General features: G+C 36.0%; 1 pseudogene; it reads left to right on the forward strand.

Annotated features, from left to right (window-relative positions):
- The first annotated feature begins 16,010 nt into the window (after nt 1-16,010).
- LOC126078337 (N-chimaerin-like) lies at nt 16,011-79,602 on the forward strand (annotated as a pseudogene).
- Nucleotides 79,603-144,179: the final 64,577 nt, after the last annotated feature.

Genomic DNA, 144,179 nt, shown 5'->3' on the forward strand with positions numbered 1-144,179 from the left:
GCTAATCCTCTTCAGCATAATCCAACTTTGCCTTGTTAACCACAGGCAGAGATTAGAATTTACAACATATAAACTATATCAATCACAAAATGGAGGACAACCACACAATACTGGGAAATATGGCCTAACCAAGCTGACACATATTTTGGGGGGACACAATTCAATCCACAACAATAGTCAATGAGAATCATGTGCTACATTGTTTTATTGTTCCTAATTTTTCACCCTTTCCTGTGTGTGACACATGCTATGAGTCAGAATCGACCTGAAGGCAATGGGTTTGTTCTGTTTTGTTTTTTTGGTTTCCTGTGTCCAAAAACTTTGCTATTTAATTATTCAGTTCCTCCTGGAAAGGCAGAATATATTTTCCCATCTTACTGATACTAGACCTGGCCATTTTACTTACTCTAGCCAATGGGATATGGGCAAAATGCCAGTTTCAAGGCTATGTCTTAGGAGAAATCATATATTTCTGCTTATCCCTCCTGCACTTTTGTCACAGGTAATGCATTGGTCTAAAGAAAAATAACCACATGAAAAATTGTGTTTCTTGCAAATGATTGGATTCAAATGTAATGTCTGAGAAACTTTAAATGAATTACCAAAGCAGTTAGTTATAGTTTTCCATTTATTAATCTAAAATCTTAAGGCACTGGGAATATTTTATAAAACAGTATTATAATTAATTCCCCTTTTGTGAAATACAGTCTTTGGATCAGAATAATGTCTAAGATCCCATGTAACTTTAATTACAGGTATTTATTGGAGAGAAAAGGAGACCTGGTGGGGCACTGGCTAAGAACTTAATTGCTAACTGAAAGGCTGGCAGTTTGAACCCATGAGAGGCTCTAAGGAAGAAAAGACCTGGCAATCTGCTTCTGTAAATATTACGGCCTAGGATGAGTTGGAATCAACTCAAGGGCACTAGGCTGGGTGGAGGAAACCCTGTGGGGGAGTTCTACTCTGTCACAATGGATCACTATGAATCAGAACTGACTTGACAACACTTAATAATATCAACAATATTGGAGAGAAAAAATATATCTCCTCAGAGAAACTAGAAAGAATTGACCCACTTAAAATGTATGCTGTTAGTGTGTTTTCCATCACAAAGAGAAGAAGATGAAATAAGAATGGAAGGTATCTAAAAAATGAAGGTGTGAACAGTTTTCCTATATCTCAACAATTCACACCAGTTTATCTCAAAAATCACATGTAAAACTCAACCTTTTGTCTTCAAAAAGATTAAATAATTTCACTTAAATGATTGACTTAAGTCACATATAGCATGATCTACAATTTTGAAACAGTTTTTGGTTCCTTCACTCCACTATTAAGTTGCTGGAAGGGACCAAATGTATTGTTTTGATCTGTCCGTATTCTGCAGCAACCTATTAATTTATTGATGGAAGAGTAAGTTTAAGAAGAGTTCACTTCCAAGGTTGATCTCTTCAAAAGTTTCAATCTATTACAAGAGAACACAGTGTGATGATTTCAAGTTAAAACAGAACCAACGGGGTGTGGTTGAAACAAACCACCTCCAAAGAAGATTTCCAGCTAAAACATGTCAAGTAGGATAAAACACTTCAATAAATTCAATGCCTTGTTGGGTACTATCATTTTTACTGTATAGCGATAAAAAAAATAAATTACAAAGTGTGTCAACCCCCTGCTACCTGTTCTGTTCAAGCAGAAAGACTTTCTAGCTTCTAAATGTGACAACTGCCTCCTGTTGAAGCTAACTCTCCTGGTTGGTTATTCTCAATTCTTATGTTTCCACAGCTTCTTAGTCTCTGAAAGCTAGAGGCAGAAGCCTAGGGCAAAAGGGGAAAAGAATGTGGACTGGGGTTTGTAGGGGTGAGAAAGCCTAGGGAATGTGGCCAACTATGTGAATATAAGTAAGATTTTGCCTGTTCTGAAAACCTTTCAACAAAAGTAATAGAATATAGAGAATTTTAGAATTTCTTAAACTCTTTGTTACCTCAGTCTATCAAAGAAATAAAAAGACTATTGCACTTTGATACTTTATGTCTTCAGTGGCCTAACTTTATGTCAAAATTAAAATTGTGGAAAAATATATAAAGTTCCATATAACTGGAACACCTGGGTGGAAAAATGTTTATAAATGGCATTACTGCCTTAATGGTAACAACATAAGCAGAACTACTATAATCATGTTCAGTGGTAATACGGAACCATACGTGGTGAAATAAAATACAGGACAAATATACAAATACATCTGCTGCTACAGATTTTCAGCCTTGTAACACTCCTAGATGTCTGTTTGGGGTCTGACTCTGACTATATCCTACTGTTTTATGTATTTTTATGTAATTTGGTGAGATTAACAGAGCCAACTTGCAGATCTCTGCTAAATGTTAATTCTCCTTCAACTTTTAGAGTGTTGTAGCTATATGTACTGGTTTTCTGAATGAGCAACTCTCAAAAACAAACCGTTTTGGCATCATCTTAGGTGCTTAGTTAAATTTTCATAATATTCCGGGGGGGGGGGGACGTACAAATTAGCTTGGCATAGAAATGGATATAACATATTCCATATCCACAAACCACCACAGCTTGACCAAAAAAATCTTACGAAACAGGCCTGAGTTTAATGGCTCCCAATATCCTTCATAATCTTCTTTCTCTCTCTCTCTTCCTCTCTCTTCCATGCGCACACACACACACACACACACACTGAAACACACGCACACACAAAGTTCAACCCCCTACACACAGATTCTTCCATGTATAAAATGTAATAAAATAAACCAACTGTAATGCAGTTGTTTGAGGAATGTTGATGGACTGTCACTCCTGGGGTGAAATGATAGCAATATCCTAGGAGCCAGGTGGGCAAATGGGTGGGGGGCTCATTTTCTTGATCACACCTACCCTGGAGTAGAGCTTCCATCACTCTTGGCTGGAGTAGAGGAGGGAGGAATGTGAGAGCTTTATGGCTCAACTGCCACAGACTATCACTGTTCTTAATAAGAACTAATATATTCTTGAATAAATGTTCCTCCATTTGCTATATGCTTTTAAAACAATGTCCATAGACTTTAAATGTTGGTTTTCTGGTTTTTTTGTTTGTTTTATAATTTTAATCAGTTACATGCTTGTTTAGCTGGGGAGAGGGCACACTAAACTCCTCATACTACCGTTCCAGAAATCCACTACTTTTTGGTAAGTTATTATTTTCCTTTTTATAGCCATAATTCTGTTTACGTATTAGACACAGGACTAGTGAGCAAAACTGAAGACAGTAAGTAGCATGATGGTGGGAGCAATGCAAAACCAGCCAAGCCTGTACTCTTGGGGCTGTGAGTTTCCCCAGGCAAGCTCTCTGGAACATCCAAGGAATTTGGACTTTTTCCAAGGCTTTCTTCTGACTAGAAAGAAAAATGTTGTAGGTCAGCACCCTTTAATCAGACCTCTCTAAACGAAGGACTCACTCAGACTCTCCAGTTCCCACTGATCTGCCAGGCACAGCAAGATTCCTACTCCATGAAGATCTTTAGCTGTGTTTGGATGGATGGGAATTTGGAGATGGAAGGCAGCGTGAACACATTCCAGCTATCTTAACAAAACCTCTTTGAAGAGCCTGTTCCTTTTGGGCAAGTGACCGTTACCTTGATTCACGGGATTAAATGTAAAAATAATATACAGATGAAAGTTCAAAGGTAGTAGAAAGTGAAGAGAATGCTTAGAAAACATCTGGCTCTAGGTTTCTAGCATGAAGTTAGGATGGGATTTTTAAACAAGAATCTTCCTACTTGCTTATAGCAATTTGCAATCTATTGCAGGTGGTGAATTTCATACTCATTTACCCAGTGGGCCTTCATTTTGAAAACACAATTAGAGAAATATGAATATAACTCAGTTCCGTGCTTAAAATAAGCCAGATATGCAATAATAGACCTAACCATGAGTTTATAAGCAAGATCAATCAATTTCCTAGACAATATGAAATCATTATATTCATACAGGATTCATTTTCTGAAGTTATGATCAGTCAGATATTTTACTTCTTATGATCAGTAATGCTACCATTTTTCTCAATCTGTAAACACATTAATTTTGGTTATTCAAATAATTCTAGATGTATCTTATGCTCTCAGAATAATTCTTACCCACACAATAGAATCGCTACTGAGAGAAATATATATTCAGACTTTTCCCCCAACTGTTAATCATAATCAAAATAAGTTTTTGATCTTTTTTAAATTCCCTGATCAGATCATTCTTTTGCATAATACATTTCTTGTCTGTTTTATCTTAAGTTTAACATCACTTTTGATGCTTAATAACAAATAAGGCTAACCATTCTCCCCAGCTCTATTAGAATCTTCACGGTATTTTACAAAAAATTTATGTGCTACTGACTGCAAAATCAATCAAAGCGTTCAGCAAAAATTAATGTCTAAGCAAGCAATATGAAAAAAAATTGGAAAACAAATCAAATTGGAACAAAATGAAGCTATTTCAGTATATTAATTTAAACAATTGATTTAATATTTGAAAAAATATAATAAAAATAATAAAAGATCCCTTCAAATAAGAGACCTTGGGGTTCAGAATTATATTGCTATTATACATAGAAAATGTCAAAGTCAATCAATTATTTGAGTTTAATTTTTGTCTGTAAGAACAAAAATGTAAATGTTTATGTCTCTTAGGTGATTGTTATGAATCGTGTTTATGGCTTAACTATGATTTCAAGTTGCAACTGTTTGAGAAAACATTTAAAATGCTAAGAATAATAAAATAAATATTTGAAAACTACTTAGTAAAAAATTAAAATATGCACATATGGAAATGTTCTTTAAAATTCTTCACACTTAAAATGTAATACAAAAATTCAAAGTGGATTGATTATGTAGTAAAAGCTCCAGATTTTAATCACATGAACTTGCATACCATATTTTAGTCTCAAGTAATTAAACCTGAATTAAACTCCTGAATTTTATTTAATTTGCAGCATAATCCTGTTCTATGATGATAACTGTATCTCCTTATTCTATTCCAGACACAACCTGCAGCTTGAGAGAACATTTACATCTAAACCTACAGCTTCTAATCTTAAGCAACAATATTCCTCCAAGAATATGCATTCCTAACAAGTTCCCAGGAGATTCTTACGTATAACTTCCTCAGAACTTGTTAGAAATGCAAATTCTCTGAACTGGTTTGAAGCCAGGGTTTCTTTGGCTGAGTGCGTTCTTGGACCATAGGAGTTAGCTCAAATGGTTCTCAGAGCAGGCCAGAGAGCTGGGGAGCTAATGTCCTCAGGAACAGCTCTCAGATAATGAAGAAAGAAGTTGAAGATGGATATTTATCTTGCTTCTTTGCTTCTCAGTGGGGCTATGTTGAGGTGTACTCTGCACAGACTTTAAGTGAATTCTCATAAAGACTGAATCCAGCTGCACACAGCAGTATCCTGCTCATAAATGCAAACCTCATTGATTTTTCTCCCTATCCATTCCCTCATCCAACTACCTGGGATCATCTCCATAACACGCTACTTGCACCTGTTCTTATTTCTCATCCTAACACTCTCATCTGTGGTGCTTTGTGATGAGGTGCAGGTGAAAGGAGAAGCACTGGTTTGTACTATCTCTACTACTTAAAATGTGTGGGAGGGGGGCAACAGTAATTAAAATGATTGTGGAAGTAGCTCTTTTCAACTGCTATAAAAAAAGAAACAAAGTTCAGCCTCAGCTACAACTGTGAAAGCCAGAAGACCTCCATGGCAGCATTTAAAGTGATCGTACGTATCTCCTGAAGTTGGAGCACAAAATGTTCTGAAAACATCACTCAACTTTTAATTGTAAGGGGTAATGAAATTACAAAGAGAGTCACAACCCAACAAGTTGCTTATGCTAAAGTCAGGGTATTGCTAGTGAAACAGCGAAGGGCTGAGATCCTGAGGACCAGGACTGGAGCATTTAATGGGTGCACTTGAGTAGTTTAAGCCACCTGAATTACTCTTAAACCTTTAGACTGGTAACAGGAACACCTTCTCACGCCAAGGGAAAGCAGTCTCACCCTCCACCCCCACTGGCTGAAAAGAAAAGAAAAGATTTCACTTGAGATGGATGCCCCAAAAGATGATGCTTGTTCACGTCAAAAGTTCCTTGCCTACTTTCATGGTTTCTAAATCAATATCTAGTGTCAGATTTCAGTATGGCCCAAGTGGGAACCCCATTACAGAAAGAACGGATTATTAACTGAAAGAGGTATTGAATACAGCTAATATGTACCAGCAGTAATCATGGGAATGTGTGTAGAAATGAATTTTTAGCGTGGTGAACTAAGAAAGGTAGAATACAAAACTGGTAAGGGGAGAGTTTATTGATGAGGGAGCACTCCCTGTGGCTCAGAATTTAATATCCTTGCAGGACACCTGAAGTTGGTCCTAATATGTTGTTGCAATGTCTCTTTTAAGTTTAGAGATGATGATAGACAGTAGTGAATAAGGTAGAGATAATAAAATTGCCTTAGCAGCATATTAAGAAAGGGACCAGGAAACTCATGAAGTGGGCATGCTAGAATGGGTTTATTATGTACAGCAGAGAATCTCCCAGAGGGCCCAGAAGACACTTTCTTCACTAAACTGACATTATATGCATTAGTAAGGAGCGTCAGCATTCTTGAGAAGCTTGGTAGGGCTTTCTTCCATAGACCAGGCTTGATACTAAAACATGCTTCTGTGAAATCTGCCCCTTTTTGTCAAAGAGGGATAATATATTTCTGAAAGAGCAGAGGCCAGATAGTGGTACTTAACTATCAAATACACTGTTGATGTATAGAACGGCAAGGCCAGAATGGACACCATGGTTTTATTACCTACAAGTAACTTTGGCCATGGTTAATACAGTATTGTTTTCCAGGGAAAAAATGTATGGACAGCCAATGAGGGCATTTCCTGGCTTATAAAAACAAAATGATCACAAAAGTGAGCGAGCTGAGCAATGAAGTCAACAGCTATAATACTGTCATTGGTTCTATCCTTGTTTTCATATCTAAGTCCATCAATTAAAATGGAATCCAGGTATCCTTGAGGGAGAATCCTGTAATGCCAATGGAAGGCTTGTCCCTTCCCCCCCCCCAAAAAAAGAAAACAAGAAAATGTTAGGAATAAAAAAAATGAGACATAATTTTTAGATATAATAGTGCTTGGGGTATAATAAAAGAATATTCTGAACCATTTTATAACAATAAAAAACAAGGAGGAACTTAAAATGTTAAATGAACCAAGACAGTATCTGTGTCATGACTAAGATGTACTAAGATAAACATACAAAGAAGGGTAGAGGTGAAATCAGGCAGAAATTTCTGTGATATGGCAAAGAGGTTTATTTATATTTTGAGTACAATTGTAAGGTAATCAGAAAGGAAATAAATGACTTGAATTTCATATAAAAATATCCCCCACACTACTGAGAATATTTCATGCTTTTGCAAAAGGAAAGATCTTCCAAAAGAAAAAATAAAACAAGAAACCCTGAATGAAAGTAATACAATGTCTTACTATTTTTTTAATTTCCATATTCCATAGATTATAGAAAGTTTCAAAAACTGACAGACTGGGAGAAGCTATTTACAAATCATAGCACAGCCAATGAATACCATTGGTCATATAAAAAGTATTCTAAAAAAACACAAAATCAATAAATATGCCCATAGAAAACTAGGTAAAATTAGCTATTACTGTGTTGCATTACAGCAATCCTAACGGCTAAGGGAAACGCAAAAACAAGCATGTACTTCTCCCTCATAGGTATGAGGTCACCTTTGTACAAGATCTCTGCCTCAGACCGGACATCTATAGGTTGGCTTCAGGCTCTGGGTCGGATCCACATGTGTCAAGCTTACCGGGGGGCTTGCTCTTGTCGTCACAACGACAATAATACATTAGGATAAGCTGGACCACAGAAATACTTTTCAAGCCTCTGCTCTTACCATGTTCACTAATATCCAATTGGATAAAGCAAATCACATGGCCAAGTAGTCTTCGCTCACTCTAAGGCCATAGTAAAAGTGTGGACCTAAAATACTATTAAAACAGAGTGAAGAATTGGGATCAGTAACTCAATCTACCACAGAATACAAAACAATTAATAAAAAGTACGAAGTAGATCTTTATAGAAAGATTAAAGGTATATAAAGTGATAAAAACAAGGTTCAGAAATATATAAATATCATTTTATGCAACATATGTATATATTTCCTTTCAGAACTTTATATAAATACATAAATATTTATATGCAAAAATATACATAGTTCAGTAGGATGCTCCTTGAACATAAGGAAGGGATTGGCGTTGTTTTGAATGGGATGTTTGTTATATGCTTCTGCATTTGATATAATATAATTTCTTAAAATTTATTCTGAGGTAGAACCTACCTCCTATATTTGCATTTAAGTTAGTCACAGTGTCAGTCAAGTCAGAATTGTGAAATGCTGCATCCTCAGGCCCTCTCTATCCAAACTCACGTTTATTAATTTGTAGCTCCCAAGAAACAGTCTGTTGTGGCCATACCATTTCTAAGCCTTAGGATAAGCTAGTTCAGTCATCTGACTCATCGAGCTCTTTTATAAATCCCCTATTTTTCTTCCTTTATAACATGTCTCATTTAGTATCTACTCTCCATACGTACTTTTAATCCGTAAGTCTGGATTTGAAAGAAAAATAAAATCCTTAGCTGGCCAGTCCATCTGCTTGCGTGCTGGAAAATGCCCCATTAACAGTTGTTTAATAATTTCATTCCAAGACTGGAAGAAAATGATGTAATAAACAAATTTCTGTTGCTTCTGTGTTATAGCCTTTTGAAATCAAATCTAAGGCTTGATATTCAAGTTTTGTTAAAATTTAGAAACTGTATCTCTCTTGTTCAAATTTGTTGAATATAAATATATATCTCCCTCTGCTCCTACTCCTTAGCGTGTCTTGGTTTAGCCAGGTATCTTGTTTTGTTTTCTTATTGATGAACATACCACACACCTTGCTTCAGGCTGGCGGCTTTTCAGCAAATTCCCTCTTTTTCCATTTCATCTAATCTTAACCATGTTTTAGGACCCAAAATAAGTTTTATTTCCTCCAAGAGATTCTCCTGAATTACTCAAGACTACATTACTTTCCCTTCTCTGAACCCCAGTGTCATTGTATTTTCTGGTGTTCAATATGTGATTTGTCCTGTCACTTACTGTCAAATGCAATGCTAATCTGCTAGTCTTTTTTTTTTTTAATAAATTTAAATTCACTGCAGTTGGGAACCAAATGTAAACATCTTCTGTATTTCCCATGACCTGTGACCATTGTTATTATTTTTGTTAGATGCTATCAAGTTGATTTTGACTCATAGAGATACCACAGGCTGTGATTTTCATGGGAGCAGATTACCAGGTCTTCCTTCTGTAGAGTCATGGGCTGAGCTCCACGTTAGAACAGTGCTAAATACTTAGTATGCACTTGATAAGTTGTAATTGATCAGCAGTGTTCTTGTTAATTACTTAAAAAAAAAAACTCTTACTCTACTCTAAACATGGGTTTAAAATTTGTGGATTGCCCTTTCTTCGTCTTGTTAGGAAACATCTCCTTTTTACACAAGTGCAATGGACCGAACACCTATGAATTGTTTTCTTATTAGTTACAATGCTGTTGCCATTCATTCAATGTATATTAAGCTCCTAGGACATTTAGATAATTTATGCAAATTCCAGTTAGATCATTCTACTTTGAGAAATCTTCAACAAGGTAACTTAGAAATAAATATTCCTAGACTTGCTGTATTTATTTGACCTATATGCTAAATTATTCAGTTGCATTCTTCCTTGGCAAAAGCTATTCACATTTTTGAAGATTCTGTTCTTTTATGAATTTTAAACATATTAGATAACCCAGGGTTACTTTCAGGAATGCCTGCATCTAAGGATTCATTTATTTTCTCTTCACTTTTCTTGCAGAGCATTATTGCTGGAAACAACCCACTTAAATTCCTAAGCCTTTTCTACCTGACTGTGCTTGTTTCTTTCCATCCACTTTGCACTGTTGTTATTGTTGAAGCTATACTTTGTAAGGTTTTTTTTTTTTTTTTTTTTGGTCTTGCTTACTTCTGTTCTTCTTGAAGCAAATTCACATTTTCTTCCCAGATATTCATCTGTCATTTTAGTCATATTCTTTCCCAGTGAACTAATCTATTTTGTGTTTAGCTTACAAGAACATTATAGCTAAATTGCAATTCTGTTTATAGAAAAACAAGATATTTGCAAACACCTTATACTTTTTTTCACAGAAATATAATCTTAGCATTGCTTCCAGAGGTAACTGTAAATGTGATCTTTTTTTACCTATGATTTCACTCCATCTCACATGTCATAAAATAATGAACAGCTTACTAAACCTGTCTTCCTCTCCTAGTGATAACATTAGCAAGATGTCTAAAATGTATAAAACCATAAAGACTTCAGACTTAGCAACAATGATATTAAAAAAACACCAAGGAAAGATTAATTGTGTACCTAAAAATGTATACCTGGCAAGAAATTAAGAAATATTTTTTCTAATAGAATACTCTGCCAAAAAGAGAACAATATTTAACCTAAATCCTGGGCTCCTTTAGAAACGAAAAGACAGTTTCACTCATAATGATTATCGTGCCATGATAATTGCTGTAGTTTAAACAGGTGACAAGCAATCTTACAGATTCAAGCTGTGTTTCATGGTGTACAGGCCCACCCATTCTACCTTACATAACAATCCTGGAAAAGGTCCTCAACATTGTAAATCTGGAAAGCCAATTTTCTTTGTTTATCCAGGAGTATCTAAACCATGGAGCAAAGTCATGCTAAAAAGTCTTACAAGTAACTGGTCTCATCAGCCTTTTCTCCCTTCATTCCATCCCTTACTCTTCATTCTCCAGTCACATTAACTTTCTAATCATTCTACAAATGTATGAGCATATGTGATTCTGTGACTTTTGAGGCTTAATATATATTTGCTGTCCCCAATTTACCCTCAAATCTCTTTGACTGTTCATTTCTACCCTGAATTTTTCCATTAGAAGATTACTTTTATTATAAGGTCTTAAAGAAATAATTATTTGGAAAATAAAACTCAGATTATACTCAGTACTATATAAAATTATTCCAATAAAGAAGCTCTGAATTGTTATCATAAGTGCTACTAGAAGAGGAAATGTATATGTGATTGTTACTTCATCTAAATATTTTAGGTTGTATCATCTCTTTGGGATACCAAAAAAGATCACATAGAATAAATTAATGGTTAATTTTCTGGCATTTGATATAATTTTTTAAAAATTTTCTTTGGAAGAGTAAAAAATAAATAAATATTGAGTCTATTTTTACATATGTGCCTATAGTTCAGACAAAATATGTTTTACTAATTTTTTTTAATTTATGCATGACATAGCTATGCATAACACTTTAATGTTATTTTAAACTTTAAAAATCCAGAGCAACTTCTTTTCTATATAATTATATAAGTTTCCTTTGATGAAAGTGTATTCATTTTGCTATTTGGATTTTTTTCTAATTCTATTTTAGAACTTGCTGGATAAATCCTCTTATTCATTTGTTTCAATGGAGCTTAAATAAAGGTCATTTTAACTGGCTCACCTTTCTTATCCCCTTGTGTTCTTCCTATAATCCTGACTTCCATTGGAAAAAGAGGATAACTTCCTTTTCAATGTATCTTTTCAGTATGAGAAAAAAATATTAGCATTTCATTAAATAAACCTGATCCTACTGGACTTTAAACAAACACTCTTCTTGGGGCGGGTGTGTGTGTGTGTGTGCGCGCGTGTGGGTGTTCATGTGAAATTCATTAAGTTCTTTTGTAAACTGTAAACAGCCTTACTGAGCTTCTGAACTTGCTGGTTATCAATTATTTTGCAATTTCTGATTTTGATATGCAGTCATTTGTTGAATACTCTAAGACATAAATGTTATAGCAGTATAATGTAAAAAGTTTCCAGAGGCAATGTTTTTAATATAAATTGACATCGTCAAGTCATGTTTTCATCCCCTACTGAGTTCCCTCACTTCTTTGCAAGGATAATTCTTAGCTAAATTATTTTCTTAAAATAAAAAAGTTGAGTTTGTAATAATAAATATATATAGGACATAATAGATAATGAGATCCATTTTTTTTCATTTTCATACAAAAAACAATATAATGCATTTTTTCTCAGTGATTCCTTAAATCTAAATATTATTAATGAAACCCTTAACTGGTGTCATTACAAGAATCAATATATGTTCTTACTCACTGTCATTATTTATAAATAAAAGAAAGGGGATGCTGTATAAAATGCCAATATTTGCTTACTGCATTATTGGTAAGCTATAAGTAAGAAGTGGCCTGATAATATTTCCACTGTTCTTGTCAATTTAACATTTGGTTTTGTTTTTGCCCCACAAATGTGCATCCTTCTCCATATTTGATAGGTAACATCCTTTTACAGAAAATGACATATGGATGGAAGAAAAATATCATTCTATATGTTTTCAAATGTGCCTAAGTTCAATCTTTAAAATAGTTTTTTTTCCTTACCACAGAAGCTTTTCAAATGATACTTTTATTGCTCTTGCTATTTCTATTCCAATGTGAAATTTCACAAATTTATGAAATACTGTAAATTCTGGAGGTGTGACTCTCCATCTATATCTTCTGCTTCAAAGTGACTATGAATATCACTCTAAAAAATATCTTGCACCAAATGGCTACTGAAGTTTCATAGATTTTAGGTGGGTAACAGTTTATTGTCTAGAATATATGTATATACACATACGCACACACAGAAAAATTACATGTATTATATATATAAAGATTATATGTATTTTATATGTATAACATTATATATATAAAACTATATATATATAAAGAGAGAGAGCAATGTATATAAATATAACTACATATGTGTGTGAAGGAGCCCTGGTGACACATTGGTTAAGTGCTCAGCTGCTAACTGAAAGGTTATCACTTTGAACCAGTGGGCCTATGGGAGAAAAGACCTGGTGATCTGCTCCCATAAAAATTACAGCCTATGAAAATGTATGACACAGTTCTGCTCTGTTTTACAGAGTCACTATGAGTTGGAATCAACTTGATGGCACACAGTAATAACACATACGTGTGTGTGTGTGTGTATGTATGTTTATATATATATATGGAAACCCTGGTGGCATAGTGGTTAAGAGCTGCTAACCAAAAGGGCGGCAGTTCGAATCTACCAGGTGCTTCTTGGAAACCCTAGGGACCATTTCTACTCAGTCCTATGGGGTTGCCATGAGTAGGAATCGACCTGACGGCAACAGATTTCTTACGTATATATATATATATATATATATACATAAATATATAAACATTATTGAAAGAGAATTCATCATTTTTCAGAACCTTATCTCTGGTTGTGCCTTTTTTCTTACTAAAAATGATCTACAAGTTCAGAACTGAGATTTAATTTCTTCTTTGCTACTCCAGAGACTGTGAGGTGTTTTTTCTACATGAATAGAACAACATGCGACATATGGTAAGTGCCAGATAACTGTCTGATAAATGAGGGGGTGCATAAACACTTTGCAAGAATTTACATGTTTAGCGGTTGCATCATCCCCACCACTATCTGTAGGTAACATGACAGAAACCACAAGGGGCCATGGACCCATTATTTTTCTGTATTCTTATAAAAAAAAAAAACTTTTTTTTTTTTTTGTATTCTTATAGATTAGTATAAAGGCCTTTTAAGCAAAATCCACTACAATATGTGTACAGAATGAAGTCGGACAAGTTTGTGGATCTGAGTTTAGTTACTGTGAGTGCTAAGGGAGAAAAGACCTGGCAATGTTCCTGCAAAGATTATAGCCTAGGAAACCCTATGGGGCAGTTCTACTCTGTGATATAGGGTCACTACAAGTTAGAATCAACTCAATGGCACACAACAACAACAACAGATTTTATAACAAAGAAACCTTATTCCTGCCCCTGCCTCTTCACAAACACACAAACATATATTCACCACATCAGGTAGCTTAGATTTTAATTTTCTTTCCGGTATTTCAGTGAATCATAAAAGACGTACCTACCTGAAAGCCTTTATAAGTGGGTGTATAGTTCAAAGACAGGTAAACGGTGACTAATAATATACTTCTTATGTAATAAAGAAAATATTTATCAAAAATATCAGAGTAAGACCACAATTGAACTTAATTTTATACTGACATCAATTAGTCTTGTATAAAATTGAATAAACATCAATAATGACTTTAAGGTTTCCCTGAAATAAGAAAACAGACAACAAAGAAAATTACTGGTTCTCTTCCAATAGGTTTCCTACCAAAGAAAGAACACCAGGTGTTTGTCTTTTTAGCTGGCCCTATTTTCCGTTTTTTTAATATAGATTCATAATATTTCTAATTTTTTTAGGAAATATCTGTCAGCTATGTTACTAGAAAATAGGAATTATATATTTTATATTATACCTTTTGAGTATGCTTAAACTTCAAGCACACACAATGTAGTTGAAGTTGGAAAGGCATTGGCAGGTTGGTAAATCCTAACCTACATATTACACATGAGGAAACTGAGGTCAAGGAATGTTCAGCTATGAATACAGCTACATAGGTCTTTTAAAATTCATGGGTAGATTAGGTAATGTGTTTAGCTTGAGAATGAATCCTCTTATCTCACTTTGAGTTTTTATTCATGGGATATCATAAATTATTCTTGGTTTAGGAGCAGTGCCCAAAAGATTAAGAAACCAGAAGCAACTCAAACTATCAGTCAGCTTTTGAAGGTGCACTATGATTCAAATAAATTTCGTGATATTCTTCCTTGTTTCTAGTTTCTTCACCTGACATTTCTGCTTTTTTTCCTTTTCACTGCACATTTCTCTCTGTCGTATATTTCTTTAATTCAGAGCTTTTGCTTTGAAAAAGCACAACCTGGAACAAAAGTTGATACTCCCTAAAAGATTGGATGTGAAAAATAATCATGGGTGACTGCTTGGTTTACCTTGAAAATATACCGAGAGTAGAGTTCTACTTTCTGTTCATTATTAGTTGCAAGGTGACTCTGAAATAAATACACGTTTGTAACTTTCTCATATGGTCTGGTGGTGTTGCAAAGAGGTTTTTTGACCTTCTGATGCATAATAGCAAGTTGCAGGCACATAGGAGTTATAAAAAATGTTGGTTAAATGATTATTAAATGGCTGGATGGTAGCATTGATTTAAAGAAGACCTTGAAGTGTTTTTATACGCACACCTGGTTTTTCCTTCTCCATCAGCTTTTTAATTCAAATTAATCACTTAAGCCACAACCTGCCCAAATTAGTAGAACATCTAGCGTTTCTTTCTTGAGATTTAAAATTAACGAATAATGCTGGAGTTCTAATCAGAATAAAATCCAGGTCTTTTTCCACACATTAGGCAAAGAACTACTTGGAGAACCTTAATAATCCAAAGGGAGACACAAATTTTTGTGCATATTTCACTACCACAAGGGGTCACATTGAAAGTTAGTGCTACTCATTTTGGTATGTATATATCTATTCTCCAAACAGCCTTTGCAAAGCCATACCTCTTAAACCCAAAACCAAACCCAGTGCCATCAAGTTGATTCCGACTCATAGCAACCCTATAGGACACAGTAGAACTGCCCCATAGAGTTTCCAAGGAGCGCCTGGCGGATTCGAACTGCCGACCGTTTGGTTAGCAGCCATGGCATTTAACCACTAGGCCACCAGGGTTTCCCATAGCCCCTTAGAGAGCAATTAGTGAGAAAACTGATCCCATCCCCTGGTTTGGCAAAGAATCCTATTTAATTAACATGCAAAGTGCAAGCCCTCCAGTTTATATTTTCATTCACGACAGTTGCTACAAATTTGGTCTCCCGTTCTGGATGTTTGACCAGGCCAAGGGAAGAATCCAGCTTCAGCCATAGCCTGGGACAAACCTAACATTCCTGTTCTGATAATCAGGACATGGTTGAAGCAGGGGATACCCCTCCAGACTCCCCTTTCCTCCGTGATGATTTCTTTACTGGGGACATTGGCACATTTACAGCTAGCAGGTGTAAGTTAGGATCATCTCTGTCTATCAGAGAGGCCATAATAACACTGAGTCTGAAAAGGTAATGAAGCAGGTTCTAGTACCTTCCATTGCAAGGATGTTCCTTTGCATCAAAAAAAAAAAAAAAATTACAAAAAATCACAAATAGGCCTATCATAAAATATTTCTAGGGCAACAGGATCTACTGCTGTTACTATTGTATAATAAACAGGGTAACTCAAAATTATACTTCCCGGAACAAAGGAGATTTAACCTCATTATAACCGTGTCTGTCTGACAGAAAAATTTTAGAAAACCTTAAGTAGTAGCCTCTCAAACTCTTGCCTAACTCTAAGCCTGGCTTCACAAATGTTACTTAATGCTTCTATCTATTAAAAAATGACATGATACTTCCTCCTCTTGTCTTCTCTATTTCTCTTACCTGCAACTTAGACTGAGTCCTCATCATTGCCTATCAGAATTTTTGGGGGGCTAATATGTGCAGTATATTTCATGGTTTACCAATCATTTTATCTCATCTTAATATCTTACCTATTCATAATCTTCATCACTAAATTGAGAAAAGAGAAACAATGAAACCAAAAAAGATATCTGTTGTTATTGTTGCTGGGTGCCCTCCAGTCAGTTCCAACTCATAATGACCCTATGCACAACAGAATGAAACACTGCCCAGTCCTGTGCCAGCCTCACAGTTGTTGTTATGCTTGATCCCATTATTTCAGCCACTGTATCAATCCATCTTGTTGAAGGTCTTCCTTTCTTTCCCTAACTCTCTACATTACCATGCATTATGTCCTTTTCCAGGGACTGGGTCCTCCTGATAATATGTCCAAAATAGATGAGACGAAGTCTTACCATCCTTTCTTCTAAGGAGCATTCTGGCTGTACTTTTTACAAAACAGATTTGTTCATTCTTCTGGAAGTCCATGACATATTCAATATTCTTCCCCAGCACCATAATTCAAAGGCATCAATTCTTCTTTGGTCTTCCATATTCATTGTACAGCTTTTGCTTGCATATGAGGTGACTGAAAATACTCATAGCCTTAGTGCTCAAAGTTATACTTTTGCTTTTGAATACTTTAAAGAGGTATTTTGCAGCAGATTTGCCCAATGCAATACGTCATTTGATTTCTTGATGGCTGTTCCACAGCGTTGATTGTAGATCCAAGTGAAATGAAATTCTTAGCAATTTCAACATTTTCTCTGTTTATCATGATATTGCTTATTGTTCCAATTGTAAGGATTTTTGTTTTCTTTGTGTTGAGGTATAACCCCTACTGAAGGCTGTAGTCTTTAATTTATCAGTAAGTGCTTCAAGTCCTCTTCGCTTTCAGTGAACAGGGTTGTGCCATCTGCCTAATTCAGGGTGTTAATGAGCCTTCCTCTAATCCTGATGCTGTATTCTTCTTCACATAGGCCAGGTTCTCAGATTATTTGCTTATCATAAAGATTGAACAAATATGGTGAAAGTATACAATCCTGATGCACACCTTTCTTGATTTTAAACCACATAGTATCCCCTTATTCTGTTCAAATGACCTCCTCTTGGTCTATGTACAGGTTCTTCATGAGCACAATTAAGTGTTCTGGAATTCTAGTTCTTCACAATTCTATCCATAACTTGTTATGATCCACAAAGTTGAATGCCTTTGTATAGTCAATAAGCTCAGGTAAACATCTTTCTGGTGTTTTCTGCTTTCAGCCAGGATACATCTGACATCAGCAAGGATATCCCTCATTCTACATCCTCTTCTGAAACCGACTTGATTTTTTGGCAATTCCCTGTCAATGTAGTGCTGCAGCTGCTTTTGAATGATCTTCAGAAAAATTTTATTTTCATGTGATATAAATGATATTGTTTGATAATTTCCACATTCCGTTGAATCACCTTTCTTAGGAATGTATGCAAATATGTATCTCTTCCAGTCAGTTTGCCATGTATCTGTCTTCCAAATTCCTTGGCATAGACTAGTGAGCACCTCCAGTACTGCATCCATTTGTTGAAACATCTATATGTTATTTTGTCAATTTGTGGAAGCTTGCTTTTTGCCAATACCTTCAGTGCAGTTTAAACTTCTTCCTTCAATACCATCAGTTCTTGATCATATGCTACCTGATGAAACAGTTGAATATTGACCAGTTTTTTTTTGTACAGTGACTCCATGTATTCCTTCCATCTTCTTTTGATGCCTTCTGCATCCTTCAAAATTTTGCCCACACAAAACCAAACCAAACTCATTGCCGTTGAGTCTATTCTGACTCTATAACTGTCCTATAAGGTTTCCAAGGAGAAAGTGGTAGATTTGAACTGCTGGCCTTTTGGTTAAGGCCATGTTCTTAACCACCGAGCCAGCAGAACTCCAAAAACAATGTCTTCTCTTCCCCATACTTGGATTGAACATGTGAACCTGGAATCCTTTTTATTACAACTAGTGGCTTGAATTTTTTCTTCAGCTTTCAGCTTGAAAAATGCTATGTGCATTCTTCCCTTTTGGTTTTCTAACTCCAGTTCTTTGCACATTTTGTTATAATACTTTGTCTCATGGAGCTGACCTTTGAAATTTTCTATTCAGCTCCTTTACTTCATCACTTCTTCCATTCTTTGTATCTGATATACATACAAGAGTAATTTTCAGAGTCTCTTCTGACATCTATTTTGGTCTTTTCTTTCTTTCTTGTCTTTGTGATGACCTTTTGATTTCTTCATGTATGATGTCCTTGATGTCATTCCACAACTCATCTGGTTGTCAGTCATTAATGTTCAATGCATCAAATCTATTCTTGAGATGGTCTCTAAATTCAGATGGTATATACTCAAGGTCGTATTTTGGCTTCTGTGGACTTGTTTTAATTTTCTTCAGCTTCAGCTTGAACTTGCATATGAGCTAGTTATGGTCTGTTCTGCAGTCAGCCCCTGGCCTTGTTCTAACTGATGATAATGAACTTCTCCTTCATCTTTTACCACAGATGGAGTCAATTTGATTTCTGGTGAAGTCCACGTGTATAGTTGATATTAGATTGTTGAAAAAAGGTATATGCAATGAATAAGTTGTTGGTCTTATAAAGTTCTATCGTGTGATCTCCCACATGGTTTCCATCATTAAGGTCATATTTTCCAACTCCTGATACTTCTTTATTTCTAAATTTCACATTTCAATATCCAATACTTATCAATGCATGTCGATTGCATATTCGATCGATTTCTGTCTGTGGAAGTTAGTAAAAATCTTCATTTTCTTCATCTTTGGTCTTAGTGGTTGGTGTGTAAATTTGAATAATAGTCTTGTCAACTGGTCATCCTTGTAGATGTATAGATATTATCCTATCACTGACAATGTTGCACTTCAGGATAGATCTTGAAATGTTCTTTTTGACAATGAATACAATGTCATTGCTCTTCAATTTGTCATTCCTATTATAGCAGACCATATGATTGTCTGATACAAAAGGGCCAATACTAGTCCATTTCAGCTCAATAATGCCCTGGTGGCATAGTGGTTAAGAGCTCTGATGCTAACCAAAATGTTGGCAGTTTGAAACCACCAACCACTCCTTGGAAACCCTATGGGGCTATTCTATTCTGTCCTATAGGGTCACTATGAGTCAGAATCAACTCGAAGGCAACAGGTATAATGCATAACGTATTAATCTTTATGTGTTCCATTTGATTTTTGATGACTTTCAATTTTCTTAGATTCATACTTCATACATTCCAAGTTGTGACTATTAATGGATGTTTGCAACTGTTTCTTTTCATTTTGAGTTGTGCCACATCAGCAAATGAAGGTCCCAAAAGATTTACTTCATCCACATCATTAAAGTCAACTCTCCTTAGAGCAGGCAGCTCTTCTCCAGTTGTATTTTGAGTGTACCTTACAACCTGAGGGGCTCATCTTCCAGCACTACATCAGACAATGTTCCACCGCTATGCATAAGGTTTTCACATGACAGTTTTTTCAGAAGCAGTCTGCCAAGCCCTTCTTCCTAGGCTGTCTTAGTCTGGAAGCTCTGCTAAAACCTGTCCACCAAGGGTGATCCTGCTGGTATTTGAAATTACGGTGGCATAGTTTCCAGCACCAAAACCACATGCAAGTCACTACTGTAAAACAAACTAACAGAAGATCAGTGGAAAAAGATACTACTCAAGGTGGGGTCAAGACGGTGGAGTAGTCAGGTGCTTCCTGTGGTCCCTCTTACAACAAAGATCCAAAAAAAAAAAGTGAATCAATTATGTATGACAATCTAGGAGCCCTGAATATAAAAGACAAAGTCGAGGAATCAGACTGAGCAGCAAGAGGAGGGAGAGATGGTTCAGAACCAGTGAGGAGTTGCCACACCTCAGCCGGTAGGGACTGACACCCTGCAGGCTGAATCAGCTGTGCACAGTGATGCAAGCAGTAGCATTCAGAACACATTTTCCACATTGGGAGGGACTGGGCAGTGGACAGTCTACTCAACCTCTAGAACCAGCGAAAAGTGGCATTCAATCAGCAAAAGATAAGTATATGCATCTAACTTACTGCATGGATCAAAAATCACCTCTTTTAGAAAAACCTCTCTGCCACTGACTGACCCCACCCTTCTCTGCCCCAGGTCCCAAGCCAGCTTCATATTGCTGCTTCCCCTGGGCTGGAAGTAGGATCCATCATGGGTCCTAAGCCATTCTCCTAGCCTTGGAGAGGGGACAAATTAACAAACAGGAGAAAAGAGTCTGCCAGCTCTCCTAAGCCATGAACTCGGGGCAGGCACAGCTCCTGTGCCTACTAAACACAGGCACAAGGGGTCCACGAACTTTGAATGCCTTTCACTCCTGAGTAGGCATGTGTGGGCCCATTTCAACAGCTTAGGCCCTCAATAGCACAGTACAACAGGTCTATGTGTGAAGTTTAATTTCGATTGCATCAGCTATATGGTGAAGGGGCATGTTTTTGACATTTGACACCACTCTGCCTGTTAAACAGGGTCCTCACCTACCCACATCAGGGGGCTTAGGACTAGTGGCTCCACCCACACCACCTAGCCACCCTCAACAGGGGTCCAAGAGTAAGTGGTCCTTCCCAGTACTTACAGCCAACAGCATTGAGTGCCCATAGTCTGGCTGCAAAACCCACCCACCTGCGCACTCTAAGAAATAGGGACACGTTTTCCTCCCAGACATTCAAGGGCTGTTGTCATCCCTCTGCCTTAATCCATGCGTAGGCCCCTACTAGAGCCAGATACCTGTACTTACACCAAACAGCCCTGCCTATCTAGGACTGTAGGTGAGAGCCTACAACACACACTTGGTGACCGACAACCTGGGCACCTGACCTGAATACATAAATGAAAAGTAAATCGACTCCTGGGCTCACACACATAATATTAGCCCTAACTATCTAGGGACAGGACGTTAAAGCTTCAAAGGTGCCAATAATCAAACTAGCTCACACGAGCAGTCTATTTGGGCATAGCAAAACAGGAAGTTAGGATACAATAAAAAAAACATAAAATAAAATAAATAAACATAATAACTTACTGATGGCTCAGAGACAATGTTGTTGTTAGCTGCCGTCGAATCTGTTCTGACTCATAGTGACCCTATGCACAGCAGAATGAAACAATGCCCAGTCCTGTGCCATCCTCACAATCGTTGTTATGCTTGAGCTCATTGTTGCAGCCACTGTGTCAATCCACCTCATTGAGGGTCTTCCTCTTTTCCGCTGACCCTGTACTCTGCCAAGCATGACGTCCTTCTCCAGGGACTGATCCCTCCTGACAACATGTCTAAAGTATGTAAAACATAGTCTCGTCATCTTTGCTTCTAAGAAGCATTCTGGTTGTACTTCTTCTAAGACAGATTTGTTAGTTCTTTTGGTAGTCCATGGTATTTTCAATTTTCTTCGCCAACACCAAAATTCAAAGCTGTCAGTTCTTCTTCGGTCTTCTTTATTCACTGTCCAGCTTTCACATGCATATGATGCAATTGAAAATACCATGGCTTGGGTCAGGCACACCTTAGTCTTCAAGGTGACATCTTTGCTCTTCAACACCTTGAAGAGGTCCTTTGCAGCAGATTTACCCAATGCAATGCATCTTTTGATTTCTTGACTACTGTTTCCATGGCTGTTGATTGTGGATCCAAGTAAAATGAATCCTTGACAACTTCAATCTTTTCTCCATTTATCATGATGTTGCTCATTGGTCCAGTTGTGAGGATTTTTGTTTTCTTTATGTTGAGGTGTAATCCATACTGAAGGCTGTGGTCTTTGATCTTCATTAGTAAGTGCTTCAAGCCCTCTTCACTTTCAGTAAGCAAGGTTGTGTCATCTGCATAACGCAGGTTGTTAATGATTCTTCCATCAATCCTGATGCCCAGTTCTTCTTCATATAGTCCAGCTTCTCATATTATTTTCTCAGCGTACAGATTGAATAGGTATGGTGAAAGAACACAGCCCTGACACACTCCTTTCCTGACTTTAAACCAATCAGCATCCCCTTGTTCTCTCTGAACAACCACCTCTTGATTTATGTAAAGGTTCCTCATGACCGCAATTAAGTGTTCTGGAATTCCCATTCTTTGCAACCTTATCCGTAATCTGTTATGATCCATACAGTCGCATGCCTTTGCGTAGTCAATAAAACACAGGTAACCATCCTCTAGTATTCTCTGCTTTCAGTCAGGATCCATCTGACATCAGCAATGATATCCCTGGTTCCACATTCTCTTCTGAAACCAGTCTGAATTTCTGGCAGTTTTCCTTGTCAATATACTGTTGCAGCAGTTTTTGAATGATCTTCAGCAAAATTTTGCTTGTGTGTGATATTTTCACTTAAAGCATAATAAAAATAAAAGATATCTATCTCTGCACAAGATTTATGTATCTATCTACCTGCACCTGCAACCATATTTTCTAATTCCCTTTCTTATAAGAAATCTAAAGCTAATGAAAGCCTGACTAAAAATTGAGACAGGTAAGTAAATTATATATTAAGTATAATCCACAATGGATGGTGACACAGATTATACTCATGATGAAGGAGAAGTCTGATTCTAATAAAAACACAAATAACAATTGAAAGATTTTAATGTAGTGGGAAGAAAGAGAGACAGAGACATTTTGGCAAACCTAGAAATATAAGACTTCAAAGTGTCTAAGTATGGTAAAATCTTAAAATCCCTAATATTAGAGATATAAAGTCCACAAAGCCTGGTTTAGCCAATGACAAAAGTTTTTATAAAAGGAATATTTCAACTCTAGGATATAAAAGAATAAAAAATTACAAGTAATGGATGGTCCCAGTGAGAATATTTAAAAAAAAAAAAATTTTTAATGATGTAGTAAGGTTTCTTTTCATTTACTGTTTTTTAAAATCTGCTTTGAAATCATAAGCTAAATTTTTCTTTAAACAATAAAATATCATCTCGATATTTTATTTTGAAGAAGTTTTGTTTTCATATGAGTGATACATTGCTCCTTCTCTCTAAAAAGCCATTATTTCTTGGCTACTTGCCCTATTAAGATAAGTGTCAATCACGTGGCACGTACTGAGTGTGAGTATGGAATTGGGGTCAGACAGCATGAGTCCAAATTCCAGAGCCACATTTATTGGGATATGAACTTGAAGCTTCACATTCTTTAACTCACCTGTTTTGTTTTCTCATTTTTTTTAATTGCAATGACAATAATAGTTATCTAACTAGTTGCTGGAGCCCCGGCAGCACAGCAGCTAAGAGCTACGGCTGCTAAACAAAAAGTTGGTAGTTCGAATCCAACAGCTGCTGTTTGGAAACTCTATGAGGCAGTTCTACCCTGTCCTCCTATGAGGTCACTATGAGTTGGAATCAACTCAACAGCAAAGAGTAACTAGTTGCTATAATTATCAAATGACTTAACGTCTGTAACGTGTTTAGCATAACATCAAATGCCCATATATGACTTTCTCTTTGGTATTATTTTTATCAGTTTGCTACTTAGCATTCAGGCACAAGGATTGAGAGGGATTGATATGTACAAGAAGCTGTTTTAAACCAGCTCTTCTGGTTTCAGTATCAAAAATCATCACACTCCTCACATGGATTTTCAAGATCTCAGAATCACAGCTTTTGAAGATCTCAGAAGCAATCAGTTGTGAGTATGAAACTGCATCATATTGCCTTTTCCCTACCTAAAATCCCATGCTGGAACAGTAGGAGCCATTCGTACCTCATGGGCCATCTTCTTAATCTCCACACAAACCCCCTGGTGTATGCATTAATACTTCATTTTACACACAGGAAAATTCCCATAGATGACGCGCTCCCATGAACTGGGGCAAAAGGCAAAACAAAAGTATAAAGCTAGGTTTTTCTTTTTTTGTTTCTGTTGTTTACACACAGTGAACAGCAAGCCCTAAAGTGAAATTCAGATTTCTTGGTGGCATCATTCCCACAGCAGTGCTTCTCAAACCTTTAAGATAAGCAAAGCCCTTGAAGCCTTTGCCAGGGTGCTGGGAAAACGTGCTGGACCACTTCTCAGCTGGCAGAGCTGAGCTGGTTTAGCTCAGCATTCAGTTCACACGGGCAGCTCTACTGTTGAATTGGGGTTAGGATCCCAGGCTTTTCATTTGGTCCTATGCTAGGAGTGTTTAGACATTGGATAAAGCAGCCTGACAGAAGTGGCCTACACAGCTGGTAAAAAAGGTGACTTGAAGAATATTACACAAGGAGCTGTATATGATTCCTTCACCCATCGACCAAGAATGAAAACTTGAAATTTAAATACTTGTCACCTCTGAGTGAGTTGTCCAAATTTGGACAACATCCTGCAGGTTCATAAATCCTATGGCAATATTTTAGATTTGAGAACAACTGGAGTATTTGTACAAGTGAATGCACAAGTATTTTAAGAGCATGTTTGGGTCAAGTTGTGTTATCATGGAGAGGCTGAGAATAATGCATGGGAAGTACTCATACAAACTGCCATCCCTCAGCAATAGAGTGCTTTGTACAATTCTGAGGTCAGTGTGGCTCATGTGATAGGTCACATACCATATATCCATACAAAACCACAGGTTAGATTATTCGAGTCTTACACAGCAACATTTATACCTATTCTAGGATGTCTAATAAGACCATTACTATTCAAAGGTTACTGTTCGGAACTGTGTTCCCATTGCTTAGACTTTTGGGAGCTAGGAATCTTTCACCTCCCTTAGAGAATGCTGGTTATCTCTCTACATCTTGAATGTAGTTACTTTTTCGTCTTTAAATAAGTAAACCTTGTTTGATTTATTCCACTGTTGTTAATGTTTGCTCTTTCTATCCATCTGATCATGCTATTGACATTTGTCAAGAAAGTATTTGTTCAGATCTGTTATCTTTAAGGTCCACAAAGAAATATTTCATGTCAACCTGCAAGAGAGAAATACTGCATACTTTTATCTACATATTTTTAAATATACACACACACATTTATAGACACAAACCTCTTTTTTATAGAGCATCTTGAGGAACTTGAGTTTTGGTAATGTAATATTGGCTTAAGCTAACCATGCTCAAACTTGTTGCTTTGCAGCTCCAGTCTCATTAGTCCCGCTTTCCTATATGGATTTTCTTTCACACCATGTTGAGGAAATAATACTGAGGTCATCTTAGAAAAATAGAGCCTGTTTAACTTTTTTTAAATATCCAGATTCAATAGAATAGGGTATATGTACCTTGACTTTAAAATTTACAACTTGAAAAAACTACTCGAAGAGTCTTGTTAATTTCCATTGGATATTTCAAATATGTCTTGTGATCTTTAACTAATGATTCTTGGTAAATAAGTGACTTTTCGATCATGAGTAGCGAGTACCATTAGTTAACAAAACTGAGGGCCACACTAATGATGTTATAATGAATGAGAATGTGTTACTCGTAAAGCAGAAACGTGAGAAGCAGTTAACACGCAAAACCCTTTACAGTTGCATTCCTTGATACAGCAACTATGTGTATAATGATTTTTCTCCTTTTTCAGATTGAGAATCAAGTAAACTCTGAGGTTTTGAAATCATTTGCATGGCTATGTCTTAGTTTCCTGTAATTGATTTGCTAACATAATAAGCATTTTTACTCTTTAAAAAAAATGATGACATGCCTATAAAAATTATGGGTAAAAATAAAAAAGCAATGAAAGCATGATAAAACCATTATCAATAAAAGAAGAAAAATACTTTCAGCTTCACACTTGGGTGTTCTGGAATTTGAATTCATTTTGAATTAGAGCCGATTTAGTGCTATACCAAATGGATCATTTTCAATACAATTGTAATGAATATTACCATGTACTGTAAAGCAAGGGAGTAGAGCTGAGCTTGCCAAAATTTCATTCTTGGAAGCACTGCCAATACAAAAATAGCATCCTCCCCTGTGTACAATATTTAAGAGCCTTTAAAATTCTTTAGAGAATTATTGGAAGTTACTTTGTAAAGGAAGGAATCAGTAGTGAGGTTGAAACTGCATCACATTGCTTGTTCCCCACCTAGAAATTCTTTCTACTCCCAGTAGCTGTTTTTGACTTTGCTTGGTCATTCAGTGTTGTACAGCAACTATTTTGTGACCATCTGTCACTTATCTGTGGCCCCAGTTTCCTGTACTCTGATCACTATTGATTTTCCAAATGAAACTACCATAAACTAAATGTAGCAATTATCACATTTAGGTTAGAAAGAACCTTTGCTACTGTAGATTATTTGAGTTATTTGACTCAAAAACACCCAACAAAATAAAAGCATTTCCCAGAGGCGTGGATTTTTAAACTGCTATAATTACATTTAAATCTATGTTATTACCATTAGCCCATATTTTCTATTTTTAAATGACAAATTAGCCACACAAATTCCCACATTTATGTCCTAAGCAAATGCTTTACACAGCTGGTTCTCTTAAATGTACCCATTCTATAACTTTTTCACTTGTGCCATTTCTACTCAAAAGTGAAATATCCTTCATGAAAAGAAATCATTTTGAAGAGGCATCTGAATTAAAATCCTTCCCCTCATTTGCCTTCCTATGTTTCACTATGATTCTGCATATCGGTCACTAATATTAATGTTGAGATATATGGGAAAGAACATTTAAAAATCTACTATGGAGTGAAATAGCTCAAAGTAAAATGTTATGAGCGAAAGTCAAGTAGAATTTGTATCAACACAAATATACAGCATACATTATGTTGGTATTTCAATTTAATTTCATTGTAGGTGGGGCAGGAATTAAATTAGTATTTTTACTTCCTTAAAGGAAACCAATCAATTGATGATCAATCGATGTTTAATAATTATCTTACAATGCTTTGAGTGGTCAATTTGTACAGACTACCAGTCCCTCAGTTTCCCAGGCTGTGTGTAACCAAGGATCCCGTCATGTTTGTTTGTTTTAAACCCTCTTATAATTCTTTGGCGTCTCTAGGTGGTGCAAATGACTAGGCTTGTAGCTACTAATTGAAGGGTTGGCAGTTCAAATCTACCCAGAGGCACCTCCGAAGAAAGTCCTGGTAATCTACTGCCAAAAGATCACAGCCACCTAAAACCCGACGGAGCACAGTTTTACTCTGACACACATGGGGTCTCCATGAATCAGCTCGATGCGGGCAACTTTTTTTTTTTTTTTTGTAGTTTCTTCTCAGTTAAAATGAGCTCTATATGTTGTAAATTTCAATAGCTACTATGATGTTGACCCTGTCTTTTGGAATTACTAGAAAAAAAAAAAAAAAGGAGATGATACGAGAAGAGAGGTAGTAGGAAAGAGAGAGGTGAAAAATACCAGTTGAAGCTCCTACCTTAACTCTTCCTAATGCTAGTTAAGTTATACAGATGTTGATAACGGCTGTATGAGTCCGCATTTAGTGTTTCTGAATAAAACGTAGCTCCAAATATCCAATAGGAGTATCTTTTACTCTACATTAAAATCTAAGAGTGAGTATGATTTTGTTGACATCACATAATAGAAAGAATGCATATTTGAAACTATAATTACAACACTGTATTTTACCCACTTTTAAATACTCAGTAATTTGAAGAGAGATGTTAACGGTTTCATCGAATTGGCTTTGGTTGATGGCAAATGAAAAAAAAGGCGAAAAAATCAAGTTACATTCACTGGAAGACTCTGCTATCCTAAAATATAGTAAGTTGGGGTTTGAAATAGACATACTTATGACACATTAAGAAAGGCTGCTGAAAATTAAGGATCCCTAAAGTGAATCTCACAATACTCTCTCTATCAACACTTTTTTTTTTTTTTTTAATAGACTTCATAAGAGCAGTTTTAGGTTTACAGACATCTTTTCTTCATTGGATCGCCTTTATTTGTTTGTCAAACATCAGTTGACTCTATTTGTGTGGGTCTATTTCTGGGCTCTCCATTTTGTTTTACTGATTTATTTTTCTACTCTTTCATCAATACCACACTGTCTTAAAGTTGAGTAGTGTCACTCATTCACCTTTGTTCTCCTCCAATATTGTGTTGATTGTTCTGGGCCTTTTGCCTTCCCTTATAAACTTTAGAATCAGTTTGGCAATATTCACAAAATAACTTTTTGGGGTTTTGATTAGGATTATTTTGAATCTATAGATCAAGTTGGGAAGAACTGTCATCTTAACAATGTTAAGTTTTCCTATCCATGAACATGTAATATCACTCCACTTATTTAAATCCTTGATATTTTTTCATTGGAATTTTGTCATTTTCCTCATATAGATACTATACATTTTATTAGATTTATACCTAAGTATTTCTTTCTTTCTTTTGAATCAATACTCATTTTAATCTTCATCACAATAGGGTTTTTGTAGAAATGTCTACTTTGCATGCCTTTTTTGAACATTAAGGCTAAAATAAAGGGATATTCACCGTAATCTGTAGTCTATTTGGTACCATGTAAAAAACATGAATTTTGAACTTCAGCAAGACTGAATTTTCATCTCTGCTACATAAATTGAAAAAAAAAAATTCATTAGCTATTTAACCTAGCTAGGTCCCAACTTAAGTGTTTGAAATAAATATCATAGAATTACCATGAATATCAACTGAGTTAACATATATAAATTACATATAATAGAGCCTATCACAGGGCAGACCTGTCAAACACGAATACTTTTTTCTTCTCTCCTCCATCTTCAATGCTTTTAACAAGATGACTATTATGTAGCAATATTTTTCCTGATATGTGTTTAAATTTAATTAGATACTCTTTATTGTATTTTCTATCAATGGATTAGATAAACAATAAAAATATCAATGTTGTCTATAAGGTAATTAAAAAATGGCCAGTAATTAAAAAATGATAGTTTCCTAATATGTCATCTTTACAATCTCTTGAGAAAAGGTATGAATATAGTGTCATATGAATTTGTAAACGAGAAAAATTAATGAAAATGTATAGAATGAAGTCTCTTTTATTCAGTAATTGCTAACTGAAACCTGAATTCTCATATTTGGAATGACTTCTCTGCTTTTCTCTGTATCTGGAATAGCTACACTGGTGGTCACACTATTTCTCATTTTTTCAAAATATTCCTGTTTTTATAAAGAATATCTCAATAATAAAATTATATAGAATAATTTAACTTTCCTTTTAGCTATTGCATTTTTTTTTTTGAGTGGAAGTAAAAGAAAGAAAAATATTCCGGTTTACCCAGGTACATGACATGTCTATGGGAAAGAATAAACCCATTACCTTTAACCCAGGGACATTAAAAAAAAAAAAAAAGAAAGAAAGAAACACAAAAAATGCAGCTTTAGGAAAAATCCTCCACATCCATCAGTCTCAAGTTGAATTGTCGAACTTGTTACAGATATGAAAAGCACTGCCAATATGCCAGCCACCTTAATACCATCCAAACTTCCTGCAGTCGCTGCATTTTCTTCTGTAAGAGATGTCAAGATTTCATCGAAAAGTCTTTTTATTTGGAAATTCTCCATACAGTTGTCTGGCTATTTTCACTCTCTGGTTTGCAACTTCTCCTATACCGGTTGTCATTTCTGTAACCTTTCCAACAGCAACTGTGCAGTCTTGGGACCAGAATGCAGAATATATCACTCAACAATCCTCCCACAAACCATCTGCTCCCAGAGACATCAACAACTGTTGGCATTGGAAGACTCTATACAAAATGAGAAATAAATTGTTCAAAATAATAAAGTAAAACTTTCTCAGGGATCTTAAGTGCAAGGAAAATAGGCAAATAATTATCTGATATACAAAGACTAGTATTATTTGAATCTAAAGAATTTATGTGTAGAAAATAAAATAAAACAAATTAAAAAAGGACCAAATCCTCCTCACTCTTCCATCCAGATATAGTCATACAAAGTTGCATATAAAATATTCAAATTAAGGTCTTAACTCTCTATAAAATAATGTAATATGCAAGATAACATCCCTATAAAATGTGAAAACATTCACAATATTGACTCTTTTAAACATGACTCTAAATATATATTTTGTTCTTTGCTCCTCAACTCCCCACTCCCAACCCTGAAGTTAACTTTATTCTTTGTCACAACTTCCTGAAAGTAATTTTAATTAAAAGTAAATGAGCAAATAAACAACAACCAAAGAAAAGCAAAAACTCTCCCCCAAATTACAGCAGTAATGGCAAAATAGATTTTTTTTGCTTATTGTTTTAGTCTTCTTTGGCATTAAAAGGAAAAGATTAGCTTCCAGGCAAGTCCTAGAACTAGCAGCACAACTATGCACCAGGTCAAGTTCCAGAAAAAGTCTCTGTCCTTTTGTTATGAAACAACCTACTTCAACCATTGCACAAAAGCATAAATGGAACTTAATATCTTCTTGCCGCTTGATTTGGAAATCCTACTACCTTTGAGTAATGAATGATCACCAAAAATCCAGGGTTAATCCAACTCACTTTCATGAGTAACTGAATCATTTTGAAGAGATTTCATAAGAAATAAATACAAGGAAAGGACTAATTTTCACATCTCTTTATTATCAATTTAATTCCCTCATTAGATAAACTTTTATGAACTTTTTGAGTTGACAACATGATTTCTCATACATTTCAGATAAACCCCAAAATAAACTTATGGAATAATACTGTTGTCAGGTGCCATCTAGTTGGTTCCGACTCATAGCAACCCTACATACAACAGAACAAAACATTGCCCGGCCCTGCACCATCTTCACAGTCCCTGTTATGCTTGAGCCCATTGTTGCGGGAACTGTGTCAGTCCATCTCATTGAGGGTCTCCCTCTTTTTCACTGACTCTCTACTTTACCGAGTATGATGTCCTTCTCCAGGGACTGGTCCCTCCTGATAACATGTCCAAAGTGTGTAAGACAAAGGCCTCGCCTCTAAGGAGCGTTCTAGCTGTACTTCTTCCAAGACAGATTTGTTTGTTCTTTTTGGCAGTCCACGGCATATTCAGTTCTTCTCCAACACCATAATTCAAAGGCATCAATTTTTCTTCAGTCTACAGAAAATTTTTCTTCAGTCTACAGTCTATTAGGTGATTTAGAAGTATCAGGCGAATCATTCAAAATCTTGGGCCTTAAAGGAAGCAAAGGCAGAATTCAGAAGACATGCTTTACATTTCCAAAAACAGTTCAACTTCCACTCAGAAATTGTTGTGTGGCTTGATTTTTAAAAATAAAATGTGCCTTTATTTATTAATTTTATAAGATTACTTACCATTGTATCATCAGGGTACAAAAGTGACAAATGATTTAAATATTATATATATATATACATATATTTTAATATTGATATACAAAATGCCAAGATCTTCAAACTATAAGATCTTAAAATTCAGGAACTGTATTTAGTCCATAAAGATTACAGCTTAGGAAACCCTATGGGGCAATTCTACTCTGTCACTTGGGGTTGCTGTAAGTCAAAAATTGTGTTGACGGCACCTAACAACAACAACATACAGGATAAAATAGCAAAATTATATTATGAAGTTTAATCCTTATTTAAAAACTGTTTCTAAAGATCCAAGTTGCCACACAATAATTTAATTCTGGAAAATAATTTTTAAAAATAATTAGCCATTATTTATAGCCAAAAATACCTTTCATATCCATTTTTTTTTTTTTTAATGAATTCTTTTGTGTGTTTCATCTGGGTTTTCAGCCTGTTAAATTTCATGTCATTAATGCCTAATAGTTAATGTTTTGGTCTATTTAAGGCCTAAAGCTTAAAGGATTTGAATTTGATGATTAGCACGCCTGTAACAGTGCTTTGCCTTTCTTCGGATCTCAGGTCTGTGAACCAGAGTCAAAGCATGTTTTATCCTGTATGTATTATTCATCAGTTTCATATGCAGACAGAGTTTACACAGACTTGAAAGAACTTAATTTTTTTCTTTTTCTGAGGAAACATTCGTGCCCGATTGGACAAATTACCACAGCCAGTTAACTCTCAATTATGTGGGAAAACAATTTGTGTCATTCAAAACAGTGTGATTGTCGGTACGAATTATCTTTTTGTAAATGACGATTATGTCAAACTTTAGAGCTTCTGTCAGAGGGCTGAGTAATTATAAACCTCCCACACATCAGTAAACTTCTCTAAAATGATGTCAAACACTGGCCAGTCCATTTTGATATTTTAGACCATTGGTTCTTAACTACTGGGCAATTTTGTCCCCAGGTGATACACAGCAATGTTGGAAGACATTTTTGATTGTCACACTGCGGAGGCATGCTACTGGCATCTAGTGGATGGAGGCCAAGAATGCTGGTAAACACCCTACAATGCACAACAAAACTATCCAGCTCAAAATGCCAGTAGTGCTGGGGATGAGAAACCCTGGCTGAGACAGTATCGTACATACAAATCTCTGTAACAACTGTAACAAAAAGCACATACACACAAACACACACACATAATGTTATATCTGGCTAGTCATGATCACAGAACCCTGGTGGCACAGTGGTTATGAGTTTTGCTGCTAACCAAAAGGTCAGCAGTTTGAATCCACTAGCCAGCCGCTCCCTGGAAACCCTATGGGGCAGTTCTACTCTGTCCTATAGGGTTGCTACAAGTTGGAATTGACGCCAGTAAAGAGTTTAATCATAATCTCAATCAAATTGTATTATATGTTAAAAAGCTGACTTAATTAGCTCAGGTTAATACCTCTCTACCTTTAAAATCTGATTGTTTTTAATTTAATCTGTCCTATTTATTTCAATAATACATGTGGTTCTAAATTTTAGGTTAGGTTTCTTCCTCTGTATTTTTCAGTGCATAGCCAGTTAGAGCGGAGAGGAGAGCAGATCCAAAAAGGCCTAGCTTTTGATTCAGATCATCTGAGTTTTAGGGAACTGCTCTACCACTGCTCTCTGCTTAAGCTGGTTTACATAGAAAGAGTGAGAGATACAGGTGAGTGGATGGATGGATGGATGGATGGATGGATGGATGGATGGATGGATGGATGGATGGATGGATGGATGGATGGATGGATGGATGGATGGATGGATGGATGGATGGATGGATGGATGGATGGATGGATGGATGGATGGATGGATGGATGGATGGATGGATGGATGGATGGATGGATGGATGGATGGATGGATGGACAGACAGATGGATGAAGTTCATAAGAGGTAGACTCTGCAACCAGACTCTTTAGGTACAAATACTGACTTCACTTCTCACTATCTGTGTGTTTTAATGACAAGTAACTAAATGTCTCTTGAGCAACTGTTTTTTCTAAATCTAAAATTAAGATTAATTTTCTAAATAGAAAATGAAGATATAATACAGTATTGCCTAATTCATTAGTATTGTCTTTAGGATTAAACACGCAAAGCCTTTAGAATGGTGCTTTACACAAATAAGTGTTCAAAAATGTTAACCTTACATATACATACTAATCCAGACATTTTCCCTCCAACAATAAAAACCAAAAAACCCATTGGCGTCAAATTGATTGCAACTCATAACGACTCTATAGGACAGAATAGAACTGCCCCATACAGTTTCCAAGGAGTGTCTGGTAGATTTCAACTGCTGACCTTTTGATTAGCAGCCATAGCTCTTTACCTCTATGCCACCAAGGTTTCCCTCCAACAATGATGCTTTAAAAATACTGACAGGATTTTTTTTTTTTTTTTTACTTATAACTATTTCATATTTTCTGAAATGGTGGGAAGTCTGAAAATTACATGATAGTTTAAATAGCTTCAAATGATAAACAATCCTGCTGTTTATAAAATTAATCCAATTCTCAGTGCACTTTGGATCATAACTGGAAATAAATAGTAAAAATAAAATGAGTATATCCTGAGAAAATAGCTAGATTTACCAATTCTGCTTTTTCATTTATGTTTATTAAGGCCATTTGAAATGTAGGGTGAAAATAAAATATCTGCCTCATCAGAAAATAGCTGGATTGACCAATGCTGCTTTTTCATTTCTATCTATTAGTGTTTTCGTGTTACTGATCCGAATTGCCCAGGCTACAGTAATTTATTTTTCCAGGCTTATAAAGCGCTTTGGGTGGTTTTGATTGAAGTTACTCTTTTTTTCATCACCGTCATTGATCAAAGCTCTCCTACACTTTTCTTCTTCTCCACTGTGACTTAAAAATGTATCCTTGTCTTCAACTTCCTGCTTTAATCTTCTTATCTTAAAATGTCTTATCTCACCCTGTTTGTGCTTGCTTGCTCCAAAGGACTCTCACCTGAGGATTGACGCCTGTTATTCACTCCTAAATGATTAAATTCAGAAGGTACAAGACAGCTCGTTTTCAGAGAGGAAAACATCAAGAATTCTGCATTATGAAATATTAGATACTCAATTTTTAGCTCTTTAAAGAATATTAACATTTTAACTCAGCATCTTAAATTTATATAATAATATATCTATGTAAAAGTATGCCTGTTTAAAACATGTAATTGAATAAATCATGGTGCAAATAGTTCACTAAATCTTTCTGTTTGCCTTATTATCAAGTTTGATTTTTAATACGAAGGATACTAGGATTATGCAGCGAAGATTCAGAATTTTTCCCTTTTAAACTTAAATAACGTATCCTCCAATCATGCTGGCAAAATTAGTTCAAGTATAAAAATGTCAGTTATCTGGAGAATTGCCTTCTAATATTCTCAGCCCCTAAAATGGGAATAACACAAAAACCAAACCCACTGCCATCAAGTTGATCCCGACTCATAGCGACCTTATGGAAGAGAGTAGAGTTGCCCCATAGGGTTTCCAAGGCTATAAATCTTTACATGCAGACTGCCACATCTTTCTCCCATGGAGCAGCTTGTAGGTTCAAACTGCCAACCTTCCAGTTAGCAGCCAAATACTTAACCGTTGCACTACGAGGTCTCAACTTCAAATAGAATGGTTGTGGGTAGAAGAGTCTGTGGTAGCCCAAAGAGAGAGTTTCAGCAGTGAGAAATGGAAAATCTATCCTACATGAATTAACAATCTCACAATTATTTTTTTTGAGGTTGTATTAACCAGTTTTCAAAATAATACCTGAAATGAAATAGAATAGTATTTCTTAAATGCTTGGATTTGCAGGGAAATAACCATACATAAGGAAGATAATAAAGAAAATGAACAAGGGAATATGAGGCAAATTACTTTTTTGAAATATATCAATACCAAAACCATAAGTTTTTCAGAAAACTTTCTTATACAGAACTTTCTATATTCTATGCCAGGTATCTGAAGAGGTTTTACAATCCTTTCTTGAAATTCCATTTGCTGTGCTTTGTGAAATAAGAAACTGGGCTTGATAATGTCTAAATTAGACAAGTTTGTATATTAATATATGATATAAATTGAGGTCTGCAAAAGGTGGAAAATATTTTGCTTCATTAGTGTGAACTCTTATAATTATTTTTAATAACCTTTTCATGGCTGTTGGGCTATACAATTGCCCACCCACTTTTCTGCCTCTCAGTTTCATTGGGGGGAAACTGCTTTCCCACTTACAGCCCATGCTGCTGCAAAGCAGGGGGTGTTACGACTGTCTGAAGCCAAAAAAACAGATGTGTGCTGCAATATACTGTTTCTACAGGGTGTTATATGAGGTGTGTGCATTTTTGGTAGGAGAAAGACAAATTTTGAAAAAAATTCTTGGGACATGGTATGTCCCTTTGGGCTTTAAGGGATGTTTGGGGTAGAATTAGTGGAACAATATATGTCCCTCGGGACTCGGAGGGAGCAAAAAAAAAAAAGTCCATACTACCTACGAGAAATTCAACAACACTCAATGATTCAGCATGCTTCCATTAACGAAAATGCATGGTACCAAAAAAAATTCAAAGCAAATAATAATTGGGTCTTAAAAGGGTTTTAATCACAATAGAGTAGATATGTATTGTTAACCTTTTTTTTTTTTTCTGACTGCTACAACTTTGATATCTGTCTTATACTCTCAAGCAATAGCTAACATAAGATCCTGAATTAATTTAAATGCTTTAAATATATGTCTGAAACAGACCAGCTTGGTACCTTTGCATTTGAAAAAAACTGGAGTCTGCAAATGGAACATCTTTTTTTCTTCATCACCCTTTTGCTATCACTTCCGTGTAATTAGCTAAAGTGAACATGGGATGGGAAACAGAGATCAAGATTCTGCTTCCTTCTCCAGCGTTAACACCTGAATTGGACTTAGGTGAGTAAAGAGCCTGTGGGAGCATTTGTTCCTCCCCTCTCCGATGCATACATTATTTGGAAAATAACACTATTCTTTCTCAAACCTAATATTTTGAGCATCTTTAAATGCTCTTTAAAAACTCCTTTGGGTTTTTGAGATAGTAAATAAACCAGAGCGGTATGAAATAAACAGAACTCAACCTGACCTAGCCTATGCTTGATTCATGAGTTTTTCAGTGGAGCATTTAATACATTTTGGTAATGTTTTAATTTGCATATTTTGTATGTAGACCAACCACCTCAAATTCGTGACAGGTTCAACTTGGTCAAAAATTCTGAGAAGATGCAGCAGAGGCTCGTAAAATATTTCTGGGAGTGCTTGAAAGATCAGTCAAAGCTTCAGATAGCTTTTGGGAAAATACCAGTTAGTTATGACTCTCATTATTTTTTAGTTGCTTATCAGGTCAAACAAAATTTATAAATGAGAAAACTTTTGTACTGGAGGGCAAATTAAAAATTGAGTCTGTGATATATAAACCAGGTATGATTTTTTTTCCTGTATTTTCCTCAGCAGTATCAGCAATAAATGGCCAGTGACACATGCAGATAATGATTTCTGCTGTGTTATTGAATCGATAATGCAAAAGTTTTGCAATGTGTGGTTTCCAGATCCAATCACATGAATGTAAGGCATTGTAAGGTTTAAAACATTTAATCGATGATCATTTGACCTATTTTATGCTAAGGTCGTGAAAGGTTATGAGCTTTATGAGGCCAATATAGACCAAAATAAGAACAGTAACAAGTATCTCTGTGCTAGCCATGCTGGGAAATATCATTGCCCTCAAAAATAGCCTTTGGTTAGCAGCCGTAGCACTTAACCACTATATACCAGGGTTTCCATTAAGCCCATAACATATATAAATGTATGTGTAAGAAACCTAGACTTTAAACAGTTTCTGGCTGCAGGAACTTAGTTTTGCTATTTCTTAGCAATTTTAATTGACAAGATCCACATAAGTCGACAAATTAGTCACCTTAAATAAATATTAATGACCTGAATTTTGCAGTTGGAAGTGATCAGCTATAAGACAGATGGCCTGGAAGATAGGAGGAAGACTTGTATATAGAAGATGTTTACTGACATAATTTTCATATAAGGAGAAGGTTTGTATTTATGTAAAAATAAAGTTTCTTGAAGTTGATAGAATATATTCATGGAAATGAAAAACACCTGGACATAATTTCCTTCTTAAGTTCAGTTCATTATAATCTGAATCAAGTAGAGTGTAGCAAAATATCTCCTTCCTGCGTGCCATAAGGAAACCCTGGTGGCATAGTGGTTAAGAGCTACATCTGCTAACCAAGAGGTCATCAGTTCAAATCCACCAGGCACTCCTTAGCAACTCAATGGGGCAGTTCTACTCTGTCCTATAGGATCGCTATGAGTCAGAATCAACTCCATGGCATTGGGTTTTGGCAACGAGCATGCCATAAATAAGAAAGATAAGCAAAATAGGATTGAGGTTTTGACACCTAAAATTATGACTACTACTAGGGTTTCAAAAAAAGTTTATTTGCTTGTTTATACTTTATCCAGATTCTATTGTTAGTTTGTTTGTGAGAGGGATGCTATGCAAAAAAGACTACTCTACCATTGTCAGAGGGTGAGCCCCCTCCATGAGGTATTTGCAGTTCTCTGTAATAGGTTACGAACTGAACAGAGAACAGATGTGCCATTTTTAGGGCCACCAACAATTTAAAAAGGAGCCTGATGGCTCAGCGGTTAAGTGCTCGGCATGGGCTGTAAGTGGGAAAGCAGCTTCCCAATGAAACTGAGAGGCAGAAAAGTGTCTCCATTTTTTTCTCCAACTTCTTTTTCTTCAACTTATTTCTTATGGTTTTCATCTATGCTTCTAAACTGTTCAAAAAAAAACTGTGTTGCCATGAGTCAATTCCAACTCATAGTGACCCTGCAGGACAGAGTAGAACTGCCTCATAGGGCTTCTAAGGCTGCAAATCTTTACGGAAACAGACTTCCTCATCTTTTTCCCATGGAGCAGCTGGTGAATTTGAGCCACTGACCTTTTGGTTAGCAGTCGAGCACTTAACCGCTGGGCCATCAGGCTCCTTTTTAAATTGTTGGTGGCCCTAAAAATGGCACATCTGTTCTCTGTTCAGTTCGTAACCTATTACAGAGAACTGCAAATACCTCATGGAGGGGGCTCACCCTCTGACAATGGTAGAGTAGTCTTTTTTGCATAGCATCCCTCTCACAAACAAACTAACAATAGAATCTGGATAAAGTATAAACAAGCAAATAAACTTTTTTTGAAACCCTAGTAGTAGTCATAATTTTAGGTGTCAAAACCTCAATCCTATTTTGCTTATCTTTCTTATTTATGGCATGCTCGTTGCCAAAACCCAATGCCATGGAGTTGATTCTGACTCATAGCGATCCTATAGGACAGAGTAGAACTGCCCCATTGAGTTGCTAAGGAGTGCCTGGTGGATTTGAACTGATGACCTCTTGGTTAGCAGATGTAGCTCTTAACCACTATGCCACCAGGGTTTCCTTATGGCACGCAGGAAGGAGATATTTTGCTACACTCTACTTGATTCAGATTATAATGAACTGAACTTAAGAAGGAAATTATGTCCAGGTGTTTTTCATTTCCATGAATATATTCTATCAACTTCAAGAAACTTTATTTTTACATAAATACAAACCTTCTCCTTATATGAAAATTATGTCAGTAAACATCTTCTATATACAAGTCTTCCTCCTATCTTCCAGGCCATCTGTCTTATAGCTGATCACTTCCAACTGCAAAATTCAGGTCATTAATATTTATTTAAGGTGACTAATTTGTCGACTTATGTGGATCTTGTCAATTAAAATTGCTAAGAAATAGCAAAACTAAGTTCCTGCAGCCAGAAACTGTTTAAAGTCTAGGTTTCTTACACATACATTTATATATGTTATGGGCTTAATGGAAACCCTGGTGTATAGTGGTTAAGTGCTACGGCTGCTAACCAAAGGGTTGGCAGTTTGAATCCGCCTGGCGCTCCTTGGTAACTCTATGGGGGCAGTTCTATTCTGTCCTGTAGGGTCGCTATGAGCTGGAATCGACTCGAAGGCACTGGGTTTGGGTTTTTTTTTTTTTATGGGCTTAATGCATTTTATTATACTGACCAACTTAATAGTAAATATAAGACTTGTAATGGAAATTTTGCTTACAGTTGTTATAATAAGAATTCAATTTCATGCATATAATAGTTATCTTCTGTTTTTTCAGTCAGTGTTTTATCTTCTGGGGTTCTTAAATTCTTGCTAGTATACTACTAAAAGTATTATTAGAATGAAGAAATAAAATACTAAAGCTTCTATTTATACTTATTTTTTTACCAATAATGAATAAATGAATTAAGCTTTACAAATATTTAATATATGGATTAACATTGAAGCCCTTAGTCAAAGTTCACATGCCAGATGAAATAGAGTCAAAATAAGCTGAAAAGGTTGTAACTGATGAATGATTCATACGGACACAGATAGTAACCACATTTGGTGTTGATCAAAGTTTGGAAGAAGCTAGGCATTTAAAAGCAGTTTTAACTTTTAAAAAATTGAGTTTGTTTTCATTTTATTTCTTTATTTTGCCTCACTTAATCCACTTCTTCAGAGTTTAGAGTCCTAATTTCTGTATACCAACATAAAAATCTGCATTACCATTTCTGTTTCTGGAAATAGGGTGAAAACCAGAGAAATCTGCAGAGCATATGATTAGTGCTGAAGCACAATTAATTGGATGGCTAGTGGATTGGGACTTAGTCATTTCAGGAATTAAATCCTTGTGGAGCGCAGCTGCCAAAAAAGTCATATATTTCACAGATTAGACAATGTTTAATTAATAGATTAAAGTAAGCCAAGCAAATCATAAGCAGACTTATATTTTGACTGATCAAATATAATGTATGGCAGGAAACTTATTGTGCTTATTTAACATGGAGTCACTCAATTTCAGGCTAAAAAACATTTAGTGTTCTTTGCCATAAATCATTCCATTTAGGTCACCATCAATTTGAGTTTACATACACTATTTATTTAGCTCATAATATAATGCTTTTTAGAATACATAACAGAGGCCATTGTTATGTGCAAAAATATTCTGTTATTTTCCTTGGAACATTTATTCAAAACTTCTTTATAAACAAAAAATACAGAAATTATATTTATAAATATTTGACAAAGAGCATGTACAATATTATGTTCCTCTCCTGTCCTAGCTAATAACTGATGCATTTTTTACCAGTAGTTTTATAGTTCCTTATATTTGCATTCTATTTATTAGGATGCATTGAGAAGATGTCAGGATAAGAATTGCACTTTAGAAAGAAACATGTATACATGTATGCTGTGTTGGCATCAACTCTTTATACTAGTCAGATCGTCCACAGTGAGTCTGTTCTATCACTGGCACTGCAGGATGGTGAATAAGCAAAATCTCCAAAAAGCCTTAGAAAGGGAGGGTTAGTGTTTAAAGCCATAGTGTCTACACCATAATGAATATTTCACCATCCTTCTTCCTCATCACCCTCCCCCCTCATCTTTAGCCAGCACTTCTACAGGTTTATGTTTCTTTCTAAAAATGTTACTAAATATGCATCATGATGGATGAGTTCCCAGGTACCTTGCACTTACCAGGACATGGTTGGTATAATAGCCTGCCTGATTTTTTTTTTTTTTTAATGAAGCATGGAAGCACCAAGGTATCCCTCCATGAATCCCCTGAGTTTCAGACATGCCCTTCCCTGTCTTGCCTAGCTTCTTATAATGATTATGGTCTACAATCACCATCCCACAACAGTAACTATTTATTTATTTATTTATTGTCTGGTTGTCTATTGGTATGAAGAACCCAAAATGACCAGGTAAAAATTGTACCTTTAAGCTCATTGGAATTATACTGATGCCCTGATGGAAGTGCACCCTCACTACAGACCAGGACTTCTAATCCTATCCAGCCCAAAATTCTGGGAACAAGAATCACATATTCCCCAAGTAGGTCCTTGGCTAGACCATGAGAAGTCCAACTCCTACTTCCATTCCTTGTTTCCTGGACTCATGTAATCTACCGCTTAAGGAAATGTTGTTGCTAGGTGTCATCTAGTTGGTTTTGACTCACATCTACCCTATGTACAACAGAAGGAAACTCTGCCCAGTTCTGTGCCATTCTCACAATCGTTGTTATGCTTGAGCCCATTTTTGCAGACACTGTCTCAATTCATCTCATCGAGGGTCTTCCTCTATTTTGCTGACCCTCTACTTTACCAAGAATGATGCCCTTCTCCAGGGACTGGTCCCTGTCCTGAAAATATGTACAAAGTATGTGAGATGAAGTCTTGCCATCCTTGCTTCTAAGGAGCATTCTGGCTATACTCCTTCCAAGACAGATTTGTTCATTCTTTTGACAGTCCACAGTATATTCAATATTCTTCGCCAATACCATAATTCAAAGGCATCAATTCTTCTTCAGTCTTCTTTATTTATTGTCTAGCTTTTGCATGCATATGAGGCGATTGAAAACACCCTGGATTGGGTCAGGCAAACCTTAGTCTTCAAGGTGACATCTTTGCTTTTTAACACTTTAAAAGGGTCCTTTTCAGTAGATTTGCTCAATGCAAGGTGTTGTTTGTTTTCATGACTGCTGCTTCCACGGGCATTAACTGTGAATCCAAGTAAAATGAAATCCTTGACAACTTCAATCTTTTCTGTGTTTATCATGGTGTTGCTTATTGGTCCAATTTGTCATAGTGTGGTCACTTGGATATTGCTGTAATGCTGGAAGCTATGCCACTGGTATTTGAAATACCAGCAATGTCACTCATGGTGGACGGGTTTCAGAGCTTCCAGACTAAGACAGACTAGCAAGTAGGACCTGGCAGTCTACTTCTGAAAAAATTATCCAGTGAAAAATGTATGACTAGCAGCAAAATATTTTCTGATATAGTGCCCCTCAGGTCGAAGGCACTCAAAATACAAGAGGGGAAGAGCTGCCTAATCAAAGTAGAGTCGACCTGAATGACATGGATGAAGTCAAGCTCAAGGAAATAGCCCTGTATATTAGCCATTGGTTCAAAGTACATTAACATGTCTGGAGTAACAGCGTCCCAACATTGCTGATAGTATTTTTAAACTAGCACCTGCGCTATGATTCTAAGAAAATACTTCAGTGTTCCTTCAGGACAAAATCTACTAAATGATGCCATATATTGTAGAATCCATGGGTCCCATGATCATGTGCTCATTGTCAAACTTCCTTTGCTTTATTTAAATGCGTTCCCTGACCCAAGAAAATGCTATACAGGAACATATGTCAGTCAATCAGTAACTCAGATAACCCTTGAATAAAGATGCTTAAAAAGACACTGTGAACAGAGATAATAAATCTATATCCAGAATACAAATCTCAGGGATAATAAGTCACTCCTCTCTCCACGGTAACAGGGACTTATGCAAACTCCTTTCTTCTAAATGGATGTCTGGTCTCTGTGATGGTTAATTTTACACGTCGATATGGCTAGGCTATGGTTCTCAGCGGTTTGGCCAGATACTGGACACTTTGCTCTTCCATAATGTAACATAATGTAATGTAATGCAATATAATGTAATAGAATATTGTTATTACGGTTAGGTGCTGTTATGGATTGAATTGTGTCCCCCCAAAATATGTGTATCAATGTGGCTAGGCCATGATTCCCAGTATTGAATGACTGTCCATTTTATCAGCCAATGTGATTTTCCTATGTGTTGTAAATCCTATCTCTATGATGTTAATGAGATGAAATTTGTGGCAGTTATGCTAATGAGTTGACTCAATCTACAGGATCTCTTTTGAGATATAAAAGAGGGAAGCGAGCAGAGAGACATGGGGACCTGATACTACCAAGAAAGTAGCACCAGGTGCAGAGTGTGTCCCTTGAATCCAAGGTTTCTGTGCCGAGAAGCTCCTAATCCAATGGAAGATTGATGAGAAGGACTTTCCTCCATAGCAAACAAAGAAAGTCTTCCCCTGGAGTTCATGCCCTGAATTTGGACTCTAGCTTACTACACTGTAAGAAAATAAATTTCTCTTTGTTAAAGCCATCCATTTGTGGTATTTTTGTTATAGTAGCACTAGATAACTAAGACAGGTGCTATCCAGTTGGTTCTGGCTTATAGTGACCCTATGTAAACAGAACAAAACACTTCCTGGTCCTGCACCATCTTCACAATCCTTGCTATACTTGAGGCCATTGTTACGGTCACTATGTCAATTAGTTTCATTGAGGGTCTCCCTCTATTTCACTGACCCTCTACTTTAGCAAGCATGATGTCCTTCTCCAGGGACTGATCTCTCCTAATAACCTGTCCAAAGTACATGAGACAAAATATCACCATCCTCCCTTCTATTGAGCATTCTGGCTGTACTTCTTCACGGACATATTTGTTCATTTTTCTGACAGGTAATGGAGTATTCAATATTATTCATGAACGCCACAAGTCAAAGTCATCAATTCTTCTTTGGTCTTCTTTATTCATTGTCCAGCTTTCCCATGCATATGAGGCAATTGAAAATACCACAACCAGGGTCAGACATACCTTAGTCCTCAAAGCAATATCTTTGCTTTTAGCACTTGAAAGAGGCATTTTGTAGCAGATTTGTCCAAAGCAATACATCCTTTAACTTCTTGACTATTGCTACCATGAGCTTTGATTGTGAATCCAAGTAAAATTAAATCCTTGACAACTTCAATCTTTTCTCTGCTTATCATGATGTTACTTATTAGTCCAGTTGTGAAGATTTTTGTTATCTTTAAGTTGAGATGTAATCCATAATGAAGGCTGTGGTCTTTGATTTTCATCAGTAAGTGCTTCAAGTCCTCTTTCAGCAAGCAGGGTTGTGTCATCTGCGTATCACAGGTTATTAATAAGTCTTCCTCAGTCCTGATGCAGTTTTCTTCATATAGTCCAGCTTCTCAGGTTATTTTTTCAGCATATGTTGTTATTAGGTGCCATAGAGTCAGTTCCGATTCATAGCGACCCTATGCACAACAGAAGGAAACACTGCCCAGTCCTGCAGCATCCCCACAATCGTTGCTATGCTTAAGCTTATTGTTGCAGCCACTGTGTTAATCCACCTCATTGAGGGTCTTCCTCTTTTCCACTGACCCTGTACTTTTCCAAGCATGATGTCCCTCTCCAGGGACATGATGTCCCTCTCCAGGAAGAAGGACCCGGCAGTCTACTTCTGAAAAGCATTAGCCAGTGAAAACCTTTCAGCATATAGATTGAATAAATATGGTGAAAGGATATGGCCCTGACTCACACCTTTCTTGAGTATAAACCACGCAGTAACCCCTTGTTCTGTTCTGACAACTGCCTCTTGGTCTAAATACAGGTTTCTCACAAGCATAATTAGGTGTTCCAGAATTCCCATTCTTCCCAAAGTTCTCCATAATTTGTTATGATCCACACAGTCGAATGTTTTAGCATAGTCAGTAAAACACAGGTAAACATCTTTCTTATATCCTCTGCTTTCAGCCATGAACCATATGACATCAGCAAAGATATTCCTCTTTCCATGTCCTCTTCTTGATCCAGCTTGAATATCTGCAAGTTCACTGTAGATGTACTGCTGCAAATTCTTTTGAATTATCTTTAGCAAAATTTTACTTGCATGTTATAGTAATGATATTGTTTGACAATTTCCTCATTCTGTTGGATCACCTTTCTTTGGAATAGGTACAAATATGGATCCCTTCCAGTCAGTTGCCCAGGTAGCTGTCTTCTAAATTTCTTGGTGTAGATGAGTGAGCACCTCCAGCGCTGCATAAGTTTGTTGAAACAGATCAATTGGTATTCCGTAAATTCCTGGAGTCCTGTTTTCACCAATGCATTCAGTGCAGCTTGGAGTTCTTCCTTCAGTACCACTCCTTCTTCATCATATGCTACTCCCTGAAATGTTTGCATGTCAGCCAATTCTTTTTAGTACAGTGACTGCGTATTCCTTTCATCTTCTTTTGACGCTCCCTGCGTCATTTAATATTTTCACAGTAGAGTCATTCACTATCGCAACTTGAGGCTTCAATTTTTATTTCAGTTCTTTCAGCTTGGGAAACGTGGAACATATCTTTCCTTTTGGTTTTCTAACTCCAGTTCTTTTCACATGTCATTATGATACTTTACTTTCTCTTCTCTATCCACCCTTTGAAATCTTCTGTTCCATTCTTTTACTTCATCATTTCTTCCTTTAGGTTTAGCTACTCTGTGTTGAAAATAACTTTCTGACCACAAAAAGACAAACAACCCAATTATAAAATGGGCAAAGGATATGAACAGGCACTTCACTAAAGAAGACATTCAGGTGACTTACAGATACATGAGGAAATGCTCTTGATCATTAGCCATTAGAGAAATGCAAATCAAAACTATAATGGGATTCCATCTCACTCCAACAAGGTTGGCATTAATCCAAAAAACACAAAATAATCAATGCTGGAGAGGTTATGAAGAGACTAGAACACTTATACACTGCTGGTGGGAATGTAAAATGGTATAACGACTTTGGAAATCAATTTGGCACTTCCTTAAAAAGCTAGAAATAGAACTACCATATGATCCAGAATCCCACTCCTTGGAATATATCCTAGAGAAATAAGAGCCTTTATGAGAACAGATATATATGCACACCCATGTTCATGGCAGCACTGTTTACAACAGCAAAAAGTTGGAGGGAACCAAGGTGCCCATCAATGGATGAATGGATAAATAAACCGTGGTATATTCCACAATGGAATACTACACATCAATAAAGAACAATGTTGAATCCATGAAACATTTCATAACATGGAGAAATCTGGAAGACATTATGCTGAGTGAAATCGGTCAATTGCAAAAGGACAACTATTGTATAAGACCACTATTATAAGAACTGGAGAAACAGTTTAAGCAGAGAAGAAAATACTCTTTGACGGTTAAGAGAGGGGGGAGGGAAAGGAGAATTCACTAATTAGATAGTAGATAATTTCATTTTAGGTGAAGAGAAAGACAATACACAATACAGGAGAGGTCAACACCAATGGACTAAACCAAAAACAAAGAAGTTTCCTTAATAAACTGAACACTTCAAAGGCCACTGTAGCAGGGGCGGGGGCTTGCAGACCATGGTGTCAGAGGAAATCTAAGTCAATTAGCATAATAAAATCTATTAAGAAAACATTCTGCATCCCACTTTGGAGAGTGGCGTCTGTGGTCTTAAATGCTAGCAAGCGGCCATCTAAGATGCGTCAATTGGTCTCAACCCACCTGGAACAAGGAATAATGAAGAACACCAAAGACACAAAATAATTATGAGCCTAAGAGACAAAAAGGACCACATAAACCAGAGACTGCATCAGCCTGAGACCAGAAGAGCTAGATGGTACCTGGCCACAACTGATGACTGCCCTGACAGGAAACTACAAAGAAACCCTGAGGGAGCAGGAGAGCAGTGGGATGCAGACCCCAAATTCTCATAAAAAGACCAGACTTATGGTCAGACTGGGACTGGAGGGACCCCGGAGGCCATGGACCCCAGATCTTCTGTTACCGTAGGGCAGAAACCACTCCCAAAGCCAACTCTTCAGACAGGGATTAGACTGGAATAGGGGATGGAAAATGAGACTGGTGAAGAACAAGCTTCTTGGATCAAGTTGACAACATAAGACTATGTTGGCATCTCCTGTCTGGAGGGAAGATGAGAGGGCAGGGGTGGCCAGAAGCTACCCGAATGGACACAAGGAGAGAGAGTAGGGGGAAGTACTGTGCTATCTCATCAGAAGGAGAGCAATTAGGAGTGTATAGCAAGGTGTATGTAAATTTTTGTATGAGAGACTCACCTGATTTGTAAATTTTCACTGAAAGGACAATAAAAATTAATTAAAAAGAAACAAAAATCAAAAACAAAATAACTTTCTGGGTCTCTTCTGACAACCATTTTGGTCTTTTCTTTCTTTCCTGCGTTCCTAATGATCTTTTGCTTTCTTCATGTATGATGTCCTTGGTGTCATTCCACAACTACAACTAGTCTTTGGTCATTAGTATTCAATGTGTCAAATCTATTCTTGAGATGATCTCTAAATTTGGGTGGAATATACTCAAGTTCATCCTTTGGCTCTAGTGGATTTGTTCTAATTTTCTTCAACTTCAACTTGAACTTGCTTAAGAGCAACTGACCGTCAGTTCCACAGTCAGCCTCTGGCCTTGTTCTAGCTGATGATATTGAGCTTTTGCATCATCCCTTTCAACAGATGTAGTCAATTTAGTTCCTGTGTATTCCATCTAGTGAGGTCCATGTGTATAGTCGCCCCTTGTGTTTTTGAAAAAAGGTATTTGCAATGAAGAAGTCATTGGTCTTGCAAAAGTCTATCATGCCATCTCTGGTGTCTTTTCTAACACCAAAGTCATATTTTCCAACTTTTTTGTTTCCAGCTTTCACATTCTAATATTCAATAATTATCTGTGCATCTTGATTGCATGTTTGATATGCAATCAAGAAGTTGGTAAAAATCATCAGTTGCATCACCCTTGACCTTGCGGGTGGTTGGTAAGTAAATCTGAATAATAGTCATATTAACTGGTCTTCCTCATGGGCGTATGAATATTATCCTATCACTGACATCAGGATTGATCTTGAAATGTTCTTTTCTGTGATGAACACGTCATTACTCTTCAATTTGCCATTCCCAGCTTAGTAGACCATATGATTGTCTGATTCAAAATATCAGTCCATTTCATCTCACTAATGCCTAGCATATCAGTGTTTATGCATTCCGTTTCATTTTTGATGATTTCCAATTTTCCTAGATTCCTACTTCGCACATTCCACATTCTAATTATTAATGGATGTTCGTAGCTGTTTCTTCTCATTATGAGTTATGCCAACTCAGCAAATGAAGACCAAAAGCTTTATTCCATTCAAATCATTAAGGTCAACTCTACTTTGAGGAGGTAGCTCTTCCCAAGTTGTATTCTGAGTGCCTTCCAAACCAAGGGGCTCATCTTCCCACACTATATCAGACAATGTTCCTCTGCTATTCATAAGGTTTCCACTGGTCAACTTCTTTCAGAGACAGACTGCCAGGTCCTTCTTCCTAGTCTGTCTTACCCTAGAAGCTCCACTGAAACCTGTCTACCAAGAGTGACCCTGACGGCATTTGAACTACTGATGGAAAAACTTCCAATATGACAGCAACACACAAGCCACCACAGTGCAACAAACTGACAGACACATACTTGACTGTGTGGATCATAATAAATTATGGATAACATTACAAAGAATGGAATTCTACACCACTACTCATAGGGACTCTATAGAACTGTAGGACTCAGAGTAGAACTGCCCCATAGGTTTTCCAAGCACAGCCTGGTGAATTCATTCAAACTGCTGACCTCAAGGTTAGCAGCTGAGCTCTTAACCACTGCACCACCAGGACCCCACTCAGTATGGATTACACCGTGAGAAAAAGAAAACAAAAAATCCTCACAACTAGACCAGTAAACAACATCATGATAAACAGAGAAAATATTGACATTTTCAAGGATTTCATTGTACTTGGATCTACAATCAACACCCATTGAAGGAGCAGTCAAAAAAATCAGACTAGGTATCGCATTGGGCAAAACTGCAAAAAACCTCTTCAAAGTGGTAAAAGCAAAGATGTCACTTTGAGGACTAAGGTTCATCTGACCCAAACCATGGTATTTTCAATTGTATGCATGTGAAAGTTGGACAGTGAATAAGGAAGACCAAAGAATTGATGTCTTTGAATTATAGTGTTGATGAAGAATACTGAATATACCATGGACTGCTAGAAGAATCAACAAATCTGTCTCAGAAGAAGTACAGCCAGAATGCACCTTAGAAAGGATGATGGCAAGACTTTGTCTCACATATTTTAGACATGTTCTCAGAAGGGACCAGTTCCTGGAGAAGGACATCATGCTTGGTAAAGTAGAAGGTCATTGAAAAAGAGAAAGACTTTCAGTGAGGTGAATTGACACAGTGGCTGCAACAATGCACTCAAACAGAGCAATGATTGTGAGGATGGAGCAGGACAGGGCAGTGTTTTCTTCTGTTTTAGGCAGGGATGCTGTGAGTTGGAACCAACTCTTTGGCACCTAACAATAATAACAACAAAAGATGTTAAATGCATAAGTAAATAAATGACACAAACCAGCAAGTGAAGTTGAAAAATATGAAAATAAAAAGCTAAAATGTAAAAATTAGAACCAAAGAGAAAGTTTGGAGACAATCTAATGATGCAAAGCTGGAAAGTGGGAAGCTAAAGGTTTTAATGCGGTAAAGGAAAAGCTTGAGAAACAGAAAATATTTGAAAACAGATAAATCTCATAACAAGTTGATACTCTGAAATAAGCACTCTGAAATAAGCATATTTATCATTAAATCAGGAAAAGAGATAAAAGGAGACATGATAAATGGAGCCTTAGTGGCACCGTGGTTAAAGCACTTGGCTGCTAATTGAAAGGTTGGTGGTTGGAACCCACGAGCCACTCCATGGGAGAAAGACGTAGCACTCTGCTTCCATAAAGATTACAGCCTTAGAAAACCTATGGGGCAGTTCTACTCTGTTCTATAGGGTCACCATGAGTCAAAATCAAATTGATGGCAGTAATTTTTTTTTTTTTTTTTGTGAGTAGATGGCAAAAAAAAAAAAATCTATGTAGAAACAAACCACATTTTCTAGTGACATTCATGTATGTAATACAATTACTCAAGACTGTGGCCCTGGCATATGAAACCCTTCATGGCTAGAAATCTCTGAACAGAGGGTTATTTTTACTTTTTTTTTCTTCCTTTTTTTTTTTTTTTTCCTTCTCTTCCTTTGTTTTATATCTGTTTCTCAAATACCTGGAAATGAGCTAAACTTTCCAAAAAGTCCTTTGTCCCTACACCTCAGATAAAATTGAAGGGTGGCAAGAGTGGTGGGTGACTGTGTCCAAAGAATTTATGCATTTCCCCATATTGTTCAAATAAAAAGCAGACTGAAAAAATAAAGAAAAAGAACTTTGATATATGCATGTATACTTAAAAGTTTAGGTCTGGCATTTCTTGAAAATAAGATTACATAAAGGAATTAGGTGGCTATATATAACGTTCAATCACAAATGCCATATGCCAACTTGGAGATAAGAATTAATTATAGAAACATTAAAAGAAGACAGACTTTTAGGTGAATGATATAATTATTCCAAAGGGAAATATATTAATACATATTCCATTCAATTGAAAATAGTTAAATAGAGACATGCTTTTCATTTTAAATAATCTGATTCACTGTTTTCAGAAACTTTTTTGGTCTTTACATTTACCCTGTACCACCTTCCACATGTTTTAATAAACTTGTAGAAAGGCAAAAAGTTTACATAAAACAAGTTTCTCCTTCTCAGAGCTTCTTCATCAATACAGTTACTTTTCCTCAGCAAACACTTTCAAGTCAGAATACCCCCAGAGGCAAAGCCCTAAAAAAGGCAAATGGGAATCAGGGTATCTCTTATGCATCTAAATACTTTAATAATTTATTAACTTAGAATGTTTTATCCTTTCCCTCCTAAAATAATACAGCATTTGTTTGGAGGAAAGGGAGAACCAAATCTTTTATATAACATAAAAATAATATTTGAAATAATTTCCAAGTAGCAGTTCAGTTTTACAGTGAATATTTGAAATGTTTAAATTATTCATTTGCGCAAATTTCAAAGATATATTAATATTATCATTTGACAAATTAAATTCTTCATGTCATTTTCAAGTATTCTTTTTATTAAAATATTATTTTCAGAAGAGAGTAGCAGGGGTCTGGGAATCATGGTTTTGGGGGTCATTTAGGTCAATTGGCATAACAAAGTTTATTAAGAAAATGTTCTGCATCCCACTTTGGTGAGTGGCATCTGGGGTCTTAAAAACTAGCAAGCGGCCATCTGAGATCCATCAATTGCTTCCAACCCTCCTGGACAAAAGGAGAATGAAGAACACCAAAAACAGAAGGAAAACACAAGCCCAAGAGACAAAAGGGCCACATAAACCAGAGACTCCATCAGCCTGAGACCAAAAGAACTAGGTGGTGCCTGGCTACCACCAATGACTTCCCTGACAGGGAACACAACAAAGAGTCCCTGAAGGAGCTGGAGAAAAGTGGGGTGCAGTACTCAAGTTCATGTAAAAAGACCAGACTTAATGGTCTGACTCAGACTAGAGGAACTGTGGAAGACATGGTCCCCAGGCTCTCTGCTAACCCAGAACTAAAACTATTCCCAAAGCCAACTTTTCAGACAAAGATTAGATTGGACTATAAAACATAAAATAATACTGGTGAAGAGAGTGCTTCTTAGTTCAAGTAGATATGTAAGACTAAATGGGCAGCTCCTTGTCTAGAGGCGAGATGAGAAGGCAGAAAGGGATAGGGGCTGGTTGAATGGGCACGGGAAATCCGGGGTGGAAAGGGAGAGTGTGTTGTCACATTATAGGGATTAAAACTGAGGTCACATAATAATATGTGTATAAATTTTTGTATGAGAAACTAACTTGAGCTGTAAACTTTCATCTAAAGCACAGTAAAAAATAAAATAAAAATATTATTTTCAGTATTTGGAGTAGCACTTATGACTGAGGATAGCTTGTTTGAGAAATAAACAACATTAGGATCTTGAAAGTGAAAATACTTAGGATGTTTCTACATACAAGAAATTTCTTAGTTGTAGTTAGGCTAATTTGGCCATAAACAAAAGAAACACATGTAAAAATTCATTTTCAAAGTGAATGTACTTTGATATTAAACTCACTTAAAAGAACTATACATTTTTATAAACATCTTACACTTACTTCGCTATATACGTAGCGAATTTTTCCTTTCTAACTCAGACGTATTACAATCTTATGACAAAGAATTTGTTAAGTAACAAAGTTGTGTAACTTTAGAGTTATAAGGAATACTCTTGTGTTCATATAAATAAGTTGCCTTTTTTAATAGAAGAAAATAGAAGTTAAGTAGTTAGTCAAAGTCTACAAAACTAGTCAATAGCAGAACAAGAATCAAATATCTAGATGGGTTATCTCTCCCTGTGAAGGGTGAAAATTTCTAGTTCACGAATATATATTCTCCACTAAAATTTTTGAGTAGCCACAAAGAAATTCTATTTATGACTTACATTTAGGAAAATATGGTGGTATTTCTTCATGATCTGATAAAACAATACATTTAAAAGGAAAGAGAATTACTTTGCATCTCTTGTTGGCAGTGTCCTAGGTACTTCCAGTGGGAAGCAGTAAGAATTTCATTGATTACATTTTAATACAATGATTTAATTTATTAAGCACACAGGCACACACACACACAAGAACATATAACGTGTATAAACTACATTAGGATGTTAAGATCTGATTTGTATAAAAATCAACTATTATGGATTCATGGAAAAAACAGAAAATAAAAAGGATGAGTACTAAAATTGTTGAATATTGATTATAGAATAATGTATACTTTTAAGTTTCTTTCCCTTTTTCTTAAACTCAACTGTTTTCTAATTTTTCTACAGTAAATGTATAATTTGTCTAATAAAGCTTTTTATTTAAAAGTAAAAATTACAAAAATACAAAACCATATTTCTAAGTATGTGTAACTACTAATTTGTGAAAGCAAATTGAAATTATATGTCTTTTCAAAAGTAAAGCATGGCTGTTGTTGTGTGTTTTCAAGTCAATTCTTACTCATAGTGACCCTATAGGACAGGTAGAACTGCTCCGTTGGGTTTCCTAGGCTGCTACCTTTAAGGGAATAGATTGCCAGGTCTTTTCTCCTGCTGAATGACTAGAGGGATGGAACTATCAACCTTTTGTTTAGCTGTAAAGTGCTTATTAACTTTGCACAAGCAGGGCTCCTTAAAGCATGGAAACATATTATAATTAAAACAATATAAGAAAAATAGTAAAGAATTATCTTAAAATATCTAGTTTTCAACTCATTAGTGTTCAGTTTGCCAAACCCTAAACAATATCAAAGCACAGTAGTTCATTCTGAAATGTTTTGTTTCTTAGTCTTTTCATAATTCTTTGCTAGCTACTAGATGTTTAAAAATTGGAGTAGATTTAAAAAAAAAAAAATCCTGCCATTTGGTAAGTGGAAAAAATTCATCACTTGATTGTAATTTCCATTTATTTAGGACCTTTCCAACTCCAGCTGCTTTTAAAATCAGTTTAAAAAATTCCTTGAATAGGAAAGTAGCTAGACTTGTGGAAATAAACAATGTTACATTTTTCTCTCTCAAAGTCTAGAGAAACCCTTCTTGCTACTGTTTTTTAGTTTTATTCTAAAAGAATCATTGTCCATTAATAAAGTGGCCTAAATCCGATTTAAAACCAAACTAAAACTAAAAACCTAACCCATTGCCATCGAGTTGATTATGGCATTTAGGAGGGAAAAAAAAATGTTAGTGGAAAAAACAATATCACCAAGAGTTGTCAGGAAAAAATGAAGGAGAGGGCCTCATACGAAGGTTAAAGTTTATAACAAAATAGTATCTACACAAAGGGCACAAGGGGAGGGCAAGATATTACATGATTAATCATATAAAAAAAATCATATAGATAATATAAATCACCTCTTTTCTCCCTCAAATGTCTGCTCAGGTGAGCTTCTCATTTGTCATGATGCTCAAAGTAAAAAATAAAACAAGATGATAAAGTTTAGTCATAATTACTGGTTTTACTTGATTCCAGTGGTTATGCAGAATGAATTAACATTGCATTATGGAACAAACACAGAGTCAATCTGACTTTGGACAAGTTAATTAGCCTCTCTGAGCCACAGTTATGGGAACTGTAAAATGAGAGTGGAAAAAAAAAAAAAATCCGCTCTGAAGGCTTGTTATTGGAATACATGTTTTAGCCTTCCTCAATAGACGCTGCTCTCCATTTTGTCAGTCCTATTTAAAATTTTAGTCTCATAGTAGTTTTTACACCTTTAATAAATACGGTCCTTAATGTATGGTCTTCCTCTCTTTTCTCCCTAGATTCCTTGATGTGGGATAGGAGTTCGTACATTTTATTTCTTGGCTCTAGTTATCTGTATTACTCTTGACAGATCCATATCGGTTATTCAAACAGCCTTGCCAAATATACTGGAAAACAGGAATTTATTGAAAATTCCTTGACAATTATTGTTGCTGTTGTTGTTAGGTGCTGTTAAGTCCGTTCTGACTCATAGCAACCCTATGTCCAATAGAAGGAAACACGTCTGGTCCTGTGCCATCCTCACAATCATTGTTATGATGGAGCCCATTGTTGTAGCCACTGTGTCAAGCCATCTCGTTGCAGGTTGGCAATTATTAATTCAGTCAAATCCAATCCTCCTAACACTTTGATTCACATTTGAGCAATTCTGTCCTGCTTGGAGCAAAGGATTGCTCAGAGGAAGCGTGTGCTTAGGCTTCTGCATGAAATATATTCAGAGACCAAAACTGATGGTTGCCTTCTGAAAGCTACTGAAAGGTGACATTTACAATTGGGATTTTCTTTTCATTTTAATTTATAGCTTTTCTGCTTTGGGGTATTTGATCCTGAAGGAGAGACACGTGAATGGTCCCAAGCTCCTGCCTTGAGAATAAAGTGGAGGTGAGGAGGGGCGCTCAACAGTTCTGTAATCAACCTAGTTTAGAGAGAAGGGAGAGACAGTGTGATAAAAAAAAAGGCAGTGCCCTGAATGTCCGCATCTTAGCTCTTTGTAAGTGTGTTATTCATTAGCTGCACAGCAAGGATCAAACGTAAGACATTTAGAGATGCTTTTTAAAGAAAGGGGGCAATAAGGCCGTAAAACAAGGCAAATTAATGTGGGGAAAATATTATGCTAAATACTTTCTCAGGGTAGAAAAGCAAATTGAAATAAATGGATACAATAAAAAATATATATATAAGAAAATGTGATTTTATATAATTCCAAAATAAGGGTGTAAGCAGGCATGGTGTTTCCACTCTCATTATCATAAACCTACTATGGTCATAAAGTGAAACACAATAAGCCTTATTATTATTGTCCTTTTAGCAATGAATTTTACAATATTATGGGGTTTTTGGGAGGGCAATCTTCCTAATTATATGGATGGGATGAATATTTATGCTTCTCTGCTATTATCCAGGTAGAAGGAAATACTAGAGCATTCCCTGCTTAGTTTCAAAGTTAGCTGTGAGCTTACTGCCTTTCTACCTCAAACCTATACAGAATATACTGATGTAGAAAAATAAGTACCTTCTCCTAAGGAACACAGAGATTTCTTAGGTAAGAAGGGAATTTAGATTAATGAGGCAATAAGAACTGGTTTAGAGTATAGAAAACAGTTCCCTGTGGGCATTATATGCCTCATTGTGTAGTTTATATATGGCTTTATTTTGAGGAAAAATATAATTTACCATAGAATCATTTTCTACACTACCTGTTATTGTCATCTATAGATCGCTGGTAGGCTGTCATTGTGTGTTTTTTTTACTCAAATAAATGAACTTAATATGAATATGATTCTTTCTTCCTCTGGTTTAGTCTTAAATCAAGAGAAACAAATACATACATAGTCAAGGAAAAAAAAATTACTAGATATATGAGCTTTTAAAATTCTAGTCCATCCTAAGCTTAAAATGTTACTCTAAATAAAAGTCAGAATTCTAGATAAGATTATGAACATTTAAGAAACAAAAGTTTTCCTAGAAAATAGCTGTATAACCATGCTTTCCCATTCTAAGATTTTTTTTTGAAATTATTTTCTTCTTAAACTTAAATAAGTAATCCCTGGGTGTCACATATTCTTCTATTCATTGTCTACGTGGAAACTTCTATCCATCCTTTAAAACCCTCCTCAAACATTTATGCATTGTTTCTTCCATGAGACTTTAATTACCCTTCCAGAAAGCTGATCACCCTCTTCTCTGTTCATTTCTATGCCTTGCACAACACGGTATTACTACACTAATATATATTTTTCTAATTATTTTTTTCTTGACAATTTCCTACTCTACAGTGAGTTACAGCACAGCAGTGCATTTTTTATATTTATGACCTCAGAAGCAAGTAAAGAATTTGCTAGATAGCATGTACCCAATAACTGTTATTTTCACTGTTGAAAATAATAATGAATCAGATTGTTTATAAAGTAGTAATGAGATTCATTTTAATGTATAGTAGTAAACTGTCTTTAAAGAATTTGAAATATATAAACCAAAATATTCTAAGAAATAAATATCAGTATCATGAGAAATAACCTTATATGATCTCCAGAGGACTAGTTTGATATAAAATATTTATTTGCATATGTAAGCTCTCATTTCCTTTAAGCTTTTAATATGTACTCTTCTCCTTTTCAAAAAAATATTGATGAATCCTTGAGATAGAGTTTATAGCTAATGGAGTTGTTGTTAGCTGTCGTTGCGATGATGCCAACTCATGGTGACCCCATGTGTACTGAGTAAAACAGTTCCATAGGGTTTTCAAGGCTGCGACCTTTCAGAAGCAGATCACCATGCCTGACTTCTGAGGTGCCCCTGGGTTGGTTCAAACTGCCAACCTTTCAGCCAGCAGTCCAACACTTAACCATCTGTGACACTCAGGGACTCACATCTAATGATGGAACCCAGATACGAGGCCACATCTGACTTTTCCAATATGGCAGGGTTCATATTCTTTGGGGCTATGTCTAGTCAACAGATACATTTTGATTGGTTCACGGAGAGTTTAAAAGTGTTTTGAATTAGTTGCTAGGACTTGAACATGGAAACATTTTTCATGCAAATCTGGATGTCTTACATCTCTTGAGTTATAACAAGATTTGGCTAGAGTAAATCCAATTTCCTGCATTCCAACAATTATCTGGAACTGTCACATTTAAATGGGTACGTGTTCATTGGTTTCTCATAGCCCCTGCCTGCTTCATTTTCCCTCATTCCTAATCCTGTCTTGCCCTTGTTTTGTCTTTGAATTGCAACAACTTAAAGATTGCTTTGAGTCTTTTGATAACATAAGGCACTCTTATAAACATGAACAATTACTTACATTAAAAAAAAAAAAAAACCTGTTGATTCTGACTCAAAGCGAACCTATAGGATAGAATAGAACTGCCCCATAGGGTTTCCAAGGAACAGCTGGTGAGTTCAAACTGCCGACATTTTGGTTGGTAGTCAAGTTCTTAACCACCACACCACCAGGCTCCAATTATATATGAAGGTTAAATTTTATAATTCAAGGTTAGTATGTCTTATACAACATCAGACTTTAAGGTTAAACTGTTAGTTCTGAAGAGATGACAGCTGACAAAATCAGAAAGAACATCATTTCCATAGGTGGTAGAATGACTATCATCTTGGACTTTGAAATATATAAATGGTTTCAAAGAAAAATTTCACTGCAGTATGAGAGAAGGCAGTGAAATAGATCTTTTTAGATAAATTTCTCAGAAAGTCTCCAAAAAAAACTTGCAATGGCCCTAAATCTTCAAAAATGGCTGTTTGAAAATATCTCTAACAATTGCTCCTGAAAAGTTCATACAGTCCCATGCCTACTGGAGGTAGTCCCTTGCTTTCTGATTTGTCATAATAAAAATAAATTAATATAGGTTTAGAACTTTATACTGAACATTCTGTTGCTCTAACATATGAAAGATGACTCTGTAAGACAGATTATCTAATCGCCCAAAAAAGAAATTAAAAAAAAAAAAAAATCACTGGTTTTAGATTGGAATTTCAGAAGAGTAGTGGGCCTACATGGACTCAAAAGTCTAAATAATTTCATCTAGTATGATTAACTTAAACCAAAAGCTTATTAAAGACAATGTTGTCATATTTAAAAGATGAGCATTTGCAAAACATTTACAACACTAAATATTGGTGAAGATGTGGAGGAACAGGAAATTTCTTCATTGCTGGTGGGAATGCAAAATTGTATATCCACTTTGGAAGACATCTGGCAGTTTCTTACAAAGCTAAACATAGGCTTATCATATGATCCAGCAATCACGTGTCTAAGTATTTATACAAATGAGATGAAAACAAACGTCTACACAAAAACCTGCACAAATGTTTATACCAGCTTTATTCATAAATGCCAAAACTTGGAAGCAATTATGATGTCTTTCAATAGGTGAATGGATAAACAAACTGTGGTGCAGTCATACAATGAAGTATTATTCAGTGATAAAAAGAAATGAGATCTCAAGCCAAAAAAACACATGAAGGAAGCTTAAATGATATTGCTAAGTCAAAGAAGCCAGTCTGAAAAAAATTACAAGGTAATATACTGTATAATTTCAATTACATGACATTTTGGAAAAGACGAAACTACACAGACAGTTACAATGTCAGTGATTTCCAAGAGTTCAGAGGGGTAGGATGAATAAATGGAATACAGGGCATTTTTAGATCAGGAAATAATTCTTTATTATACTGTAATGTTGGACACATGATAGGGTGCATTTGTCAAAACACATAGGACTGTACAACGCAAATTGTGACTCTCATTGTAAACTATGGACTTCAGATAATAATAATGTATCAAAATATTGGTTCATCAGTAGTAACAAATGTACCACACTAATGCAATGAAAGACCTATAGATCACAACAATCCTATTATGGGGATGCAGCAGGACCTGGCAAAATTTTGTTTCATTATATATGGGGTCACCATGGGCCGGGAGTCAATTCCACATCAGCTGACAACACCAGCAATAATAGGAGAGAGAGTATGCAGGTAGGAGAGGAGTATGCAGTAACTCTCTGTACTTTCTACACAATTTTTCCCTAACCCTAAAACCACTTTGAAAAAATACAGTCTGCTTAAGAATAGAATAAAACAATTTCTGTTCTTTGGAAGACATTGTTAAGAGAATAAAAAGTCTGGAACCAACTGGGGAAAAAACATTTGCAATACGTGTATCCCAAAAAGAAATTGGATCCAGAATATATTTAAGAACACCTATAACTCAATAATAAGAAGATAAAAAATCTAATTTAAAAAATGAAGACTATATTTGAACCCATCACACGTCTGTCAGTTTGTCGTACTACAGGGACTTGTGTGTTGCTGTGATACTGAGAGCTATGTCACCGGCATTCAAATACCAGCAGGGTCACCCATGGTAGAAAAGTCTCAGCAGAGCTTCCAGATTAAGACAGACTAGAAAGAAGGACCTGGACGTCTACTTCTGAAAAAAAGTTGGCAGTGAAAGCCTTATGAATAGTAGCAGAACCTTGTCTGATATAGGGCTGGAAGATGAGCCCTTTATGTTGGAAGGCACTCAAAATATGGCTGAGTAAGAGCTCCCTCCTCAAAGCAGAGTTGACCTAAATGACATAGATGCAGTCAAGCTTTCTGGACCTATGTTTGCTGATATGGCACAACTCAAAATGAGAAGAAACAGCTGCAAATATCTATTAATAATAGGAATGTAGAATGTGAGAAGTATGAATCTAGGAAAATTGGATATCCTCAAAAATGAAATGGAGGATATAAACATTGATATTCTAGGCATTAGTGAGCTGAAATGGACTGATATTGACCATTTTGAATCAAACAACATATGGACTACTATGTTGGGAATGACAAATTGAAGAGGAATGGTGTTGCATTCGTCGTCAAAAAGAACATTTCAAGATCTGTCCTGAAGTACAATGCTGTCAGTGATAGGATAATATCCATACACTTATGAGAAAGACCAATTAATACAAATATTATTCAAATTTACACGCCAAACACTAAGGCCCAGAATGGAGAAATCAAAGATTTTTTCCAACTCCTGCAGCCTGAAATTGATCAAGCATGCAATCAAGGTGCACTGACAATTACTGGTGACTGGAATGTGAAAGTTAGAAACAAAGAAGAAGGATTAGTAGTTGGAAAACATGGGGTCTTGGTGACAGAAATGATGTCAAAGATCGCATGATAGAATTTTGCAAGACCAATGACTTCTTCATGGCAGATACCTCTTTTCTACATAAATTGTGACTATACATGTGGACCTACCCAACGGAATACACAGGAAAAAAAAAAATAGACCACATCTGTGGAAAGAGACAATGAAAAAGCTCAATATCATCAGTCAGAACAAGGCCAGGGGTTGATTGTGGAACAGACCATCAATTCTCTTATGCAAGTTCAATTTGAAGCTGAAGAAAATTAGAACAAGTCCAGGAGAGACAAAGCATGGCCTTGAGTATATCCCACCTGAATTTAGAGACCATCTGAAGAATAGATTTGACACATTGAACACTAATGACCAAAGGCCAGAGAAGTTGTGGAATGATATCAAGGACATTATACTTGAAGAAAGCAAGAGGTCATTAAAAAGGCAGGAAAGAAAGAAAAAAACAAAAACGGATATCATAAGAGACTCTGAAACTTGCTTTTGAAAGTCAAGTAGCTAAAGCAAACATAAGAAATCATGAAGTAAAAGAGCTGAACAGAAGATTTCAAAGGGTGGCTTGAGAAGACAAAGTATGAAAACGACATGTACAAAGACATGAAGTTAGAAAGCCAAAATGGAAGAACATGCTCGCCATTTCTCAAGCTGAAAGAACTGAAGAAAAAAATTGAAGCCTCAAGAAGCAATAGTGAAGGATACTATGAGCAAAATATTGAAAGACTCAGGAAGCATCAAAAGAAAATGGAAAGAATAACAGTCACTGTACCAAAAAGAACCTGGTGATGTTCAATCAGTTCAGGAAGTAGCATATGATCAAGAACCAATGGTACTGAAGGAAAAAGTCCAAGCTGCACTGAAAGCATTGACGAAAAGCAAGGTTCCAGGAATTGAAACAACCAGATGCTGTCTCAACAACCAGATGCAGTGCTGGAAGTGCTCGCTTGTCTATGCCAAGAAATTTGGAAGACAGCTTACCTGGCCAACCAACTGAAAGAGATCCATATTTATGCCTATTCCAAAGAAAGGTGATCCAACCAAAAACATAAATAATCAAATAATATTATTAATATCACACACAAGAAAAATTTTTTGAAGATCATTCAAAAGCAGTTGCAGTAGCACATCAACAGGAAACTGCCAGAAACACAAGCCGGATTCAGAAGAGGACCTGGAACAAGGGATATCACTGCTGATGTCAGATGAATCCTGGCTGAAAGCACAGAAGACCAGAAAGTTGTTCACCTGGGTTTTATTGACTATGCAAAGGCATTCAACTATGAGGATCATAACAAACTATGGATACCATTGTGAAGAATGGGAATTCCAGAACACTTAATTGTGCTCATGAGGAACCTGTACATAGATTAAGACGTAGTTGTTGGAACAGAACAAGGGAATACTGCGTGATTTAAACTTAGGAAAGGTGTGCATGAGAGTTGAACCCTTTCACTATACCTATTCAAAATGTATGCTGAGCAAATAATCCAAGAAACTGGACTATATGAAGCAGAACAGGATGTCAGGATTGGAGGAAGATTCAACAACCTGCATTATGCTGATGACACAACCTTGCATGCCGAAAGTGAAGAGGACTTGAAGCACATACTGATGAAGATCAAAGACCACAGCCTTCAGTATGGATTACACCGCAACATGAGAAAACAAAAATCTTCACATCTGGACCAATAAGCAACATCATGATAAATGGATAAAAGATTGAAGTTGTCAAGCATTTCATTTTACTTGAATCCGCAATGAATGCCCATGGAAGCAGCAGTCAAAAAATCAAAGGACACATCATTTTGGGCAAATCTGCTGCAAATGACCTCATTAAAGTGTTAAAAAGCAAAGATACCACTTTAAGAACCAAGGTACGCCTGACCCAAGCTATGGTGTTTTCAATTGCCTTATATGCATATGAAAGCTGGGCAATGGTTAAGGAAGACCAAAGAAGAATTGACACCTTTGAACTGTGGTGTTGCTGAAGAATATTGAATATACCATGAACTGCCAAAAGAACAAACAAGTCTGTCTTGGAAGAAGTACAGCCAGAATGCTTCTTAGACGCAAGGATGGACATGTTGTCAGGAGGGGTCAGTCCGTGGAGAAGGATATCATGCTTGCTAAAGTAGAGAGTCAATGAAAAAGAGGAAGACACAGTGTCTAGAATAATGGGCTCAAGCATAACAAGGATCATGTGGATGGCACAGGACTGGACAGTGTTTTATTCTTTTGTACACAGGGTCGCTATGAGTAGGAACTGGCTCAAGGGCACCTAATAACAAACAACAACAGCCACATATTTGAACAGACACTTCAAATACATATGGCAAATAAGAACATAAAAAATATATAAAAAGATGTTCAATATCATTAATCATTAGAGAAATGCAAATTAAAAACATCAGCTATCTATCGGGATGGCTAAAATTAAAAGACTGCCCATACTAAGTGTAGGCAAGAATATGGAGGAACCAGAACTTTCACATGGTGCTGATAAAAGTACAGCTTCTTTGGGAAAGAGGCAGTTTCTTATAAAAACACACACCTACTGCATGATCCAGCTATTCCGTTCCTAGACATTTACCGGAGAAAAATGGAAGTACATATCTGTAGAAAGACATGTATGTGATTTCCTAAAGCAGTCCTATTTGTTATAGGCAAAAAAAATGGAAGTAAATCAAATGTCCACCAATAGGTAAATGAATAAACAAAATATGATATATCCATGCAATAGAATATTACTCAGAAATAAAGAGGAAAATATTACTGACTCACAAACCAACGTGGATGAATATCACAATCATTAAGGGGAATAAAAGAAGTCAGACCCCTCTCCAAGAAAGAATTCATATTGTATGATTCCATTTATACAAAATTGTGAAAAATGCAAACTTCTCTATAATGACTTTAAGCTCATTTGTGGTTCCTTGGGACGTGTATGGGAGGGAAGGATGGAATATAAGTGTGCACAAGGAAAATTTGGGGTAATAGAAATATTCATTATGTGATTGTGGCTATTATGAATAATTATGCCAATATGCATCAAATTGTATGCTTTAAATGTGTGTACAATTTAAAATAGGCCAATTATACCTCAATAATGCTGTACAAAAAAAGAGTTGAGCATTAGAAGTAAATTATGATTCTATTATTTCCATGTAAAAATCAGATTTTCTTATTTGATTCTTTTATCATATTTAAATGTAACAAAACCTGTTCAAAATTAACATGAACTTATTTCAGGGTATCTAGGGTTCTCTCTGAGAGGAGGTAAAAACATTTTTTTATGCAGAGAGGGAGTATAGGGAGGTGATTAGTTTTAGTGTGGAGAATAAATAACTCGGTTTGAATTATGGATCTGCCATTTACAAATGGTGTGACCTTGGGTTGGTTATTTAACCTTTCTACACTTCGGCTTCTTTATCTGTAAAGTGAGCATAATAGTACTGTCAAACTCCTTGAACATAAAGATTAGATGAGCTAATGCATGCAAAATACTGTGATTAATATAGGCACATGAAGTACTAAATAATTTTTAGCTGGCATTATTTTTTCAAAAGAGTTTAATAAGCTTAGATGATTCCAAATAGAATGATAGTTACCATAGATGATGCCCATAAAATCTCTCTGCATTTTCATTGCATTTTGAATTTTTAATAAGTTCACTTCTGGGTAATGTGTAAATAATCTACAAAATGCAGCAGAGTAGGTATTTAATCAAAACGTAAGTAAAATTGCTAATGATTTATTTGTTCTAATTGTCTATTTCTCAGATAATATATTTACTTTATAATAAATAGCTTTATTCAAATATATCCAAAATTATAGTGAATACTTTAAAGTCTTAATTCCTGGAATTAAAACCTGAGTAAAATCTCTTACTCATCTCATCCAGATACAGAACACTGACGGGGTCAGAAGTCAGGTAATAGACTTAGGGAGGAGAAAGGTGGATAAAATTACATTTTTCAGATTATTCCCTTGTGATATAGAGGTAAATTGTAAAAGGATGCTATGGACACACTATGTAATACACATGCTACCTAATATAATAAATGCCAATGTATTAATAATAAGATAGGTCTTTATAAGAATCTGGATAAGAACATTTAATAAACTTTTTTGATTATTTGATTTACTATCTCATGTAAATAGATGTTACAGTTTATACATATTAGTATGATTTCAAAGTATCTCAGGATAAATGTTATGGACAGATAATTTATTTTGTTGATGTTATTCTCCCTTGTAATTTTGTTTATATCTTGATATTACAGGAATATTTAAATTTCATGATAGTGATTACACTTACAAATAGTTGAATCCTGAATATTTTTAGTAAAATAAAAATCTTTGACTGATCTTCTTTCTGCAAATAAAATGACGTCTATTGGTTATTTCTGCCCTGATGATTACCAAAAATAAATTTGAAATAACTATTACTGACCCAGCATGATGAAGACGACTAAAAAAACTGCATTACAGTGTATATTACAGTATGCAGGAAAAGATGGGACAGTTAGTTGTGATCAAGTAGGGTTTTCTAGAGAATGAGCTTATTTCAGTAGCATATAAAAGCAATCCACTGAATACAATAAATAGGCTAAATCCTATGAAAATCTTGGAACCTGTTATTCCTTTCCAGAAAATGACAGACACATTTTACAGAAAAATTGGTACTGAAAATAAGTAATCAGAGATATCTTCCTATAATACGGCTTAATTATTGTTTTTGTTCAAAAAGCGTTTTGGGTATGCATGTGTGAGTGTGAGTATGTACGTGTGTGTGTATCTAGTACAAGCCAAACACAATTCTAAGATGTTGGATATTCAGTGGTAAATTACATACAATCCCTGCTCTCAAGGAGCATACACTGAATGAGGCAGGTAAATACTGTGTCAAGCTCAGCCCAGTGTAATAAATCCTGGATGAATGCTTTGAGAAGAGTCACTGTGGAGTGCCATGTAACAGCAGCAGAGGGAACACACCCAGTCTCAGAATGTCAGAAAAGTGGCTCAGAGTTAGCCAGGTGTTGAAAAAGACAAAAAGTTTAGCTACAGGGAACAGGATACATCACGGTCAGAGAGTTTAAAGGATGGTAGTGGCAAAAGAACAAATAGTAGAGTTAGGGAGGAGAAATGTGGACAGATTTGAGGGATATTTGTTCTTTGAATAATGACTTACAAGAATGAGCATAGGTTGAAGAAAGATGTCCAGCTTTCTTATTCACGCATCCATGGGGATAAGAATAACAATGACAGAGATAAGAAATACTGGTGTTTGAATTTCACGGTCTCATGGAATCCAGACTTTTTGGAGCCACGGAGGCTGGCTGAACCCCTGAAACTCTAGCCCTAAGATAATCTTTAAACCTCAAACAAACAAACCAAAAAAAAAAAACAGGAAATAACAAATGTTGGAGAGGCTACAGGGAGATTGGAACACTTAAGCACTGCTGGTGGGAATGCAAAATGATACAACCATTTTGGAAAATGATATGGCATTTCCTTAGAAAACTAGAAATAGAAATACCATATAACCCAGCAATCCCACTCCTAGGAATATATCCTAGAGAAATAAGAGTCATCACATGAATAGACATGAATCTGCCAACCATCTTCCAACATGGATGAATCCGGAGGGCATTATGCGGAGTGAAATAAGTCAATCGCAAAAGGACACATATTACTGTAAAATCTGTGAAAAGGTTTACACATAAAAGAAACAATCTTTGCTGGTTACAAGGGAGAGGAGGGGTGGGGATTGGAAAACACTAAATAGACAATAGATAAGTGGTAACTTTGGTGCAGGGTAAGACAGTGCACAATTCTTGGGAAGCCAGCACAACTTGTACAAGGCAAGGTCATGTAAGCTCCATAGATACATCCAAATTCCCTGAGGGACCAAATTGTTGGGTTAAGGGCTGTGGAGCCCATGGTCTCAGGGAACATCTAGCTGAATTGGCATAACATAATTTATAAAGAAAATGTTCTACATTCTACTTTGGTGAATATCCTCTAGGGTCTTAAAAGCCTGTGTGCGGACATCTAAGATACTTCACTGGTCCGAAGATACAAGGCAAAGATTAGTCCAAAGGACTAACGGACCACAACTACTATGGCATCCACCAGACTGAGTCTGTTACAATGAGATGGTACCCAGCTACCACCACTGACTGCTCTGACAGGGATCACAATAGACAGTCCCTGATAGAACTAGAGAAAAATATAGAACAAAACTCTAACTCACACATACACAAAAAAGGCCAGACTTACTGGCCTGACAGAGACTGAATAAACCCCAAGAGTATGAGTGTGTGTGTATATATATATATATATATATATATATATATATATATACACTCTGAAGTTTTCTTAAAACCAAATGATAGTTTAGCTTAATTAGTAAAGAATGTCTGCCTTGAGCATTGTGGTCTTTTAAGATCCATCTATATGGGGTCAAGCTGACAACAGCAACTCGAAAGATTACATACCAAACTTAGGAAGCAGTAAGCTTATGTTAGTGGGGGAGGGACAACTCAAAAATAGGTGAGAATGGTTGCAGAATTCAAAGAATGTAATCAATGTCCCTGAATTGTACCTGTAGAAATTTTTGAATCCATGTATGTTCTGCTGTATATATTTTTAGCAACAAAAAGGCCAAAAAAAAAAATATATTATTTTTAAAAAAAGAAACACTAGTGTTTTAGTAGGTTTGTGAAGGTCATGTGTGACACAACTGAAGGATGACAACAGTAAGTACAGGTTGAGTGAATAAAGACACCCTCTATGGTAATCACGTTTCCTTCTGTACTTAGTGTATTACTGAGCTGCTTTGGGCCTCTGATCATGCTGTCAAATAACAAACATCTCTAACTTAAGGTACTTTACAACTCTAAGATTCTCTGAGATAGAAAGTATACTTCTAAGATGGCATGGCAGAGTAATAGAAAGAGTTTTGAAATATTTGTCTGAAAACCTCAATTCTAGTCAGAAATCTAATATAGATTATTAATGTTAAAAGAAGCCATTGTGGCACAGTGATTAAGCGGTAGCCTGCTAACTCAAATGTCAATGGTTCGAACCCACCAGTCTCTCATAGGAGAAAAATGTGGCAGTCTGCTTCTGTAAAGATTACAGCCTTGGAAACCCAATGGACCAAGTTAGTAAATTGCTGTATGCCTCAATTTACTCATCTGTAAAATGTAGGAATTGAGTTTGATAGTATTTAAAAATCTCACCAAGACTAAAGATACTTGATAACATGTACGTTTTAAAAAAAAAAAAAAAAAATTTTTTTTTTTTCAATGAACTCAAGGCAGTGGTTGCCTTTTTTATTGGAAATGTTCCTAAGTTATCCTTTATATGTTAAACTGTTTTTCACTCCTTTTACTCAGTGTAGACAAACAGATGCTTGATAAAATTCAAAGGAATGAAGGACTGGACCATATGTGAATTTTAATATCACCTTCTTCAACAGCTCTTTAATGTGTGTTCGATGAGTTTTTACTTGAAGTTATTATGGGGAAATCATAAAATATAGATTAATGGTTGCATTTGTATGCTTTTGATGTGTTGTTTAATGAGGTATGTTCTGTTTTATATCTTACATCAAAGGGACATCTGCTAGAAACCTTCTTATCATACACATCAAGTGATTTTTGCACTAATAAGCATAATCATCTGAATAATAGTATATGGTATCTCTTTTTTATACCAATGAACTTACCTTATAAATTTTTGGCTCCTACTTTTTTTCATTTGAATAAAAAATGTATTCTGGGCTTTTTTTTTTCTTATTTTGAATTTTAAATTACATTTTTTTTAATTGGACAGGCTCTCCATGAAATAAACTTAAGTGATCTATAAGATTAGAAAAACAGTTACAGGACACAAACATTTAACATCTCTGCAGGTCACAGAATATAGTTCAGGAAATTACCATAATGGTGTTACCTGCATCATTAATATAGTTTCTATAGGCGTTATCAGTCACTTTGGGTTTAGGATGCAATTTCCAGTCACTGTAAAGAAATGAAGTGTTTATCATATTCTAAACTTAAAATAAGACATCAATTAAAGCTAAATAACAGGCTAAACACAACAGCACTGTATAGATTACCAGATTCCCTGAAGTTGAACTTCTCTGCTACCACCATAGTATCCTTCGACCTATACACGTATCATTTAAAATTACATTTCCTTTCATTAGAATATAATAACACGTGTGAACATTTTCTGTATCCATAAAATAAGTCACTGTGTCATAGTCATAGCATTTAAAACTGCATTCTGAGCACTGTTAATACAGAATACAGAAGGTAGGCATTCATAGATGTAAAATCATAAAATAAAATTAAATAGAAGAAAAATGACCAACATGACACAATTTGCCATATTATTATTATTTTTTATATATGCATAGGTTTTAACAGAAACCAATGAGAAACATGGTTGTGTGACTTCTTAATTTCTATTAGTAAGCATGATAGAATGTAGTTACTAACAAACATATTAGAAAATACTGACATTTATGTACAAAATTTGAGTAATTTCTCAAGGTGGGTGAACTGCTCACTAGCATGGCAATTATCACATTGTCTCTGTCATTCCACATGCAAAAATCCAACCAGAAGTATTTAATGAGTTTTTCACTTGAAAATGACAATAAGATATCATTTGGTTTTAGTATGTGAGATAAAGGGTTGTATTTAAAGAATGAAATATACAAAAAGTGCTTCTAAAAATATTTTATTTTTAAACCTATTTTGAAATGTTATGTTAATTGGCGTTTTTAAAACTACACTATACAATAAATTAATGAAAGTATTAAACAGGAGGTTTTCCAGAAAATGGCAATCAAATTAGTAACTGTAGTGGTATGAAAAAATAAAATAAAAAGTAACTGTGCCCCGTAAGAGCTTCACTTCCTTCAACTTGTTTTTTGACCTTATTTCTGACCTTATTCAAACCATAGTCTTTTTGGAACTCATTTTCCTTTTCCTTAATATGAAAGAAATTGAGTGAAAAGAATTCTAAGTTCATTCCATTTTTAAATAACATATTTCACTGTTCATTCACAGGCACAACATTTTTAAAAACACATTTGTGATGCTTAATTTTCTGTGTTAACTTCGCTAAGCTACGGTGCCCAGTTGTTTGGTAAAACACTAGTCTAATTGCTATTATAAAGTAATTATATATAATTAAGTCAGTTGGCTTCAAGTAAAGTGGATTACCTTCTATAATGTGAGTGGAGCACAGTCAATCTCTAGAGTGTGTTCTGCCTCCAGACTATAAACACACATTTTCCAGAACACTCTTACCCTTTACTATTTACTCTTTACTCTTCTTGTCTACAGACCTACATATTTTGGAACACAAGAGACAGTAATCTTCAGCCTGACATCTGTCCTAAGAATTTTGGACTTGCCAGTCCACCGCATTCAAGTAAGCCAATTCCTTGAAGGATATCAATCTCCTTCATACACAGGGGACATATAGGACATATACATATATAGGAGCCCTGGTGGTGCAATGGTTAAGAGTTAGGCTGCTAACCAAAAGGTCAGCAGTTTGAATCCACCAGTCCTTCCTTGGAAATCCTACAGGGCAGTTCTACAGGGCAGTTCTACTTTGTCCTATAGGGTCACTATAAGTCAAAATTGACTTAACGGAAATGGGTACAGGTAGTACAGTATATACAGATGTGTGTGTTTGTGTATACACACATTCATATAGATACATAGGTATAGATATAGATGATATAGACATAGATACACAAATAGGAAACCCTGGTGTTGTAGTGGTTAAAAGCTATGGCTGCTAACCAAAAGGTCAGCAGTACGAATCCACAAGGTGCTTCTTGGAAACCCTAAGGGCAGTTCTACTGTATCTTATAGAGTCACTTTGAGTTGGAATCTACTCGATGGCAACAGGGTTTTTTGTTTGTACACACACACACATATATATATATATATATATATATATATATATATATATATAGCTCCCAGTGGCTCTGGTTCTCCAGAGAATGCTAACAGAAAGTTCAAATACTATAATAGCAATTTTGAAGATATAAGCTAAAATATTAAAGAAATAAGTTTTAAAAAGTTTAAAATACATTAATTCACAGGTACAGCAATCTTAATGTATCAATTCAAAACTTTTCCTGTGTTTTCAAGTTTTTACATAGCCTGTTCTGTACTAGTAACACTTCTAGATAAAATTACATGCTATTACAAATTTATTTATTGCTTTTATTTACAACACAAATGTATTCTTCACCTTTAATCTATAAGTGCTGTTAGGTTATGAGAGAGTTCTATCAATTGCCTGTTATGCCCTGCATTATTTTAACTTTGTTGATCATTTCTATATCTGAGCATTTCAGATAAATTACTAAATCTCAGCTGACATTTGAATTAAAATGTCTCCATGTCTCATTCCTACATATTTTTGGAAAAGGTTTTGAGAATCCAGGGGATAACAGTTTAATCTTACTTCTGTTTGACCTTGGCTACCTCAGTTCAGAAGAATACACATGTCATCGATCTCAATTCCTAAATTCTATGCCCTTTATCTTATTTCTTATATAATAGATTGGTTTTTATACTTAGAGATTTGAAAAATGACTTGAAGGGAAGAGAAAAATTGGGTCTTAAGACTAAGGTTGGGACAAAAATTTTACTTTTAAGCAAAATGAAAATGTCCTCCTAAATCTAAAGGAGAAACTTGTTAAATTCATATACTGAAGGTATTTTTGCTAAAGCAGAAGGTAAAAATAAATAAATAAAAAGTAACAAAACAACTTTTTTTTTTTTTTTTTTTTAGTAATGGAGAATTAAAATTGAAATAGGCCACTAAGTCAGGAATCAAATAACATCAGCGTAGAGCTGGATTGAGGCCAATGATACCCAAATTTATCAATAGGTGTATGTCTATTCTCATGTTTTAAAGGCACTTTCACTTTCAGATGTTGAATAAAATGCTCATTTTAAAAATCACCTGTAATCTTGTAATCCCTGTGAAATATTCTTGGTAAAATTAATCAGACTTGAATCAAAACAACCATCACACCTAACTATAGAAAATGCATGGATAGAGGGAAATCTTTTTTAAAAATTAAGTGTATACAGTTGGAAAAATTGATAATTTGATAAACCATATAGGATGGTTTATCCAGTTTGTCAATAAAAAGAAAAAAAATGGAAGAAGGAAAGGCAACCATTAGGTTAAGACACAATTAAAGGACAAATCAAAAAATGCAATGTGTGAATCTTATTTGGATCCTGATTCAAATAAACCAAGCAAAAAAAAAAAAAAATCAATGAGGGGAAATTGAACATTCACTAGATACTTAATAATATCACAAAATTATCTTGATTTTTTTAGGGGGGAAAATCTGCAAGCCTGATCTATTTCATTGGTCACTAATTCAGGACGTCTCATCTAATGGTGCATTGGCAGAGTATACAAAGAAAAACTTTTGTTGAATTTGTTCTTTTTTTTTAATTCACTAATATTTTAATACATAGAATAAAAGTAAAAAGAAATCATAAGTACATAATTTTTAAAAAAAATTATATGATGTCCAAGAGGCATGACAAAGTGTTTCAGAACATGTTAATTTATTCAAATTTGTATGCTACATCAAAATAATTTCTATTTGTTCTCAGACCTTGTTCTTTATGGTGAAAGTCAAAGGTTTAAATTTATACACTCATCTCTCTTTTTGGATTCCAACATAGTCCTAACTGAAATTTGACATATATGCCTATTAGATGAATTTATTCTTTTTCCATGCTTCATTAACAATGCACTTTACTATACTACAATGATAATGCTCACAATAAAAGTCTCTTATGCAATGTGGATTACATTGAAACATGATTGATTATCTCAAATGTAATATAGAATTCTTATTATAAAATTTCATATGCTGAAGTTGAGCCTGCGTCTAGAATTTAAATATGTATTGAAGGAAGTAAAAATTTTCAGTACAGAAAAAGAACAAAATTTTGAGGAACTACAGTACTCTTTTACTTGACTATGTGTCAATTAGGGATAGCTATGTCATTTTAGGACTTTTAGTTAAAACATTTATTTTTAGGAATTATTTATTGTTATAGATTATAAATGATGTATGTTTGTAAATTTTTCAAGAGCACACATTTTTCTACATTATTAGATGTCACTCCACCAGGGTTTCTTAACTAACACACGCTTTATAAAATTACCATCTTTTGGAAAGTTATATGGTGGCTATGAATGCAAATGTACCTTATTATTTCTTGTAAATGAGTCCAAAATTTCAGAATCTAAAAATTAAAAAAAAAAAAAAATCTAAAAAGCCTAGAAATGTAAAAGACTCCTCCCTGTGGAAGTCACAGATTATTTTTCCTCTATTTGTGAGGGGAAGAATGTAATTTTCTTAGTTAACTCTTTGAAAGGTCAGGCTTTTAAAAACACCTTTCACAAGGTAGTAGTTCAGTTGTGGACTGTAAATTGATAGATTGGGGACTTCCAACCAACTCCTCCTACCCTAAAGAATTTGAATATCTGGAGAGATACCAGGAATGCTCATTTCAACAGACTCCCGTAGGTGAGTCTGATGTATAAGGGTCACCCACCAGAAAATTTGGCTTTAAGTTTCCTTTTTGCATCAGAATCACCTGGGAACTTTTGCAAAATGCAGGTGACTATTCCCAACTCCATGAATTTAAATTCTCCATTTCAGTGGGGATGTGGTTCATATTTTTAGAGCCCCATAAACATATTAATGTGTAGTCATGTTTGAGAACCACTGCTCTGATGTAGGACTTCTCAAACTTTAACATGCAGACAAACCACTCAAGGATCTTGAAAAACTATAGATTCTGATTCATTAGGTCTGAAGTGGAGCCTGAGATTATGCATTTCTAACAAGCTCCCAGGTAATATTCATGATACTGGTCCATACACCACACTTTGAGTAGCAACGAAGTATATTGTCCTTTAATGGTGAATTATGTTTGCCATAGCCAGATATATCACAAATGAGGTAGTTAAGAAAAGGTTGAAACTAGTGACTGTTTTTGGAACAAGTGTTGAAAACACACATCTAGTCAGATGGTATTTTAACAAAATCCAGTTTAGCTGCCAAAGATAGTACCTGATGCTTATGATGAAAAGTGAATTATACTCCAGGAATATACTCATCACTAAGGGTCAAGCAAATGGTAAATGCACTGTAGCGGGAAGAAATGATGAGGTTAATTTTGTAATTATTAAGTTTGCAATGATAGCAAATAAATAATATTTGAATTCATTTTTAAAAGCATAAGAAAGCTTTTTATCACTTTTTTTTTAAGACTGGAAAGTCCATTTTAATGTTATGCATTTAAGAGAGAAACTAGGTATTAAAGAAATTAACACTGAACAGTTGGAAAATATTGACTTAGTAGCAGGGAGGCTGTTATCCTTGCTATTACCCTGAACATTTCAATTTCAGAAAGTTGTATGACTTTCGAATCTCCTCCACGTAAGACATTCTGCCTGACATACGGATTTATTCCTGGCTTTCCATCAGTTTCTAATTAATAGCACCACTGTGTGCTACATGATGTGAGAACTGAAAATCTCTAAACAGTACCACAGGAACACCACATTGCACTTCTACTTGAAAAAACACCTGATCAGTTACCCAGCTGTTTTCTCCAGATGTTGTCTGTAAACTCAAAGGTCATTGTTGAACTAAAACTGAGATTAATTTGACTTAAAGGTATTGCTCACTACAAACCTGAGTACAACTACGAAAATCAAGTTTTTAAATATCCCCAAGTTTACACAATGAAACCTGTAGAATTTATCAAATGCACATGCTTCTAAAAGTACTTTTCCCCACTTTTTAAAAAACTAAATACAAATCTATCTTTTTACATATATGTTATAAATAAACTGAAATGACACATTTTGTTTTTAAGAAAAAGCCTGGTCTTTCCATTGGATTAACTCTCCAAAAGTATAGGAACATATTATTAGCACAAAGTAATGACAGAATTCAGTTTAATGTGAAAATATCAACAAATGGTGAATGCTTTTGTAATGAGAAATAAAATACACTGTCAGTGCAATCTCTTCTTAATGCTGATCTGGGGAGCAAAATGGTAAGACTCACCCTAAACAACCTTGCTTGCTGAAAGTGAAGAGGACTTGAAACACTTACTGATGAAGAACAAAGACTGCAGCCTTTAGTATGGATTACACCTCAACACAAAAACAAAAATCCTCACAACTGGATCAATAAGCAACATCATGATAAACAGAGAAAAGATAGATTGAAGTTGTCAAGGATTTCATTTTACTTGGATCCACAATCAACACCCATGGAACCAGCAGTCAGGAAATCTTTTTTTTTTTTTTTTAATGCATTAGGCAAATCTGCTGCAAAAGACCTTTTTTAGGTGTTGAAGGGCCGATATGTCACTTTGAGAACTAAGGTGAGCCTGACTCAAGCCATGGTATTTTCGATCGTCTCACATGTATGCAAGAGCTGGACAATGAATAAGGAAGACCGAAGAAGAGTTGATGCCTTTGAATTACAGTGTTGGCAAAGAATATTGAATATACCACGGACCACCAGAAGAACAAACAAACATGCCTTGGAAGAAGTACAGCCAGAATGCTCCTTAGAAGAGTGGATGGTGAGACTTCATCTCACATACTTTGGACGTTATCAGGAACGACCAGTCCCTGGAGAAGGACATCATACTTAGTAAAGTAGAAGGTCACTGAAAAAGAGAAAGACCTTCAAGGTGATGGACTGACACTGTGGCTGCAACAATAAGCTCAAACATAACAATTGTGAGGATGGCATAGGACAGGGAACCAAGCAGTGTTCCGTTATGTTGTACACAGGATCACTTTGAATTGGAACTGACTCAACAGCACCTAATAACAACAACAACTGCCTAAAAATAGTTTATGCTGGGGCGTGTGTGTGTGTATTTTTTACTGTATAGCGTTTTTGTATAATAACACAACTTTATTACATTGACTGAGACCATGTTGTAATGAGATGTTATTAGAGTCACATAGACATTAAAATTTGTCCTTTATAAAGCATGTTATGGCATTTAATTATAAATATGCTTTTTCATGATAAAATCAGAATGCAAGCACCAGTCCTGCAATAACTCTGCAATTGAACATCTAAAAGCAGATCAAATATGTCTGCGATCTTATAATTTTTGTTTTCTATAGGTTCAATATTTTAAATTGAGATTAAATACTTGGACTACTTGGGCTGACTTTCTAAACCTGAAAACATTATTTATTTTCATTAACCGTATATTTCAATTATTTCCTTACTGAAATACAACCAAATCAAGATATCAAGAAAGACTATAGCAAAAACATTTTTTCATGAACATTTATTGATCCTATGTGTATATGGCATTAAAAAAACAAACCAGTTGCTGTCAAGTCAATTTCGACTCATAGAAATCCTATAGGACAGAGTAGAACTGTCCCATAGAGTATCTAAGAAGCAGCTAGTGGATTCGGAGTGCCAACCTTTTGGTTAGCAGCCATAGCTCTTAACCACTGTGCCACCAGGGCTCCTTATATGACATTGGGTATATACTATTCTCTAAACAGTGGCCCTCCATATATCTGCAATGTGATATATTTATAACAATACGTATTTTGTGATGCATGTTCCCTATGAGCAGAGCTTATCTGGGATCAAAAAATACTTGTCCCTTGCCTTCAAAAATTACCAAAAAAGTGAAAAGGCAAGCTACCTAGTGGGAGAATTTCTTCAGAAACCATATATCTGACTAGAATTTAATAACCAACATATATATAAAACTTTAACAACTTAACACCAAAAAAAAAAAAATCATAAAATGGGCAAAGTACATGAATAGACATTTCACCAAAGGGAACATTCAAATAGCCACCAAACACATGAAAAGATGTTCAGCATCATTAGCCATCAGAGAGGTACAAATCAGAAAAAAATGAGACACAATTGTACTCCCATTAGGATGGCTAAGATTAAAAAAAAAAAAAACAGAAAATAACTAATATTGGTGAGGATGTGGGGGAATTGGAACCTTTATCCATTGCTAGTGGGAATGAAAAATGTTACAGCCATTGTGGAAAACTATGTGGTGACAATTCCTCAAAAAAATAAAAACAGAGTTACTGTATGACCAAGCAATTCTCCTCCTAGGTACATACTCAAAAGACTTAAAAGCGGAGACTCAAAAAGAAACTTGTATATCAATGTTCATTGCATCAGTATTCACAATAGCCAAAAGGTGGAAACAACGTAAATGCCCATCAACAGATGAATGGATAAACAAAATGTGGTACACACATACAGCAGAATACCACTTAGCCAGTAGAAGAAATGAAGTCTTGATACATGCTACAGTATGGATGGATCTTGAAGACATTATGGTAAGCGAAATAAGCAAATCACAAAAGGATAAATATTTTATGACCTTACTTACATAAAAAGATTTTAAAAAAGGCAAATGTGCAGAGACCAAACTTTATTAGTGGTTACCAGTAGAGGGAAGGAGGGAGAAAATAGGGGTTAACAATGATAGAAAAATTGCATTCATTAAGGGCAGGGTTGCACAGCTGGTTATGTAAATTCTGTCAATAAATTGTACACCTGTAAAAAGTCAAATTGGCAAAAGATATGTGATAGATATATTTACAACAATGCCAAAAAAAAAAAAAGAGTAGCTGCTGAAGTCATCTTAAAACCAAACAATAGTTTAGCTTAACTAGTAAAACAGGCCTGCCTTGAACATTATGCTCTTTTAAGAACTATCTATATAGATTAAATTGACAGTAACAACCAGAAAGATTAGATAAGAAACTTAGGGGGCAGATAGTTTATGTTAACAAGAGATGAACAACTCAGAAAAGGAGAGTGAGAATGTTTGCACACCTTGAAGAATGTAATCAATGTCACTAAATTGTACATGTACAAACGGTTGAATTGATGTATATTTTGCTGCGTATATTCCCAACAACAAAATAGAAGCAAACTTTAGGCAAAATGATAATAATCAGCCCCAAATGGCTGAGGATACCATCAAAAGCTATACAGGAATGAAATGTATAAATAGCAATTTCCTAAAGATTGCTTTCTGAGATAAATGTGTGACTCCTTGGCTGCTAATTAAAAGCTTGGACATTCGAGTCTACCCAGAGGCATCTGGAAGAAAGGCCTCATGATCTACTTCCTAAAAACTCAGCCATTGAAAACCCTGTGAAGCAGTCATCCAAGGTACAACAATGGATGTCGATTCACAGGGAGCAATAAAGGAAGAAGGAGAATCTATAATAGGAGGAGGAAATGGGATGTATGGCTAATTGCCTCCATGAACAACTGCCTCCCTTGTCACAGAACCAGAAGAACTGATGGTGCCCAGCTACCATTACTGAACATTTTAATAAAACATCTGTAGAAGAATCCTGATTGAAAGGGGGAAAAAGAAGAACAGAATTTCACATTCTCATGGTCTCCAGACTTTCTGGAGCCATGGAGCATGGGGGAATTCCTGGAACTATTGCCCTGAGATAATCTTTAAAATTTAAACCAAAAAGATCCCCTGAACTCTTCCTAAAACCAAACAATATATACTATTAGCTTAACTAGTAAACGGTACCTACATTTAGCATCATGTTCTTTAGGTTTCTATCCATATGGGGTCAAATTGACAACAAAAACTCAAAAGATTAGATATGAAACAGGGGGTAGTGAGTTTATATTAAGGAAGGAACAACTTGGAAAAGGAGGGTGAGAATGGTTGCATAACTCGAAGAACGTAACCAGTGTCACTGAATTGTACATATAGAAATTGTTGAATTGGTATATATTGTACGGTATATATTCTCAACAACAACAACAAAAAATAAAATAAATTATAAAAAAGGAAAGAAAGAAAACCCTATAGAGCACAGTTCTACTCTGACACACTTGTAGTCACCATAAGTCAGAGGCAACTTGACGGTAACTGGTTGGGTGGATTGGTTCAGCCTGCTCAGACAGAACGTTTTCTTCAGCCTACGTAATAGAAGAAATGCCTCATGATTTTCAAAATACCACATTCATTACTACTTTCAGGTACATATATTCAGAGGGCAACATTGGTGCGAATACTGTGCCAACTTCACGTGGGGTCTCATTGCTCAGGGAGTGAAACGTGCAGATTTTGGTTTGAATGTTCATAAGCAGTGTCCCAGGATGGTCCCAAATGACTGTAAGCCAAACTTGAAACATGCCAAAAGGTGTCCAGCTATGACCTTAAAATGTTCATAAAAGCACATATCATTAAGCTGCCCATGGTGGTAAACATGTGCATCAGGGAAATTGAATCCAGAGGTCTTAATTCTTGAAGGACTATACCGAGTATCAGGATTTAGTGACCTAATTAAAGGTGTCAAGATGGCTTTTGATGGGAAAATTGTGAATCCCGATGGGCAACTGGAAACCCTTCGTGAACACTGAAATTGATGCCATCTGCTCACTGTGAAACTCTCTGCTATCTTATGTATACCTAAAAGGACTGGCCCTTCATGAAAAGGAGCATCTCATGAATGCAGAAAACCTTGGAATTGTTTTTGGTCCAACCCCTATGAGATCTCCAAAACTAGACACAATGGCTACATTGAATGATATATGATACTAGAGACTGGTGGTGGAGCTGCTATCAAAAATGAAGACATTTTATTTTAAATTTTTTATTTGAGGGAAAAAAAGAAATGTTTTACAGAGGAAGGAATGCTTTATACTAACTTAATTGGCTCTTTTAGCTAAATTATTTCCTGGTTAGAGGTTTGGGCATACAGCCAGATTAAAATGATGGAACTTTTTGTTGTTTTTGTAGTGCCACTCAGCTGTCTCTTTAAAACAGTGAACACATGCTTGCCAGTTCTAGTAATCCTTGTTGTTTATCATGTTAAGAAAAACTCAAGCTATTGCATGATTAGCCCCTTATTTGGCAAGGGAACCCCATGCAAACAAAACAAAAAATCTGCACAGCCTCTTCATCCTGGGTAGTCTGTGGTTGTAATTTTGTGATTCAACATATTTGACAGAGTAAACCTGTTGTGACTTAACAACAACAACAAAAAAATACTATTGTGTATTAAATGATTTGGATGGAATGAATGATATTTTGTTCCCAGCTTGAGAATAATAACAATAACAAAATAGTACTAGAACTGAAAACAACAACAACAACAAAAAACCTTTATTGAGTCTCTGCTATCGTCCAGGCACTGTGTTAAGTACAATAAATTTGTTATTTAACTATTGTCTTAGTTATCTAGTGCTGCTATAACAGGAATACCACTAGTGGATGGCTTTAACAAAAAGAAATATATTTTCTCGCAGTCTAGTAGGCTAGAAGTCCAAATTCAGGGTGTCAGCTCCAGCGGAAGCCTTTCTCTCTCTGTTGGCTCTGAAGGAAGGTCTTTGTCAGCAATCTTCCCCTATACTAGGAGCTTCTCTGCTTCTACAAAGGACACACTATGCTCCCAGTGCTTCTTTCTTGGTTGTATGAGGTCCTCCTGTTTCTCTGCTTGCTTATCTCTTGTAAGATAAAAGGAGATACAGGCCACAGGCCAGGGAAACTCTGGATCAGGGATGTGACCTGTGTGTGTTACATTCCACCCTAACCATCTTTAACATAATCTAATCTTGCCTCATTAATCCCAGGCAGAGATTAGGATTTACAGCATGTAGGAGAATTACATCAATCATAAAATAGAGGACAACCACACAATACTGGGAATCATGGCCTACCCAAGTTGATACATATTTTGGGGGGACACAATTTAATCCATTTCAACTATCATAACCCTATGAGATGGATAATCTTGTCATTGTCACTTTATGTATGAGGGGACATGACAAGTGGCTCACCACAAATAAATGGAACAGCCAGGTCTCAAATCTTAATCTGATTTCAAAGCCTACCATCTTAACCAATCGATATTTGGCAACCAGAAAGCAGTACAATTTAAGACACAGAAAATAGATAAATTTAGCTGAATATAATTACTCTGAATGAGATAATTCTCTAGTCAAAAGAAATGATCTTAAGAGAAAAATGACGGCTAAAAATCATGTTGAATGGAATCTACGGAATCACAGGGCTGGCAAGTAATTTTTTTTTTAATTAATATAGCAGGCAGTTTGTAACCACTATCATCTCCTCTAAAAACAAAATATTTAGAAAAGATGTTATATCCTAACACAGGATAAAAATCTCTCTGTATCAGAAATAGAATACAGAACTTACATATTTGAGCAGTGACTTACAAAGTAAGGCTACAAGGCCCCAAAACAAGCAGTAGGGACCAGCAAAGCATTAGGATACTGCTTACATTCTCATCAATGAACATAGAAAAACTACTGACTGCTGACATAGGGTTTTCTTGGTGGGGAGCATTAATTGTGAACCTGAGAACTAGATTGATGCCTCCATGATTCTAAAGGGATTATAAGTGTAATATCTTCATGAAGTGAATGTCTTTGCTGCTAATATAAGGCCTGCCTCTGACACCTGGATCTTTCTGGCTGAGATAATCATGGAACTACAGAACAGAAGAAGGGGCAGTAAAAGGATGAGAGAAAATAAAAACTTCCTTAAGAGATGAGCTCTCAAGCCCCATTCATTCTGTATATAAAGATACCTAACAGCAGTTAATTCATTCAATAAACCTGAAAAATGGAAGAATTTACACCCAAGGATATAGAAATAATAGAGCAATCTAACAATGTTTTAAAAGCACAGCTAAAATCATCAAAGAAGTAGAGTAGATAAGTGTATACAAAAACAAAATCCATAAGACAAATGAGAAGTCTCAATAACCAAGGATCAAGTACAGGTGAATATGACAAGGAACCAATGGGAAATCTAGAAAATGAAAACCATAATCCTTATAAAAATTATAGTAATATTTTATTTTATTTACAAAATAAAATAAAAATCCCTTCTGAATAAATAAGGATAAAGAGTAGTTTGGCCAAATGCAAAGACTGAATTAAAGATTAGATATTAGAGCATACAGCCTTGATGTGAAATGAAAGGTTAGTAAATGGCTTTTTACAAGAATAGAAAGCATGTTTTTTGGTATCAAGTTGAAGAGCAAATCTGTCATATTGAGGTAGAGGCAGAGAGAAGGCCAAAGCCACATCGCTTCCTTAAAAATAGTCTGTTTACTTTGTAAAACTGCTGTAAATTGGTTCTGTGATATACCAGATTATTTTAGTAGCAGAAACTGCAATGTCTTTTTTATTTTGACAAGATATTTATGCTGAACTCTCAAAATAATCAAATACTTAGGCTGCCAATTATGGATGTGCATGCTATATATCGTGGTCTAGGAAAAAATTCTTAACTCAGAATTTTTCAGCTTTTCCTGCAAAAGATAGTCAATTAAAACACTCATTTCTTCCTTCATACTTTCTACCAGGCTGACACGAAAGCAGAATCAACTATAAGCCGCCGGTTTCTGCTCAGGCATCTATTAAGTAAGGGGATTATTAATGAGAAACACCCAGTTTCTCTATGAGATGTTTTTTGTAAAATAACACAGAATACAGAATTCTTTTAAAAACTGTAATGTATGTCACCTGTGTGCAGCCACAACTAAAAGACCCCTAATTGCTCTCTGGTGGTTATGATAATCTTCCTGGTATGAAAATGCTCCAGGAATATCTGTGAAAATAAATCTCCTAGGCCAGAGTATACCCTCACATTCTGTCAGTCCTTATTTTTTACAACCATTATATCAGGATTTCTGATTCTATCAGCTTGACAAAACCACTGCTGCCGACTCCCCCTAGTAAGTGCCTTTATAAACAGATTTGTCTCCTTGTCTTCTGAATGTCTTTATTCCCTGCAGGAATGCTTTTATATTTATTCCCAGAGCATTTGTCCTCTGTCTCTCTCCTCTTGACTGCTACCATCCCTATCTTCACCTCCTCTGCTTCATCAGTTCCTGATTCCATGTTTTTCAAGTCTCACAGACGCTGCAGACACAAGCAGCATCCACTGGCTAGGTGGACTTTCACTGGCAGTGAGCACACCAATATACATGGAATAATGTGTGAGGTGCTCAGACTATGGAGGAGATTGTACAGCATTCATTCAAGATTTCCCGTTGGTATATACAACCAAATGCAAAGGTAACTGAAGACGTGGGCTACCTGGATGAAGGAAATTACAAAGTCAACTAAACATAACTTTTCAGTAAAATTTACCCAAAGCCCCACCTCAAATTTGGTAGTGATGCATCTGATTAAATTATTGTCTGCTATTTCTTGGCCCATGTGTTTTTTCAATATGCAATTTGCAGGGCTCGGAAGAAAACTGTCTGATATTTCGAAGCTATTTTTGGCCGCTTCCTGTGGCCTTCAAATAAGTTAGCTTCAGTGAGTTAATATTCTATCAAAGTTAGTTTGTGTATTAGCAGAAAGTAAATAGCAAGACAAGTATTCTGCCTATGGCCAAGACCATACAGAGTCAATCAGGTATTCTGCCAATTGCATGTACCTAAATATCAAATTTACAGTAAAATTAAGGGAAGAGGTGATGATCAAGGAGCTAGAAAAAATAAACACACTGATGGCCACATCTTTTCAAAGTACCTGTTTAGAAGTGTTAGTAATGGAGATGCAGTGTAAGTGAACAGATTGTTCAGGTTTATAGGCATATCTCACTGTTTCCTTTAGTTTCAGCAAAAAAGTGTATAGAAAATCCATTAACACATGGTTATGGAGGTGGAAAGAGACAGAATTTTCAAGATTCTAGTCTAAATTCAAAGTTAAAACCAGACTTGATTTCAAATCTTTGTTATTTCCTAAAGGGCATCTAGGATGAAACAAGCAGGCAAACGGTTGTTTTTAGTCGCCATTGAGCTGGTTCTGATTCATAGAGACCCTGTGTACAACAGAATGAAGCATTGCCTAGTCCTACACCATCCTAACAATAATTACTATGTTTGAACCTATTGTTGTAGCCATTGTGTCAATACATCTTGTCAAGGGTGTGCTTCTTTTTCGATAACCCTCTGCTTCAATAAGTATAATGTTCTCCAGAGACTGGTTCCTCCTGATAACATGTCCAAAGTACCTGAGAAAAAGTCTCCCAATCCTCTCTTCCAAGGAGCACACTGGCTGTATTTCTTCCAAGACAGACTTGTTCATTTTTCTGGCAATCCTTGGTATTTTCAATATTCTTTGCCAACACCGTAATTCAAAGGCATCAATTCTTCTCTAGTCTTCCTTATTCATTGCTCAGCTTTCTCATGCATATGAGGCATTTGAAAATATCACGGCTTCGGTCAGGCACATTTTAGTCCTCAGAGTGATGCCTTAACTTCTTAACTCTTTAAAGAGGCATTTTGCAGCAGATTGGTCCAATGCAATAAGTCATATGATTTCTTTACTGCTGCTTCTATGGGCATTGATTGTGGATCCAAGTAAAATGAAATCTTTGACAACATCAATCTTTTCTCCATTTACCATGTCATTGTTTATTGCTCCAGTCGTGAGGATTTTTGTTTACCTTATGTTGATATACAATACATATCGAAGGCAGTGGTCTTTGATCTTCATCAGTAAGTACTTTAAGCCCTCTTTGCTTTCTGAAACCAAGGTTGTGTCATTCACATATTGCAGGTTGTTAATAAGTCTTCCACCAATTCTGATCCCTTGTTCTTCTCAAGGTTGTGTCATTCACATATTGCAAGTTGTTAATAAGTCTTCCACCAATTCTGATCCCTTGTTCTTCTTCATATATTCCAGCTTCTCAGATTGTTTGCCCAGCATTCAGATTGAGTAAACATGGTGAAAGATACAACCCTGACACACTCCTTTCTTGATTTAAAACCAGGCAGTATCCCCTTGCTCTTGTCAAACAATTGCCTCTTGGTCTGAGTACAGGTTCCGTACGAGCACGATTAGATGTTATGCAATGTTATCCATAATTTGTTATGATCCACACAGTCAAATACCGTTGCACAGTCGATAAAACACAGGTAAACCTCTTTCTGGTATTCTCTGCTTTCAGCCAAGATCCATCTGACATCGGCATTCATATCACTTGTTCTACATCCTCTTCTGAATCTAGCTTGAACTTCTGGAAGTTCTCTGTGTATGTACTGCTGCAGCCACTTTTGAAAGGTCTTCAGGAAAATTTCACTTGTGTGTGATATTAATGATATCATTCAGTTATTTCTGTATTCTGTTGAATCACGTTTGTTTGGAATGGGCACAAGCATGAATCTCTTCCAGTCAGTTGGCCAGGTAACTGTCTCCCAAATTTATTGGCATAGACAAGTGAACGCCTCAGCACTGCATACATTTGTTGAAACATCTCATTGGTATTCTATTGATTCCTGGAGCCTTGTTTTAAAAAAAAAAAAAAAAATTTTTTTTTTTCAGTGCGGCTTGACTTCTTCCATCAGTACCATTGGTTATTGATCATACGCTACCTCCTGAAATGGTTGAACATCGACCAATTCTTTTTGGTAGAGTGACTCTGTGTATTCAATGTCTTCAGTGCAGCTTGACCTCTTCCATCAGTACCATTAGTTATTGATCATATGCTATCTCCTGAAATGGTTGAACATTGACCAATTCTTTTTGGTACAGCGACTGTGTATTCCTTTCATCTGCTTTTGATGTTTCCTGAGTCGTTCAATATTTTGCCCACAGAATCCTTTAAATTGCAACTTCAGATTCAAATTTTTTCTTCCGTTCTTTCAGCTTGAGAAATGCCTAGCATGTTCTTCCTCTTTGGTTTTCTAACTACAGGTCTTTTAGCATTTCATTATAATATTTTACTTTGTCTTTTCAAGCTGCCCTTTGAAATCTTCTGTTCAGCCATGCAGAAACGGCTTGGGGGCAGTGTCTGACCTCCTCCACCCTCAAGAGGGGGAAGGAGAATCAAGATCAACAGCCCAAGGCTGATTCCTATAAGGCAGGGGTCAGACATGCCTCCTCTATCCACCACCTTTACCAATTCTGACACCAACCGCACATTATTTCTCTCCTGTGTTCGATAATTCATTTCAATGGCCACACACAACTCACAACCATACTCACAATTTTGGGATTTATTATGGAAGTTACACTTACAGTTCAGTCTCAGGAACACTCAGGAGACTTCTTCCATCAGGGTAGCCTCTCCCCAGCTGTACTCGAAGGCAAGCCTCTGTACCCGACCCTCAGTCTCTGCCCAGAGGCAACAGCTTTCTCTCTTGTGGGCCAGAAAGCCCACTGTGCAGTCTCCTAATGCCTGGTCTCTGCTGTTTGGTCTCTCCTGCTGCTTGTTTCCTTCATTATTTCTTCCATTCACTTTAGCTACTCTCCACTCAAGAGAAAGTTTCAGAATCTCTTCTGACATCCATTTTGGTCTTTTCTTTCTTTCCTGTCTTTTTAATGACCTATTGCTTTCTTCATGCATGATATACTTGACTTCATACCACAACTCATCTGGTCTTCACTGGTTAGACTCAATGCATCAGAACTATTCTTGAGATGGTATTTAAATTCAGGTGGGATATACTCAAAGTCATATCTGTCTCTCGTGAACTTGTTTTAATTTTCTTCACCTTCAGCTTGAACTTCCATATGAGCAGTTGATGATCTCTGTTCAGCATAGACCCCCAGCCTTGTTCAGACAGATGACATTGAGCTTTTTTTATCTTCTTTTTCCACAAATGTAATAGATTTGATTCCTGTGTTTTCCATCCAGTGAGGTCCACGTGTATAGTCACCCTTTATGTGGTGCTGAAAAAGTATTTGCACTGAATAGGTTGTTGGTCTTGCAAAATTCTATCATGCGATCTCCAGCATCATTTCTATCGCCACAGCCATATGTTGCAATTACCAATTCTTTTTCTTTGTTTCCAGCTTTCACATTCCAATCACCAGTAATTATCAATACGTCTTGATTCCATGTTTCATCAATTTCAGAGTGCAGAAGTTGGTAAAAATCTTCTATTTCCTCATCTTTGGCATTAGTGGTTGGTGTGGAAATTTGAATAATAGTCATATTAACTGGTCTTCCTTGTAAGCTTGTGGATGTTATCACTGACAGCATTGCACTTCAGGACAGATCTGTAAATGTTCTTTTTGATGATGAACACAAGGATATTCCTCTTCAATTTGTCATTTAGACTATATGACTGTCTAATTCAAAATGACCAATACCAGTCCATTTCAGCTCAACAATGCCTAGGATATCCATCTTTATGTGTCCCATTTCTTTTCTGACAACTTCCAATTTTCTTAGATTCATAGTTCCTACATTCCACATTCTGATTATTAATGGATGTTTGCAGCTTGTTTCTTCACATTTTAAGTCACGCCAACTCAGCAAATGAAGGTTCTGAAAGCTTGACTCCATCCACGTCATTAAGGTCTACTCTACTTTGAGGAGGCAGCTCTTCCCCAGTTGTATTTTGAGTGCCTCCAAACCTGAGGGGCCCGTCTTCCAGCACTATGTCAGTCAATGTCCTGATGCTATTCATAACGTTTTCACTGACCAGTTTTTTCAGAAATATACTTCCAGGTCCTTCTTCCTAGTCTGTCTTAGCCTGGAAGCTCTGCTGAAACCTGTCCACCAAGCGTGACCCTACTGGTGTTTGAAATACTGGTGGCACAGCTTCCAGTATCACAGCAACATGCAAACCACGTCAGTAAGAAACACTGACAGACATATAGTGGCAACTAGCTCGGGTTTAAAACGAGTTTTTGTTTTTGTTTTATTTTCTTCTTTTTTCCCCAAGACAAATCTAAAGTCTATAAATAAAGACTTCTCACAGTTCCAACTCTAAGTGTATACCAGGATTTCCATACTCACACCAACAGAATGTGGATGTCTACAGTGGTTCAACTCCTAAAATGAAATTCCTTACCCCTCTCAGCTCTGGGCATGGGAGTGAGGAGAAGGGAAATATCAAATAAATAGGATATGAGAATATACTTCAGTCAAATTAGCAGATCAGGGAATTTACTACAGTTTTAGGGAGACAAATCTTTCATATCCCTGTCCAGTTTCTGCAGTATGTGTACCCATAGTCCACCTTATGTTTGTCTCCTTATTTTCTAAGTGGGAGCTTTTCTGGTGGTTTTCTTGTTTGCTTATCAAATTATAAGTACATTGAATTTTGAATATTTAGACCATATGCTTCAGTATTAAAAAGAGTCAAACCCAAAAATAATTAAGATCAATGAAATCCAGGAGAAAACTCAGAGATACAACTGAAGATAATAGAAAAAATATGACACTGAGTTTTCTTTCACTTTGAATGAAATTTGGTTTTTAAGAGATATAATTGCATTATATTTGGTCAGAGCATTGTTAATATGGCAGGGATGGTGGAAAAATAGGCAAATGTGCTGCTACCCAAATAATAGACATGATTCTGTAGGAAAAAGAAGCCATATTATTATTTCTGTTGTTTGCGTAAGCTAACAAATCTAACTTTTTGCCTTAAGTTAATTTGACTTTTATTGCCATTGAAAAAGCCATGAATGGCACAAGAAATAGAATTCTTGGTGGTAAAAAATTTCTTACATGCTTCCTACTGACCTCATCCTCCTCATTCCTTTCTCTAATTTCTAGTCTTCTTTAGTATTCATTTCTTGTATGGTATTACTTCAGGTTTTTTTTCCCCTAGATTTCTCCCAAAGGATCACTCACATAAAGCTGTTATATAAAGAAGAGTCAGAAGCACTTAATGCTATTCGGAATTTTAGTGCCAAGCACTGCTTAGGCGCAATCCATAAATTTTGAAATGAGGCATTTTCATTTAGTTTATTTGTTGTTTCGTTCTTAGTTAACGTCAGGTAGGCCCCTGAATCATGGCGAATACATACACAGTGGAGCAAAGTGCTGCCTGTTCCTGTACCATTTCCATGATCAGTTGGGTATTGGACCATTATGATCCATAGGTTTTTCATTGACTGATTTGTGTAAGTAGATCACCAGGCCCTTCTTCCTATCTGTCTTAGTCTGGAAGCTCTGCTGAGACCTGTTCAGAATTAAAGAAACAAGGAGGCCTCCACTGACCTATGGGTGGTGGCAGTGCACAAGGTGCATTGGCCAGAAATTAACTTGGGTCTGCTGCATAACCTGTTGCTCTTGAATAGATTCCAACTAATAGTGACCCTGTAAGACAGAGTAGAACTGCCCCATAGAGTTTTCAAGGAGCGGCTGGTGGATTCAAACTGCCAAACTTTTGGTTAGCAGCCAAGCTCTTAACCACTGTGCCTAAGGTTCTGGGCTTCCTGCATTTTAAAAAAAAAAAAAAAAATAGAAAGTGAATATTCTGCCTCTGTACACCACTTCATGTTTATTACATGCCTATATATATTAATGAGGAAGCCCTGGTAGCCAAGTGGTTAAGAGCTACGCCGGCTAACCAAAAGGTCAGAAGTTTGTATCCACCAGGTGCTCCTTGGAAACTCTATGGGGAAGTTCTACTCTGTCCTATAGGGCCATTCTGAGTTGGAATTGACTCATCAGAAACATGTTTGTTTCTCTTTTTTTTTTTTTAGTTTATATATCGATTCCGACTCATTTGGTTTTGTTTATATTAATGAACTATTTAAAGGCATTTAATTACTAGCAAAAATTAACTGAAACATGGTGAAATTCTGATTCCTATTTTTTTTTTTTATGATAATAAGCTTTAGGAATGTAGAATACTCAAATTTAAACAATGTCTCTATACTCCTTCCAAAGAATACAAACAAGGACGTAAGACATTTCACCTCAGATCAGCTACTTCTATTTTATATGTTGTGGTTCGGAATTTTAGTGCCACCTATAGTCACCCAATGCTGGCTATATCCGGGCCCTGGTGGTGCAGTGGCTAAGCATTTGACTGCTAACCAAAAGCTCAGCAGTTTGAATCCACCAGCAGCTCCATGTAAATCCTTTGGGGGCAATTCTACTCTAACCTATAGGGTCACTATGAGTCAGAATTGACCGGACATCAATGGGTTTGGTTTTTTTGGTAATGCTATCTACATCCTAATCCCGAAAACCTGTGAATATGTTACCTTTCATGACAAAAGGAGCACTGCAGGATGTAATTAAATTAAGGATTTTGAGATGGGTATATTATCCTGGCTTATCTGGATGGACCTAATATAATCACAAAGGTGATTATAAGTGAGAAAGGGAGGCAGGAGAGTGAGAAAAGGCTACGTGAGCAACAGAAGCAGAGGTGTAAGTGATGTGATTGCTGCAAGGATGGCACGAGTCAGGGAGTGCAGGAGGTATCTAAAACAAACAAAAATCAAGAAAATTCTCCCCTACAGCCACCAGATCGAGCACAGCCATTCTGACACCTCGTTTTTAGCCCACTATAGCCATTTCAGGTAGAGCCATTTCAGATTTCTGACCTCAAGAATTTTAAGATAATTTTTTTGTTTTAATCAACTAAATTTATAGTAATTTGTTAAAGCAGCAATAGGAAACTAATTGTTATTGTTGTTAAGCGCCATCAAGTCCGTTCTGACTCATAGTGACACGAAGCACCCTGCCAGGTCCTATGCCATCGTCACAATCTTGCTATATTGTTGAAGCCACTGTGTCAATACATCTCATTGAGGGTCTGCCTCTTTTTCACTGACCGTCTACTTTACCAAACATGATGTCCTTCTCCAGTTACTGGTCCCTTCTGATAAAAAAAAACATGGCCAAAATACGTGAGCTAAGCCTCACCATCCTCACTTCTAAGGAGCATTCTGACTGTCCTTCTAAGACAAATTTGTTCATTCTTCCAGCAGTCCATGGTATATTCAATATTCTTCACCAGCACCATAATTCAAATGCATCAATTCTTCAGTTTTCCTATATAAGTCAGTTGAAAATATCACAGCTTAGTCTTCAAAGTGACATCTTTGTTTTTTAACACTTTAAAGAGGCCTTTTGCAGCAGATTTGCCCAATGCAATGTGTCATTTGATTTCTTGACTGCTGCTTCCATGGCTGTTGACTGTGGATCCACGTAAAATGAAAACCTTGACAACTTCAATATTTTCTCTTTATCATGATGTTGCTTATTGGTCCAGTTATGAGGATTTTTGTTTTCTTTATGTTGAGGTGTAATCCATACTGAAGGCTGTGGTCTTTGATGTTCATCAGTAAGTACTTCAAGCCTTCTTCACTTTCAGCAAGGAAGTTTGTGTCATTTGCATATCAGAGATTGTGAATGAGTCTTCCTCCAATCCTGATGCCTCCTTCTTCATATAGTACAGCTTCTCAGATTATTTGTTGACACATGTCTTGCCTGATTTTAAACCATGCAGTGTCTCCTTATTCCGTTTGAAAGATTGCCTCTTGGTTTACGTACAGGTCCTGCATGAGCACAATTCAGTGTTCTGGAATTCCCATTCTTCACAATGTTATCCATAATTTGTTATGATCCACACAGTCAAATGCCTTTGCATAGTCAATAAAACACAGACAAACATCTTTCTGGTACTCTATGCTTTCAGCCAAGACCCACCTGATGTAGCAATGACATCCCTCATTCCACACCATCTTTTTAACCTGGCTTGTGTTTCTGGCAGTTTCCTATGAATGTACTGTTGCAACCATTTTTGAATTATCTTCAGCAAAATTTTACTTGGCATGTGATATCAATGATATTGTTTGATAATTTCTGCATTCTTTGGATCACCTTTGTCTTGTATGGGTACAAATATGGCACTCTACCTGTCCTTTAATCTGTAAACCAGTCCCCATCCCCATTTCACAGTCACTGTTTTTACTTCTGTCAATTTACTGTTCATGATTACTGATTTATTCCATCACAACTGTTTCTTGCTTCACACTTTAGCCTTTTTGGTTCAATTTCATTTGTCATAAAGAATATCCTCATGAAGTTTTTCAGTGAAGACTTTTTGTGGTGTGTTCTGTATGTTATTGTGTAGAATTCTATTTATTATGCCTTAATCCCTAAGTGGAATATACTCAAGTTCATAATTCAGCTCTTATAGACTTGTTCTAATTTTCTTCAGTTTCAACTTGAAGTTGCATATGAGTAATTGACGGTTTGATCTGCAGTCAGCCCCTGGCCTTGTTCTGACTGATACTGAGTTTTTCTATCATCTCTTTCCACGGATGTAGTCGATTTGATTCCTATGTATTCCATCTGGCAAGACCCATGCGTATAGTCTCCATTTATGTTGATCAAAAAAAGGTATTTGCAAAGAAGAAGTCTTGGTCTTGCATAATTCAATCATGTGATCTCTAGCATCATTTCTATCACCAAGGCCTTATTTTCCAACTACCCATCCTTCTTCTTCATTTCCAAAGTTCACATTCCAATCACCAGTAATTATCAGTGCATCCTGAATGTGTGTTCGATCAATTTCAGACTGCTGAAGTTGGTAAAAACCTTCAATTTCTTCATCTTTGGCCTTAGTAGTTGGTCCATAAATTTGAATAATGGTCATATTAACAGGTCTTAATTGTAGGTATATGTACATTATCCTATCACTGACAGCATTGTACTTCAGGATAGATCTTGAAATGCTCTTTTTGATGATGAATGCAACACCATTCTTCTTCAAGTTGTAATTTCCAGCATAGTAGACCATATGATTGTCTGATTCAAAATGATGAATACTAGTCCATTTCAGCTCACTAATGCCTAGAATATTGATGTTTATGCGTTTCACTTCATTTTTCACGATTTCCAATTTTCCTAGATTCATACTTTGTACATTCCAGGTTCCTATTACTAATAGATGTTTGCAGCTGTTTCTTCTCATTTTGAGTCATACCGCCTTAGGAAATAAAGTCCCAAAAGCGTGACTCCATTCACATCATTAAGGTTGTCTCTACTTTGAGGAGGAAGCTCTTCCCCAGTCATCTTTTGATTCCCTTCCAATCTGAGGGGCTCATCTTCTGGCACTGTATCAGTCAATGTTCCGTTGCTATTCATAAGGTTTTCACTGGCTAATTCTTTTCAGAATTAGACCGCCAGGTCCTTCTGGCTAGTCTGTCCTAGTCAGGAAGCTCAGCTGAAACCTGTCCACCATGTGTGACCCTGCTGGTATTTGAATACCGTCGGCATAGCTTACAGCATCACAGCAACACCCAAAACCCAGTGCCGTCGAGTCGATTCCGACAGCAACACACAAGCCCCCAAAGTACAACAAACTGACAGATGGGTGGAGATCTCCATAAATAAGTTTGAAGAATTAAAATACTTAGTGTACTTTGTCTATTGTGTTAATTTGTGTCTTCTCTCATTTTTACCTTCATCAATCTGGTCAGAAGTTAATCAATTTTAAAAAATCATCTTTTTTTTTTTTTAATGGTGCCTATTTTATTTATTTCTGCATTAATTTTTATTGCTTCTTCTATTTAATTTTGGTTTAATTTGCTCTTCTTTTTCTATTTCCTAAAGGTGGAAGCTGAAGTCATTGATTTGAGACCTTTCATATTTGCTGATACATTTTATACTAATTACTGTTTATGGGTTGTTGTTTTTTTTGTATATTTTCCATGTCTCTACATAACTTTTTGAACATATGCAATGCCATTTTAATTGATTTAATTCCCTTATTTGATAAGTCTAATATATTTTTCAGTTCTGAGCCAGTTAAAAATTTATTGATTTTTCTCCCCATTGTTTGAATTTTCTTGTTTCTTTAGATGCCTAGTAATTTTTTAATAAATGGCAGACATTGTAAATTTTACCTTCTTTGATTCTGGACACTTTTTTTCCTATAAATATTTTTAATCTTTGTTGGAAACAGTTTGATGCTTTTGTATCTTGCTTTTATAATTTGTTAGGTAGAACTAGAAAAGTATTCACTCTAGAGCTAATAATTCTCCCAGACTGAGGTGAGACCTTCTGTGCATTGTTGTTGTTAGGTGACCTTGAGTCAGTTCTGACTCATAGAAATTCTGTGTACAACAGAACAAAATGTTGCCCAGTCTCACGTCATCATCACAATTGTTGCTATGTTTGAGCCCATTATTGCAGTCACTGTGTCGTTCCATCTTCTTGAGAGTCTTCATCTTTTTTTCTAACCCTCTGCTTTATCAAGCATGATGTCCTTCTACAGGAACTGCTACCTCCTGATAACATGTCCAAAATAAGTGAGACAAAATCTTGCCATCCTGGCTTGTAAGGAGCATTTTGGCTGTACTTCTTCCAGGACAAATGCATATGTTTTTTTGGTAGTCTATGGTATATTAGTATTCTTTGTCAACACCATAATTCAAATGCACCAATTCTTCTTCCATCTTCCTTATTCATTGTCCAGCTTTCACGTGCATAAAAGGCAATTGAAAATACCGTATCAGGTGTACCTTGTTCCTTAAAGTCACATCTTTGCTTTTTACATGTTAGAGAGGTCTTTTGCAGCAGATTTAGCCAATGCAATACATTGTTTGATTGCTTGACTGTTGCTTCCGTGGACACTGGTTGTGGATCCAAGTAAAATGAAATCCTTGACAACTTCAGTCTTTCCTCCATTTAACATGATGTTGTTTATTTGTCCAGTGGTGAGGATTTTTGTTTTCTTTATGTTGAGATGTAATCCATGCCGAAGACTATAGTCTCTGATCATCATCAGTAAGTGCTTCAAGTCCTCTTCACTTTCAGCAAGTAAAGTTGCATCATCTGTACATCATAGATTATTAATAAGACTACCTCCAATCCTGTTTCCACATTCTCCTCCACATAGTTCAGCTTCTTAGGTTATTTGCTTAGCACACATATTGAGTAAGTATGATGAAAGAATACAACCCTGATGCATACCTTTTCTGATTTTATACCATGCAGTAGCCCATTGATCTGTTGGAATGACAGCCTCTTTGTCTATGCATAGGTTCCTCATGAGCATAATTAAGTGTTCTGGAATTCCCATTCTTTGCAATTTAATCCATATTTTGTTATGATCCACACAGTTAAATGCCTTTGCATAGTCAATAAAACACAGATAAACATCTTTCTGGTATTCTCTGCTTTCAGCCAAGATTCATCTGACATAAGCGTTGATGTTCCTCCTTCTACATCCTTTTTTGAGTCCAACTTGTGTTTCTGGCAGATCCCTGTGGATGTACTGCTGCAACCACTTTTGAATTATTTTCAGCAAAATTTTACCTGCATGTGATGTTAATGATATTGTTTGATAATTTACACAATCTATTGGATCACCCTTCTTTACAATGGACACAAATATTAATCTTTTCCAGTCAGTTGGCTAGGTAGTTATCTTCCATATTTTGTGACATAGACAAGTGAGCACTTCTAGAGTTTCATCCATTTGTTGAAACATCTCAATTGGTATTCCATCAATTCCTCGAGCCTTATTTTTCTCTAATTTTGTCAGTGCAGCTTGGACCTCTTCCTTCTGTACCATTGGTTCTTGATCATATGTTGCCTTCTGAAATGGTTGAAAGTCAACCAATTCTTTTTGGTTCAGTGGCCATAGTCTCAGCAGCTCTACAAGGCTCTTTCAGACAGGTAAATTAGGTCTTATTTATGAATTTGGATTTTGTTCTACATTTCTCTGCCACTCTGTCCAGGACCTCCGACCATGATCCCTGTCAGAGCCATTGGTAGTAGTAACCGGACACCATTTAGTTCTTCTGGCCTCAGGCTGGTGGAGGCTGTGGTTCATGTGGTCCGTTAGTTCTTCAGACTAATTGTTTCCTTGAGTCTTTGGTTTTTTTCACTCTTTTTTGCTCCAGATGTGAAGAGACCAATTGTTATAGCTCTCATGGCCACTCATAAGATTTTTTTTTTCTTTTGGATTATAATACTAAACATTTAATTGATTCTGTATGTCTCTAGATTCAATGGACAGTTATGCTAATCTGAACTGAGTTTAGATAATTTTGGCTAAGCTTGTTTACGTGTCTGACGTAAGCAGTCAGGTTGGCTGCCAGCTGGCCAGGATGAATGGGCTCTCCCCGACATGATCCCTCAGTCTCAAGCAAGGCTGGCACAAGTTTGTTCTTTTATCAGTGGCAGGGTTTCAAGAGACTGAATTGATCAAAATCTTTTGAGACCTAAACTCAAGGCACACAGCCTCTTCTGCCTCATTCTGTTGACCAAAGCAAGTCACAAGCCATTCCAAATTCAAGGGGTGGGGAAATAGACGCTGCCTCTAAGGGAAGGAACTGAAAAGTAACACTGCATAGGGCACAGGTGAAAGGAGGGGAATAATAAGGATCATTTTCACATCCAATCTATTACATTCACTTAAACAGAATTTAGAAATGGGATGGAGCTGGGATCAGAGAAGATTGGATATGGGACTAAAGTTTTATCAAGAATCAATTTCTTTTTCTCTTCCTCTCTTCAGGTTTAATCTGTAATTTTTAGTCCAGCTTTTCCCACGTGTCCGGTTCTAAGGTTTCAAGTGTCTCTGTGCGTGCATACTTACAGCCTCATGGCCATCTGTTGTGGATTGAATTATGTCCCCACAAAATACATGTTATAAATCCTAACTTCTATGCCTATGGTTTTTGAATTATCTTCAGCAAAATTTTACTTGCATGTGTTATTAATATTATCTGATAATATCCTCATTCTGTTGGATCACCTTTCTTTAGAATCAGCACAAATATGGATCTCTTCCAGTCAGTTGGCCAGGTAGCTGTCTTCCAAATTTCTTGGCATAGACAAGTGAGCACCTCCAGTGCTGCATCTGTTTTGTTTTGTTTTAATTTTTTTAGTTTTTATTGTGCTTTAAGTGAAGGTTTACAAATCAAGTCAGTCTCTCACACAAAAACTTATATACACCTTTCTACTTACTCCCAACTGCTCTCCCTCCCTGCACTCTCTCTTTTCATGTCCATTTCACCAGCTTCTAACCCCCCTACCCTCTCATTTCCCCTCCAGGCAGGAGATGTCAACATAGTCTCAAGTGTTCAGCTGATCCAAGAAGCTCACTCCTCACTAGCATCCCTCTCCATCCCATTGTCCAGTCCAATCCCTGTCTGAAGAGTTGGCTTTGGGAATGGTTCCTGTCATGGGCCAACAGAGGGTCTGGGGGCCATGACCACCGGGGTGCTTCTAGTCTCAGTCAGACTATTAAGTCTGGTCTTTTTACAAGAATTTGAGGTCTGCATCCCACTGCTCTCCTGCTCCCTCAGGGGTTCTCTGTTGTGTTCCCTATCAGGGCAATCATCACTTATAGCCAGGCACCATGTAGCTCTTTTCTGGTCTTAGGCTGATGTAGTCTCTGGTTCATGTGGCCCTTTCTGTCTCTTGGGCTCATAATCACCTTGTGTCCTTGGTGTTCTTCATTCTCCTTTGATCCAGGTGGGTTAAGACCAATTGATGCATCTTAGATGGCCACTTTCTAGCGTTTAAGACCCCAGACGCTATTATCCAAAGTGGGATGCAGAATGTTTTCTTAATAGATTTTCTTATGCCAATTGACTTAGATGTCCCCTGAAACCATAGTCCCCAACCCCCTGCCCCTGCTATGCTGGCCTTCAAAGCATTCAGTTTATTCAGGAAACTTCTTTGCTTTTGGTTTAGTCCAGTTGTGCTGACCTCACCTGTATTGTGTTGTCTTTCCGGTCACCTAAAGTAGTTCTTATCTACTATCTAATTAGTGGATACTCCTCTCCCACCTTCCCTCCCTCCCCCCTCTTGTAACCATCAAAGAATATTTTCTTCTCTGTTTAAACTATTTCTCAAGTTCTTATAGTAGTGGTCTTATACAATATTTGTCCTTTTGCAACTGACTAATTTCAATTAGCATAATGCCTTCCAGGTTCCTCCATGTTATGAAATGTTTCAGAGATTTATCACTATTCTTAATCGATGCATAGTATTCCATTGTGTGAATATGCCAAGTTTATTTATCCATTCATCCCTTGATGGGGACCTTGGTTGCTTCCAACTTTTTGCTGTTGTAAACAGTGCTGCAATAAACATGGGTGTGCATATATCTGTTCACTTAAAGGCTCTTATTTCACTAGGATGTATTCCAAGGAGTGGGGTTGCTAGATCATATGGTAGTTCTATTTCCAGCTTTTTAAAGAAACACCAAATCGATTTCCAAAGTGGTTGTACCATTTAACATTCCCACCAGCAGTGTAGAAGTGCTCCAGTCTCTCCACAGCCTCTCCAACATTTATTATTTTGTGTTTTTTGGATTAATGCCAGCCTTGTTGGAGTGAGATGAAATCTCACTGTAGTTTTGATTTGCATTTCTCTAATGGCTAACGATCGTGAATATTTCCTCATGTATCTGTTAGCTACCTGAATGTCTTCTTTAGTGACGTGTCTGTTCATATCTTTTGCCCATTTTTTAATTGGGTTATTTGTCTTTTTGTAGTTGAGTTTTTGCAGTACCATGCAGATTTTAGAGATCAGGCGCTGATTGGAAATATCATAGCTAAAAACTTCTTCCCAGTCTGTAGGTAATCTTTTTACTCTTTTGATGAAGTCTTTGGATGAGCATAGGTGTTTGATTTTTAGGAGCTCCCAGTTATCTAGTTTTTCTTCTGCATTGTTAGTAGTGTTTCGTATACTGTTTATGCCATGTATTAGGGCTCCTAATGTTGTCCCTATTTTTTCTTCCATAATCTTTATCGTTTGAGATTTTATATTTAGGTCTTTGATCCATTTTAAGTTAGTTTTTGTGCATGGAGTGAGCTATGGGTCTTGTTTCATTTTTTTGCAGATGGATATCCAGTTACACCACCACCATTTGTTAAAAAGACTGTCTTTTCCCCCATTTAACAGTTTTGGGGCTTTTGTCAAATATCAACTGCTCATATGTGGATGGATTTATGTCTGGATTCTCAATTCTGTTCCATTGGTCTATGTATCTGTTGTTGTACCAGTACCAGGCTTTTTTGACTACTGTGGAGGTATAATAGGTTCTAAGTTTAGGTAGAGTAAGTCCTCCCACTTTGTTCTTCTTTTTCAGTAACGCTTTACTTATCCAGGGCCTCTTTCCCTTCCATATGAAGTTGGTGATTTATTTCTCCATCTCATTAAAGAATGTCGTTGGAATTTGGATCAGAATTGAATTAAATCTATAGATTGCTTTTGGTAGAATAGACATTTTTATAATGTTAAGTCTTGGTATGTTTTTCCACTTATGTAGGTCTCTTTTGGTTTCTTGCAGAAGAGTTTTGTAGTTTTCTTTGCGTAAGTCTTTTATATCTCTGGTAAGACTTATTCCTAAGTATTTTATCTTCTCAGGGGCTACTGTAAATGGTATTGATTCACTCATAAGCTTTTAAGACTCCTGTGACTACTCACCAAGGTAGCATGTAGAACATTGTCTTTATAGACTATGTTATGCCAATTGTCGTGTACGATACCCAAGGCTATGGTCCGAACCCCTCAAGTTGAGTGATTCAATTCTGTGAGGTGTTTGGTTATGACTAAAAACCTTTCATAACTGTGCCCCCTGTGTGTTCTGTTGTCTACCACTGTCTCTATTCTTTTCATCTTTCTTGACGCTTCCTGTGTTATTAAATTTTTTGCCCATAGAATCCTTTATTATTGCAACTCGAGACTTGAATTTTTTCTTCAGTTCTTTCAGCTTGAGAAATGCTGAAAGAGTTCTTCCTTTTTGGTTTTCTAACTCCAGGTCTTTGCACATCTCACTATAATACTTTGTCTTCTCAAGCCACCCTTAGAAATCTTCTGTTCAGCTCCTTTATTTCATCATTTTTTCTGTTCACTTTAGCTATGCTACATTCAAGGGCAATTTTCAGAGTCTTTTCTGACATCTATTTTAGTCTTTTCTTCCTCACCTGTCTTTTTAATGACCTTTTGCTTTTTTCATGTATGATGCCCTTGATGTCACCCCAGAGCCCATCTGGTCCTTGGTCACTAGTGTTCGGTGTGTCAAATCTATTCTTGAAATGGTCTTTTAATTCAGGTGGGATATACTCAATGTTATACTTTTACTCTTGTGGACTTATTTTAATTTTCTTCAGCTTGAACTTGAACTTGCATATGAGCAATTGATGGTCTGTTCTATAGTTTGCCCCTGGCCTTGTTTTGACTGATGATATTGAGTTTCTCCATAGTCTCTTTTCACAAATGTATTTGATTTGATTCCTGTGTATTTCATCCAGCAAGGTCTATGTGTATAGTCATTATTTATGTTGTCGAAAACAGGTATTTCCAGTGAATAAGTTGTTGGTCTTGCAAAATTCTATAGTGCAATGAATTGTTTCCATCACCAAGGCCATATTTTCCAACTGCTGTTCCTTCTTCTTTGTTTCCAACTTTCACATTCGAATTGCCAGTAATTATTAATGCATCTTGATTGCATGTTTCATCAATTACAGACTGCAGAAGTTGGTAAAAGTCTTCAATTACCTCATCTTTGGCATTAATGGTTGGTGTATAAATTTGGATAATAATCATATTAACTGGTCTTCCTTGTAGGCGTGTGGATTTCATCCTGTCACTGACAGCATTGTACTTCAGGATAGATCTTAAAATGTTCTTTTATAACAATGAATGTGACACCATTCCTTTTCAGTTTGTCATTTCCAGCATAGGAGACTGCGTGAGCGTCCAGTTGAAAATGGCCAGTTCCAGTCCATTTCAACTCACTAATGCCTTGGAGAGCAATCTTTACATATCCCATTTCATTTTTGATGAATTCCAATTTCCTTGATTCATAATTTGTACATTACCCATTCCAATTATTAACAGATGTTTGCAGCTTGTTTCTTTTCATTTTGAGTTATGCCACATAAGCAAATGAAGATCCTGAAAGTCTGACTCCATCCACGTCATTAAGTTTGACTCTACTTTGGGGAGGCTGCTGTTCGCCGGTCATATTTTGAGTGCTTTCCAACCTGAGGAGCTCATCTTCCAGCACTACATCAATGTTTCACTGCTATCCACAAGGTTTTTGCTGGCCAATCTGTTTCAGAAGTAGACTGCCAGGTCCTTCTTCCTAGCCTGTCTTAGTCTGGAAGATCCACTGAAACTTGTCCACCATGGGTGACTCACCTATATTTGAAATACAGATGCCTTAGCGTTTGGCATCACAGCAACATGCAAACCACCACAGTATGACAAACTGACAGACAAGTGGTAGTGCCTGTGTACTCTAAACAATTGTTGTTTTTCTTAGGTGCCATCAAGTCAGTTCTGACTTGTAGCGACCCTACATACAATAAATGAAAAATTGTCATCCTCACTATTGTTGTTATGCTGGAGCCCATTGTTGCAGCCACTGTGTCAATCCATCTCATTAAGGGTCTTCCTCTTTCTCACTGACTCTCTACTTTACCAAACATGATGTGCTTCTTCAGGAACTGGTCCCTCCTGACAACATGTCCAAAGTATGTGAGATGAAGTCTTGCCATCCTTGCTTCTTAGGAGCATTCCGGCTGTACTTCTTCCAAGACAGATTTGTTAATTCTTCTGGTGGTCCGATGTGTATTCAATACTCTTCACTGACACCATAATGCAAAGACATCAATTCCTTTTTAGTCTTCCTTATTCATTGTCCAGCTTTCACATGTACATGAGATGATTGAAAACATCATGGCTTGGGTCAGGCGCACCTTAGTCCTTAAAGTGATATCTTTGCTTTTAAATACTTTAAAGAGGTCTTTTGCAACAGATTTGCCCAGTGGAATGTGTCTTCTGATTTCTCACCTGCAGCTTCCATGGGTGATGATTATGGATCCAAGTAAAATGAAATCTTTGACAACTTCAGTCTTTTCTCTGTTTATCATTATGTTGCTTATTGGTCAAGTTGTGAGGATTTTTGTTTTCTTCATGTTGAGATGTAATCTACACTGAAAGTTGTGGTCTTTGATCTTCCTCTAAACAATACTCTATGGAAAATGAATTTTTCAGTCTGTCTGTGGAAACAGATTTTATTCTCTGCTCTGTGTGAGGAGTATGCACCATTACTCTAAACCTTTCAGGTTGATCTTTTTCCACCCATGAGTAATGTTCTCACATGTATGTGCTGATCAGTTTTCCATTATATTCCATGAATGAAGTCCCTAGGTGGTGCAAACGGTTGACATGCTTGGCTACTAACTGAAAGGTTGGTGATCTGAGGCCACCCAGAGGTGCCTTAAAAGAAAGATCTGGTTATCTACTTCTAAAAAATCAGTCATCAAAAACCCTATGGAACACAGTTGTACACTGACGCATGGTTGCCATGAGTTGAAGTCAAGTTGATGGCAACTGGTTTGGTTTTATTCTATGAATTGTAGCTGTCTTGATTTCCCTGGACTCTCAGCTAGGTTTCCACAACTCAGGTAGCCCATTGGGCTCTCCCTGGGTTTTCCTTTCTAGTGCTGTTGGCAAGAAAGTCTGTAAGTTGTGGCAATTATAAGGCTCACTTCATTAGTTTTGTTGTTGGTCTATTTTAGGTAAGAGGTTAAATTCATCCCTTGTTACCCTCTTAGTTGGAAGCAGAAGTTCCACTTTTAATAACTCTTAAAAAGCTTTGTTTAAGACTCATATTTGAATGAGTTTTCTGTCCATATGTAAAACTATCTTTGTCTTTACTTTTGTCTATAACTTACAAATCTAGTAATACATGCTGTTTTATTCTTTTATTTTAAATACTTCCTTGGCATTTTGAAGTTCTGAGAAAATATTTGCCATTTAAAATGACAGAAAAATATACAAGGGAAATCTATTATTTAAAAACTGCAATTATACTTTATGTGTGAAGTTTGTATGAATAGTCACCTACTGTAATTTACTGACAAAAGGGCAGAGTTAATAGTAGGAGAACAGAAGGGTGAAAAAAAGCACTATTCATTTTAAAATGGAATAACATCAATTCACAAGACTATATTAACCCAGCACTCCAATGGTTAAATAAAGTTGTTGAAATAAATAAAAACGATTTTTTTTTCTTTAAAAAATACACAAAAGCAGGGTCAGAGACCTACAGGACTTCTTATCTTCCACCTTTCATAGGAACTGACTTCCAGCATGGTAGATTCCTAGGGCCATAAAAAGATTTTGGTTTTCAAAGCAGGTAAACTCCAATAGAAGGATTAAATTTTAAGTTTTTATCAATTTAACAGTGATCATAAGACCTTTCGTCAATAGGGAACCAGTTATCAAAGAGTCAAGGAATCAGTTGTGAACAATAGGCACTGAAAATAGGACAAGAGGGAATTTAATTCATTTCAGAGTAACATATAAAGTCAGTTTAGTCTCTCTCTCAATTAACTGCTGTACTATAGGACTATTTTAGCTTTTGACATACATGCATTATTCACTTTGATACTTTAAGGTTAAAGGTCACTTTAGCCTCAGTACTTGCTGTAAGAACAGCGTTTATCATTATCAAACTGTATTATGAGAGGAAAATGATCTGCTAATTTTCTACCTGCCCTCAAAATGTTTCATCTATCAGAAAAATATTTGCTTTTGATAGGTTCCGAGTAATATGCAGTATTCTACCACTGCAAAAATCCCACTACTCCCACCCAAATATCTCTTAGGCGAACAATCACAGTAAAAGTCCTTATCTAAACCAAAAAAAAAAAAAAAAAGGTGTCCTAATGTAGCCAGAAATTAAAGCTAACTTAAAAAAATAATATTTTATAATTATTAATGCTTAGAGCAGAAAATATTGCCTAGGTTAGCCTTGCATTTCACCAGTAGTGCATATAATTCCTGGATGCATTTTATCAGTTTGACTTATCTGGTGAGAATTCTAACTTTTCCTCACAGTGGATGTACAAGTGAGATCTCCACTAAAATAAGATTTCCCCTTAACATGAAATCAGAACAAAATTTTCCTCCACTTTTTCTGGATTCAGGTATTACTCACTTCCTCTACTTTAATATTTTTCTTTTGCTTCGTTTTGTTAAAATACCACATATTTTATCAACAAGAAAAATCTTTAAGCATTTTAATAATAATGTCTTCTTTCCTTTTTTTTAATTAACACTTTATTTATTTTTTTATTTTATTTTTTGCCTGACATATTCTCTTTGCTCCCCACTTCAAATCTCTGAAAAATTATCCTAATATGTTTGGTAAACTGGAGAAATTATCAGTGCATACAAAAAAGTATAGTCATTATTTAAGAACGCAAAATGCCTCAATCTTCCTGTTAATTAAATGATCGAGTGAATTGGTATCATACCACTTTAGAGTTGAACTCTAATTAATGTTAATTGAAATAAAAGAGTACTGGAGGGTGGATTAAAATTAGGGGTGTTTTAAGAAAGGAAAAGAAAAGCTCATGATGGTTGCTCCCTTTCCCCTGTCACCCAACCACAGGCACCTCCAACAATACAAAGTTTTGCAGTCATGCATCTTAAAGTGCAGCCAGTAACCAAGACCATAGTATTTTTTTTTTTTTTTTTTTGCTCCTTTCTCAGTTATCTCCAAGTTTACTAAGAGTGCAACTAAACAGCCAATTTTTTTCCTTTTTCTTGTTATTACTTTGCAGTGTCGGCTCCAATGCATGGTAACCTTATTTGTAACAGAACAAAACGTTACTCATTTCTGCATCATCTTCATTATCCTTGGTATGCTTGAGCACATTGTTGTCGCTATTGTATCAATTCACCCCACTGAGGGTTCCTCTCATTTTTGCCGACACTCTACAAACCATGACGTCCTTTTCTAGCAATTGGTCTTTCCTGATAATGTGTCTAAAGTAAACAAGTCAAAGTCTCGACATTCTCGCTTCTAAGAAACATTCTGGTTGTATTTCTTCCAGTACTGATTTGTTCATTCTTTTGGCAATCCACGGTATATTCAATATTCTTCACCAACACCAAAATTTGAATGTGTCACCTCTCTTCTGTCTTCCTTTTTCATTGTCCAGCTTTACATGCATATGAGACAATTGAAGAGATCATATCTTGGAGTGAATATTAACATAAAAATGTACTCAATGAGTATAATTTCCTAAATCATAAATTATAAGCCATAAAAAAGCATGCTATATATACATACCTGCGTAATGTACATGTTGTTGTTTTCAGGTACTGTCAAGTTGGTTCCCACTCATAGCAATCCTATGTATGACAGAAACACTGCCCAGTCCTACGCCATCCTTACAATCTTGTTATCCTCGAGTCCATTGTTGCAGCCACTGTGTCAATCCATCTCATTGAGGGTCTTCCTCTTTTTCACTGATTCTTTAATTTACCAAGCATGATGCTCTTCTCCAGAGACTGATCTTTCCTGATAACATGTCCAAAGTATGTAAGACATAGTCTTGCTATCTTTGCTTTTAAGGAGCATTCTAGTTGTGCTCCTTCCAAGACAGATTTGTTCATTCTTTCAGCAGTCTGTGGTATATTCAATACTCTTTGCCAGCACCACAATTGAAAGGTGTCAATTCTTCTTCAGTCTTTCTCATTCATTTTCAAGCTTTCACATGAATATGAGGCAATTGAAAATACCTCATAAGAAAATATCTTGGGTTAAAAGGGTTAGGCACACCTTAGTATTCAAGATGACATCTTTGCTTTTCAACTTGAAAAATGTATATTGCAGCAGATTTGCCCAATGCGACACATCTTTCGATTTCTTGACTGCTGCTTCCATGCTGTTGATTGTGGATCCAAGTAAAATGAAATCCTTGACAACTTAAATCCTTTCTCCATTTATCATGATGTTGCTTATTGGTCCAGTTGTGAAGATTTTTGTTTTCTTTATGTTGAGGTGTAATCCATACTGAAGTCTGTGGTCTTTGATCCTCTACAGTAAGTGCTTCAAGTCCTCTTCACTTTCAGCAAGCAAAGTTATGTCATCTGAATAATGCAGCTCATTAATTAGTCTTCCTCCAATCCTGATGCTTCCTTCTTTTTCATATAGTCCAGCTTCTCAGATTATTAGCTCAGCATACAGATTGAATAGATATGGTGAAAGGATACTATCCAGACACACACCTTTCCTGACTTTAAACCATGCAGTACCCCCTTGTTCTGTTCAAAAGACTGCCTCTTGACCTAAGTACCGGCTCCTCATGAGCACAAGTAAGTGTTCTGGAATTCTCATTCTTTGCAATATTATCCATAATTTATTATGGTCCACACAGTGACATGCCTTTGCATAGTCAATAAAACACAGGTAAACACCTTTTTGGTATTCTCTGCTTTCAGCCAGGATCCATCTGACATTAGCAATGACATCCCTGATTCTAAGTTCTCTTCTGAATCACCTTGAATTTCTGGCAGTTCTCTGTTGATACACTGCTGCAGCTGCTTTTCAATGATCTTCAGCAATATTTTACTTGCATGTGATATAAATGATATTGGTAGAGAATTTCTGCATTCAGTTGGATCGCCTTTCTAGGGAACAGGTATAAATATGGATCTCTTCCAGTCATTTGGCCAAGTAGCTGTCTTCTAAATTTCTTGGCATAGACAAGTGAGCCCTTCCAGTGCTGCATCCATTACTTAAAACATCTCAATTGATATTCTGTTAATTCCCGGAACCTTGTTTTTCACCATTGCCTTCAGTGCAGCTTGAACTTCTTCCTTCAGCATCTTTGGTTCCTGACCATATGCTAACTCTTGAAATGGTTGAATGTTTACAAATTCTTTTTAGCATATGGTATATAGGGATGGTTCAACATTAGAAAAAGCATCAGTGTAATCCACGATATAAATAAAAGAAGACAAGAATCACATGGTCTTATCAATTGATGAGGAAAAGGCATTTGACAAAGCCCAATGCCCATTCATGATAAACACCCTCAAAAAATAAGAATAAAAGGGAAATTCCTCAACATAATAAAGAGCATTTATACAAAGCCAACAGCTAACATCACCCTAAATGGAGAGAGTCTGAAAGCATTTCCCTTGAGATCGGAAACCAGACAAGGATGCCCTTTATCACCACTCTTATTCAACATTGTGCTAGAGGTCCTAGCCAGAGCAACTAAGCTACATAAGTATCCAGATTGGCAAGGAAGAAGTAAAAGTATCTCCATTTGCAGATGACATGATCTTATACACAGAAAACCCTAAAGAATCCTCAAGAAAACTCTAAAACTAATAGAAGAGCTCAGCAGAGTATCATGATACAAGATAATCACACAAAAATGAGTTGGATTCCTCTACACCAACAAACAGAACATCAAAGAGGAAATTACCAAATCAATACCATTTACAGTAGCCCCTAAGAAGATAAAATAAAAAAGGAATAAATTTTACCAAAGATGTAAAAGACTGATACAAAGAAAACTACAAGGTACTACTGCAAGAAACCAAAAGAGACCTAAATAAGTGGAAAAACATACCTTGCTCATGGATAGGAAGGCTTAACATTGTAAAAATGTCCATTTTACCAAAAGCCATTTATAGATACAACACAATTCTGATCCAAATTCCCACAACATTTTTTAATGAGATGGAGAAACAAACCACCAACTTCATATGGAAGGAAAAGAGGCCCTGGATAAGTAAAGCATTACTGAAAAAGAAGAGCAAAGTGGGAGGCATCACACTACCTGATTTTAGAACCTATTACACCACCAGAGTAGTCAAAACAGCCTGGTACTGGTACAGCAACAAATACCAGATACATAGACCAATGGAACAGAATTGAGAATCCAGACATAAATCCATCCACATATGAGCAGCTGATATTTGAAAAAGGCTCAAAGTCCATGAAGTGGGGAAAAGACAGTTTGTTGAACAAATGGTGCTGCCATAACTGAATATCCATCTGCAAAAAAAATGAAACAAGACCCATACCTCACACCGTGCCCAAAAACTAACTCAAAATGGATCAAAGACCTAAGTATAAAATCTAAAACGATAAAGATCATGGAAGAAAAAATAGGCACAATGCTAGGAGCGCTAATAAGCAGTATACAAAACATTACTAACAATGCACCAACACCAGAAGAGAAACTAGACAACTGGGAGCTCATAAAAATCAAACGCCTATGCTCATCCAAAGACTCCACCAAAAGAGTAACAAGATTACCTACAGACTGGGAAAAAGTTGTTAGTTATGAAATTTCTGATCAGTGCCTGATCTCTAAAATCTACATGATACTGCAAAAACTCAACTACAAAAAGACAAATAACTCAATTGAAAAATGTTAGGGGTGAGGAGTGAGCTTCTTGGCTGAAGTAAACACGAGACTATTTGGGTAGCTCCTGTCTGAAGAGGAGATGAGAAGGCAGATGGGGACAGAGGCTGGGTGAATAAACATGTGAATGCAGGGTGGAGAGAAGGAGTGTGCTGTCTCATTGGGGGGAGAGCAACTAGGAGTATACAGCAAGGTGTATATAATTTTTTTTGAGAGACTGACTTGATTTGTAAACTTTCACTTAAAGTACAATAAAAATAAAAATAAAAAACATTCTTTTTATATAGTGACTCTGTGTATTCCTTCCATCTTCTTTGTATGCTTCCTGCATCATTTAATATTCTCCTCATAGAATCCTTCATTTTGCAACTCAGGGTTTAACTTTTTATTTCAGTTCTTTCAGCTCAAGAAACGTGTAGTGTGTTCTTTCCTTTTGGTTTTCTGTCTCCAGGTCTTTGCACATGTCATTTTAATACTTTACTTTCTCTTCTTGAGCCAACCTTTGAAATCTTCTGTTCAACGCTTTTACTTCATCATTTTTCCTTTTGCTTTAGCTACTCGACATTCAACAGCAAGTTTTAGAGTCTCTTCTGACATCTATTTTGGTCTTTTCTATCTTTTTAACGACCTCTTGCTTTCTTCATGTATGATGATGTACTTGATGTCATCCCACAATTTGTTGATCTGTGGTCATTAGTGTTAAATGACTCAAATCTTGAGTAGTCTCTAAATTCAGGTGGGATATACTCAAGGTCCTCCTTTGGCTCTCGGGAACTTATTCAAATTTTCTTCAGCTTCAACTAAACCTTGCATATGAGCAATTGATGGCCTGTTCCACAGTTAGCTCCTGTCCTAATTCTGACTGATGATATTGAGCTTTTCTGTCATCTCTTTCCATGCATATAGTCGATTTGGTTCCTGAGTATTCCATCTGGGGAGGTCCATGTGTATAGTTGTCATTTATGTTGTCGAAAAAAGATATTTGCAATGAAGAAATCCTTGGTCTTGAAAAATTCTATCATGCTATCTCTGGCATCATTTCAATCACCAAGGCCATACTTTCTAACTACTAATCCTTCTTCTTTGTTTCCAACTTTTGCATTCCAATCACCAGTAATTATCAATGTATCCTGATTATGTTCTCCATCAATTTCAGACTGCAGAAGTTGGTAAAAATTTTCAATTTCTTCATCTTTGGCCTTAGTGGTTGATGCATAAATTTGAATAATAGTTGTATTAACTGGTCTTCCTTGTAGGTGTATGGATATTATCCTATCACTGATAGCGTTGTACTTCAGCATAAATTTTGAAATATTCTTTTTGACGATGAATGCAACACCATTCCTCTTCAAGCTGTCATTCCCAGCATAGTAGACCATATGGTTATCCAATTCAAAATGACCAGTACCAACCATTTCAGCTCACTAAGGCCTAGGATATCGATGTTTATGGGTTCCATTTCATTTTTCACAATTTCCAATTTTCCTAGGCTCATACCTCATACATTCTAGGTTCTGATTATTAGTAGATGTTTGCAGCTGTTTCTTCTCATTTTTAGTCATGCCACATCAAAAAATAAAGGCTCCAAAGACTTGACTGCATTCACATGATTAAGGTTGGCTCTACTTTGAGGAGGCAGCTATTCCCTAGTGATCTTTTGAGTGTCTTCCACCCTGAGGGGTTCATCTTCTGGCACTATACCAGACAGTGTTTCACTGTTATTCATAAGGTTTTCACTAGCTAATTCCTTTCAGGATAGACCACAGGATCTTCATTCCTAGTCTGTCTTAGTCTGCAAACTCAGCAGAAACCTGTCCACCATGTGTAATCCCATTGGTATGGTGGCATATCTTCCAGTATCGCAGCAACATGCTAGGCCCCACAGTATGACAAACCAACAGATGCATGGGGGATAATATATAAAAATACTATATATATAGGATATAATTACTATATATAAAATAATATAGAGAGAATTACATAATAAAATAATGAATTATATATGTAATTTCTATACATATATATGTATAGAAGGAGAGAGTTAAGGCAGTCAATTTAGCATTTTTATGTACTATGAGTCAGAATTGACTCAACAGCAATGAGGCTTGTTTTTTTTTAATGTATCACATAGATTATATTCTATAAACTACTATGACATAGGACTCATGGTTACGATTGACAAGAAGTTAGATTTAAAATCTGAGCACTTTCTTCACATCTCTTTGAAGAAAATGCTAAATAGTAAAGGTTCTAAATCATTCCTTTTATAAGAAAAATTTGCTCCAAATTTTTAAGACCTACTTATTTTTACAAATAAAAATTTTGCAAAGATGGAAAATCCAAAGGGAAATCTAAAAAAAATTACATCAGTATTTTAAGATGTGTTGAAAATTAATTGAAGAGATTTGTATCATTTGAATTATATATGCTTTCTCCTACCTAATTTGGTCTACTAGTTTACATTATCTATTATATAACTCCAGACTTCACAGCTATACTAATTTTACTCACATCTCTAATAACCTTGATATCACACCTGATTCACACATTCTTCTGGAGGTGGCTTTGAATTTGAAATTAGCCTGGTCATTTTAAATTTTTTCAAGTGAGAGCCAGTTGAATGAAGTGGTGAAGAATATAAGTGCTGGAGTCAGCTTGCCTAGTTTCAAAGCCTAGATCTGCCATCTCTGTGTGACCATGGACGAGCTTCTTCTTTACTTAGCTTCTTTATCTGTAAATAAGGTTTAATAATAATACCTTCACTGTTGGTTTCAGTGAAAATTGAGATATTCATAAAATGCTTAGAAGTATACCTGCAGTAAGTGTTATGTACTAATCTTATTCAGTGATATAAGCATACTCCCAATGATACATTTTATAGTCATTCATCTCTTGCAGCCCCACAGCCAATTAATCTCCAATTTTTGTCAATTCTGTGTTCGTAAACCTTCCCCAATGTACTCTATCCTTTTCATTTTCATTGGGAATGCCTGAGTTAGGGTTCTTATGATATTTTCCTTGGACCTCTACAACAACACGCTAACTGATCTAACAGTGTCTAACAGCTAAACTCTCAAATATATCTTCAACACTCTTTCTTCAGATTTATGTTCAAAAATTGTGAATAGTAGCATGTGACTCCACTTCAATGGCTCCCTATTGCTTACAAATAAAGCATGGCATTCAATTTCTCCGCAATTTAACTTCTTGTAAACAACAATCTACTCTTTTGTATATATTAAATTTGGGGGCTTTTCCTGGGCCTCCCAGAACCTTCCACATATTTTTTTCTTCTTTTCTTTCTTCAGAAAAATCTCCTAACTTGTTAACTTTGCAAGTGTATTTTTAAGGTCCAGAATAGAGGCTTTTCTACTTCTCACTATGGATATTAAGTATTTCCTAATTCTGAGTTAAAATATTATTTTATTTACATCTCTATTGTGATGTTATTTTCGTCCTGAAATGGTAACAACTAGCTTGCTCTGGTTAGAGTAAGAAATTCTTGAAAACAAAGTTTATGTTTGCTTCTGCCACAGTGTTTTGCATATAATAGGTAACTTTCCTGATCTTTAGCTCTGATTTTTTAATCATCAGTACAGAAGCCAGGATACATCTTGAAGTCACAGTTTTAAGAGAACCGTACAAAGTATATTTTCTGAGCCATTGAGTAATAAAGTGTCTTTTTATCAATGCTAGGATCAAAATTTTCCTCCTTCAAACTCATTCTTCCTTCTCTAGCTTTATTCTTACCAATTGTTAGTACTGAGGAGTTGAATGTCAGCTTAATATTTTTACTTCTTAGGTAAGTTTGCTTTTTATTTTTAACATAATTTATGTTTTTGCTTTCAAATTCCATCTGAAAAAAGCTAATTGTTTTTATTCACTTAATGATTAGATGAAAGACAGAATTTGATTAGCTATTGTTCTAGATTGAATTGTGTCCCCCAGAAATGTATGTCAACTCGGCTAGGCCATGAGTCCCAGTATTGTGTGATTGCCCACCATTTTGTCATCTGATGTGGTTTTCCTACGTGTTGTAAATCCTACCTCTATGATGTTAGTGAGGCAGGATTAGAGGCAGTTGTGTTAAGGAGGCAGGGCTGAATCTAAAAGACTAGCTTGTATCTTTAGTAAATCTATTTTGAGATATAAAAGAGAGAAGCAAGCAGAGAGACAAGATAATCTCAAACTACCAAGCAAGAAGTGCCAGGAGCACACAGCAAGTCCTTTGGACCCAGAGTCCCTGTGCTGAGAAGCTCCTAGACCAGGGGAAGATTGATGACAAAGGTCTTCCCCCAGAATGATATATAGAGAAAAACGCTTCCTCTGGAGCTAGTGCCCTGACTTCAGACTTCTAGCCTCCTAAACTGTGAGAAAATAAATTTCTGTTTGTTAAAGCCAACCACTTGTGGTCTTTCTTCTGTTATAAAAAAAAAATCTGTTATAGCAGCACTAAATAACTAAGATGTCACCCTTAAGAAAAAAAAAAAACTTAGCTTCTTGTCTTTACAATTATTTTTATATTCCTTTTCTTATTCTGTCATAATTTTTATTCACATTAGATATATACAATTGTTCTTACATGCTATTGCTAGGTTGACCAGAAATCCTGCCTTTCCCAGTACAGTCCTGGTTCCTGGCTGTTGTCGTGGGGTAATTATTAATAGTGCCTCCTTTCACTCTCAAAAGTGTCTCAGTTTGAATGATAAAAATCTATGATTTCCCTGGGGATGCCAAACATGTCTTCTAAAAGTTTTTTCTCATCTTCTAATAAGAATTTTCAGTTTTTTTTTTAATATTAATATTAATCAGGTTGTTTTCTTTCTCTTGTTCTTAAGTTTTGTTTGAAAACCTATTTTTCTTGTTATTTACAAATAACAGCAGATCTATAAAGAGTATTTATGCACAGAGTATATATGTCCTTCACTCTGTTTATAGAATTTATTTTGTCATTTTAACCACTTCTATATCTGTTTATTCAAATAATTGCAGTGCCTGTCGTAAGTTCCAAAAGTGCAAGCATATCCTGTAATATGTCTTTTGACAAAATATTGACAAACACTTTAATAGTTGTGAATTCTTTCCAGAAAATGCAAAGAGCAGAATGATATCTACTGTAAAGGGAGGGATTTCATCAACTTGCGTTACTTTCATATGGTACACATACTGTATAGAGGAGTATATATTCATACACACACACACACACACACACATGTATTTTGAATCAGATCCTCCTTCACTGTTTGTTGTTTTATAATATGAACATGAATTTTCTCCACTTAGGTCTCATGGTTGAGCTACAAATTTTAGGAAATGGTGAAAATTATCAAAATAGTAAAATAACTATTGGAAAAAGAAAGAAAAGATGTCTTCGATAATTTTCTAAGGTCTGCTAGCTTCAAAGACTTTATTATCATCTGTTCCAATGTCATAAAATGCTCAGTGATAAATAATATAATTAAATATTGAACAAATAATTTGTTCTAAGTATAATTTTTCAGAAAAACATTTTTTCAAGAAAAAATATTAATATCTCTTGTTTGTTTCATTCTTATTAAAGGTAAAGGGTGAGATAAGAGGAAATTCAGACATTAGTACTGGCTCAATTATAAATTTAAATAACATGTTAATAGTTCATTTTTGTCGATGACACTTCTAAAACCATATAAGAAAAATCTGAGAGAATGACGTATTTAATTATAAAAATGGGAGTTAATTTGTATCACTAACACTGATCAATTATTAAGTGATTTGCATATAAAGCATTCCAGATCTATGTTGTCAATATGGTAGCCACTAGCCACACACGGTTAATTAAATTTAGATTAATTAAAATTAAATGAGATTTAAAAATCCATTTGTCATTTGCATTAGTCAGATTTCAAGTGTTCAATAATCACATGTGGCTGGTAGCTGCCATACTGGACGTCACAGGTATAGAATATATTCATCCCCGCAGAAAGCTCTATTAAAAAGCACTGTATAGATGTTGAAGATTCAAAAACGTATGACACTGCTCAATATTCAAAAATATATAACAAGAGGCGGAGCCAACTTGGTGCTTTAGACAGAAGCACCACACCATCCCTCCACAGCAAAGACCTGAAAAACTAAGTAAAACAGAGACAAATGTCAATCCTGGAACCCTAAGCATCAGATAAGAGATAAAGAACTCAACCAACCACTGAAAGGAATAAGAAACTGACAGAGAACTGAGAATGAGAAGAGATACGAAGTGGAGGTCCATTATCAGCTAATGCAGCATGAATTCACCATCTTGAACTCCTGCTGGAGACCAGCAGACAGAGAGTGTGGGAAAGCAGCTTCACAGAGCTCCCAGCACGAAACAGGGCACCCAATAACCAACTATACACGTTTTCCACCCCCCACCCTTCTGTACCGTGCTCGGCCTCTGCCACTTCCCCATGAGCCATGGTCACTTGGCCAGGAGGCACTGGCTCCGTGCCACCTGGATTCACCCTGCCCACACTGGCTTTCTCCTTCAGTGCCATTTCTTTGCTGTTGGTGTTACTTTTTTCAGCTTCTTTTGGTTTCTTCCCTCTCTCTTACCTCCTCCCCTAACTGTCTCAAAAACCTGGCTCCTTGTGCCATCTCTGCTTCTTCTTGACAGCCTGTGAAGTGTCACTTGGCTGGACAACTGCTTTCCCAGTCTGCATCGCCACATTGGTGGAATCCCTGGGGCCTTTTTTTGTTTTTTCTTTCCTTTTTTCATTTCTCATTTTCTTGTCTCTACTTACCTTCTTTTCCTGTCTCCTGAAACCCTGGCGCTGTATGCCAACTCCAACCCTTCTAGCCAGGTTATACTGATCAGCTTGGGAGCCACTTCTCTGGGCTGCACAGCCATGCCAGTGGAATCCCTGAGGGCATTTCTTTTTCTTGTTCCTTTTAACTTTTTGTTTCTCTTCGTTTTTCAGTTTCTCATCTCTCTATACTTCCCTCCTTTTCCTGTCTCCTGAATACCTGGCATTGTGTGACATCTCCACCTGTTCTAGACAGGCTGTGCCCTGAGGCCTGGGACCCACTTCCCCAGTCCCTGGTGGGATCCCTGGGGGCATTTACTCCTTTTTTAAATTTTTTTTTCTCCTTTTCTTTTTCTTCATTTCTCAATTTCTCATCTCTCTCTCCAGTGTAAGACTCTTTTGGCACTTTTTTCTTCTTTTGGCTCCTGTTTCTCTTTCCTTTTTCTCTTCTTTCCCTCATCCACTTAGCTGCACAAATCAACCTCTCCTCACTCCTGACTATCTGCACTGTGCACTGAATATCCCACCCCTGAGCAGCAGAGGCAGAGCCTACAAGAACCTGCCTTATTCTGCCCCCCAACCCACCTGTTGGCCCCAGTACATGCCACAAACAACCCAGCCCAGCCCCTCCCCTTCAGTTGGACCTGCCCTGCTACACCATAGCTGAGTTACTGGCCCTGCCGTTTGGACAAGGAGGTGAAAAGTATCATGCCCTCAGACGAGCAAACAACAAAGAATGTACAGCCTGCTTGCTCAGATATAACCAAAAGAAAACAAAAAAGCAGCATGAGACAAACAAATCTACAATCAATAAACAAAGAAAATAACTACTGAATGTCCCAAAGACTACAGACAACATCAAAGCATGTTAAAAAAAAAAAAAAAAAAAAAAGACAGGATGTTTCCAATAGGTGTCCAAAATAAAGCACCAGATGATTTTCCAGTAGAAGAAAAGGCACTGAAACTACCTGATAAAACCAAACCAAACCCATTTCCATTGAGTAGATTCAGAATCACAGTGACCCTATAGGACACAGTAGAACTGCTCCATAGTTTCCAAGAACAGCCTGGTGGATTTGAACTGCTGACCTTTCGGTTAGTAGCCATAGCTCTTAAACACTATACCACCAGGGTTTCTGCAACTACCTGATAGGGAATTCAAATCTCTAATACAGAGCTATCAAGAGTTGAAGCAAAAAACAGACAAAAATGAGGGAAAAATGGGCAAATTAATGGAAAAAGCAGGCAAAATCATGAAAAATACACACAAAACAATGGAAGAATTCAGGAAAATAATGCAGGAACAAAATGTCAAAATAAATCATAGCTAGAAATCATACAAAAACAGCAACTAGAAATCCAAAAGATAAATGAAATTTCAGAAATGGACAGTGTCATAAGAGGGGTGAGGAGCAAGTTTGAAGCAATGGAAAACAGGATTAGCAAAATTGAAGACAAATTCTTGGATACCACTTTGTTTGAGGAAAAATCAGAAAAAGAACAAAGAAAAATGAAGAAAACCTGAGAATGATGTGGGATACAATCAAAAGCAAAAATTTTTGAGTGATCAGAGTTTCAGAAGAGGAGGAGAAAACAGAAAACACAGAGAGGATCATTGAAGAATTGCTCACAGAAAACTTCCCTAATATTATGAAAGATGAAAAGCTGATCATTTGAGAAGCTCAATGAACCCCATGTAGGATAGACCCTAAAAGAAAATCACCAAGGCATATCATAGACACACTTGTTAGAACCAAAAACAAAGAAAGAACCCTGAGAACAGCTCAAGAAAAATGAAAAGTCACATACAGAGGGGAAACAATAAGACTAAGCTCTGATTACTTGGCAGAAACCATGCAAGCAAGAAGGCAATGGGATGACATACGTAAAACCTTGAAAGAAAAAAAAAATTGTCAACCAGGAACAATATATCCTGCAAAACTCTTGGACAAATGTGATGGTGGGACTCAGACATTTCCAGATAAATAGAAATTAAGGGAATATGCAAAAACCAAACAAAACTTACAAGAATTATTAAAGGGAGTTGTCTTAGTCACAAGTGAGTGGCTTTAACAAAGAGAAGTTTAATCTCTCACAGTCTAAACCAAATTCAGGGCTCCAGCTCCAGGGATAGATTTTTCTCTCTCTGTCAGCTCTGGAGGAAGGTCCTCATTATCAGTCTTCCTTTGGTCTGGGAGCATCTCAGCTCAGGAACCTCAGGTCCAAAGCATGCATTCTGTTCCTGGTACTGCTTTCTTGGTGGTATGAGGTCCCCCATGTCTCTCTGCTCACTTCACTCTTTTATATCTCAGTGAGTTTGGTTTAAGATGCTAATCTTGTAGATCTCATCAATATAATTCCCATTAATCCATCTCAGTACATTGTAGTGATAGGATTTACAAAATAGTGAAATCACACCAGATGATAAAATGGTAGATAATCATACAATACTGGGAATCATGACCTAGCCAAGTTGACATATATTTTGGGCTGACATAATTCAGTTTGTAACAGGAGGCATTTGGTTTGAGAACAAACAACATCAGACAACAGCCTGAATCTAGGACTCAAGATTGCACCAGCCAGATATCAACCTAGGAAATGAATTCTCAAGGATTATTCAAAACTAAAAGATTTACAACAGGGAACCAGAGAGGTTAATCTGTAAATGATAACATCAGAACAATAAAAGATGGAATAAACAGTGTAAGTATAGAACTTTCTAATGGAGAAGAAGGCAAGGTGATATAAAATAATAAAAGACTGATTCAAACTTAGGAAGATAAGGGTAAATTTCAAAGTGACAGCAAAGAAAGACAACGAAACTACTCATCAAAATAAAGAAAAAAAACATAAAGTCTCAGTGAAAATAAAATCTACAAAAGCAAAAGCAATGGAAAAAAACACACACAAAAAAGGAATTCAGCCCAGGAGAATAAGAATAACAAAGAAAACATCAGCACCACAAAAACAGCACTACAAAATGACATCAATAAATTCATGCCTATCAGTAATTACATTGAATGTAAATGGCCTAAATGCACCCATAAAGAGACAGAGAGTGACAGAATGGATTAAAAAAAACAAGATCTGTCAATATGCTGTCTACAAGAGACACACTTTAGAAACAAAGACATACATTTATTAAAAATCAAAGGATGGAAAAAAATATATTAAGCAAAACAGCTACCAAAAAAGAGCAGGAGCAGCAATACTAATCTCAGATAAAATAAACTTTAAAACAAAATCCACCATAAAAGACAAAGAAGGGCATTATGTAATGATTAAAGGGACAATCAATCATGAAAACAACTGTAATGAATACCTGTCCACCCAATGATGGGGCACCAAAATACATAAACAAACTCTAACAACACTGAAAAGAGAAATCAATAGTTCCACAACAATAGTAGGAGACTTCAACACACCACTCTCAGTAAAGGGCAGAACATCTAGAAAGAAACTCAAAGAAAGATACAAAGATCTAAAGGCCACGATCAGCCAACTTGAACTCCAACATATGTAGAAAATTCCACTCAATGGCTGCAAAATACACATTTTTTTCCAACGCACATAGGACACTCTCCAGAATAGACCACATCTTAGGCCACATAGCAACCCTCAACAAAATCCAAAATGCTGAGATAATACATAGTATATTCTCCAATCACAACAACATCAAAGTAGAAATTAACAACAGGAAAAACAAGGAAAAAAATCAATTACATGCAAACTGAATAACACCCTGCTTAAAAACCACTGAGTAATAGAAGAAAACAAAGATGAAATTTAAAAATTCCTAGAATCAAATAAGAATGAAAACTCATCATACCAAAACCTTTAGAACACAGCAAAGGCAGTGCTCAGAGGTCAATTTATAGCAATACATGAACACATCAAAAAAGAAGAAAGGGACAAAATCAAAACACTAGCTACACAACTTTAACAAAATAGAAAGAGAACAGGAAAAGAAGCCCAGTCACCAGAAGAAAGGAAATAATAAAGATCAGAACAGAAATAAACGAAACAGAGAATAGAAAAACAATAGAAAGAATCAACAAAACCAATAGTTTTTGAAAGGATCAACAAAATCAACACACCAATGGTTAGATAAAAGAAAAACAGGAGAGGATGCAAATAACCCAAATGAGAAATGAAATGGGGGACATTACAACAGACCCAACTGAAATGAAAAGGATCATAACAGAGTATTAAGAAAAACTATAATTTGACAAATTTGAAAACCTAGAAGAAATGAACAAATTTCTAGAAACACACTACCTACTCAAACTAACACAAAATAATATTGAAAATCTGAACAGACCATAACAAGAGAAGAGATTGAAAAGGCAATTAAAAAAAAAAAAAACTCCCAACCCCCCGCAAAAAAAAAAAAAAAAGCCCTGGCCCAGATGGCTTCACTGGAGAATTCTGCCAAACATTCAGAGAAGAGCTTACACCAGTACTACTCAAACTATTTCAGAACACAGAACAGGAAGCAATACTTCCAAATTCATTCTATGAAGTCAGCATAACCCTTATACTAAAACCTGGCAAAGATACCACAAAAAAGAAAATTAAAGATCAATATCTCTCATGAATATAGATGCAAAAATTCTCAACAAAAAATTCTCAACAAAATTCAGCATCATATCAAGAAAATAATACACCATGACCAACTAGGATTCATACCAGGTATGCCAGGATGGTTTGACATTAGAAAACCAATGAATATAATCCACCACATAAATAAAAGAATCACATGATCATCTCAATCAACACAGAAAATGCATTCGACAAAGTCTAATACCCATTCCTGGTAAAAACTCTCAATCAAATATGTATAGAAGAAAAATTACTCAACATAATAAAGGGCATCTGTGCAAAACCAACAACCAACATTATTCTTAATGGAGAGAGACTGAAAACATTCCCCTTGAGAACAGAAACAAGACAAGGATGCCCTTTATTAACACTCCTGTTTAACATAATGCTGGAAGTCCTAGATCGACTAATGAGGTAAGAAAAAGAAATAAAGAAGAAAAATTGTCCCTATTTGCAGAGATCTGATACTATACATAGAAAACCCAAAGACTCCATGAGAAAACTACTGGAACTAATGGAAAGATTCAGCAGAATAGTAAGATACAAGATCTACGTAGAAAAATCAGTTGGATTCCTAAAATATATAGGATTCCTAGACATCAACAAATAGAATGATGAAATCAGGAAAAAATACCATTTATAATAGCCTATAAAAAAAATAAAATATGTGAGAATAAATCTAACCAGGGTGTAAAAGACCTATACAAAGAAAACTAGAAAACACTACTGCAAGAAAACAAAAGAGATCTACACAAATGGGAAAACATACCATGCTCATGGATAGGTAGACTCAACATTGTAAAAACGACAATTCTGCCCAAAGCAATCTACAAATACAATGCAATCCCAATCCAAGTACCAACAACATTTTTTAAAGAGATGGAAAGAGTGATCATTAGCTTCTTATGGAAAGGGAAGAAGTCCTGGATAAGTAAAGCACTATTGAAGGAGTAGAATAAAGTAGGACTCACACTACCTGATCTCAGACTCTACTATGCAACTATGGTAGTCAAAACAGCCTGGTCCTGGTACAATGATGGATACATTAACCAATGGAACAGAACTGAGAACCCAGATGAAATCCATCCACCTACAGTCACCTGACCTTCAACAAGGGCCCAACATCCATCAAATGGGGAAAATACAGTCTTTTTAAAAAATAATTCTGGCAAAACTGAAAGTCCATCTGCAAATAAACAAAACAGGGTCCATACCTCACACCATACACAAAACTAATTCAAAATGGATCAAAGACCTAAACATGAAACCAAAAACTATAAAGATCATAGGAAAAAAAAAATGGGATCAATTCTAGAGACCCTAATACACAGCATTAACAGGATTTAAACCATAACTAACAACACACAAACTCCAGAAGATGAGCTAAATAACTGGGATCTTCTAAAAATTAAACACTTATGCTCGTCAAAAGACTTCACCAAAAGAGTAAAGAGAGAACCTCTATACTGGGGGAAAAAAAAAATGGCTATCACAAATCCAACAAAGTTCTAATCTCTAAAATCTACAGGAAAATCCAACACCTCTACAACAAAAAGACAAATAATCCAATGAAAAAATGGGCAAAAGAAATGAACAGACACTTCACCAAATACATTCAAGCAGCTAACAGATACATGAGGAACTGCTCTCAATCACTAGCCAGTAGAGAAATGCAAATCAAATCCAAAATGAGATGCCATCTCACCCCAGCATTACTGGCTTGAATTAAAAAACAGAAAATACCAAATGTTGGAGAGGCTGAGGGGAGATTGGAACTCTTATGCACTGCTGGTGGGAATGCAAAATGGTATAACAATTTTGGAAAAAAACATGGCACTTCCTTAGAAAGCTAGAAATAGAAATACCATTTGATCTAGCAATCCCACTCCTAGGAATATAGCCTAGAGAAGTAAGAGTCATCACATGAATAGACATATGCATACCCATGTTCATCGAAGCATTGTTCACAATAGCAAAAAGATGGAAACAACCCAGATGCCCTTCAACAGATGAGTGGATAAACAAACTATGGTACATATACACAATGAAACACTACACAGTGTTAAAGAACAGTGATGAATCTGCAAAGCATCTCACAACATGGATGAATCTGGAGGGCATTATGCTGAATGAAATAAGTCAATCACAAAAGGACAAATATTGTATGAGACCACTACTATAGAAACTCATGAAAGGGTTTACACACAAAAAGAAAAAATCTTTGATGGTTACGAGGGAGGCGAGAGTTGGGGATAGAAAAACTACTAACGAGACAATAGATGAGTGGTAATTGTGGTGAAAGATAAGGGAGTACACAATACTGGGGAAGCCAGCACAACTTGTATAAGGCAAGATCATAAAAGCTCATAGACACATCCAAACTCCCTGAGGAACCAAATTACTAGGCTGGGCGATGTGGGAACCATTGTCTTGAGGAACATCTAGCTCAATTGGCATAACATATTTATCAAGAAATTGTTCTACATTATACTTTGGTGAGTAGCGCCTGGAGTCTTAAAAGTTTGTGAGCAGCCATCTAAGATACTTCACTGGTCTCACCCAATCGAGAGCAAGGGAGAATGAAAAAAACTAAAGCCACAAGGGAAAGATTAGCCCAAAGGACTAACGGACCACAACTACCACGGCCTCCACCAGACTGAGTGCAGTACAACTAGATGGTGCCCAGCTACCTCCACTGACTGCTCTGATAGGAATCAATATAGACGGTCCCTGAGAGAGCTGCAGCAAAGGTAAAACAAAATTCTAACTCCCCCAAAGAAGACCAGACTTACTGGCCTGACAGAGACTGGAGAAACCCTGAGAGAAACCCACAGACGCCCTTTTAGCTCAATAATGAAATCACTCCTGAGGTTCACCCTTCCGTGAACGATTAGACAGGTCCATAAAACAAAACGAGACTAAAGGGACACACCAGCCCAGGGGCAAGGACTAGAAGGCAGGAGGGGACAGGAAAGCTAGTAATAGGGAGCCCAAGGTCTAGAAAGGAGAGTGTTGAAACGTCGTGGGGTTGGTAATCAATGTCATAAAACAATATGTGTACTACCGGTTTAATGAGAAACTAGTTTTTCTGTAAACCTTGATATAAAGTACAATAATAAACAAATAATAATAATTTAAAAAATAATGATTACATGCTGAAATGGTACAATTTTGGATATACTGGGTTAAAAACATATTATTGAAAAACAAAAAAATATACTACTTACATTCAGGATCTTAAAATATATAAATGCTATAGATAAATGATTATCTAAGTGACAGATCATTATGAACTGAAATAATGGAGTGGCATTAAAGGGTGACAAAATCATTTTTGATATACCAAGCTAGGCGTGGCGGGGCAGATCTGTTCCATCTTTTTTTTTTTTTTTTGGCTCTCAAAGTCATTCTTTTCCAGTCTTTGCCCCTGGGGATATTTAATATAATCTCTTCAATTAATTCAGGACTGAAAAAAGGAAAGAACAGGAGAGAAAATGAGAAAGAGAGAAACAGAGACAGAGAAAGGGGGAAGAAAAAAGCATTTAACTTCATGAAAAATCATCTCTTGAACTTGTCTCTAAGACTTTCCATAAAACAATGAGCACTAAGTTGAACTACCTTCTTGAAGAGGGGGACAAAAAGATGTAAGAAGAACAAAGCAAATAAATATCTCAATAAAATATATCTCAGAAGGAAAGACAAAAAAATACATTTTTATTGTACTACTCTCCTTGACTACGAAGGCCTTCCTTATAGTGAAGGATTTTTGCTAGAAATGACTACAGTGCCATTTGTCTAATTCTAATTAATCTGTTCAGAAAAGTTACAAAAAAAGTGGCATGGGGCAACAATAATGAATTAATGGAAATACAAATCTCCATAAACTGGGCAGGTACGCAAGTGAAATGTCTCCCAACTGTTTGCTCTTAGAGCTAGGGAGGAAAAAGAAAAAGTAACTGCCATCACATGACTAGTGCCTGGCTTAGTTTTAACATGACTAGGAGATTTCATGCACGGTATCCTAAAAAGAGGTCAATCAGGAAAATTACTTTGCATGCTGCACGTTAACAAATACCACCATATTAATAATAGTAAAGGTGCAACTGCAACTCCCTTTCCACTTCTAACTTTTCATGTGGAAACCCTGGTGGCATAGTGGTTAAGATCTACGGCTGCAAACCAAAAGATTGGCAGTTTGAATCCACCAGGCGCTCCTTGGAAACTCCATGGGGCAGTTCTACTCTGTCCTATATGGTCGCTGTGAGTCAGAATTGACTGGAAGGCAATTTTTTTTTTTTTTTTTTTAACCTCTGAAGTATTTAGTATTCTTCCTTAATAAAATTGACTGAGAATTTTTGAAAGAACAAAGTAACGTAATAGCTTCTTAAATTTTCTTTCATGAAAAAACAAGACAGGAAATGGGAAGAAAATGTTAAGAATATATTTGGAGATGGTAAAATAATATGCAAATGTAGAAATATATTACTACCGTTTTAGCAGCATTCATGATCAAGAATGGTGAGCGATTTAGTGATGGATAAATTTTTTTTTTTTTTTAAGGATGTGGCACAGTGGTTAAGCATTTGGCTGCTAGGCAAAAGGTCGGCAGTTTGAATCTACCAGCCACTTCTTGGAAACCTTATGGGGCAATTCTACTCTGTCTTACAGGCTCGCCATGAGTTGGAATTGGCTTGAGGGCAATAGGTTTGGTTTTTGTTTTTAAGAATCTCCAGTGGGAATATCATTAAATCAATATAAAAATGGACAGATACTTGGGTTGGAGAAGGATATAAAATCAAATCCTGATACGTTGAATTAAATAATAAATGAAAGCGAGCACAATAACTTTCTTCAATAATAAAAAGCTACAGAATATACTCTGTAGTTAAAACCAATGGCAATAGTCCATTTTAACATGCTTATACTTTTGTGTTATTCTAAGCAACTTAAGGCAGAGAAAGTAGTAAGTGTATTTTGTGGCATGTTGTTGTTGTTGTTAGGTGCCATCAAGTGAATTCCAACTCATAGCAACCCCATTCACAATGGAACTAAAGACTGCCTGGTCCTGCACCATTCTCACAATTGTTGCCATGTTTGACCCCATCGTTGCAGCCACTGAGTCAACCCATCTCCTTGAGGGCCTTCCTCTTTCTCGCTGACCCTCTACTTTACCAAGCATGACGTCCTTCTGTCCATAACGGACATAAGTGGCATAATGGACACAAAATAATAGGTTTTGTGTGGTAGAACTGATCTCAGAAAAAAAAAAAAGGAAAGGATATTTTGTTTTGAATGTAAAATGGTTAAGTTATAAAGAGAATATATCGTAATTATGTTTATATATCTAATAACTTTCAAAAAAAGACTTTAGTTTCGCTATTAAAATAACTGGACAAGACAAAAGAAAGACATGGCGGGAAAAGATGACACTGGGTATATTTACATAACTTTGACATGATTGTTCAGCTCATTTGAGTTACAAAGAATAGAAATGTGAGGCAGTTGCCTAAGCTAACTGTGGATTACTGTAAGGACACATAAAAAAGGAAGAATGGGAAAGTACTCAGCAAAGGAACAGCCTGGTCTCCCAGTGAAGTAGAAGTTTTTTTTATTTTTTTTCTGTTTTTTTTTTCACAACAAATAACAAGTGATCTTGTTTTGTCTTCCCAGCAGTAGCAGGCATCCTTTGATCTTTATTCAAACTGTCATGAGTGTGACTCTATTATCTTTTCCTTTATCAGTTTCTTCTACTGTCATTGATTCTAAACTCCAAGTAAGTTTTCATGCAAATTTTGTTGTTATTGTTACATGCCATCCAGCCAGTTCCAACTCATTGCCATCCTATATACAACAGAACAAAACAATGCCTGGTCTTACACCATCCTCACAATTGTTGCTGTGTTTGAGCCCATTGTTGCAGGCACTCTGTCAATCCACCTCATTGAGGGTCTTTCTCTTTTTCAGTGACTCTCTACCTTACCAAGCATGACAACCTTCTACGGGGACTAGTCTTTTCTGATAGCATGTCCAATGTAAGTGAGATGAAATCTTGCCATTCTTGCTTCTAAGTAGCATTCTGGCTGTACTTCTTCCAAGACAGATTTGTTCCGTCTTCAGGCAGTCCATGAATATTCAATAATCTTGTCAACACCATAATTCAGAGGGGTCAATTCTACTTCAGTCTTCCTTATTCATTGTTTAGCTTTCACATGCATATGAGGTGACTGAAAATACCATGGCTTGAGTCAGGCATATCTTAGTCCTCAAAGTGATGTCTTTGATTTTCAACACCTTAAAGAGGTTTCTTGGAGCAGATTGTCCCAATTCAATGCGTCCTTTGATTTCCTGAGTGCTGCTTCCATGAGTGTTGATTGCAGGTCCGAGTAAAACGAAATCCTTTACAACTTCAGGATTTTCTCTGTTTATCATGATATTGCTTATTGGCCCAGTTGTGAGGACTTATGTTTTCTTTTTGTTGAGGTGAAATCCATACTGAAGGATGTAGTTTTTTATCCTCACCAGTAAGTGCTTCAAGTCCTCTTCACTTTCAGCAAGGAAGGTTGTGTCATCTGCATATTGCAGGTTGTTAATGAGTTTTCCTACAATCCTGATGCCCCAGTCTTCTTCATATAGTCTGGCTTTTGGGCTTATTTGCTCGGCATACGTATTGACTAAGTATGGTGAAAGGATACAACCCTGAAGCACACATTTTCTGATTTTAAAACCATACAGTATCTCCTTGTTCTGTTCGAACTTCATCATTTTTTTCTTTCCCTTTAGCTACTCTACTTTCAAGGGCAAATTTCAGAGTCTCTTCTGACATGTATTTTTGATCTTTTCTTTCTTCCCTGTCTTTTTAATGACTTTTGCTTTCTTAATCTATGATGTCCTTGATGTCATCCCTCAACTCATCTGGTTTTCAGTCATTAGCTTTCAATGCATCAAATCTATTATTGAAATTGTCCCCAAACTCAGGTGAGATATACTTGAGGTCTTACTTTGGCTCTCATGGACTTGTTTTAATTTTCTTCACCATCAACTTGAACTTGCACATAAGCAATTAATGGTCGGTTCTGCAGTCAGCTTCTGGCCTTGTTCTGACTACTGATATTGAGCTACCCCATCATCCTTTCCACAGAGGTAATCGATTTGATTCCTGTGTTTTTCATCTGGTGAGGTTCACGTCTTAGAGTCACCATTTATGTTGTTGAAAAAAGAGATATTTGCAATGAATACGTCACTGGTCTTGCAAATTTCTATCATGCCACCTTTGGCATCGTTTCTATCACCAAGACCATACTTTCCAACTACAGATCCTTCTTCTTTGTTTCTAACCTTTGCATTCCAATCAGCAGTAATTATCAATGCATCCTGATTCCATGTTTGATCAATTTCAGACTGCAGAAGTTCATAAAAATGTTCAAATTTCTTCAACTTTGATATTGGTGGTTTGTGCATAAATTTGAATAATACTCATATTAACTGGTCTTCCTTGTACGTGTGTGGGTATTATTTTATCACTGACAATGTTGTACTTCAGGATAGGTCTTTAAGTGTTTTTTTTTTTTTTTTTGATGATGATAAATGTGATGCAATTGTTCTTTAATTTGTCATTCCCAGCATAGCAGAGTATATGATTGTCTGATTCAAAATGGTCAGTTTCAGTTCATTTCAGCTCACTAAATGCCTAGAATATCCATCTTTATGTGTTGCATTTAATGTTTGATGACTTCCAATTTTCCCAGATTCATACTTCATACCTTCCATATTCCAATTATTAATGGATGTTTTCAACTCTTTCTTTTGAGTTGTGCCACATCAGCAAATGAAGGCCCCAAAAGCTCTATTCCATCCATGTCATTAGGGTTGATTCTACTTTGCACAGGCAGCTCTTCCCCAGTTGTATTTTGAGTGGCTTCCAACCTGAGGGGCTCATCTTCCAGCACCACATTACACAATGTTCCACTGCTACTCATAAGGTTTTTAAGGGTCAATTTTTTTAGATGTAGGCCACAAGGTCCTTTTTCCTCGTCTGTCTTAGCCTGGAAGCAACTGAAACTTGTCCACCTCATTTGAACTGGCTGGTATTTGAATTACTGGTGGTGTAGCTTCCAGCATCACAGCAACATGCAAGCCACCACAGTAGGATGAACTGACAGATGTGTGGTGGTATGCAAATTTTACAAGGGAAAATATTTGATTGGCTGGTGTTATGGATTGAATTGTGTTCCCCCCCCCCAAAATATGGTTTGAGATTGTAAGGACAGGTGAAAATTGAAAATAAGAGTTTCTATTTCTCCCTGTTGAAAATAACGAAACAGGCTCCCCTCCTCCCCTATTCCTTCAGAATTCGCTCCATTAAATAACCTGTAATTGTAAATTCTTTCTCTGTCTCTTTGAAAAGTATGTAAATCAAGTGTATTTCCTCAAGGAGCTAGGAGCCTTCTCTTTTTTAATGTAGTCACGAAGGAAGATCACAACTATTCCTCCTAGTTTCCTGGGAGGAAATTGGCATAACTTCAGATATCCTGCCATAAGATACCAGAAAAATAGAAATTTCACCTTGAAAGCATGAATGTAATGGGTTGTATCTACCCCGTTGTATAACGGGTAAAATCGATTTCTGTTTTTGCAGTCTCTTTAGCGGATTGCCTGTGATGCATTACATTCTAGCGTAATGTTCATTCAAAAACAAAACTTGTCTTTCTATTCCATTTTTATGAAGAGACTTTCCAGGTTGTGAGTAGAATTTGTTTATAATTATGTTTCCCCAACAAAATCCTAACACCTGTATCTGTGTTTGTAATTCCATTTGGGAATAGGGTTTTCTTTCTTGTGTTAATAAGGCTATGTCAGTGTAGGTTGTGCCCTAAACCTAATCACTTCTGAGCTATAAAAGGGGCAGCATTGACACAGAGAGAAGGAAGTATTAATGGGCTAGGGGTGGTGACAGGAGATAGATGCCAATGTAAACATACACTCAATTAATTAAAGAAATTGCCTGAAATAGTAACTAAGTAGTTTTATTAGCATAACTTGTAAAGAACACAAAATATAGGTTGTCATAAATCTTCATTTACATAAATAAAAGTCAATTTGTTAGTTAATGGCAAAATTTTCTTTAGTTCAAATGGGAAGGTTTGTTTTTATACATTTCAAAGCAAAATCCTGAATCTTTCTCATTCTATCTACTGAAGAAGAATTACAGTAATACATAAATGTGAAAATGATATTCAAAAAGAGGAAGTTATATATTTTATCATTTTCAATTCTCATTCTCATCAATTTCTGATATTGGCACAAAATATCTTTAAAATATTATCAAATCAATTCCAATTACAATAATAATTTATTAATTCCTAGGCCACTTTATCCCAAGACTGCATGGATTATTCTAACTTTAAGATACCTGCTAATGTAATACATTACGTTAATAGATCAAAGAAACGTACACAAAAAACCTGGAATTTTATTGATATATGAAGAAAAAAAATTTATAAACTAATCACTAACATATATTGAACATTTACAATGAAGCAGGTGTTATTCTAACTCTATACTTGTCAGTTCAGCTAATTTCACCACAATCTTTCCATTTAATTTCACCAATATTCTATGTGGTAAGCACAATTATTATCCCCATTTACAGATAAGGAAATTGAGGCACGGTAAGTAATTTGCCCAAGATCCTCTAGACAATGAGTAGCCCAGTCAAGATACAAACCCAACTGAAGTCAGTGTACTTAATTATATTTCCTCTTTGGATACAATAATTACCAACAAAAACACTCAATTAAATTAAAAATAATAAATGTGCTTACCTGTGTATAATCTATCTACCAGAAATCACTTTATTAATCACAGGATTAATTTTAACATACTAATATAATTTCTATTAAAGTCAGGAATGAACAAGATATAGCCAATCACCATTATTTTTTAATATTGTGCCAAAAATTCTAGACAACAGATTAAAACAAACAAAAATATTCTTGTATATTAGAAAAAATCACAATAATTACTTGAAGATAATATGATGGTTTAATCAGAAAATGTTTTATGAATTTACTAATATTTGGTGGAGCACATGCCCAGAAACAAACTTATTGTACAATAATAGTAACCTTACCTTGTACAATAATAGTAACCAAAAATATTTATTAAAAATAACTACACAATTTAACAGAAATGTATACACTTCCATAGAATGATTTGGTATGTCTTTTTCCTATATAAAAAAAAAAAATAGGAAGGCTTAATATTGAGAAGATATTGATTGCAAATCATCCTATAATTTTAAGGCAGTGTGTATTTAAGAGGATATTAACAAACTGAAACATAATCAGTAGATGTCAAAAAAAATTTAAGTGGGAAGAGGCTTTCCATACATATTGTGTATATATATGTATGCATTTATACATACATACAAACACACACACACACCCCAAAAAACTATGGAAATAGTATGGTTTGAGTGCACAACTGATACTTACATCTGTGGAACAGAACTGAGAATTGACAAAAAGACCTCTTTGTATTTGGATATCTGATAGATAAAAGATGATAGGTGACATTTTCTACTAAATTTAGTAAGAATGGAGAGAACTTTTAAGCATAATAGGAAAACCAAGAAGCCACAACAGAAAAAAAAGATAGATTAGGGTATATAAAAATGAATATCTGTATAGTAAAATATATTGTAATCAAATTTAAACAACAAATGATAAACCATAAAAAAAATTATAGGTCACTACGAGTTGGAATTGACGTAAGGGCAATGAATTTTGATAAAGAATAGGCTCCCACCATTAATGTCTAAAAGAAGAAAAGTTTGAACACAACTTAGACACACACATCTCAGCTGAATCAGAAAAAGATCCACATTTCAAAAGAAAAAGTACACAAAGGATATGAACAATTTGCAAAAGGAAATCTGCAAAAAGATATATGGAAAAGGATTATCATTAGTAATAAAATTAATTCAAATTAATATAATAATGAAAAAATGTGACCTATAAAATTGGTAGTGCTTAGAGAGAGAGATTGATACCACTCAGCATTGACATAAATATTGGTCTGAAAGTAGTTTAGCACAGTTTGTTTGGTGTTATCTATGAATAGTTTATATATGCTGCCTTTTGTAAAAATAAACAACTATGCATGTTCGCTGCAGCATTATTTATAATAGTTTCTCCTATAAAAGTTTTAAACGATATGAGAAGAGATTTTAAAATTTTTAATTAATTGATAGAACACAAATTTTAGAAAGGATTATGTAACTTCACTTACTTTAATGTAGAATGTCTTTTAAGTTTTATATAGCAATTCATGTAACAGTCTGTATAAACTAAAAAAAAAAAAAAAAAACCCACTGCCGTGGAGTCAATTCCAACTCATAACGACCCTATAGGACAGAGGAGAACTGCTCCATGGGGTTTCCAAGGAGTGGTTGGTGTATTCCAACTGCTGACTTTTTGGTTAGCAGTCGAGCTCTTAACCACTGAGCCACCATACAGGCTGTTAGAGAGTCTACACAGACACTTTTTTACAAAACTAAGCATGGTTTTCTGCATATGCATGAATATGTGTATGTACATATATAATTTTTATTAATTGGAAATATACACAACAAAATTGTAGTTAGCTCTGGGGACTGGGATTTGTAGTGATAATAGATATTTTTATTTAACTTCATAAAATTTTCCACTGTAATTTATTTTATATATAATTAGCATTCATCATTTGTAATAAATAATTCCAATCTGCAAAAAGTCTCAAAAAATGCATTAAAAAATGATAAGTCTTCAGCATTTAACACATCTATTTTAAGTTGTCCTAATTATCCTCTCATTCCCTAAAATATAAATGCAAAACAATGCTATTCAAAGGTCAAAAAAGGAGTCAACTTACTGAATTTTAAAATCATTATTTTACTACTCCATAATTCGACGGCAGTGGGTTTTAATTGAAAAACTCTACTTCAGTGTCAATTTCCAGCAGAGCTTTTTTTTTTTTCTCCTTCACCAGTTTTCTTTTTCTATCTTTATAAAGTCTAAGCAAGGCAGAAATGTTCGAGGTAAGGCTTTAAGACTTATTTCATTTTCAGACTTGACGATCGGCCATTAGAGCGTCCGATTTTACCGGATCTATTAAAAAAAAAAAAAATTTTTTTTTTTTTTTTGTAATTCCCTGAGGCATTTGGTTCAAGCTAAAGGGCCCTTCCTATTTCTGATAATATCGAAATGCAGACTACCTGCCTACTTTAAACCAGACTTATCTGTGTGAAGTTACACCTTGACAGCCTGCTTCAGATATTTCCCTCCTCACCAATGGATAAAATTCAAACTGCCAAGGAGTATTTCTCATTGTACTCTGACACACAGCATGTTGATTTTTCTGCTTCACTAGCAAATGAGAATGAAATTACCCACCGGGTTTCCCAGTCCGAACCGCATTCTGTCATTCCTGACACTAGAAATTCTGTCTTCCTGTTGCAAAGTACTGTGGGCTTCTTCTGTGGGACTTCCCTAGTAGCATACAGAATGCTTTGAAATGGAAACCAGAGTAATCTTAGCCTTGTTTTAGGATTTGATTGGCTTAAAATATCATTTATAAACTGAGAGACATCAAATAATTCCACATTCAAATTTTAAATATGTAAGAAAGGAAAAATGATAGCATTCCAGTCATTCAGCTATTTGCAGTCATTCCACATAATTGAAGAAAAGAGAATTCAAGGCAATAACTGTGCTGATTGATGAACAACCCTGCCCTCTTTCTGTAGGTATATTAGGACTCTTGTCAAAAGCATCATCAGATTTTACATTTTTCCTTTGAAATCACTTAGCTAGTGTATGAACAGTACATATGTACAGTTATTTAGTCTTTGACACCATTTATTTGGTATCTTCTTAAGGTATTAGAAATGTTTGTCTTATAGTAATGAAAATGAAAATATAACTAAAAGATGTGGCTATCATTTATGGACACTTTCCTATATGTCAGACAATATTGTAAGTGCTTTATAAGTGATGGCATTGGTTTTTATTGGTTATAAGTGTTAATCTGAAGCTTCCCTGGGGTCCTAGTGGCTCAGTGGTTAAGAGCTTAGCTGTTAACCAAAAGATTGGCAGTTTGAATTCACCAGCGTCTCCTTGGAAACTCTATGGAGCAGTTCTACTTTGTCCTATAGGGTCGCTTTAACTTGGAATCAACTCGACGGCAATGGGTATACGGGTAGCGACTCTACATGTGTGCGAGCAAGGTATTTTGAATTTGAGGCACGGAGAGATAGTCACTTGTCCAAAATCACACAGCTTGAGTAGTGGAACTAGGATTTGAACTTAAGCAGTCTGACTTCAGAGCAGAACACACTTAAAGTCATTGTGCACCAAATGTACAAAGTGCTGCCATCGGAACAGGAGTTCCGGAAGCAGAGCAACTGTTGAAAAGAAAGCAAAAGCTCCAATAGCCTGCCCATGGAAGTGCGGACACCTGGAGGCAACTTTGCAAAGGTGTGGGTGTTAACCAAAGTGTCTTGTCAGGATCCTCAGACAGCTATACAGCTGGTACAAGTGACTTCTTCACCCAGTTTCTAGGGCTATAATTTCCTGTAAGTATTGAGGTTTAAAATAACAATGTTATATAGAAATTACAGTAAAAGGTGTTTCTACCAAATCCCTAAGTGAAATATCTAGTAAAATATCAGAACCTCCCTTTATCATCTTTTACATATTGAATAATGATTACAATAACCAATTCCAAAATACGCATCGATTTCTTTAATTCACTGAAAAATACATTATAAAGAAAAACTGCATGACAGCTGGTAATTTTATATCTGAAAGATGTGTAATTTTCTTGGATAAGATACTTGGGGAATTCTCATGGTCTGAAACACAGAAACTTAGAATTATCCCTTAGACTTTTAAACTACTTTATAATGATCTACCTACAACCAACAGCTGGTTCTCAACCTGCCTGCCAGTTTCAATGAAAACTTTCATCCAACAGCCTGCCGTGCCTTGTAAGCCTATTGCTTTTACATTCAAATCTACTGCTGAAAAAGTCATTTTAAAGCTCATGGCTATAAATGGGTGTGTCTTGTAAATATGCTGGAAGATTCATGCTCATCCTAGCCTCCAATCCTATCTCTACATCCTCTAAGAATTCTCTTTCTTATATCATCAAACTAATTCATTCTCTTGTATCTTCTCTCCTACCAGGTGCACCCCCATTCTTCCCAATTTCTTGCTTCCACCTCTAACTACTGTCCTTCCTCCAACCTCCTCACTTCTCTTGCCATTGTAATATGGCTTTTTATTCACACTGCTAAATTCAAATTCTACTCACAAGTTCATAAATTATATCTTTGTACCGAATCTAATGGTCAGTTTTGAAAGCTGTTAGCAGCAATTGGTTTTACTGATTACTCTTCTCTTGAACCTTTCCTTCTTTGACTTCTAGGCAACTACACAAATTTGATTGTTCTCCTACATTTCTGAACACTTTCCCCAATTTTTCTTGTTTTTCCTTCCTTCTACTATACTTTGAATGTTGCTGACTTATAACGTTCTTTTGATCCTTGGGGGTCTCTACCACTTTCTATTCTTGAGGTTCTTTCTTCCACTTAATGGTGTCGATTGATACCTACATGGCAACGTCTACCAATAGCCTTTACAGATTAAACGTCTCCCCAAAACTTCGGACTCATATTTCCCCATAACTGCTATACACCTCCTTTGGAAGTTCTAAAAAACTCTTAAATTTACCCTACCTCAGATTAAAATCTATTACCAAATCTCTTCTATTCTCATTGCCCAAGTCCTCTTTCTAAAGCCTGCCATTCTGCCTGCTTTACTATTTCGGTTAACTCTGTTACTATTCACCCAGCCACACAAGTTAGAAATTATGAAGTCAAGTCTGATTTTACACTCTCAATGCACTTCTCCTCACAAATTTCACTTCCAGTCAGACACACAAGCAAAATTTTGATGAAGATTATTCAAAAGCGGCTGCAGCAGTACATTGACAGGGAACTGCCAGAAATTCAACCTAGATTCAGTAGAGGACATGGAATGAGGAGTATTATTTCTGATCAGATGGATCATGGCTGAAAGCAGAGAATAGCACAAAGATATTTACCTGTGTTTTATTGACTATGCAAAGACATTCAACTGTGTGGATCATAAAAAATTATGAATAACATTGTGAAGAATGGGAATTACAGAATACTTAATTGTGCTCACAAGGAACCTGTACTTAGACCAAGAGCCAGTCATTTGAACAGTACAAGGGAATACTGCATAGTTTAAAGTCAAGAAAGGTGTATGTCAGAGTTGTATCCTTTCAACATACTTATTCAATCTGTATGCTGAGCAAATAATCTGAGAAGCTGGATTATATGAAGAAGAATGTTATATCAGGATTAGAGGAAGACTCATTAACAACCTGCAATATGCAGATGACACAAACTTGCTTGCTGAAAGTGAAGAGGGCTTGATGCACTTACTGATGAAGATCAAAGACCACAACCTTCAGTATGAATTACACATCAACATAAAACAAAAATCCTCACAACTGGACTAATAAGCAACATCAGGATAAAGGGAGAAAATATTGAAGCTGTAAAGGATTTTGTTTTACTTGGATCTGCAATCAACATCCTTGGAAGCAGCAGTAGAGAAATCAAAGGAAACATTGCATTGGGCAAATCTGTTGCAAAAAATCTTTTCAAAGTGTTAAAAAGCAGAGATGTCAAATTAAGTACTAAGGTGTGTGTGGCCCAAGCCACGGTTTTTTTAATCACCTCATATGGATGTGAAAGCTTGATAATGAATAAGGAAGACTGAAGAAAAATTGATACCCTTGAATTATGGTGCTGGCAAAGAATATTGAATATACCAAGAACTACTAGAAGAACAAACAAATCTGTATTGGAAGAAGTATAGCCAGAATCCTCATTAGAAGCAAAGACAGCAAGACTTCATCTCATGCACTTTGGACATGTCATCTGGAGGGACCATTCCCTGGAGAAGGACATCATGCTTCGTAAAGTAGAGGGTCAGCAAAAAAAATGGAAGACCCTTATCTCAGTCATTTAGTGCTGTTAAAACAGAAATACCATAAGTGGATGGCTTTAACACAGAGAAATTTATTTTCTCACAGTCTAGGAGGCTAGAAGTCTAAATTCAGGGTGCCAGCTCCAAGGGAAGGCTTTCTCTTTCTGTCAGCTCTGAGGGAAGGTCCTTGTTATCAATCTTCCCCAGTCGAGTTGCTTCTCAGCACAGGGACCCCGGGTTCAAAGGAATTCCTATTCTCCTGGCTCTTGTTTCTTGGTGATATGAAGTCCACCGTGTTTCTCTGCTTGCTTCTCTCTTTTATATCTAAAAACAGATTGACTTAAGACACCATCTAATCTTGTAAACTGAGCCCTGACTCAGTAATATAAATGCTGCTAATCCCACCTCATTGACACGATAGTGGTAGGATTTACAACACATAGGAAAATCACATTAGATGATAAAATGGTGGACAATCACACAAATATGGGGAATTATGGCCTAGTCAAGCTGACACACATTTTGGGGAGACACAATTCAATCCATAACAATCCTCAACAAGATGGACTGACACAGTGGCTACAACAATGGGCTGAAGCATTGTGAAAATGGTGCAGGACCTGGCAATGTTTCTTTCTGTTGGACATAGTGTCACTATGACCTGGAACCAACTTGATGGCACCTAACAACAACAACAAATTTAAAATCAGCTGATGATCCCTCTTCATCTATAGGATAAAGTTCAAAGTCTAGACTCTTTCAGGTAAGGAATGCAAGATCATTCACAATTTGGCTCAGTATGCATTTCCAGTTTTAAAATTCCTTCTCACTTTTTAAATTAAAATTTTATTTTGAGATAATTGTAGAGTCACATTCAGCTATAAAAATAATACAGAGGCTTCATGTACCCTTTGTCCAGTTTCCCACAATGGTAGCATCCTCCAAAACTATAGTACCATTATCATAATCAGGATACTGTCAAGATGCAGAACATTTGCATGCACACGAGGATCCCTTATGTTGCCCTTTTATAAGCACACATATATCCTTTCCATACCACCCTTCCTTAACCCTGGAAATCACTATTCTGTTCTCCATTTCTATAATTTTGCCATTTCAATAATGTTATACAACTGGAATCAGAGTAGGTAACATTTTGGGGTTTACCTTTTTCACTTAGCAAAATTCTTGAGAAATTGATATAGGTTGTTGCATGTACTAGCTGTTTCTTCCTTTCTGTGCCTGAGTGGTATTCCATGGTATGGATGTACAACAGTTGATTTAACCATTCATCCAATAAAGAACATCTGGGTTGTTCCAGCATTTGTCTATTTTAAATAAAGCTACTAGAAGCCTTCATTTACAAGTTTTTGTGTGAACGTTTTTCTGGGATAAATGCCCAGGTTTGCAATGCCAAATGTGCTGGGTCATATGGTATTGCATGTTTAGCTTTTTTTAAAGAAATTGCCAAAGTAATTTCCATAATGTCTGTGCCGTTTTAAATTCCAACCAAAAGTGTTTGAATGATCCAATTTCTCACAATCTCAGCAGTATTTGATATAGTCACTATTTTTTTTAACTGTTTTTATAAGTGTGTAGTAGTATCTTAAAAAAAAATTTTTTTTACTGTGGTTTTAATTTGCACTTTTTTAATGGCTAATGGGAAACCCTGGTGGCATAGTGGTTAAGTGCTATGGCCACTAACCAAAATGTGAGCAGTTCAAATCCACCAGGTGCTCCTTGGAAAGTCTATGGGGCCGTTCTACTCTGTCCTACAGGGTCGCTATAAGTCGGAATCAACTTGAATGCAACGGGTTTGTTTTTTATTTTTGTTTTTAATGGCTAATGACGTTGCGATGATTAAGGTTGTGTGTCAACTTGGCTGGACCATGATTCTCAGTGGTTTGGCAGTTATGTAATAATATAGTCTGGCAGTTGTGTAATGATGTAATTTGGCAGTTATGTAATAATCCCCTATTTTGTGATCTGATGTGAGCAGCCAATGAATTAAAAAGGGAGTTTCCTTGGGGGTGTGGCCTGCACCCAATATACACAGATGTTCTAGAAAAGCTCATTCACTCTGGATCCTACATCTGGTTCCTCATCATCTGACCTCTGGTTCTTGAGACTTGAGCCTGTCATTTGTCCTTTCTATTTTGGGATTCCTTGCTTCTGCAGCCTGTAAGGCAGTAGCCCATCATCTGATGTGCTCTATCTTGGGTTCATCAGCTCCTGTAACCACATGAGTCAGGAGACACCTTCAGCTTGTTGCCTGACCCACAGACTTGGGACTTGCCTGCCTCCACAACCACATTAGCCATTTTCTTAAGATAAATCTCTCTCTCTCTCTCTCTCTCTCTCTCTCTTTCTCTATCTCTACATATATACACACATGCTTCACTGGTTTTGCTTCTCTAGAACCCAGCCTCAGACAGATGTTGAACATCTTTTTATTTATTATTTTCCATTTGTACAGCTTATTCAGTGAAGCATCTCTTCATGTATTTTGCCCATGTTTCAACTGGATTTTTTGCTTCTTTACTGTTGAGTTTTGAGAATCATTATATATTCTAGATACTAGTTCTTTGTTGGATATAAGATTTGAAAATATTTTATCCAAGTCTGTAGCTTGTTGTTTGATCCCCTTAAAAGGTTCTTTCACAGAGCAAAAGTGTTTAAATTTGATGAAATTAAATTGATTTTTTTTTTTCCTTTTAGGGATCTTTTTTTTGACTTAAAGTCTAAGAACTCTTTTCCCAGCTCTAGATCATGAACATCATCTCCTGTTTTTTTCTAAAAGCTTTATAGATTTACATTTTACATTTAAGTCTGTGTTTTATTTTGTTAATTTTTGCATGAGATATTAGAATTAGGTTGAAGTTCAGTTATTTTCCTATGGATGTCCTTGTTCCAGCATCATTTGTTAAAAGTGTTGTCTATTCTCCAAATAATTGCTTTGCATCTTTGTCAAAAGTCAGTAAGTTGGACATATTTGTGTGGTTCTATTTTCTGGGTATTATATCCCTTTCCATTGATCTAGTCTGTCCCTCTGCCAATACCACACAGTCTTGATTACTGCAGTTCTAGAAGTCATGAAAATGGAAAACTTATTCTTCCTACTTATTCTTCTTTCTCAAAATTATTTTATATGTTCTAGTTATTCTGGATTCCCATATAAATTTTAGAATAATCTTACCTATATTTTTATAGGAATTGGTTGAACCTGTGTATCAATTTAAAGAGAGTTGACATTTTTATTATGTTGAATCTTCCAGTCATGAACATGGCATGCCATTCATTTGTTTGGATCTTTGGTTTCTTTCATCATTGTTGTGCTGTTTTCAACATACAAGTCCTATACATGTTTTATTAAATTTAGACATAAATATTTCATTTTTTGAGCAATTGTAAATGGTATTTTATTTTTAAATTTGGTATCCATGTGTTCATTGTTAGCATATGAAAATATAATTGATTTATATATGTTTTCTTTGTATCCAGTGACCTTGCTGAACACACTTATTAGTTCTAGAAGATTTATTTTTTGTAGCCTCCTTGGGATTTTCTATGTAGACAATCATGGCATCTGCAAGTAGGGACAGTTTTATTTATTTTGTTCTTCTTTGTATACTTTCATTTTCTATCTTGGCTTGTTGCACTGGCTAGAATTTCCAGCACTATGTTGAATAAGAGTTGTGAGAGTGAAAATCCTTGCCTTGTTCCTGGTCATAGGATAAAAGTATTCAGACTTTCACCCTTAAATACAATGTAGGCTGTAGGCTTTATATTGATACTCTGTAAGATTAAAAAGTTCCTCTCTATTTCTAATTTTCTCACAAATTGATGTTGAATTTTACCAAATGCTTTTACTGCATCAACTGGTATGATCCCTTAATTTTTTTTTTGTTGTTGTTTTCTGATAATAAAGTGGATTACACTGATCAATTTTCAAATATTGAACCAACCTTGCATACTTGAAATAAACACCATTTGGTCATGGTGTATAATGCATTGTATATATTGCTGAATTCTTTTCACTAATATTTTGATAAGGATTTTTGCACTTATATTGATGAGGGATATTGGCTTATAGTTTTCCTCTTTTGGACTATCTTTGTTTCATTTTGGTATCATAAATGAATTAGGAAGGTTCACTCCTCTTTTATTTTCTGAAAGAGATTATATAGATTGATACTGATTCTTCTTTAAATGTGTGCTAAAATTCAAAGGTGATTCATACTGGGCCTAGAGATTTCCTTTTTTAGGAATTTTAAAGTACAAATTTAATTTACTTATTGTTACAAAGCTGTTCTTTTTGCAGATGTTGGGTAATTTCTATTGTTCTTTCTTACTATTCACTTTAAAATGAGGAACTGGAATGCATTTTAACCTGTGTCCAATTTTTAAATCAGTTGTATAGCAAATAATCTAATTAGTGATCAAAATACTAGGTTTTAAAGTTTATGCATCTTATAAAGCAGTTGGCATTAGAATTTCTTCAAGTTAATAGGGCAGTGGTTATGAACTCAGCTGCTAACCAAAAGGTCAGCAGTTGGAAGCCACCAGCTGCTTTTTGGAAACCTTATGGTACAGTTCTACTCTGTCCTATAGGGTCACTAAGAGTCAGAATTGACTCGACTGCAATGGGGTTTTTTGTCAATACGCATATCCTTCAAGATGTAAGACATGTTAATTAAGCCAGTGTTTACAAAACATGTATGTTATATTCAGTACTGATCCTCTAACTCCAGCTTAATGTTTTCAATAAAATGTGATGACACCTTCAAAGACAGTAATTGTTATTCTGATTTTGTGGAGAAAAAAAGTGAGTCATAGGTCAGTAGGTGGAAGAGTTTACATTTGAATCAAGCTAATGGCTACATTCTCTAAATGGTTATGGTACAATATTTGAAAATTCATAATCCTAGAGGATTTTGAAAATAATAAAAGGGACAAGATAAACACAAAATAAAAGCAATATGCAGGTAATCATTCAATACTCTTATTGAATTATATGTCCAAGTGCTCATGAGATGCTAGAGTGAATGAATGGACTGAAGACAAATAGGATTAATCAGGAAAGGCTTGTGGAGGAAGTTAAATAGAAGTAGTGTTTTAAAGGCAGGCAAGGTCATAAATGTATAGGGACATGAGAGACAGCAAAAGTCAAGAAATATACATACATAGAGGAGAAAGAAAAAGAGAGAGAGAGAAAGAAGAAAATCAAAACCCTGGATAGAACTGACTTGTCTCATATGGATTAAAAAAAAGAATGCAATTAGAGTCTCTACTGTGTTGGGGGGCAGTGAAATTCAGATTTTGACCTTAAAACAAATTTCAGGGAAATTAAACTTAGACTTCATAATCATCATCCTATTCTAAGAAATTTCAAGAACATAGAACAAATGATTTTAAAAGTCAAGCAATGTGACAGAAGAAATTTTAAAATAAATAAAATCTCTTGAGAAAGAATAATAATTAAAACACAAAGTATCTACTAAATACAACAAATATGAGGTGGTTACATCTATTTTCTTAAAAGAAAAGTTATTTTTGTTAGGAATGTAATTTACTAAAAGTAAATGCTTACATAAAACTATATTATTCCAAACACAATTTATTAAAGCATCATATGGGGGAAGGAGTCTTATATTCTTCAAAGTAAGAGAAATAGTCTAACAGTAAACAGGTATCCCACCACTCATCTGTCAGTTTGTCATACTCTGGTGGCTTGTGTGTCACTGTGATGCAGAAGCTATGCCATTGGTATTTCAAATATCAGTAGGGTCATCCACAGTGGACAGGTTTCAGCAGAGATTCCAGACTAAGACAGACTAGAAAGCAGACAGTCTGCTTTGGAAAGAATTGGCCAGTGAAAACCAGTGAAGACTTGCCTGATATAATGCTGGATGATGAGGCTCTGAGTTTAGAAGGCACTCAAGACTGTGGAAGAGCTTGTAAAGTCAACCTTAATGACATGGATGGAGTCAAGCATTCAGAACCTTCATTTACCGATGTTGGCACGTCTCAAAATGAGAAGAAAGAGCTTCAAACATTCATTAATAATCAGAACATGCAATGTATAAAGTGTGAATGTAGAAAAATTGGAAGTCATCAAAAATGAAGTCAAAACCATAAAGAGATATCCTAGGCATTAGCGAGTTGAATTGGGCAGGTATTGGCCTTTTTGAACAGGACAATTGTATGGCCTACTATTCCAGGAATGACAAATTGAGTAGAAATAACATTACATTCATCACCAAAAAAATACATTCAAGACCTATCCTAAAGCAAAATGTTATTGGTGATAGGATATTATCCACATGCCTACAAGGAAGACCAGTTGACACACCTATTATTCAAATTTATGCACCAACCACTAATACCAAAGATGAAGAAATTGAAGATTTTTCACCAACTTCTGCAGTGTGAAATTGATCAAACATGCAGTCAAGATGCATTGATAATTACTGGTGATTGGAATGCAAAAGTTGGAAACCAAAAAGAAGGATGAGTAGTTGGGAAATATGGTCTTGGTGATAGGAATGATGCTTGGGATCACATGATAGAATTTTGCAAGACCATTGACTTATTCACTGCACATACCTTTTTTCAACAACATAAACTACAACTATACAGATGGACCTCGCCATATGGGATACACAGGAATCAAATTGACTACATCTTTGGAAAGAGACAATAGAGACTCAACACTAGCAGTCAGTTGCCAACTGCAGAATAGACCATCAATTACTCTTACGTAAGTTCAAGTTGAAGCTGAAGAAGATTAAAACACGCCCACAAGAGCCAAAGGGAGACCTTGAGTACATCCAATCTGAATTTGGAGACCATCTCAAGAATAGATTTGATGCATTAAGCACTAATGACTGAACAAAATCAAGGATATCATGCATGGAGCAAGTAAAATATCACTAAAAAGACAGGAAAGAAATAAAAGACCAAAATTAATATCAGAAGATACTCTGAAACTTACTCTTGAACATAGAGTAGCTAAAGGGAATGGAAGAAATAATGAAGTAAAAGAGCTAAACAGAAGATTACAAAGGGCACTCGAAAAGACAAAGTAAAGTATTATAACGACATGTCCAAAGACCTGCAGTTAGATAACCAAAAGGGAAGAACACGGTTGGCATTTCTTAAGCTAAAGGAGCTAAAGAAAAAATTCAAGCCTTGAGTTGCAATACTGAAGGGTTCTATGGGCAAAAACTAAATGACACAGGCAGCATCAAAAGAAGATGGAAGGAATACACAGAGTCACTATACCAAAAAGAACTGGCCCACATTCAACCATTTCAGGAGGTAACATATGATCAGGATCCAATGGTAATGAAGGAAGAAATCCAAACTGCACTGAAGGCATTGGTGAAAAACAAAGCTCCGGGAATTGACGTAATACCAATTGAGATGTCTCAAAAAATGGATGCAGCACTGGAAGTGCTCTCTTGTCTAGTCCAAGAAATTTGGAAGACAGCTGTCTGGCCAACTGGTTGGAAGAGATCCATATATGTCTCCACTCCAAAGAAAAGTGATTCAGCCGAATGAGGAAATTTTCAAAAAATGCCATTAATATCATACTTGAGTAAAATTCTGCTGAAGATAATTCCAAAAGTTTGCAACAGAACATCAACAGGGAACAGCCAGAGATTCAAGCCGGATTCAGAAGAGGGCATGGAACAACGGATATCATTGCTGATGTCTGATGGATCCTGGCTGAAAGCAGAGAATACCAGAAAGATGTTACCTGTGTTTTATGGACTATGCAAAGGCATTCAACTGTGTGGATAACATATCAAATTATGGATAACATTGCAAATGGGAATTCCAGAACACTTAATTGTGCTCATAAGAAAACTGTACATGCAGCAATAGACAGTCATTGGAACAAAAGAATGTGTCTTAGTTATCAACTGTTGCTATAACAGAAATACCACAAGTGGATGGCTTTAACAAAGAAATTTATTCTTTCAGAGTCTAAGAGGCTAGAAGTTCAAATTCAGGGTGCCAGCTCCAGCAGAGGGCTTTCTTTCTGTGTCAGTTCTGGGGGAAGGTCTTTGTCATCAATCTTCCCTGGTCAAGGAGCACAGGGACCCCAGGTCCAAAGGACTTCCTATTTTCCTGGCCCTTGTTTATTGGTTTTATGAGGTTCCTATGTCTCTATGCTGGCTTCTGTCTTTTATATCTCAAAAGAGATTGGCTTAAAACACAACCTAATCTTGTAGATTGATTCCTGCCTCATTACCATAACTGTCACTAATCCCTCCTCATTAACATTATAGACTTAGGATTTATAACACATAGGAAAATCACATCACATGACCAAATGGTGGACAATCACACAAAAATAGGAATCATGGCTTAACCAAGTTGACAGATACTTTGGTGGGACACAGTTCAATCCATAACACAAGAGGATACTGAATGGTTTAAAATCAGGAAAGGTGTACATCGAGGTTGCTCCTTTCATCATACTTATTCAATCTGCATGCTGAGCAGATAATCCTAGACACTGGACTACATGAAGAAGAACTTGATATCAGCACTGGAAGAAGATTCAGATGACACACCCTTGCTTGCTTAAAGTGAAGGGGACTGGAAGCCCTTACTGATGAATATCAAAGACTACAGCTTTCAGTATGGATTACACTTCAACATAAGAAAACAAAAATCCTCACAACTGGACCAATAATCAACATCATGATATATGGAGAAAAGATTGAAGTTGTCAAGGATTTCATTTTACTTGGATCCACAATCAACACCCATGGAAGCAGCAATCAAGAAATCAAATGATGCATCGCATTGGGTAAATTGGCTACAATGACCTCTTTAAAATATTAAAAAGCAAGCATGTCACTTTGAGGACTAATGTGTGCCTGACCCAAGCCATGGCATTTTCAATCACATATGTTTGTGAAAGATGGACAATGGATAAGGAAGACCAAAGAAGAATTGATGCCTTTGAATTATGATTTTGTCAAAGAA

This window comes from Elephas maximus, chromosome 6 (genome assembly GCF_024166365.1).
Source record: "Elephas maximus indicus isolate mEleMax1 chromosome 6, mEleMax1 primary haplotype, whole genome shotgun sequence".
NCBI classification, from domain to species: domain Eukaryota; kingdom Metazoa; phylum Chordata; class Mammalia; order Proboscidea; family Elephantidae; genus Elephas; species Elephas maximus.